Genomic DNA, 144,179 nt, shown 5'->3' with positions numbered 1-144,179 from the left:
TTATAATGAAGAATAGGTCCCATAAATGACTGAAATATAGTATGATTTTCCCACAAGATATGAATATACAGTATAAAAATTTATGGCCTTAACAGTAATAAATCTGTCTTCAATAATAAATGCCATGTAGGATACAAGATTAGAATTATATTTTCAGCAAGCAATTATGTCTGTATCATTTTATAACCAGGTCACATTTAAGTGAGGACTATTGGCCAAGTTCCATGTCTATTCCCCCCCCCCCCTCCCCTCTCCCCCTCTCTCTCTATTCACCACTTTTCCACCCTTCTGCACTTTTCCCTCCTTTTCTTTTCCTTCTTCCCTCTTCTCTCCCTCCTATTCCCCCTTCTTTGTTTCTCTCTCCCCTCTGATAATGCACAATACCAAACAAGGTGCACACATTTTGATCGCTAACTTTAATCATAGATGTAGTATGAGCCATGCCTTTTCATTAATGAACAACAGGGATGATGAAAACTACATGTACATAAGGAGTCTGAATATCCACAATGACACCAAAAGAAAACAAAAATCTTATGCCATATGGCCGAAATTCATAATCATATGATAAATTCAATACATATTATAAATAAAAATGTTGCACCAATTTGGCTGATTGCTAAAAATGAACATTTGGTCTTGGGCAGGATCTAATTATATACATTAACACTTTCAATTCGGGAAGTAATTTAATATTAATTCAATTCATACTTAGCCAAATTGATAGCAATTTCTCACATCCCTAACTGTATCCTGTTATGATGTAATAGTGAAAATGATGATAATGATGGTGATATGTTCTTTTTTTTCTTCCCTCTTTTGAAACCACACTGTATATTTTTCATCCAAATTAAAGTCGCAGTATTAACGAAACCAACTCCAATCTGATCAAGACTATTACATCAATGACATACCATGGTCTTTTGGAGATGATTATGTTGGTGTGATTGTAAGATATTATGACTCCAAGATTAGCATGACAATGCTGATCTACCGTATGTTCTATTTCTTCTTTTTCCCCCATCATTCTTTCTTCTCCAAACAGCATGACCAAAAAAAAAACCTTCATGTATTCACAGCACCCCAAAGTTCAAACGGTCAACTGGCTGGCTTTCACTTCAGACTGTAATAACTGTGTAGAATATTTCAAGTGATTTATGACAGTAACATTTCTATGCTCTTTAACCAACATGCATGCTCAGTGGATGATTGCAGCCATACCATGTAGGTCAGACCATGCATGGATGATAACATAATAATGATATACCATTTCAACAACATAAACTGTGAAGGCTATAGAGGGAAGACATTTGGGTTTGCTATCTGTAGTGTAAAGCCTGTTTCCATTAGGACAATGCAATACACATTTGCTTAAGCAGTTAATTAATAATGTGATGTGAATTTTGGTGTTCCACAAGGTTCGATTTTATCCCCTTTTAATAAAAAGTATTACATGAAGATATCAGAATTCTGTTAAATTTGCTGAATATGTAAAGAATTAAGTAATGAATGACAGATGGAAGGATCATTATCAGCAGTATTTCCACACCAAATTTCCTCACAAATTTATTTTTCTATCAAGAATAAATGGGAACATCTTGTGAATAGACTACATCCAGGTGAAGATGGGCATGCTACTTATCTTTTCTTTCAAGAGAAGATTGATTCAAATTATCTATGAGGGGGGAGAGACCCATTTCAACTAAAATATCACTAACTCACTATCTAAACAAAAACATCTGCCCTAGTATAGAATTTCGGGCAGAGGCGACTTCAGTTTTTTTGACAATATGAAGTGATATCTCATTCCGAGATTGCATGAGGAGCCACTGATTTCAATCTCAGAATGGGATTGGTCATTGCCCTCATCTTATCTATCTCCCAGTGGACTGGAATCGTCCAAAACTTATCAGAAGGACCGGTATGATTGATGAAGAACAGAACGCTACGAATAAATCAAAGTCTACAAGAGTCATTCCTTTCTCTTTAAAAACCTACTTGTTATTACAGCAATGCAAACTACATAATGGGCCTGCATTGTAACATATGTACATCAGGGGAAAATTTCATATCTTTTGTATGCAGGGGCTATTTAATCTGCGTCTGTTCATTCAAAATACACTTTGTATTCAGGGAAAGATACAGTTATATGATATACCTCTCATTCTGTGAGAAAAAAAATCTACTTCTGATGTTAATCTAATTTGATATAGAGGGGTGCATAATTGGAACCAATTATTGTCCCAATCCTATTTATTTTCAAGGTCCCTGGTATATAGGATTACATAAAATGAGAACATTAATGAGACTTTAGGTTATTGAAGAAAATAATGAAGTATTGGGGGTCTTATGTTCCCAGCCTGACTATTGACCCATGAAATAAGATATGGTCTGATGGTGATGGTGATGGATATCATGTGATAGGTATCTACAATGATATGAGCTTCACAAATGATAAGGCATTTTGAGCTTTCATTTAATAGAACCCCCCCCCTCCAAAAAAAATGGGAATACAGACAGCCCCCCCCCCCTAATGTATTTCTCAAGTTAGCTACATGCAAGTGGTTTTTTTTTAATCTATTTTGAAAATGATAACTGGTTGTAGAAATGAATGTTTCTTACAATTTTAGAGAATGAATGAGAACAGCTAGCAGCAAATTAACCCCCCCCCCCCTCCACACACATACACCCCAACCCCACCCCTCTCCCTTTCTCCTCCTTTTTTTATCCATCTATTCCCTTCTTCATAACAGGAAATAGGCCTAAAGCATTTATATACTGTTGGAATGAAGTGAAACAGTGACAAATACATGTAACCCCACCCCCCCCCCACCCCTACTCCTCTCTCAATCTTTTTCTATTTCTCTTTATCTCTCTATATATCTCTTTTCCTCTATTTTTATTTCTCCATAAAATGACTCACACCCTCTCCTAACACCAGCCACTCCTTGATCTCTCCATCTGAAATTGGCAGACTGTTTATGAACCACAGGCAAAGTGGGTCCTTAAGATGCATATCAATTAAAAAGACTGGAGGGCAAGCCTATGGGCAGATAAACATAACCAATCGCTTTTCGGTAATCACCTAGCGAGGTCAGGACGAGTCACCGTATCAAGACTTCCAGACAGAACTAATGTACTATTGAGCCCCAATGGATTTCAGATGCAACTGTCAAAAAGCAGCATGGAGACCATGTTAACAAATTTCATGGGAATTTCACAACCAATGATGCTAAAAGCAGAATGTTTATGTTTTTCAAAAATAGGTTTTTCTATTGTTGGCATATTTTCCACGTAAGAAAAAAATGCTGAGTCGATCAGCTTAACTGATATTTTGTAAATTCTCTTTAGAAAGTAATGCCCATATCAAATACCGGTCACAAGTAGTAATAAGCATCTATGGATGTCATAAAAGGTCAGCATTGTATATAGGAGTGACTGTTTGTGATGGCTCCATCATTTCTCAACATCTCAGTGGCAATGATCATCTGGTAAACATCCAAATCTTCAATACACGATGCCATTTGCAGCATAGGGACAGGTCTTTCTTTAAATGCGATAAAGTCCGACTAGAGTATACTGTATTTGATAAGCGACATGTACATGTGTCTGTATCAGAAATGAAATCATGTCCAAGCCATAGTGTTGTAGCTTCCATGATCAGTCACTGAATTAGCTTGAAAACCTGACTGTTAATACTGCTCTTAAATATTTCCTGTACAATAATGTATTTTTTTAATACTTTGATGTAATTCGGGACCGGCGACACTGATAGGCTTATTCTTTTATTACAAATTTTTCAAAAACAATGGGAAAATCACATTATTCTTGATGCAAGTACTAAGACGGCCACTGCAAGGAAACCTTTTAACCATAAATCTCAAATACTTACAAAGTGTGAAAGACTTCATATTCACAAAAGCCAAAACTTCTGTAGTAGATGTACGTGACGAGAGCTGTTATTATCATCTTTATCATCCCAAACTTATTTGTCCTTGTTTATAGACAGCGATAAGGTTCATGATCTAAGCCATGTTCAGAAATGTTTTGACACATTCCAGGTGTTATTTCTGGAGTCCATGGAGGACTTGAGGTTGATTTAAGGTGTAGCCTTTCCACCATCATCTCCAACGAGATCCTAGATCTCACCGATAGTGATACCCCTTTCATAAATTTGTGGATGCGGAATGGGTGCAGACTATTTCAATTCGAGAGACGTTGAGGACCAATCTAGTCTTGACTATTGAGTGCTGCGATTAGTCTTCTGACTAGTCCACACACATCTTGGAATTCATGAATGGGATTCTCAAATAGGCATGCAGACTCTGTGGTCAATTTCCCATGCACCGACTTCCAAGGCACTGCACTGTATGCAAAGTTTATTTCATCAAATATGAATTTTCACTCGCTATTATTACCATCAAAACGATACAGATTATTTCCTTGCTGCACTAGTAAAAAAAATAATGCAGAATTTTTTTTTTTCATTTAATAAATGCATTTTCTGTCTGATTGATTTCATGCTTAAAAACTAAATATTATTAGAGCTAGGATACAAATAAAGAGATTTACTTCAATTGAAATTTCAGTATTTTTACAATGTTTATAAATTTTCATCATTCTCCAGTGAAACGACGGATGCAATTCAGGCCACATTGGAACCTTGCACAAAACCACTCACATGAAAAAGCTCCAGAATTCACAGAGCTCTCCATTCCACCATACACCAACTCTTATTCTCTCCGCACAAACAATCATAATAGCATTATGATACGGTATGTGAAATCTGAGCAGGCTGTTGGGGATACATGTTCTGGGATTTATCAGCAATCTCAGCCAAGTTTACAGTTAGGGACATGACTGCCAACATGTAGGCAAATATGCCCCACTATCAATTCTGATCAAGTGCAAACAATTGCTGTCTGAACAATCTATATAAAGGTCATAATCGTCTAAAATCAAGTATCAAATAATACTTCATGCTATTTTTCACAATATTCAATCGTTCTTTGCATCAATTGGCTTTACATCATTTATTTTTATCAATTGTTCACAAAACCGCTAGTTTAATGGTGTAAATATTTGTTATTTTCATAAATAATGTATTGTCTTATTTACAATTTTAACCCTTTTATCTACCCTGGCTATTATACTCATTATACCCAAGAATAAGAGTACATGACATTGAATCTTTTATTTTCTATTCCTCCATAGAACATAATATATCCTGAATATATTATCAATAAAGAGGAGATTTATGAAAAAAGACTTGAATATTATGAATATATTATTAAGAATCCAAATCTTTATAACTTGAGTTATTAGCAACAAGTGTCTTTGAGAAACGTAGCATTTATAATGAATTCTTCAGAACACCTTCTTTGGGTTCCTACATGTACACCAAGTTCAATACGTGCTGACTGCAATTACCGTAACCCTGCACTATCCAAATTCAACCCAAATGTAACGGTAGAAGTCTCCATGGGCATCCACTGAAAGTGAAGGCCTAAACAAACAGAACAACATTCACAGCAATGAACTTCAACTGCGCCTGTAATGCAGGGGGATTGACCTCCAGATTAACCTATTCCAACATTTCAAATGCTGGGCGTCGCTGCCACAAATTTGGCGAATCTTTCAACGGCTTTATAAAGTTTCATAACTGGTTGACAGAAACAAGGAGTATGGAGCTCTCCGTGCATGATTCCCTCTGAAGGCTTTAAGTCAGGTACACGTATAAAAGCCGGGATAAAAAACAGTGCCATGTTCTTTGGGTATGGGCAAGGTCTCTGACTTTCCCAAATGGGGCTTCAGTCATTTTCAATCTCTCTAAAGATATTTCTGACTTTTTGGGGAGAAGCACATAATTTTATCTAAAGCAGCTGCCAATATGTCTTGACGCTCAAGGAATTTTCTTCTTCATAAATGTTTACACCAAATATGACCTATATCATGAAACTTGATAAGATATTCAAGCTCGAAAGGTCAGAGGTTAACAAAGACTTTATGATAAGAAGTGCTAGTCTATCATCCAGACATTCCCCAAACTGCATTACCCACAGGTACTTACCCTGCATTGATAGAGGCCTTCTCTCTGTAAGATGATGGCCTGATAAGGCCTTCGAAGGCCTCACCACTGGGCCTCTGTGGACTGTTCACTAGCGATGTATTCAAGTTCTCAATGCTTCCAGAGTAGTTGGATCCAGAGCTGTAGCCAGGGTTCCCGTTCTGTCCGGGTGTCCTGTAGTTCCCTGGTGAAGGTCTCCTTGTGGGAGTTGTAGGTCCGATACCGTCCATGCTTCCTATTGATGCTGCCTCATTGCTGTTGCTGGATGCCATTGAATCACGGTCCCCGCGTTCTTTCTTCTTACGCGTCCCGGCAGATTTCCCATTTTGCTTGGAACTCTTCTTCGGTTTGCGCAGAAATGACAGTTCTTCAGAATGATTGATACCTGCGGCAATTAATGTAATATTTAAGTGGTTAATTGTACAAGGTCAAAACTTAAAGGAAAACGAGGTCAACTTTCAGAACTACTTCAAGAAAAAAGAAAACACTTCATTAACGGAACTTAAATCAATCTAAGGCCATCAAAGGCCACGGCCATGGATGCCATGGTGACTGGCCTTTAAGCCCCTGTCACTGACCTTCAATATTTGTTGCACCCTATAGGAATGTGGCCTAAAATATCAAACTACAAGGCCTCCATTAATGTCCTTCACAATTTTCTCCATATTAGCAACTTAAAAAGAAATATATTTTAAAAATCAAATAGCAACTTCTAAAAAATTCTAAAAAGTCAATCAAAATCTACTATTCCTCACCTAATTCTATGCAGACTTCTTTGACAGCATAGACAACATTTTTGGAGAAGTTGACGCTACGGTCAATGAGTTGCATATCAGGGAGCTGTAGCCTCAGAGTCTTGTGGCAAGGGGTGAAGTGTAGTCTGGTCCCAGCCTGGACACCATAGTTGTTGAGGGTCAATCTGGTCTTCTGCAGCCACATCTTCTTATCCTCCCACCAGACCATGTGGTCTGACCAGTCAATTTGTACACCTGTAGAGCAAGAATGATGATGATAATAATATAATAATGATAATACTAATATTAATAATAACAATAATAACAATAATAATAATGATAATAATATTAATATCAAAAGTAACAATAATAACAATAATAATAAAAATGATAATAATAATAACAATAATAATATGATATTCCACTTTCATAAAAGTCTGAATGTCTCTCTAGAGCGCTTTAAAGATACATCATTCTTTAGAATATAAATAGTGGATGTAACTGATGAACGTCATCAGACTGGCATTGGTTTGTAATATATAAATGTAATTCTTTAATTCAAGATATTACAGAAGAAGTCTATTGTTATCTGCAAATTTATACAATGACTTGAAGGAGATAGAGTAGTCCTTCACTTTACTGTGGTTCAAGTATACTCCTGAAAATGAATTAAGAATCTGTAACATGAATAAATCGCCAAATTTCATTATTGTTCAAAAGTGCTATTTCCACATAATTTCAACATCCTCTATTTGAAAGTAAATATTATACAGGATTCTGACTACAAATCAATTGGATTCCCTCATTTTTCTCATTAAATTGTGAGCATTTATTCAACAGTAGCTCAGCAAATCACACTTACAATGTATATGTGAACAATAGCTAGATGTGTCATATGGAGGCCTATACGTCTTTTAAGAATGTACAGTGTAGTGCACAAAAATAGGTGTACACTGCAAGTGTTCCCTTTTAGAGTGCATTCAGTGCAATGATGCAATCCATGTGATTATCATTAAAATTCATATCCTTTTTTTCAAGCACTTATGTAGTGAAAACATAAAATCCTACTAAATTCAATCCAAAATAAATATAAACAAAGAAATAGCACTAAAAACTGCAAAAAATGACAGTGCAGAATTACAGTCCATTCATTTTCTCTCATTTCTGAGACATGAAGTGTCATGAAAGTAATATTGAAAGTTACATATTATGGACCCCTATGAAAAACAGCATTTGCTGATAGGGTGTTCCATCCCATGAGTGGTAAACAAAATAATAATAATAACATGTGAAAACTTAAAAGCTTTATGCACATGTACACATCAATCACTAGTTTCATTCTTGAAGTAGTACTGTAAAAAAAAATCTTTTTAAAATTGTCTAAATGAAAATATATACAATTCACATTACTACCATGGTATACAGATGGCCACATAGAAAAATTATATATTTGTAAAAAAAAAAATGTCTTCAAATTTACCTGCAAAATAAACATGTAATTGTGTACTTCATGAAGTTCACGTTTGTGTACTACATGTATGTACAGTAAAATATCTTGTAAGCCTAGACCTGTAGTCTAGTTGGGGAATATACAAGTACACATTAATTCACTGTTGCTGATTGTGTATTTCCAAAGCCCTTAATAACTTCCCCTTTCGGAGATCTGTCATAGGGATTAACCTTTACTGAAAGGCAAATAGAAATCAGAGTTTACTCATTGCAGTAATCACTAACACGTAAAGAGGGGAGCTCAGATCGGAGAGATGATTAATTGCACAGAGAAATTGGCAAATATTCAATAGAATGCTTTCACAGTGAATTTTAATAGCATCCATATCTGCAATGTGAATGTCTAGCTGTGCAGTTTCTAACATGCAAGTTTCTAGATTATGCCATTTTTTCCAAAATAAATAATGAAAATAAAAGTTGAAGTTCCTGGGATGAAATAAAGCAAACATCTGAATTTTCATCGGATAACCTACACACTTCTGATTATTTAGGCCTAAACATACATGTACAGCCTACATTTGTACACTATGGCCTGTATTCTGAAGTCAGGTTTAACTTAAACTCAGGTTTAAAGTTGTGGTTTAAGTATGGATAGCCAATTGTTACATAAATCACTAACAGTAGAAATATCATATTTCAGTTGATTTGGCTCTCAAATCATTCATAATTGTCTCGGAACTATAAATAGATGATTGTCTTCACCATCGATGAATCAGGAAGGAGCACAGGAAATATAAGAAACATACAATTTAATGAAAATTTTGACACTTTTGGCTTCCCATAATTTTAGCACAGAGTTAGTCCATGGTCTAAGTTAAACCTGACTTCAGAATATGGGTCTATAGGTCTATACATTGTACATGTAGTCAATGAAATTGTGTAATAACCAATTATTGGAGAAGACACCTGATTTTAGGGATTCTGATATCTATGTTCACAAACAAGAAGGCTTCTATAGAATACACACTTTACAGTACACGAGTAATCACTGTGCATTTTTAGTTTCACAGATTTTTCCTAAAGGAACTCTAAAAGGATGATACAATTGAGCTTTCTGCAAACCTGCAATTTAACCTCATAATCAATATCCAATATCCAGAGCAATATTAGCTCAGACACTGCACTACAAACAGATCACATGCAGTTTTAGGTTTAATGAACATACTACAAGTTACAGATCCGTCTTCATATTTATAGTATACACACATATCAAATGCTCTAGCAATCACAAGGTACAGAATATAGGAAGTTACCAAGCAAAATTCTTGTAATGTGAGCATATTTTCATATTTTCCTCTTCAGGAATGACAATATGATCCAACTCTATAGCATTACTGTAATATTCACGTCTCATGACAGACATGTGACCCAATCATTTGAATATCAACGTGATTTTAAAAAAGGAAGAAACACCTGCAATTTCTCATGTGAAAATTGCATATTGCAAGATAAGGGAAGTCCTATGAGATACCTATAGTCTCAACAACCATATTTTCAGAATTAAACTGGTTGAATAATTTTTGTAACTTTGATGGGATTTATATCGTATCCCTACCACCCCCCCCAAAAAAAAAAAAATCCTTCCATTCCACAAGAAAGATATCCTTCTATTGTACAATATAAGCCTAAGGAAAGCCATATTTTGGTGTAAATTTTTTTTTCTTTTATTAGGCAGCAGAAAAATATAAATGAATCCAGACCAAAGTTCAGCTAAATATTTTTGTTTTCATTTTATCTAGGCTTATATTACAATAAAATTGGGGGCTCATATACAGGTAAAGCATTTCATCATCATGTACTACACACATTTCGAATATTTTTTTTTGTATTTTTATATTTTATTGGGTCAACCCAGACCAAGTATAAACAAAAATAACAAATTAAACATAATTAAACTATTTACAAGTAATCACAACATCATAAGAAATTTTTTTTTTAATATTATTGTCTACACCTGTATGTACATCACATGCATGATGTACAGTATACACAATATACGTTCAGATTACTTTATAGTTTATAACATATCATCAAAGAGTTGCGAACAGTAGTTTGACCCCTTTAAACCAGCAGGAATGACCTGAAGAAACCCCCTCCCTGCTGAGAGTCAGCCAAGCTATGTATGGTCATCAGGGTCCTCAGGGGGCGAATGGAGCGATGGTATGCACTGATGGTGTGTGTGTGTGTGCTGCGCGACTAGGACAAACATCTCGGTCAAGGCTCTGCACAGTCAGTCTGCTGTAGAAATGCTGCCTGTGGGCAGTGTGAGGACCATGGCAGCGACAGTTGCAGTCAAGTTATGTTCAAACTAAACACAAGATGGATTACATGATTCACTTTTTTTTTTTTTGCACGCTAGAAAATGAAGAACAGGGGGGGGGGAGGGGGGTGTTCCACAAAGATTTAAGTATGACTTAGTCGCGCTTAAATGCATAGTTGCGCGCATTATAAAAGGCATAACCGCATTGGTCAGATCATGCAAAGAGGACGCACACTACTGCGTATTGATCAATAAGATTGCGCGTTGTATTTCAGATACGCGTCTGCATTTAAGTACGATTTAAGTCATACTTAAATCTTGTGAAACATCCCTTGGTACAGCCTTTTTATTTTTAACACATATACACTTTTTTAATACAAATCATCAAGTGTGCTGCATCCGATTTGACCAATTTGGGGGGGGGGGCTGAGGGTAGCACTAGCAGGAAAGATATTCAGCAAAAATATAACCTCCAAAATAAACCTTCAAAATATCAACTAATTTTAATGGACACATTCTGGAAAGATGGCAAAATTAATGTCTTTTCCACATGTTCAATTAAGTAGGTCTGTCATTTCCCTGACATTCAAATCTGACATGTTCTATGATGTATGCGTGCATTTATTACTAGATTCAATTCATCTCAAGTGCAGAATGATTACAGAAAACGATTGCATTTTATAAGGACACATGTACATATCTTCAGATGTGAACAGGAAACCTTGTGGAGCACATGCCAGACATCTGCAGAAGAGATTTGAGCAACGAAATTCATATCCCTTCATTTATTGAAAAGGCATATCATTGTCAGGCCAGTCGATGCGGATGAAGAAGATTTGTTGGGGAATGGAACGGTAGATTGGCTTGGAATGGTAAGAGGCGTATTTCAATCTCTACTGCGGGAGGATTGATGAATGGGAATGGGGTAGCAATTTTAGCATATGATAAAGCTTTGATAAAAAACGAAGGCCTATTGTCTATTGAAAAGTGGTTAAAATTTCAGGTTTTTATTTTGTATATTTGAAGGGTCAGTAGGCCCTATTGTCAGTCAGTCAATCCAAATTTTAAATCAGGTTTGTCTGGATTCGTCTCCCACTCGCAGCAAAATTCATATCCCCACATTTCAACCTGGTACATGAATGGTTGTAAACATGAAATAGAACTTTCATGAACTCCCCCACAATTAAAAAAAAAATCTGAGTCATTTTCAGGGGCCTACATGAAATAGAGGCCAATATAGGTCCATGTAGTAATCAGGTTCATGATCAATTCAAAGTATATAGGCCTAAAAGAATTCCAACAGGCCTTTGTTTACGATACACTGTGTCAGAAGTCAGCCTGAACGGTGGGAGTCCCAGGGGCTTCATCAACAATCCAACAAACAACTGTCAAATCCCAATATTAGATTAAATAATACACTGCAACTTCAGCAGCCATCCTTTCAATAAGATGGCATCAACATTACACCTGTGATACCCTGAATGAGCACTGTCATTTAATAAGAGTCACCATTTATTCTAGTCCATGTTTGCTCGCAAAAGAAAATAGGGCCTACACTGTACATATGTAGGGGAAGGCGGGGTAAGTTGAGCATAGGGGCAAGTTGAGCCACCGCCCCCAGGCCAATTATGAATTAGTTAGACATTATGGTGATGTCATGTATTGATGACCCATTACATAACCCTGAACCCCACCACATTGTTTTCAACTTTGAAACAAAAAGTACTTTTTTAGAGGGAAAAATACAAATTTCAGCCAAAAAAGTAAAAAAAGGGTGTGAAATAGATAAGTGTTTTTTACACACACACACTTCTTTACATATAATAAAGCATATGAACAACATTGTCAGTCCAGGTATGGATCTTCATTCTTGTCACAGTTTTTTACATGATGGATACATAAGAAATATGTGGATGCGAAATTATCGCATTAAGTTCGGACTGGGGTAAGTTGAGCCAGCAAACATGGGGCAAGTTGAGCCATGGTAATTCTTATGGTAATGTAAATGAAAACACAATCAAACCTTAAAAAGCCATCGATATGCAGGCAGAAAAGAGCAAATTCACATGACAGTTCTTTTACTTTTAGAGAATGTTAGTATTTTTAGAGAATTAGCAAGTGAAAAGACTTTAAATAAAAAAATGACATGCTGGTTCTTCCCGCATACATTTTGTACATAGTTTTTGTGGCTCAACTTACCCTCGAAGGTGGCACAACTTACCCCACAGATGGGGCAAGTTGTGCCACTTGACATCGTTTTTTTCAAAGGTCACAACGACTTTCAGTGTGGGGGTAGAAAGTTGAATATAGGTGAAAAAGATTTCCCAATAATCATATTTAAAGGCAGGGTACTTATTTCTACAATATTATTAGTCATATCAATTCTATCATGCAAAATGCAAAAAGTGTCACAACTTACCCCGCCTTCCCCTATAGATCTACTACATGTAGATGTACATGTACATGTAGGCCCATATGAAATGGAGGCCTGCGGTGTAAAAAGTAAACCCTTCTCATTTCTATACAGTCCTGTGGAGAAAATATCCACTTTTAATACTTTTTTTCTTTTCAGAAAGTACACCAAATAATTCAACAACACCTAAGGAACAGTAATGCTCAAGTTGAGGAAATAGTAGGCATAATAATAGGCTCAAGGCCTATTGAGCGCTGGTACATGTATGGGGGTCTGCTTTCAGTTTTTCTTTCTCCAAATGAAACTAAAATGTCATGGTAAAATTTGTGGAAAAAATGATAAAACTCGTAATACTAAATTCAAATTATTCCTAAATAACAACAAGGAAATTGCACTTTTTATGGAGGGCTACCTGAACGTCATCTTTTTTCAAATTTATTTGCAATGATAATGATTTTGAAACTAAAAGTAAGTTTTGAACAAAATCTGTAATTCCATGACTTTCCCTTTTTTGGCAATTTGCTAAATAAGGATATCTGTAAACCACAATTTGATGATTATGATCGTGAACTTTGATTTACATTTCCTGATAAATGAAAACCAGAATGACTGGATTCCATATCTATTTTCCTGAGGTAGTACAGTAGTTCAACTTTCTTCCACTATTGCTCATACCATGTACTTTCTGAACACAAGATGAGGACCTTTTCCAATAGGAAAAATCTCCAATATCAATTGATTTCTACTATCACAAGAACACTGAGGTCTGATATATAAGTCTATCTTACATGCCATACCTGCTATCATCATTATTTAGGTGTAAGTTAGCTACATGTACATGTACCCTGTTCTGGCCTATTATTTTCGTCTCTATCAGAGCAGATATAGCCCTTGACCTTTCCTGCTATTAAAGCCAATGACCAGGACAGTCATTATCTGGACCTAGTGTAGAGTTTAATAAATCACCCATTGGCCCTCCCACCCCATGACAGAACATCATAATTCTATATTAGAGATTTTGTTTTCCTTCTAAAAACATTCGGCAAGTTACACCTTTATATTTTATATAAATTCAAAATACATAATAGGTAAGCATTTATGTAGACGAGTATAATATTTACAATGGCATAACAAAAATGTATTTTTTATTTACTTTCCTGAATCCTGACACACATAAGCCAAAATACACGTACATGTAGGCTCTACATCAAAATCCAATTTCATTCAAATTGTGTGTCAATAGATTGAGAATAACAATACATTGTAGTCAAACGAAATGTACACAAATGAAATTCATAAACAACTTTCCGCCTTTGTCTCCCAAAATTCTAGCAAATATTTTCAATCCAGCCAAAGGTATGTACCTTATTGGTGATGGCCATGGAGGGCAAACACTGCCGTGCACTCTCCATATTCAACCTCCCATTTCAAGTAAATTGTTTGCCTCATTACCCACACCCTCTCACACTTTGATAGAGCGCCATATTGACGGATTTGGAGCTCTGCGAGTCAAGGCCAATCCGTGTTTATAAGCTTCCCTTTCCAAATTTGTGATTGATGATTGCGTTTTACCAAGGTGCTCGTATTTCTGCCCTCCCAGGTACATCCAAGAATGGGACTAGCTTGAACCGCTATGATTGACAACACTTCACCTGAAAGTTTATTGCTGCCGCTTCCACACAATTTCCCAATCTTCAAATCAATTTTGAAATACAACAGCTGCCTTTGCTTTAGAAATATTTCTGAAAATGCATAGGCCTTTCAACTGGGTACATGCAGTGTATTGACTGGAATCGTTGCATATCATACAGTATTTGCATCTTAGTCATTAATTCAATTCAAAACAAAATTAATCAGTAAAAATACCAGCAAGCAGGCAGTTACTATGTATCATATCATGAGATACATTACATGAGCATAAAGTGTAAACATAGGCCTGGCCCTGTAAACATGTACACCTGTAAACCTAATTGCATGCCTTCTACATGTACATTATCAAAAAAAGATTTGATTTTGATTTTCCCTCTGTTCTTTTTTCCTTTAAAATTGAATATTTAAAGTCTTTTAATACAAACATCTGACTAAGCTGTAAACAAAATAAAAGCTATATTTACAAAGAACTGATACAGTACATGTACCCCGGTATGTAGGCCTCTAGTGAAAGGATGTGTAGTGTAGGCCAATAATTTGACCAAATAACAAAAAAGTGTACACACACTTGAGGTACATGAACAGTGTATTCTGATCTGTTATGTTTAAATTTATAAAGTAAAATACATGTAAAATAAAGCACAGAGTTATCCATTTGGTTTGAGCCTATTATTAGCCAACAAACATAGAAAACGGACATTTCAAATAAATCCATTTCATAAAAATTTCAATCTCTGCATGAATGTCACTGTTGAATAGACGTTAATACAAGAATTTATTCACCTATCTCTGCATTTTCTTTCGATTCACTGAACTTTCCTCAGACATGCGTCAAATCAATTCTTTGTCCTTTTATAATTACAAAACACTAATCAATAACAATGCTCTATTTCCAACAATGACCATTTGGTTTAAGCCTATTATTAGCGTACAAACATAGAAAACAGACATTTCAAATAAATCCATTTCATAAAAATTTCACTCTCTGCATGAATGTCACTGTCGAATAGACGTTAATACAGAAAGTTGTCCATGTCTATTCACCTATCTCTGCATTTTCTTAATAATTCATTGAACTTTCCTCAGACATGCTTCAAATCAATGCTTTGTCCTTTAAACACTAATCAATAACAATGCACTATTTCCAACAAAGGAAAGTTTGTTGACCTCTCTTTCCAGCTGACTGACGCTTTGACTAATCTGCATACATGTACGTGTACATGTACATGTAGATCTACAACACTACATGTACACATGATCCTGCGATACAGAGTTTAATTTGATTTGTTTATTTATTATGATCAATGCAAAAATACATATTTTCTGGGGGTCTTCTCGAGAAATAGCAGTACATGTAAAGAGCGAATTGTCATTAAAGATACATGTATGAAATATGCAGTAAGCCAGCTTACATACACTACATGCATGTACACGTACAAAAGAGTACCAGTACATGAAAAATGTGTAATTTGGCAAACATTCTTTATAGTCACAGTTGATATTTCAAAAGAAAATGTCAAACATGCCCCTAAAAAGTGCTGACTATTTGTTGGATATTAATGATCCTTCATGTATTCTGAGTGAGAATCCAGCAAGGGAACTTCATGAATCTTGATAATGTTACTGTGTAATCAACTGGGCTAGCCAAATGTTAAAGGTGCTGGTATAATCATGGAGCTATTACACATTGGTATAATCCTAATATTCTGACATTCTGATTATGGCCTTACTATTGAACAATTAAGCCATAATAAATTACCATCTCAAGGCCTAGATATCTGTAGTGCATTAACTGTGACTAAACCCCCCTTTGAGAGTATAGATTAAGCTTTTTATACCACAGACCTCTGAATATTTAAAATATATGTAGAATTTGCTCACACACTGAAATATTACATGTGTCAATCCTCAACAAGGAAGCATTTTTCAATAGAAAAGATTGACTTTATGCATGTACAATGTACATGTAGGCCCTACATGTATTGTATGTACAACTTGGCCTACATCATATGCCTGGGCAGATACTGTACATACACTGTATGGGTATCTGTCTGATATCAATATCAAGTGTATGTGTCAAATAACCACAGGTTTCGCACCAAATACTCAAACGTGTTAAACTACATTGTATTCACAAAAAAGACACAAGCCATGTCTTTGAACCAGGACAGCCGAATGCTCCAAGCAAGGAGATATCACTCTAGAGTGATATCTCCTTGGTCCAAGTAACAACTACAATAGATATAATCTACAAGTGGCAACCCCAGGAAACAGAGGCTTTGGAGAGTAGAGAAATTGGATAAAAGGGGGTTTTCTGTTGTGCTCTCGCTCGCTCACTAACATTCACACAGTGATTTGAAAAGTGAGGCAATTTTTCTGCAAGGCATTCTGTGAGGCCCCCTTTCAAGAATAGAAAATCCAAGGAGGTGAGTCATGCAAGAATGCAAAGCTGTGTATTGTCAATACATGTACAGTGTAGCAATACTCTGAGCTCCATGAAGAATTTCTTGCAAGTACATACAATGTACAGTATGAATGAGGAACTCATTTTCTTCAATATTTATTTTTAACTGCACATTTCCAAAGTTGTATCTGGATGAATGGATATTTTTTATGTACAAACTATACACCATATACACATGCACAGTATAAAGTACAAAACAACACAGTAGGCTACTGAATGAACAGCGATATCTACTGATAATGTAAAATTTAATACCTTAACATCATTTCATATTTTTTAACTACAAAATGCTGCCAATCTCATGTCATATCATCGTCGGTAGATCAGGGCAAAGCAGGCACTACCCCCTACCCTCCCCCAACACACAACCATAAAAAACAAAAGATCTTTTTCAATAATTTATTTTATGCTTGTCATTTCTCTTCAAAGGCAAACATGATGCCCCTGCCTTGTAGGTCCCACATATATATCAACCACGATCTAGGCCTACATGTACATGTATACTACTGTCAAACTTAAAGTGTATGGACTCTGTACTTGAACAAATAATAAAAAAAGCAGTGTTGAGTCAAGATAAAGACTGACCACAGGGCATTATAGTCCGGTCTGTTAGCGTCAAAAACACCCTACTTGTGGACACAGTGGACAAAAGCATGATTTTTTCTCCAGACCTTTGTTTATGTATAAGAATTAAAAATGGGGTATGCTCCAAAAAATCTGGCTGCAGGAACAGTGAAAAAATGGGTGAAAATGTCAGAATTTATGAGTTTTGGTTGGTCTGATATATAGACTAGCGCTAGTGCAAAACTCAATAGCAGTGCATTATTTTGCATTGGTTTAGTTCTTGAATTCAGACCCTTTTTGAACAGATATTCTGTTTGTCCTCACATCTCAATGCACTAAATATCTGAATGCAGATGCTAAACAAGCCGAAGGGTGGTGATGGAGGGGGTTGAATGTTGGTGTGTATGTACATATTTTGGTCTTGGGGTAAAGATGTGCAAGACACATTTTTTTGCATGTGTTGGAAATTGTGTTGCCATGGTAACAGTGTATTATGGCAAAAATAAGGTACAAATCTTGCAGTTAGAACTACTTCCTCTGTTGTCACCCGATTCTCATGAAATTTGGCACACACATTGGTCTTGAGGTGAAGATGTCTAAGACACATTTTGTGTGTCTTTCGGAAATTTTGTTGCCATGGTAACAACATAACATTTGGTGAAAATTGGGGAAAAAACCTTACAATTCAAACTGCTTCATCAGTTTTAAATCAATTCTCATGAAATTTGGCACACACATTGGTATTAAAGTAAAGATGTACAAGGCACTTTTTGTGATTGTTTCAGAAATTGTGTTGCCATGGTAACAACATATTATATGGCAAAATTTAGGTAAAAACCTTGCAATTTGAACTACTTCATCAGTTTCAAACCAATTCTCATGCATGATATGGCTCACACATTGGCCTTGAGATAAAGATGTGCAAGAACCTTTTTTTTTTCATTTGTCAGAGAGTGCATTGCCTTGATAACCACATATAGCCAGAAATGCAGGGAAAACTCATCAATTGTGGATCAATCTACTTCTCAGTTTTCAGCCTGTGCTCAGAAAAGTTTACACAAATATTCATTTTGGGTAAAGATTCACATTCAGTGTTAAAGGGGAATCCAGCCTTGGTCATAAAATGTTGTGTGGAAAAGGAGAAAAATAAGAATGGTGAAAGTTTGAAAGCAATCGGACAAGCAAAATAAAGTTATGGCTGCTTTAAAATTAAGATCCCTAAGGCTACTAGTATGTAGATTTCAAATTGATAATGGGTAAGTAAATTATGACAAGGGGTGAGGCCGCAAGGACAACTTTCCCATTGGCCTTGTACTTTGATTTTTGGTTTTCTCCTAAATTTCATTGGGGCCGTAATATAAACCTGTTAGTATAATGCTTTATGTCCTCATGAAAGAAAGATACAATTTGAAGTAAAACTTTTGAAAAAGACATTTTAGTCAATTAATTATTTCTGTACATGGAAGAGTGGTCCTTCCCTTACATCATTATGACATCACATGTGCGGCCAATTTGAAGTCTTCATGGGTATATAGTGATTACCAATGTTTACAACTTTTATATATTCACAACTTTCTTATGGTTTGTCCGATATTGTTCAAACTTTGACCTATTGTCTGATTTTTTCTTTTCCTCATAAAAACAAGTGTTTATTTGGTTTGGATTCCCCTTTAACATCATAAAATAGCGCAGGGTATTCATGGTATTAATCACCTTCAATAATATTTATAGGTTCTTTTTTTTGGGGGGGGGGGCGGAGGAGGTCCTTAAAAACTGACAACATAAAAATATAGAAGGTTAAAGGACATGGCCATTAGGAACTTAAACACTCTTATAGAAAGCACCCCTTCCATTTTTTTTTTTTTTTTTTTTTTTTTTTTTTTTTTGGGGGGGGCCTTTAGAAAATTGCCACATAAAGAGTAAAAGGAAATAATTACAACTAGGAACTGACCCCCCCCCCCCCCCCAAAAAAAAAAAAAAAAAAAAAAAGGGGGGAAGAAAAATCCTTTACACTTCAGCGTATTAATTTAAAACCTAAAACATTCTGGTTTGATAAAAGATCATTTCCGGTGCCCAATTAATCAACGTTTTATTTATCTCCTTCTACTCAGTCTTTGTTCATTTCAGTGTTTACTCTGACTTTCTTACATCACTTTTTGCACTTTTTGCACTTTAGAGCTTTACCATACCTTCGTGTTTTGTTTCCTCCCCCCCCCCCCCTCTTTTTCTCCCTCTCTAAGTACATTTTTTTTTGCTATTTTAATTCATTATTATCTAGCAACAATTATTCCATTTTGAATGCTAACACCTACACTGAAATATAATACCATGACATTTATTATTTTCTTCATAATCTTCTAAACTCTATTTTGGCTACACTCTGTCCTAAATAATACTATTAGCTATATTTAATGTCTAGTTTAAAGAATTGAAGAAATGGCTGTCATGATATTATATTTCGGTAAAGGTGCATCAAATTCATAGTTGCAGCATTCAGAATGGAATAACTGTTGCTTGAAAAAAAATGGATTTAGTTGTTTTCCGAAAATCCTCTGTGAAAATTTTAGTTATATCACTGAGTTTTCCCATTCCTGCAGTTACCACCATCTGAAAGGGATATGACTAGAATATATGTAGAGAAATAAAAGTCATCATTTGCTCAATGAACAGTGAATACGTTCGTCCTTACTCCAATGCAAAATTATTTGCATTTTTTGTGACAGTCAGATCTTGCATTCAACAATTTTGCTACTGAAACATAATATTCATTTTTTGACAATTATACTGAAAAAATTAAATGAAATAAAATTGAAGGCAAAAAATTATTGTGCACATATGCATATTTTTGATATGGTATGCTATTGAGTCATGGATTTGCAAGTGAATTTCTAAAACAAGTGCAGAGATTTTTGTATATATATATATTTCTATAATTAGTTGCATGATTAAAGGTTCACTTTATAATATGTCAGAAAAAATATACTTGGAGAGAAGAGAGGGTAAAAAAGGGAGAGAGGAAACATAAGATGGTATGGTGAAGCTCAAAATCAAGAGTGATGTGATATAGTTAAAAAGAAAGAGTAGGAATGGAATATGAATAAAAGACTGAGTATGAGAATATAAATAAACAATGATTAATTGGCTACTGTAAACAATTTTTTACCAAAGCAGAATGCATTAAACATCAAATGAATGGTCTGAACTCTGAAGTGCAAATGAATCTTCTTACCTTTTAATGGGGGAGGGGGCATTTTTCTGCTCAAAAAATATATCAGCCCCATTTGTTTGCGGGGGGGGGGGGTTAAGTTCTTAGTCATAATCCTTTAACTTTTACTTTTATGAGGTCATTTTCTAAAGACCCCCCCCCCCCAAAAAAAAAAGGAGTAATGTCTCGCTTTAAAATACAAAGACCCCTGGGGTGCAAAGGCGTAGACTGGTGGTTGAGCATAGGGAGATAGAAGTGGTATGGGGAGGGGTGCACATCTTGGGAATGTGGAACTAAGCTTTGGAAAATCAGCCGTTGAAAGTATAAGGGGTACACATTTTGTTTTGCTTGCCAGTGTTGGAACTCCTTTGCCAGAGCGGAAGGTTTCACATTCACCCAGTGTACCCCCAGCCTATGCCCTTGAGGGGATGCTTATTTCAAGAGTGTTAATGGACACCGCCTTTAACCTTTATTTTGAGGTCAGATTTTAAGGACCAATCCCGCTCCTCCCCCAAAACCTAGAAATATTACTGAAGGTGATTAATACCCCCACACTCATATATTTTAATGCAGTTTAGAATTTAATATGAATCTTTACCCAAAGATGAATATTTCTTCCAACTTTTATGAGCACTGACTAAAAAAAGGGGAAGTTGTTTGATCCACAATGAGTTTTCCTGCATTTCTGGCTATCATATGTGGTTACCATGGCAATATACTCTGACAAATGCGCACATAAAATGGTTCTTGCACATCTTTACCTCAAAGCAAATGTATGAGCCAAATTTCATGAGAAATTGTTCAAAACTGATGAAGTTGTTCAAATTGCAAGGTTTTTACCTAAATTTTGCCATATAATATGTTGTTACCATGGCAACACAATTTATGAAACACATACAAAAAGTGCCTTGTACATCTTTACTCTAATACCAATGTGTGTGTCAAATTTCATGAGAATTGATTTAAAACTGATGAAGCAGTTTGAATTGTAATTTTTTCCCCAATTTTCACCAAATAATATGTTGTTACCATGGTAACAAGATTTTTGAAAGACACACAAAATGCGTCTTAGACATCTTCACCTCAAGACCAATGTGTGTGCCAAATTTCATGAGAATCGGGTGACAACAGAGGAAGTAGTTCTAACTGCAAGATTTGTACCTTATTTTTGCCATAATACACTGTTACCATGGCAACACAATTTCCAACACATGCAAAAAAATGTGTCTTGCACATCTTTACCCCAAGACCAAAATATGTACATACACACCAACATTCAACCCCCTCCATCACCACCCTTCGGCTTGTTTAGCATCTGCATTCAGATATTTAGTGCATTGAGATGTGAGGACAAACAGAATATCTGTTCAAAAAGGGTCTGAATTCAAGAACTAAACCAATGCAAAATAATGCACTGCTATTGAGTTTTGCACTAGCGCTAGTCTATATATCAGACCAATCTAAACTCATAAATTCTGACATTTTCACCCATTTTTTCACTGTTCCTGCGGCCAGATTTTTTGGAGCATACCCCATTTTTAATTCTCATACATAAACAAAGGTCTGGAGAAAAAATCATGCTTTTGTCCACCGTGTCCACATAATTCCGCTAACAGACCAGACTATTAGGCCTATACTGCGATGAGTAATGTATCTAATGGCAGGGGAAACTGCTAGGATACACTCTTTATTAGGAAAATGCACTATTTATTAGACATGTGTGTAATATGCATGCAAAGGGTAACTACGAGTTGATTATAATATCCATTTGTGATGACCCAATAATAAAGCTATCGGCGCTTTCATCCAATTATTCATTTCATTGAGCAATTCCAAGATATCAATCTACATTAAATCTCATAATTCAAATTTGATTTCCTCTCAATGGTTTTTGTTCTCCTTTTGCAGTCATGAATTTCATCAAAATAAAGCTTCCGGGGGAGTGTTTCATGAAGCACCTTGCCAGTGATTTTCACTGACAAATTTGCTCTGAGCCAATCAGATGCAAGGATTTCAGTAACTTATAACAGATTGCAGTGTAAATCATTGAGTATATGAATTCATGAAACGTTCCCCTGGTTTGATTTGGTCGATGAGTCACGGGCTTATGCGTGTTAATAATGCAAATTTTCCCTGTATGCATGAGAAGAACATGTCTTGTTTCGACACCCTACAAGCCGATGAGGGGGATCTCCCTGCGTGCAATCTGATTCCCCTAGCTGTGTGCCTTCACTGCCTTGAGGCTAGTAGTAGGCATTCATAAGAATCACCAAAGATAATTAACCGGATGAGCATGAAGATAATAGTAGAAAAAAAAAGAAAGTATACTGTGTGTCACTTCCTAAAAATAATGTACAGTGTAGACGACTGCGTTCTCTATACATGTACACCCATAGAGTGTATCCTGGAGAGTCAAAGTGCTCCAACCCTTACACTGAAAAATCCCACTTTCAGTTTCGAACCTAGTGTCAAGTGTCAATCCTTTATATCATTATAAAGCAAAGAAATGGATTAAGACATGTTTTTTCTGATAAACATATTCATAGGGACAGTCCCGATTTCGAACCTCCAACAGTGTGTTAAGTCTCAACCCTGTGTATGAGAAATAGACCAAGACATTTTTTTTAGATTTATGGCTTGGGACATTCCCCAATTTCAATCCCCTACATGTAGTGTCATGTCAAGGGTCAACCCCATATGACGATGAAGCAGAGAAATAGACCAAGACATTTTTGTTTTCTGATAAAAATATCAATAGGGACATTCCCTTATTTTCTTTTGAGCAAAATTTACAAAAACAAACTACTAAAGGGAGATAAAGGGGGATAAACCACTCTTTATTAATTTCTGTGAAATAAAGACTGTCCAGGAAAAATGGCCATTTGAAAAAGGTTGGTTTGGAACTTTGGGTGGATCCATGGGGTTCTCACCAAACTTTTCATCCTCTGCATAGAGTTTATATCATTCTTTGGATGTTGTTTTTCATTTATTGATATTTTAGCAATAATAAAGATACACCCAAAGACCTACATATCCCCTGTACAGAAAATCTAATACAAAATTTACCTCTGACCACAACAAGCACAATGGTGCATACAACACACATCAATCTGTTCAATTGATGAATGTATTCCTTGCAGGTAAAATGCCAGAACAATAATTCACAGAAAAAGCATACAAGCTAGACTTGATTGAGTTTTTTCCAAAAAAAAAGAAAACTACTCGAGCTTGCACAATAGAAAGTGATTAAAACAGTCCTTACAGCCTTACAGGCAAATGCACTTTTTAAATGTGTCAAGATTTTATTTGATGAAAACAAAATATTTTCAAATTGGAACAAACGGTCACTCCACTTTGAACAGAAAAAAAATTGAAAACGGCATATTTTGAGCTGATGAATAATAGAAACACCCCAAAGTTTCCCCTTGTCACTTGTTCTTTCGTCAACACTTCATCAAATTCCTGAGAAGGAATGGCCAAGATTGTATGAAGAAAAAATCCAAAATAGATTTCAATTCATATCATAATGGATTTTGATCCGTCTTGAACTGGTGGTGGTGATATGAGAGGAAAAATGTAGAATTCGGCCTGGCTGGAGAGAATTATACTGCCGGGTAATATTTGGTTTCATATACAATTTATATTCATATTTGGACCTGTTAAATATTAGTCTGCAAATACACACAGCATTCTGTTATGACGTGACATTTTCACTGGTCAATATTCAAATATTCATTACCCTAAACATGTAGGTCTATAAATATTAGCAAAGGATAAACTGGCTTGTATTTACACATACATGTATATTTGAGGTGCTTATTAGCAATAAATGATGGCAATTATCATAGATTATAAGAACACAATTGGTGCTTTCATACATGTACATGACCAATCTACCAATCTTAAGAATACCTGGCATTTTTTATCATGAATTCTGTACATGTACATATCAGAAAATACCAGCTAGGAGTTTCATAAAGTTGTTTGTAAAAGTTACGACTGAACTATCTCTACAGAACCACTGCCCCATAAAAAGAAAAAGACCAAGACTAGCAAAGAATTTGTACCTGCGGCTCTTCTTTTACATGACCTCACTACAGTGTAGGTTAGGTCAAAACTTGGCAGGACATCACCTTCCAAAATCTTCCTGAACCAATTCAATCTTAACAGAGATTTTTATACCTGTACTCAACTACTACAAAGTCTACTGCAGGCCACACATGTATTAAATTAGATATGCTTTACAAAAAAACTAAATCAAACCAAAAATGTAGGATCTCCAATCCCTTGATTCAGTAGTATGTGCCTACATACATGTACATGTACATGAAGCTGTGTAAAAAAACCCTGTAAAACAGTGTTTTGACTCGCAGAATTAGGAGAACTGTAAAGGTTTACGTCCATGATGTAGGAAAGTAGTGAAGGAGAAAAGCTCAGACTGGGAGTGTTCATGAAGGTTTATTTCCAATTGGTCTGATGCCAATTCGTCCAACTACCAACTCGTATACTATCATTTGGTCTACCATCAGTTCGTCCACTATCCACATGGTCTAATTGCCAATTCGTCCATTCACCATTTCGTCTAATAACCAGTTGGTCCAATAGCCACTTAGTCCATATAACATTCGGTCTACTTAGACTAAGTATAATTGTGCAAAATGAATGAAAATTAAATGAATATTAGACCAACTGGTTATGAGATGAAATGGTCATAGACTAAATGATTATAAAAGTGATGAATGGACCAAATGGTTACTGGACCGAATGGTTGTTAGACGAAATGTTGGACGGAATGGCATTAGACTACATGAAAGTAGACCATGTGGTGAGTGGACTAGTTGGCAGTAGACGAATTGGCAATTTACCTTCACGAAGGAGTTTGTCAGTAAACCTCATTAACAAATTAATTCTAAGCCAATCAGATGCAAGGATTTCTGTAGCTTATAACAAAAAGTCAGTGAAAATCACAGATTACTTGCTTCATGAGTAGTGGATTCATGATGAAACACAATAATCTGTGCAGCCATGCTTTAAAGTCTCTCACTACAGCATGCAGAGAAACCACAAGATTATATTCTTCACTACAGCTTCAGGAAATGCACTAATCTGATCAAGGAGTTACAAGCACTGGTAACTCTTTGATCTGATCTTGACATGATACATGGATGTACAGAGATGGTGTCCTATGTCTTAGTCCTTCATGTACATGTATATTCTCTCTCCTCAAGCCTCTCTGATACCACCATCCAAGACACAGAGGGAACAGACAGGAAATCCACCAACAGTGTGTCATCAACTTTCATCACACAATACTTGATAATGAAACTCCCCAGGATTTGTGATACCCTAGAGGTTGTTGTGGGTGTTTTTTAATTATCATTTGACACTTTGAAACTTCAAACAGTGTCTTGAACATGAAGAACCTAATAAAGGAAACCAAAACCCAAAGAGAAAATTTATTGGAAGGAGTCAAATGAGAAGACTTAGAAGAGTACGGTAATTTACAATTACATGTACATGTACATTCTACTTTTAAACTCCACAGTTCTTATAGGAATCATCTTTCAAAAAACACATTCTTCAGCGTTTCATGTTTTTGTTTCGAAAGATAATTTTTACAACCAATAAGAAAAATCAATCGCACAAATTATGGCTTGAAATAAATATGATTGAAAACTACGTTTCTAGGGTTGAAAAAAAATATATACAGCCCAACATGAATCAATGTAAATTGAAGATTTTGTACTGACTGCGCAGTGCATGGACATATATTGCAGGAGTGCTGTCAAGAAAGTGATGTCTCCATCATTTCCTTGAATAGGAGAAGAAGTCAAGGACTATTGTCAACAGTCAACACGCAGATTGCTCTTAATGAATTCTTGTATTTAATTAGGCCTATATTATTAATATTAATAAGAAAGTCAAAATTATATTTTCAAACAAGCAATTCACAATAAACAGTCCATACATGTATTCAGTTGTACACAATACAGGAATAGGCCTTCGTGTACATGTTATATCACATACACAAATGACTATTCAATCTTGTGCATTGTTTATGCTATGACTAAATTCAACTGTGCTCTCTCTATAGCTACTCTACCTTGTGACTACTTCATATGTAATGTGATACTTTGATGCTGGTGCTACGATGTATATATCAACGAAATATAAACAATATATGGAAAATTATAAACAACTTTATATCATATAACAGACTACACCATGTTGTCAACGCATGGAGGTCAAAGCCTTTTTGTAAAACTCATAAAATTCCTATATAAAATAAAATGAAAAAAGGTAATTTCTTTCCTTTTTTTCAACGAATCTGTCAAATAATAGGAAATCATAATAAAGGGATGTTGCTGAAACTACATTTTTTTAAATGGCCAGGCCATGCTCTTAGTCTATCAGTGCACTTTAAAACGTTTGTTTGTTTCTTTGCAAATTTTCTTGGTGTACTAAAATCATAATTGTATTGAACTTAAAGGGAGAAAAAATTTAATGTGCCATATTTTTGAAAAATTGTCAAAACATACCAGAGGATATATCAGATTCATAGGGTTCCTGTGTCTGCAAGAAGGCATCTACTTACCAAGCAAAGACACACATGAATAGTTATCAATAATAGCAATGATTTATCTTCAAAATATAATAATTATAATAATAATAATAGCTGGATTTATCATGAAGACATGTCTAGAACTGTTTCACCAGAATAATGCAAATTTTTAAAATTCAATAACTTCATTATTTGCTATCCGATTTGATCAAATTTTCAGCATTTTGCTCTGTGAATTTTACTCTATTTATTAGATACAAATATCTTCAGCCCGGAGCAACCCTTTAAAGCTCTTTTTGCCTGAGGATACAAAGCGCTGCTATTATTACCCCGGCTATAGCCTTGCTGCCTACAGGCGCTCTGGCATTCAAGGAATTTCTTCCTGCCGGGTACCCATTCACCTCACCTGGGTTGAGTGCAGCACAATGTGGGTAAAAAATTCTTGCTGAAGGAAAACATGCCATGGCTGGGAATCGAACCCACATCCCTCAGATTGAAAGACGAGAGTCATAACCACTAGACCACGACTCCCTCACACATAATAAATCATTCTTCTGACTGATAATAAATTCTAACTTTATTTCTTCATCATCCACTAGATAGGCGGGTGATCAATACCTTAATAATTAACTGCTAATTGATGTATGTAATAGCTAGTATGTAATTATAATTAACAAACAATACATTATTCTTTGAAAACTGTTTCTGAGATTCTGACTTCATTGTAGCTTTGCTAATGTCAGTTTAGAAATGGTCATGATATTCATGTCAAAACTCAAAACTAAAATCCACTTAAGTTCAGTATCTATCAGATTCTCAATAAACAATTGAAATGTACTAGACTTAATAACATAAACTTCCTAAATTACATTGTAGTTGTTTTATCACAGTATCACACTCTAATTAATATCAAATTTTGTTTGATAACAAAAAGGGTACTACAATACAGATTATTCTAAACTCACATATTCTTTCAATGAGAACTGAAATAAAACTTTGTTTTTCCCCTGTAGAACTGAAAATGGCATTCAGCATTATTTGTACAATTGAAATGAATTAGGGTATTCTTAAATTTGGCATCGTCTACTCACCTGCGGCTTGAACAGTCCTGAGCATTAAATCTCCAATTGATAAGTTTCCTTCGATACCAGAAATGGTGACCGTGGTATCGAGATTGGTAATGTAGATGACAAGATCCCAAGTTCCATCTGCATACCTCCCATCGGGGAGGGTAAACTTGTACCCTTCCGGGTTCGTCATCATTTGAAAATCTGCAGAATTGAGGAAAAAAATGAAGAGAGTTAAATGCAGACGTCAACATGAATGATCACCAAATACTTGGTGTATCATGTCTTCAAGAATGATCATCTGTGATCTATTAAACTTCTGAAAGGACAGAGGAATATTTGTCTTTTTTTACTTAATACTTTAATATGCACAGGACAAACATTTTTTTACTCTCCTCATCATAGGAACACTCGACAAAAGGAACGCCTTTTACAACATACTGTATTCTAATATCAAGAAGAAAAAAAGGTCAAATTATTTCCAATGAACACTTTCATATTAATAACCTGTGTATCACAACCATGTCCTATTAATTCATGTACTTCCATATTATTTGCAAACAATCTCTGTTGTGAATCTGTCACAATTATTAACTAAAAATATCATGATACATGTAAATGCTAATTAATTTCTTACCCATAACTGCCTAACGTAGCCTACAACAGTACTTTCTCCACACGAAAACTGAAAGCAAATGATCATACGCAACTAGACGACAAGCCTTATATCCTGTACTAATAATCTGTACTCTCTGCAGTTTGCACTGCTAATACTGACTTCAATATGTCCGACAGCAATACCACACACGCCAGTGCGGAAGTGGACGTGTTTCGATCTACATGTATAAGTACAAGTATGGATGTACTCTTATCCTATCATTGCACTTCCTGCAAAACAACCACATTTTTTTCACCCAAAGCAGATACTCATATGTCAAAGTAGTGCTGTGCCGACTTCCTGGGCGAACCCTGGATAAAAGGTAAAACAGTAGTGTCTGCTGTCGCATAAAGTTCTAGGGTGGTTCATGGGAGATATCACTTTGCTACTGATAACAGAATTTAATTCAAGAAAGACAATATAGAACCAATAAATTTTACAGAAATCTCATTCCACCAGAAGTTGGTAACCCTACCAGTATCACGAGGCGGTTTCAAACCGCCTCGATCACAAGAATCCCCGTTAAATAACGAGAACATTTTTAGGCTAAAAAATACCCATTAATTATTCCTGCATTCACACCGCCCCGAAACATACCCTTCAGGATAAATTCCTGAAGTTAGGAGCATGCGCAGTATGGTCTAATAAGCAGGCAAGGCGCGAGATTCAAAACCACTAGCCCAGCAGCCACCCACGGCGCCCGCGCCCAACAACAATCTGGGCTAAAAGTTCCCGTAAATTGCTTTCACATTGCCAAAATACCTGCGACCTTGGAAAAATCCCCGCGAAAGTTCTCGTAATTTCGCCAAGTACCTACTATTTAGCGGGTATTTTCTTTCGGGGAAATTACGCGTAGTTTGCTTTCACATTACCAAAATACCTGGTATTTTCTGATCGGGGTAAATTTCCCGATCAGAGAATACCTGGAACTTACGAACTTCGAGGCAGGCTGAAACCACCTATTGCTCGGTACCTATACTTGGAAACTATTGATCAATGAACAATTTCTTCCTACAGGTAATTGCAGTAATCCTTTAATCCATCCCTACATGTACATGTATCTGGGTGCTCTCGGATGTATGGTTACAGTGCCAATTCCTAAAAGACACTTTTTATAAAGGAAAGTGAAGGTAGTGCTCATTTTGAAGATAGGGGTATCCAAGGTCATTAAAAAATTTCAATGGGACACAAGCACTGTATTATTGCGCAGTATTATTGCAGGGCACCAATGCCACAGGCAAAATGGGCATGCTATTTTTACCTTAAGTCTACAAACACTTGAAAGGGCAACAAAGCCATTTCTGAGGTCATTAGAAACCATGGCCTTGGGTGGCCTTGGACTAATTCCAGCCATGTAGTTAGCCTAAATTCTCTGTCACCCTTTACTTTGATGACTTCCATTTTGTCTAAGAAGTTCAGGTATTTTTAATTACGTAATAGGAATGAAAAACAGTACATGTAGGTCTATACATCTAATTTTATCAAATTCAATTTTTCTACTTCCAAAAAATGTTAATCCCTTTAATATTTTTGTTAACTCTCTAGGAATCTCTCTAGTGCAGATCTATTACTAAAAGGACTCATCACTCATCCGACTCATTTTGGATAAGACACTTTTTTGTCCCATTTTGATGAAATAGCCTCACTGGTGCTTGGTCCCAAAAGAAACATACAGGCCTAAAGTAACATTTTTTTAAAGAAATAAGGATATCTAACCACTCAAGGGCAATCCCTAAAATGAATTAAAAATTTCCTGTGCATACAATGTGTTGTATGTTGACTATAATACAAGGGAGAATCATCAGAAATTCCACCAGGTTCACCACAAGGCAAGGATTTTTCAGGATTCATTCATAGTCAGCACCATAAAAGACTGAAAATAACCTCCATTCTTGAACTGTTAATAACCCTTCCCTGGAAACATTCAAATCCAAACTAAAACAATAGTCATTTCACATGCAGCTGTGTGTTTCTAAACACTGACAAGTCAACGATTTCATAAGAAATCAATAAATTTTTCTCAAATTTGAATATTTTTGGCACACATACGATATATCGGTACCCAGTTGTTGTGTGTCTGTACGATCAATTTTAGAAAGTCATTTGGAAAAATTTGCAACGAAGTTTCATCAATTTTTTGTACAAAATGTTAGGAAATATTATAGAGAACAAAATAGAAGATGATTATAACTATTGAATTCATATTTTTAGTGTAATCCGAAGACAAAAAAAAAGGCTTCAAAAATATAAAGTGTCCGGACACCCGACCCCCATCCTACAGTACAAATGTATCTTAGAAGTTAGAATAATTGTATTCTTCTTCTTCATTTTCTGCAAGTTTGATCTGCCTTCTTCAAGATTCTTGCAGAGTATTCTAACTCTTGAGAATACAAGATCTAATGTTAAGAAAAGAAAAATATTAACTCAAACTTGATCTAGATCTAGGCCTAACTTTTTTAGAAGATCTATCTAACGTTAGATCTATTCTAAATTATATATTTTGAAATAAATTAATCTTAATTTCAGGTGCGCAGACGACATGCGGCTTCCTTCATAAACACAAACTAAGTAAGCAAAATGGACGTTTGTCTCATAAACAATTCTACAATTAGACCACTCAAATAGATCACTTAATGACTTATTTCTACAAATCTTGGCAGAGCGGTGGCATGCCTGATCTGGGAACAATCTTGAAATATGAATATGAAAATAAAAGTGAAACTTGATTGACATGACACCAATTCAATTGACAGACAGCATCAACTGTGCGAGTGTGACACGATTAAAAATCTAAGAACATAAGAGAAATGTGTGAACAAATGGAACTACTGATTAATACAATTTACTGAATCAACTGCAATAAATTAAGCAGAAACGGACAACACAGACGATAGATTGGTCAGAGCAGAGGTGACTGGATTGCAGGAATTCCACCCGCAGCCATACACTCCCACATTTACCATCACCATTTATGGCAATAGACTCTATTTTACAACAGTGTGTGATCGGCGTGTGAACAAAAGCGGGGACATTCGTGAAGCGTCAGATAACTCAAAATCAAGCTGACATTTACTTACTTAAAGTACGACGCGTGAGAGATTTCCGTAGTTTACTGAAGTAGCTGTGCTTTGTATGTCACCAACAGGAAAATAATCCAGATTTACTTCAATGATATCCTCTCCCGGATTCAAGAAATTCGAAGAAGAAATGATGGGTGTCAGAGAAATCCAGCGGCTACGCGATCGCAAGCTTAAACTGTCTTGTACATATCTAAAGATGGCGCTATATCACTTTATTTGAAGGCCGCAGAGAGCTCCAAAATCACCGACTTGTCAAAGTATGACAATTTCGTCATTTCGAAAATACTTCACATGCATCTTTTCAATAAACATAATTTTTCGGGTGCATACAAAAAGCGATTCCCTGGAAAACAAAACATAAACTAAATGTAAATAACAAATGGGAGACTTTCATCATTCAATCTCTTGAAATTTAGATATATGTGATATTTTCCCCTCCCCACTCACTAATCCATTACTTGTCATGTTTTTATTAAATTAGGGCAATTTTTCATACAAAACTTTAACATACTATTGACACAATACCTAAAAAGGGAGGAATAAACTTATCAAAAATATTGTTGTAAATTGAGTTCAAACATAGAACACAATAATAATGATGCAAAACAGAGGGATTTTGATAACGTGTTCTTCTTTATCAAATGAAAATATTATATCTCTACATAAAAATGTATAACATTTATAAAGCCAGACAATTTAGGATGATAAAGAAACACCTGCGCCTCTCTCTCTCTCTCTCTCTTAGCTGATCCCTCCACTTCTTTTGAGATTCCTGGAGTCTAGGGGCCTTTTCACACGTGAATCTTGAATCATCATTGTAATATGATGATTGCTATTGTTATTTTTCACTGGAATCACCATTCAAATTACGATTTTTTTTTTACCGTGTGAAAGGGCGGCGAATTCAATATACATATGTATTGTATGTAATCACAAGAGACATAGAGCGGGATCGACCGAGGTATGAATTTTGTGAATAAAAAAAAGAGGGATAGCATCAAGAGGAGGCTCTTTTGAACTTCAGATGACAAGCAAGGATGGTGGGATAATAAAGTGGCCCTGTAAAGGTGGCACAAGGAAATTGGTAGGGGTCACCACTACTTGTGGTCTACTGGGCACCCGGCTGGGCACTCCTTATTAGCTTTGTAGACAAAATAGTTGAGATTGGGACAAGGCTCCACCTTTATCACATTCATGGCGGAACACAGATATTTTTCTTGATCAGTCAACCTTATATGCATGGTGCAGCTAGATTTGCATTTTCTTAAGTGAAATTGAAGGATCTTGTGCACAATGGTGAATTTTGTCGACTGAATTTTCAGTAAAAATGAGTTCTCAAAATTTTTGGGGGCAGCTGCCCCACCCCGGGGGGGACACTTCCATTCACGAGTGGATACCATGCGCGACCATGGGGTCTCGAAAAGCACCCTAAACACGTATTTTCCATATACTGAAAATGCACCCCTGAACCAGTATTGGCGTGTAAAACCCTACCCTTAACAAGTATTGGAAACAAATACTATTGGCAAGAATTCCCAGAATTGAGCCCCTAAACAAGTGTGTACAGCGATATTTCAATTGTTATGTCACAGCCCCCGGGGGGGGGGCTACTTACATTGACGAGTGGATAACATGCGCGACCAAAAAAAAAACGTAAAAAGGATGTCTTTTTCAAGATAGGGCACGTTACGTACGTAACGTAATATGGGTGTCAAAAACACTAAAATAATTTTTAAAAGGGTATCTATTTCGCTAGGAAAGCTACGTGTTTAGGGTCAAATTTGCGAGGGTATAAAAAATCAAGACTAAAATGTTTTATAAAGGATGTACTTTTTGCCCCAGGAGTCAACACTATAACGTGTTTAGAGTACGAGTTGGGCTGTACTAAACCCAATGATGTAGGTAAAGGTAAAACCGACGTCTGTCGTGACATAACATTGAAATATCGCTGTACTTGTTTAGGGGTTCAATTCAGGGAATACTTGCCAATAGTATCGTTTTGTTTCCAATACTTGTTAAGGGTATAGGGTTTCACACGCCAATACTTGTTAAGGGGTGCATTTTCAGAATATGGAAAATTCGTGTTTAGGGTGCTTTTTGAGATCTCATGGTCGCGCATGGTATCCACTCGTGAATGGAAGTGCCCCCCCCCCCCCCAGGTTGTCACAGACGTCGGTCGTCGGTTTTACCTTTACCTATTGGCCCGTATTCTGAAGTCAGGTTTAACTTAAACTCAGGTTTAAAGTTGTTTATAAGTATGGAGAGCAAATTGTTACATAATTAGATCACTAACAGTAGAGATATCATACATTTGGCTCTCAAATCATTCATAATTGTCGAAGAAGTATAAATATAATATTGTCTTCACCATCGATGAATCAGGAAAGAGCATAGTAAAACATAGGAAACATACAACTTGATCATAATTTTTTTTATACTTTTGGCTTCCCATACTTAAACTACAACTTTAAACCTGAGTTTAAGTTAAACCCGACTTCAGAATACGGGCCACTGGGTTTAGTACAGCCCCACCCCCACACCTCGCGCAAATCGTATCTTAACACGTAGTGTTGACTCTTCGGGCAAAAAGTACATCCTTTATAAAACATTTTAGTCTTAATTTTGTATACCCTCGCAAATTTGACCCTAAACACGTAGCTTTTCTAGCGAAAATAAATACCCTTTTTCATTATTTTAGTGTTTTTGACACCCTTATTACGATACGTACGTAACGTGCCCTGTCTTGAAAAAGACATCCTTTTTACGTGGTCTTTTTTTTTTTTGGGGGGGGGGGGTCGCGCATGGTATCCTCTCGTCAATGTAAGTGGCGTGCCCCACCTCCCTGAATACAACCATGATCACATCTATCTGTTTGGAGCTACTATTGTGTTCACTTTACGGTTTTTTTAATATACTACTTGGCCCGTATTCTCAAGTCGGGTTAACTTAAACTCAGGTTTAAAGTTGTGGTTTAAGTATGGACAGCCAATTGTTACATAATCACTAACCGTAGAGATATCATACGTCAGCTCATTTGGATCTCAAATCATTCATAATTGTGTAGGAAGTATAAATAGATGATTGTCTTCACCATCGATGAATCAAGAAAGAGCACAGTAAACATAAGAAACATACAACTTAATAACATTTTTGATACTTTTGACTTCCCATACTTAAACCACAACTTTAAACCAGAGTTTAAGTTAAACCCGACTTCAGAATACGGGCCCTTGTATTCTTCTTTTGGGCTGGAGGATGAGTGGGACGTATATTGACTGATAAAAACAACTTCTACTTTTTTGGAATTAAGTATCTTTGGGAAAAATTAATGTCAATGTTTGTCCGTAATCTGTACACCCCATTTTAGAAAGTAGAATTTAATTTGATTTATTTTTCCATTCCCTAACTATACTAATGATGGTTACAGACTCGTATCTTTTTCCAAAATTTTATTATAAATTGATCATAAAATAAATACATGAATCATTACATTTTAGCAGGCTCTTTGGTTTAGAAATGAATATAGATCCTAAGATATTTTGTAAAATGATGTTGAACAAGTACACAAATAGATTAGATTTAATATGTTCTTCGTTCCACAAATGAAAACGAGGTCCCTGCATGTATACCCCCAGACTATTTGCCAAGGGAAGGGGGTGCTGCCAATACAAAGTGGACATTATAATGGTTGTCCACAAAAGTATGCAAAAAAAAGTTGATTTGTATTATGGGCTATTATTATGTACAGTGAAAAGGTTATGAACAAAAATCAGGAAAAATTATATAATATGTTTTTACAGCTTTGTGTGAATACTGAGCGATGGAAAGCTAAAAATTTCACATAGGACCTATACCTCTCTATCATGGAAACATAATATTTTAGACATTATTTGGGTTGGGGGAAACATGACAACATAGGCTTACTTGTAAGGGATACTCTCGGGATCTGAGCTCGATGCATGATTACTGAATGTTGAGGCTAATTTTTGAAAATCCATGGTATCACCTTATGACAATATCCCTCGACCACTGGACTATTTGCCCGGGGGGACACTCACATAATTGGTGGTACGGGGACCGACGGACGTGCCGCTTTGATGACCCCCTTTACAGACCTAATTTTCAGTGATCTCTAGTCAGTGGCGTAACTACGGGGGGCATTGGGGGCAAGTGCCCCCCTCCCCCCCCCCCCCAATCGACTGCCCTCCCCCCCCCCAAAAAAAAAAAAAAAAAAAAAAACGGGGAAAAGGAGAAAAAGAGGGAGAAATGGAGAGAAACGTAGTGGGAAAGAAGAAATTAACATTATAATTATGTTATGTTATATTACATTAAAAAAAACATAACTTTATGAAACATAATTTGCTCATGCAGGGCCTATATATTATGTCTTCATTGTTCCTGGTGCTCGCATTATCTCTTTAACGAGATATATATGTTGTACTAAAACCTCCAGTTTTCAGGTCAATATACACCAAATAACGAGTCGCACTTCAAATTCTTATTGTTTTATGTAGTGACATATGCTTCTTTTTCATGACTATAAAGTTAGTGATTGCCCCATTTTAAGGTCTTAATATAAAACATTTCCTGTCCGTGCTTACGTTCACATAAGTGGATTGGTGAGATATGTCTGCTCTTCATAGATTTATAAAATCAGTCCTTAAAATGTCCCTTTTTCTGATCTGAATATAAAAAATTTTCAGCTTGCGCTTCGCGCTCGCATCATTTGGTTAGTGAGTGAAATATGCATGCCTTAAAATCCCCTTCTTCGCAATATTTGATTAGTGAGATGATAATCATGATTACTATGACTACAAAAAGTGCTTCATGTGTTTAGATGTAATTGTAACAAAATCAGCAAGCGCTTGGCACTTGCATTAGATGACTATTGAGAGATATGTATATTATTAATTTATTCATAAAATATAGTCCTTAAAAAATCCATATTTGGGGTCAATATATATACAAAAATTCCAGCTCGCGCTCGCATTATGTGATCAGTGAAATACATATCTGTTTAATGACACTGTCCTTAAAATGTCAGTATACCTGGTAACTGAGCGCACGAACTAAGTAACTCAATTTTTTTGCTGGTGCCCCCCCCCCCCCCCCCCCGTGCCGTGACCCACGGTACGCCACGTTTTGTAGATACTCCGAATGACAAAAGTTTTTTCACACAGCAGTAGACCCCTATTTCAGGGTTTCGTGATCGAGGCACACCCCCATAAAATAGAAAGAAAGAAAGAAAGAAGGAAGGAAGGAAGGAGAAAGAAAGCCAAAGAAAGAAAGGAAAAAGGTAAAAGAAAGAAAGGAAAAAAGTAAAAGAAAGAAAGAAAGAAAGAAGGAAGGATCGAAGGAAGGAAGGAAGGAAGAAAGAAAGAAAGAAAGAACAACAGAAAGAAGCCAGGGATCTATTTGTTTTCTTGTTCAATGATTCTCTAATAATATGATCTTTGATCTTCTTCTCTGTCCCTCTCGTTACCACCCCCCCCTCTCTCTCTCTCTCTCCCTCCCTCTCACCGTCATAGTCTTTCTGATCATTCCCTTTTAAAAAAATCCATGTCTTAATTATGTTTCTCTTTTTAACAATTGATTAACTAATTTTCTTCTCTGTACGTGATTATATATGTTCCTCTTAGGCCTATTCCTGTTTTTTCGGGGGGGGGGGCTATTTCCTTCTTTGGTCTTTCTTACCTCTCTTTCCTTGTTCGCTCGTAATTATTTAGAAATCCCCTGTACCCCCCCCCCCCCCCGTATATTTTGCCCCTTTAGATCAGTGGTACGGTACACGATACGCACCTTCACATGTTATGCCACGTACGTTTAGGTCGTGGTTTAGGTAGACAAAGTCGCCCTGAGCAAATTCGCTTCTTTGAGTGTCGATCTATCTGTAGAGGCGGCAAGGCGCTAGTCTGCAGGCACATACCCTGATTGAACTTTGATAAACAAGTGTGTCCTTACACAAAGACTAGCTCATACAAAACTTGCGACAGCGCCTTCAGTACACAAGGCATGAGTAGGATGCATATTTAGACCCTTAATTCGAGTGAAGAGTTTGCACAGCAGACTAGCGAGGTGCGGCGGCGCGCGGTGTCGATTCTGCCGATGCATGTTATAGACTATTTCTTTTAGAAAGTCAAAAAGGGGCCTAAGCTTTCGATCCTAGCAGAATCTTCGTCGGAGGCAAAATGACAAACATATAAAGTGGAACAACCATAATATAGACCACAATCAAGCTACAGCAACACTAGAAACAAGGAGACAAAAGGGGCATTAGTGAGTAGAGAAGACCAATCAGGTTAGTGAAGGGGATGAAAGAAAAGGAGTAGGCAGACACAAAGGGAAGTTAGTGTAAGTAAGGCCAGTAAAAGACCTCAAGCCAAGAGGGATTAAAATAATGAGGCAGGCAACATCAAACAGGATCTGGAACAAAACAGTGATAATGGGATGAAAAACAAGAGAATTAGTGAGAGGTGGGTCAAACAGGTTACAAAGAAAGGCTTAATAAACTGGTGCAAAAGAGTGGGGGGAAAAAAAAAAAAAAACTGATAATGTGCAAAAGACATATAAGTATATATGATAAAGCATTAAACAAACTAAGAGAAGAAGGTAAGTGTAAATATGTATCTATAAGTGATATGTATATAAATATATCAAAAAAAGAAATGTATATGAAAAAATATATAAATACACATATGGTGTAACTGATATTGTAATCCGCTAGGTGTGACGGGAAAAAAACATAAGGCTATATAGTAGGAAAAAAAAAAAAAAAAAAACCTGTATATGTGAAAAAGAGGAAGCAAATTGCCTAAAAAGGTAAAAGCAAATATAGAAGAGAGGGCCGGGTGTATTATGAAGAAACCATAGTATACATGTAAATAAGCAAATGTGGTAAATCTAAAAGAGGTGAGTGGAGAAAAAACAAATATATATATATATATAATTATTATATCGCCTGAATAAGGAGGGAAAAATTGGAGCTGAGCTTGTATGAGATATGGGAGGAAAGTAGAGTAAGAAACTATAATGTAACTATTCAAAAGAGCTGAGGGGGAAAATTATATGTATATATAAATTGAAAGTGGATAGGAAAGAAAAATCAGTCGTTCCCCTCTTGGATGTTCAGGCCATGAGGTTGGGTGGTGCGAAGTCGTCTCATCCAGAGCTTCTCCCTGCTAGTACGGACTGAGTCAGGACGGGTACCTAAAGATTCGATGCCCTGTAGCATCATGTCAGTGATGGAGTGGTTGGGGAGGTTAAAATGGCGGCCAACTGGAGTGTCCAGCTTTGCTGTGTTGACGGTGGATCTGTGCCCGTAGAATCGTTTCTTGAGTGTGGTCTTGGTTTCCCCTATGTATTGTACCCTACAAACTCTGCAAGTGATGAGATATACAACATTAGTGGTAGTGCATGTGATGTTGCCCTTGATTTGGTGAGACAGGCTGGTAGAGTTGCTGGTGAAAGTATCGCCCTCGTGAAGGTGTATTTCACATATGATGCACCTGTTGCTGGTGCATTTGAAGGTGCCATGCTGTATGGGAGAAGAATGGTTAGTGAGGGAGGGCACTTCAGCACGAACAATGAGGTCCCTGAGATTCGGTGGGCGTCGGTATGCTAGAAGGAGAGTATCGGAAACGGCCTGTTGGAGACGATCAGAAGTGTGTAAAATGTGGTGGTTATCAAACAGGATTTTGCGGAGAGGGGGTGGATTGGGATGGAAGGTGGTCACAAGCGGTATTCTGTCGGTGGTCTCCTTGTCACTTTTTGGTTTGAGAACTTCAGATCTGGGGAGAGAACGAACTTTGTTAATTGCCAGTTGGACTGCCCTGGCCCCGTGGCCCCTGGCACAGAGATGTTTCTGCAAATTCCTGGCATGGAAGGAAAAATCAGGGTCCTCGGAGCAGATACGGCGAAGTCTGAGGGCTTGACTGTAAGCGATGCCGGTTTTGCAGTGACGGGGGTGGCAGCTGGATGAGTGGAGGTACTGGTGGGTATCTGTGGGTTTAGAGTATAGGGTAGTGGTGATACCATTAGACTTTTTCTGGACTGTAACATCAAGGAAGTGGGTTTCCTGTTGGGAGAAATCAGAAGTGAATTTGATGGTCCTGTGGAAGAAATTGATGTGGTCAATGAATGTATATGGAGGCTGTCTTCATCCCTAGTCCAGATGAAGAAAATGTCGTCTATGTAACGCCACCAAATCCATGGGCGACAGGGGGCTGAATCTAACATCTGCTGTTCCAGCTTCGTCATGAAGAGACAGGCGAATGAAGGAGCCATCCGGGTGCCCATTGCTGTACCGAATATCTGTAGGTAGTGCTTGCCCATTGAATGTGAAGTTGTTTTTTGTTAGTACATGAGACATCAGAGATTTGATATCGGATATGGGGGGACTGGAATGGCCACTGGCGGCCAAGGCTTCACATGATGCTTGGATACCTTCGTCGTGGGGAATGCTGGTGTACAGTGAAGAAACATCGAAAGTGCCGATGATCGCAGTCTCGGGTATCTGGTCCTTGATGTCATTTAGTTTCCTGAGAAAGTCTGGAGTGTCGTGGATGTAAGAGGGTGCACGTGAGACAAGGGGCTTAATGTGGTAATCAACAAAAAGGGAGATGTTCTCTGTTGAGGAACCATTTCCTGAGAGGATGGGTCGACCGGGGTTGCCAGGTTTGTGGACCTTCGGGAGGACTGAGATAGAAGCGGGCAGGTTTAGCATTAGTAGGGGAGAGAAATGTGTGGGCCTTCTCAGAGAGATGCTCGTGTTCTTTTTTGTCATTCAGTGTCGATTGGATCTGTAGGGAGAAATTACAAGTAGGGTCAGAATCGAGGAGTGCATAGTGAGATCGATTATTGAGATGTTTCATGGCTTCATCGATGTACTGCTGGCGGTCCATAACAACGACGGCTGATCCTTTGTCTGCAGGCTTGATGATGATGTCGGACCTGTTTTTGAGTGATGAGAGAGCCTGGCGTTCTTCTCGAGGAAGGTTGTCATGTGCTCTGGTGTCGAGGGTATCTGTGGAGCGAACTTGGGATGAGACAGCTTGGATGTAAGTTTCAAGGGAAGGAACTCTATTCTTCGGTGGAATCCATGTGCTTTTCTTGTAGAAGGGCTCGGGATCAGAAGGGGGTGCATCTAAAAAGAACTCTTTGAGACGTATCCTGCGATAGAATGTAGAGAGGTCTTGGCTGAGAGCTATCTGTTCAACTTCTGGTGGCGTGGGGCAAAACTTGAGACCTTTAGAGAGAAGAGAGGTTTCTGCTTGGGAGAGAGGGGAGGATGAGAGATTAACAACCAAATAGGGGGGATACATCATTGTTGTTGGTATGTCGTCTAAATCTGTTTGACCGTTGTCGCTTCTTTGTGAGGTTGCCTATTTTCTTGTTCCTGCGTTCAGTGAGGAGAGACCTGTGTTTAGAGAGATCAGATTCAATTTCATCATTATACTGAAGCCATTGGGTTTGGGTACAGCAAGAACGTAGTTCGTCTTCCAGGCTACTGATGTCAGCTGAAAAAGAATCAAGAGAAGCAATACACTGTTCAAAGAGGATGTTAATTAATCGAAGTGAAGCTCCATGTAAGGTCTGGTTCCATCGTTTGCGAAGTTCAGGTGTGAGTGTACCGAGACCAGGAGTGCAATGAAGTTGGAGGCCTGTGGGTATAATGCGATTGAGGGAATAAAATCTGTAATTGTCCTGGTGAAAAGAGATCTTGAGGGCCTTCAGCTTGATCTTCCTGAGCTGGTGAAATAAAGATAGATGGTTAGTCATGATAGAAAAGAGACCTAGAATAAAAAAAGTGTAAAACAAAGAAAATGGATATTCATAACAAATCAAAATATAAAGAAGGAGAAAAGTCGAGTAGATTTGAACTGGACCTAAAACAGAATGATAATAAGAATACACAAAGTTAATTAAATCAAGCTGAATGAGACCTAAAATAAAAAAAATAAAAAAGGTGTAAAACAAAGAAAATGGAAATTCAAAACAAATCAAATATAAAGAATGAAAAAAGTCGAGTAGATTTGAACTGGACCTAAAACAGAATGATGATAAGAATACACAAAGTTAATTAAATCAAGTTGAAAAGTAAAATCGACCAGACAAAGATACCAGAAAAAAACAAAAAACAAAGTTATGCAAGTTTAACTATAGAAGGAAAGTAAACAAGAAAACACCAAAATACAAATACAGAAAATCGAACATATATGGATAAAACAAGACGAATTAGATAAGGAGGATCACATGGGAGTGATACAACAGCAGAATAGGAGATCAATGGCAAAAAGAAGCTGCTGAAAACTGCTTATCTAATAAAAGAGAGCCAATGGAGTAAATTAGAAAGTTGGGGGGCACTTGGCGTAACAATTCCGCTTAAAAAAAATAGGCGCAATTAGACAGTAGAGAACAATAAAAAATCTTGAAAAACTGTGAGGAGCAGACGAACAAAAATCTTGACCTTTTTTATACAACAAATCTAATTTTGTGGTAGATCTTTGACATCATACTATTTTCACCCCCTTTTCATTTCCTTTCAATTTGTTTTTCCTTCTTCTTTCTTGGTCGTGAAACTTTTTGGTGGGATCCGTGGTCCCTAAGCCCCCACATTGTGTACATCAGCAGGCAAGGGTTTGTAAGCCTAGATCAATAATGCGAGCGCGAAGCGCGAGCTGAAATTTTTGAAAAATTTAACTGCATGAAAAAGGGGCAAGACTCTTTTCGGTTTTTTAGGCAATGCATCATGGTTATATCCCTATACGCTTGAAAATGTTGCTGGGAGGGGTTGTCATGGATAAAAACGTAAACATGAACTTGTTATTCTATTTCATCCTGATTTTTTTCCTTTTCCCTTCCATCTATTTCTAATATATAGAATCAAATCAAACAAATAAACAAATCTCTATCTTCAACCCCGCCATACTAATTAATTCGATGAAAAATATAAGGGCACACAAAAAACAACAACAAAAATCCGAGCCGCATAATGTAGCATCAAGCGTATATTCACGTCATAGCCTATATATACCATCATCAGTAATATGGTCATCTGATACTCCATCCTAATTATCATACTTGTCATAATCATGATAATCGATTCATCATACATGTAATTTCTATGATGTTCGACCGTCATTCGGGGATGATAACTCGTGCAAGCGGCCATCCCCCACCTAAAATATTGGGGGACTCTATGCCCAGGATCGACACCCGGGCCCCAAACTTCAAGGCAATGACGCAATTATGGTATAGGCCTACTTCTTCATAAACAGAGGTATATACTGTAAGACTAAGTGTAGTATCCGGGTCTATAGTATGACCAATTAGATTTCCAGAAGTTGCCTCCACCTTTTGCTTAATTTGTTAATACCATGTGATCTAAGACTATAACAAAAATACTATGTTTGTTGTGTCGATCATTTGTTTTAAATCGCTTAATTTGCTTTCTTTTCGCTCTTATTTTAAAAATAGGCTAAGTTGGTCAGTAAGCCTATTAGGGACTTCAGTAGGCCTATTGTGTAGGCCATAGAGATATATACTAATATCTCTATGCCTACATTCAAACATCTAATTTCCTGAATTTCCTTTATGTTTTCTCATGTAGGTACCTCAGACATTTAAAATAAATCCAGGCGTACTATAAGCCTATATAAGGATAGGGACCCGATCGAATTATTAAGTTTTAATCCCTTAATATCATTTTTTCAAGCTCAAAGGATTTTTAAATTCAGATTTTATACCGGAAGATTAAAAGGTTAACAATCGGGGAATTTTGCATAACTTTAAATCCCAGGTGGCATGTGTTCACCTTTCTGGAACTTTTATTTTGAAAAAAAATAGGGTCGACTTTTTTCTAGTGGAATTTTTAACGGACGATCTGCGCGATACTCTGTTCTCACATAAAACCGAAGCCAAGTCTCAAGATGAAGCTCAATTATATTCCTTTCTTGCCTGTAATCCTAAGCCTTTTGGCTATACAAGCTCACGCAATTTCTTTTATGCTAGCTGCTAATGTAAGAAGATGTCTCAAAGATGAAATACATAAAGATGTTCTTGTAACAGGGGATTTTAAACTGTCAGATGCACCGGGACACAAGACAACATTGCAGGCAAGTATCATTAGCGGTACCGTAATCAGTCTACCGGGGCACTCACGGGGCGGGTACAGTTGAGACCTCCGCGCGCAGCTCAGCTGCTGTCTTGGCGGCGTAGCCGAGCGAGGTGAGCTTAAGATAAGGAAAAACGGGTTCAAATTTTCAGTTTAATATTGAAAACAAAATTATAGTCTTTGCCATGTTTGCCTCTTTTTCCATAAAAAAAGCAGGAATAGAGAATGGAACAATAACAAGTCGGACAAACATATTTAGACAGCTGGCAGCCGTCTGTTTCGAGGAGTTTTTTTTAAACAATAACATTTAAATTTAACAATGCAAAATCCCCAAACGGGGCTCATCGATTTTTGTCTTTATTTCATTAAAATATATTATAAGAACTTGACCAGAATAAAGATTATTTTAACTGTTTTTAGCCTGAAATGCACCAAAACAGGGAAAAATAAAATTAAATAAAAGGACAAAAACAGTGATTTACTTCGGCTGTCGCACAACTCCCACTTCCTTGGTTTGTCCGAACTTAATACATTAATGAGTCCCTGTACAGATCGAGTAAGAACTTCGGTCTCTGTATTTGGTGAGTGGAGCCAACGGAGTTCAGCGGAACAACCAATTTAACAGAGACCGAAGCTTTTGGTCTAGGACAAACATAGACCAAAAGCTTCGGTCTCTGTTATGTTGGTTGTTCAGCTGAACTCCGTTGGCTTCACTCACCAAATACAGAGACCGAAGTTCTAGCGCGATCTGTACAAGGGACTCAATGGCCATATGTTTATGTACTTAAGATCGGATAAAACGGGGAAGTGAATTTGCGCGACAGCCGAGGTAAGTCACTGTTTTTGTTCCTTTTAACTTGATTTTTCTCCGTTTTTTGGCAATTAATGCCAAGAGGGAATATTAATTTGCATTTTGGTCGCGTTAATTTTCAAAATTTTTATTTATTAAAGACAAAAATTGAAGAGCCCTGACGGGGGGGTTTTGCATTGCAAGTCCCCTAATGGTGGCTGCACGCTAGCGAGCCGTCTGTGTACGAGGAGAAAAAAAAAAAAAAATGTTTAAAAACTCCTCGAAACAGACGGCTGCCAGCTGTCTAGGACAAACATAGCCTTGACTTAGCCTGGCTTGAGGACTCCGTGATGATATTTTGAAATATTTTTCCATATACTTTTACATCACGGAGCCTTGAAATGGCCCCCATGCATGCTTGAGCGAGACTTGTAAACACGGATGGATTTCTGTAGGAAATCCATATTTAGAGGGTGAAGTCACTCCTAGTACCAATGAGGTCCAACATTACATGTATGGACCTCATAGGCGACATCAGTAGTATTTTTGGTTAGAAATCTCTGAGAACAGGATATTTATACATTATATCACAAGTACAAGCTATATTCCTTTCTCTTATTTAAATTATAATTTTATAGTGTAAATGCATCGTTAGCAACAACAAAAAATGAAAGAAATGAAGGGGAACTTACATTTTCACGGCTTTTTCCTGATTTTCTGGGCAGCTGCTCTTCTCTTCTGACTCGCGATCGAAAGCTGATATGAAGATCACGTGATTCGCGTTCTCGTCAGCTGATAGGTTGGTTATTCTTTTCGTCAGACGTTAATAATATATATTTTATAATGCTAGCATTCATCGCTAATTTAGGTGAAAGAGATTGAAGTTAAACAGCGCCAGGTCGGAATCATAATTATTTTGGAAGAGTGTATTTATACACTCGATCTCATACCTGACGTAGACGGCGCTATTCAACAAATGCACAATCTTCAATATAAAAAATAAAACAGAAAGAACGCCTTGAACACAGGCCAAAATGCCTAACGATTTCTCCGCGGCATTAACAACTATCGTAAAGGGTGCTCCATTTATCAATAAAGATGGATGCTAAGCTGTCTATGGCGACAAAATTTGCCGCAAATATTTACGAAGAATTGTGAGAAATGGTGTGAAAATGCAACAAAAGAACCGGTGAGTACAGATTAAACATTATTAAAGTTGTAAATAGATTATACATACCTTGTAGATTTAGTTTTTAAGGTGATATTAGTGCTTAGTTCTAAGCTAGGGAGGCCCAAACGCGCGTGAGTGGAGTCCCAGTTTATTAGCACGGGTAAGTATTGGGGTGTCGCCTAGAGTGGGTGAAGTCTGCTTCTCTTGATTTTATTTATATATAGGTTGAAACCTTCACACGCCTAATGCGTATGAAGGGGTAAAAAATGTGTTAGTATAAATATGGAAAATGAGAGGTTTGTTACCAGAATGATGTCGTGTAGATCCCTCAATCCATTCGTAAATACCACAAATACAATAGGCTTGACCCTTGAACCGCTTCGATATGACGTAGCTTCAATGAGCTTTGTTACGAAGTGCCGTTTTGAAGAACAATTCGTAGATCAAAATTATTTATTTAATAATAAAATTTGAATATTGATTTAAATAGTTATTATACAAATAATAATTATTTACAATCAATATTCAGAAGTTACACTGGCCATTTATACCTGCATGACATATCAGGGTCATATGAAATGTTGGGAGTTGCATTTGACTTTTTTTTTCTAGATTGACAGCAGCTGTGATTGTTGAAATTCTGTTTTAACTTAGACAACACGCTTTTGATTCCATCAACCACTTTTTTTTTATTCAATGTAATATTCTTGTTGGAAATCTTTTTTTTTCTTCAGATTTCAGTACTTTAAAAATGATTATGAAAAGTATTAATCAAGCAACAATAAGAAAAGTATTAGACAGTTTCCAATCACCAAAATGTTTGAAAAATTCTCCTCCATTCTTTACTCTAGATGAGGAATATATTTGATGTTTGAATAAATTCTTATTGATCATGTGTTAACCACACTTTCCTTGCTTATTAACAGGTGACAGACTCTAAGGGTCATACATTGTACACAAGAGAAGAAGCAACAGAAGGAAAATTTGCATTCACTACAGATGATTATGACACTTATGAAATTTGTTTCATTACAAAAGTACCTGCAGGTAAGCTTAAACTACATGGCGGTATTCTGAACTCAGGTTTGAATTAAACCCTGGTTTAAAGTTGTGGTTTAAGCATGGATAGCCAATTGTTACATAAACCACTAATGGTAGAGATATCATATTTCAGCTCATTTGGCTCTCATATCATTCATAATTGTCTAGGAAGTATAAATAGATGATTGTCTTCACAATCGATGAATCAGGAAAGAGCACAGTAAACATAAGAAACATACAACTTCTTAAGAATTTTGATACTTTTGGCTTCCCATACTTAAACCACAAGTGACAAGTTTAAGTTAAACCTCACTTCAGAATACGGGCCATGTGTATACCAAGAGTGAAGGAGCAAGTTTTGTAACAGCAAAAAAAATTGTTGTAGCAGTAGTAATTTTAATAGAAAAGAAATAAGAAAAGGAGTAGAAGCAGTAGTAAAAATAGTAGAACTAGTTAAAGAAGTAGAAGTAGCAACAGTAGTAATAGTATAGGCACTACTTCTACTACAACTACTACTACTACTACTAGTAGTAGTAGTTGTTGTAGTAGTAGTAGTAGGGTGCCTATTACTCTAGTAGCCGATGTAATGCTGGAAGTGGTAGTAAATGAATAAATGATAAAATCTAAAAAAATAGATGAATGTAAAAGAAAGATGAAATATGATTTCCTTTAAAGAAGAGCTGACAAAAGTAATTGTTTGACAAATGCATTTTTTATATCTACTCTATGCTGCTGCCGTCTGGTGGTCTTTTAAAGATATCATGTTCTATGTGATTTTTTTCTCACAGGTATGCGTGCGGGAGAGAGGGAAGTCACTATCATAGTCAAGCATGGTGTGGAAGCCAAGAGCTATGAAGATGTAAGTGTCAAAAATTTATTTTATCAAAATAAAAATTCACTAAAGGGGCGATTCCATACGTGTCGTACGGGACATTTTGACAACAATTTCTAGTTTCCTAGCAGAATACTTGAGCAATAAAATATTCTATTTTTTCAATGATAAAGCTATAGTGAGTAGTCATGTGAAAAACTAATAACCAACACAAAAAAATTGATTGTGGGTAAATTATAGGTGAAAATATTGTGTGTCGTACGGGACGCAGATATGTCCTGTACGATACGCAACATTTTAAGCTCTAATTCACCTATGGACAACTTATTTTTATTGCATGTCTTCCCAGTAGTACTTTTACCACAAAGCAAATTGAAGTTCTTCGTTTGTTTGGACAGGAGGCTGGAAAATGTGAAAATGGCTGATTTTTCTAGCATGGAATCACCCAAAGGGATTGATAACATTGATTCAACTTTAAAAAAAAAACAGAACTGTCTGGTCCTGATTGTATCTGTGATACATTGTTAAACCCTTTTTTGAAAATTGCATCGTCAAATCGTTATTTAGTCCTTCAAAAATGGGCAAATATTCATATGACTGGAAAAACCATCCCATTCATTAATCCATTCACCAGTGCTAGGGGAATTTACCAAATCAATTTTATGTTGGGCAATTTATTGCAAATTTGCAATTGGTCGTGGTCTTGTATCAACAAGCATGAATTGATTTGCTGAAGTTGAACTTGATCTACCACTTGTAAACTTACTACTGAAATTTGCAATGGAATGCAAATATTTTCTTGCAACACCCCCTAAGATAGTATACATATAGTTAGTAATTGAAAAAAAAATCAAATATGATTGTACATGCTGGTAGTAATCATAGTGATAATAATTCATGATACAGAGTTTACAGACAACTTTATTCAGATATGAATCCTATGATTTTCCGGGGCCATTCTGTATATATCATGTCAATTTCATTCATTCCATTTGTTTCCATATTCAAGGAAATCAGTATCAAAATTTTCCAATATTGAATTAGGCAGTGCCATTTGTGTAACTATATAACTATATTTTCTCTATATTATAACCATGTTACAGCTAGCCAAGTCTGAGAAGCTAAAACCAATGGAGATTGAACTACGGAGGCTGGAAGATCTGTCAGAAGCTATCGTCAATGACTTTGGATACATGAAGAAGAGAGAGGAAGAGATGAGAGACACAAATGGTAAGTGCTTGGTATGAGGCAATCTGGGGAACATTTCATGGAACAAACACTCAGTGATTTTCATTGACTAATCTGTTCTGAGCCAATCAGATACAAGGATTTCATGAGATGATAAACAGTTGTCAGAGAAATCATTGATTATTTGTTTTTTGAAATGCTCATCAGAATTGTTATCACACATACCTGTCAGCTATATATATGATTTAAAGTGCTACAAACCCTTTCAATTTTATTATAAAAAAATACTTTCATTGATCAAATGATAAAGAAAACAAGTTTCATTCATTTACTGAACTCTTTATCATTTAGGAAATTGCTTCATATGATTTTTTTGCTATGGCATTTACCAATGCACGTTGATGCCTGTTGGTTTGAGCTGCTACAAACCCTTTCAATTTTATTATAAAACATACTTTCATTGATCAAATGATGAAGAAAACAAGTTTCTTTCATTTACTAAACTCTTTATCATTTAGGAATTGCTTCACATGTCATTCTTGCTATGGCATTTACCAATGCACGTTGATGCCTGTTGGTTTGAGCTGCTACAAACCCTTTCAATTTTATTATAAAACATACTTTCATTGATCAAATGATGAAGAAAACAAGTTTCTTTCATTTACTAAACTCTTTATCATTTAGGAATTGCTTCACATGTCATTCTTGCTATGGCATTTACCAATGCACGTTGATGCCTGTTGGTTTGAGCTGCTACAAACCCTTTCAATTTTATTATAAAACATACTTTCATTGATCAAATGATGAAGAAAACAAGTTTCTTTCATTTACTAAACTCTTTATCATTTAGGAATTGCTTCACATGTCATTCTTGCTATGGCATTTACCAATGCACGTTGATGCCTGTTGGTTTGAGCTGCTACAAACCCTTTCAATTTTATTATAAAACATACTTTCATTGATCAAATGATGAAGAAAACAAGTTTCTTTCATTTACTAAACTCTTTATCATTTAGGAATTGCTTCACATGTCATTCTTGCTATGGCATTTACCAATGCACGTTGATGCCTGTTGGTTTGAGCTGCTACAAACCCTTTCAATTTTATTATAAAACATACTTTCATTGATCAAATGATGAAGAAAACAAGTTTCTTTCATTTACTAAACTCTTTATCATTTAGGAATTGCTTCACATGTCATTCTTGCTATGGCATTTACCAATGCACGTTGATGCCTGTTGGTTTGAGCTGCTACAAACCCTTTCAATTTTATTATAAAACATACTTTCATTGATCAAATGATGAAGAAAACAAGTTTCTTTCATTTACTAAACTCTATCATTTAGGAATTGCTTCACATGTCATTCTTGCTATGGCATTTACCAATTTCAATCATGAAGGGAAGGGGAAGAAGAGATAATGATGTATAGCTTTACAAGAGGTGATTACCCATTTTTGATGGAACGTCAAGTATGCTGACAGTACATCAATCTGTCTGGCAATAGATCACCCCCCCTTCCCTTTCAATTAATAAGTTTGCTGCTCTAATGTGTTATGTGATGCTGTAAAACAGTAATCATGAGTGTTATTACTTCTTTGGAATATTTTAGTTACATTTTATTTATTAAAGCACAAGTCCACCCCAACACAAAAGTTTATTTGAATAAAAAGGGAAAAATCCCACGAGCATAACACTGAAAATTTAATCAAAATCGGTTGTAAAATAAGAAAGTTATGACATTTCTAAGTTTCGCTTAATTTCACAAAATAGTTATATGCACATCCAGGTCGGTATGCAAATGAAGGAACTGATGACATCACTCACTATTTCTTTTGTATTTTATTATATGAAATATCCTAATTTTCTCTTCATTGTCCTGTGAAACAAAGTTGTATTTCTCCATGAACATGTGGAATTACCATTGTTTAACATTTTATGGTTCAATCAAGTTTGTCCTTAACGTCAAATCTGTAAAAATTGAAATATTGTACAATTCAAACAAAAAACAAAAGAAATAGTGAGTGAGGGACATCATCGATTCGCTCTTTTGCATGTGACTAAATTTTGCATATAACTATTTTGTGAAAAATAAGCTAGACTTTAAAATGTCATAACTTTCTTATTTTACATCCAATTTTGACGAAATTTTCAGTACTATGCTTGTCTGATTTTTCTCTATTGATTTAAATCAACATTTTCTGAGGTAGACTTGTCCTTTAATGTATGAAATATATTATTTGATATTTGTTTGTATTTCAGAATCCACAACCTCCCCCCCCCCCCGAACAATATGTTTGCTGCTCTAATCTATGCCAGTGGTGCTTTCTATTGTAAACAGTTATCAATTTTATATACTAGTAGTGTTGCCGCGTTTAAATATTTCAGTCATCATTATGTATTAGTGTGAATAATGTATTCTTTATTACTTTATTTTTGTATCACAGAATCTACAAATTCCAGAGTATTGTACTTCAGTATTTTCTCGATGGTTTGTCTGATGAGTTTAGCAACATGGCAAGTCTTTTATCTCAGGCGCTACTTCAAATCTAAGAAGCTGATTGAATAGTTTTCTTCATCTATAGTGCCTTCTTTATTCTAATTTCTTGAAGTTGGGTATGGGTTTAGCCAAAATTACCAAATAATGGTCATTTCTGATTAAAAATAATAATTTTGTGATTCATGTAATCTTATTTGATAAGATTATTTAATAATGAAATTTAATACTTTTAATGGCCATATGTTATTGAGTAAAATTTGAATTAAACATCGCCATTTAACAATGGCAGAGCTGCCAACTAATTTTTAAAAAAAGTATTTGTTATGAATATGTGACTTAAATACAAGAGGTCATCTAAAAAGTATGAATTCAGGGCTGAAAAGAAAAGAAATGAAGGACAAAAGAGAAACTTCTTAGGATAACATGTAACATTGCTGTATGTAAACATTTACGCAAGCACTGAAATCTGCGCTCACATGTGCTTTAAAGTGATTGAGTTTGAGATGGAGTTCTGTATATTCATGTATATGTGCTAAGGCAGAAGTTCGTAAGTAACTTCCCAGTGAGTTTTGGCAGAGGATGACAATAGAGTGACTGTTAGAGAATAATAGGGTTCATTGAGAAAATAACAATTTTGGAGATATAGATACGGATTTGCTCTTCCTAATTCCAAAGGTTGGCAGCTCTGGTTATGGAGTAAATGGTGTCCTCACACAAAATCATTCAGACTCAATTATTATGTAAAGATCACAGTATTTTAAAAGTATAATTTGTGCAATGTGCAATGCATCATGGTTCACATTTTTTTTTTTTTTTTTAGAAAATGGGGCAAATTTTATTTCTGCTGTTGTAGTTAGAAAACTTCTCCGTCACAAAAGAACATGCTGTTGTTTCAAAGATTAATTAGTTCTATGTTTTGATGTGCTAAGAACTCATGGTTTGCTTGAACCCCCCCCCTCTTTTTTTTTCTTTATCACAATTTGTTTACATTCCTTTATTCTCTTATTTACAGCTGTGTTGTATTTCTGTGAAATTTATCAAGTTCAAGGAACTTTCTTGTGTAAGGTTTCTTCTATAAACCTTAGTTATTTATGAAGAATTAGAGACCTGCTTTATTGTATGTAGTCTTTCTTTTATGACACAGTTACACCAACGAAACTGATTCCAGGATCCCGTAACACAAAGGTTAGCGATTAATCATACGCTTGATTTTCATTGTAGCCAATGCAATCAACCAAAGTTATTACATTATTTCCAATGACATAACATTGGTCAGTTTGGAGTCAGTTTAATTGGTGTAACTGTAGCATTAGGATAGATGTCAAGGCAATTATCTTTGTATATATCAACTGGTGCATATAGATTTACATACTGTATTTCAATCTCTATCTCTAACTGAGGCCACAATGCTTAATTATTTTTGTGTAGTGGTAGTAGTAGTATCGTTTCCTTTCCCCTCTAGAATTAGATTATACAAACAATGTTTTTCTCACAATTTATATCTTCTATGAGAAGATGGATGCATGGTTGTAGTTACAGATGAGAGAGAAAACTGAGATGCTCTTCATATTTTCTCATGTTCAAGTTTATATATGTCTACTATAGTTTTTTTTTTCATGGATGTATGGAATTCTAAAGTTTGTTGACTGCATGAAGAATTTGGAAGACTTTTTGTGTCGGTTGAATGCTACCCCCTCTCCATAAGAAAGGAATAAGCGATAATAATTCAACAACGAACGAAGAAAGGGGTTACTTTGTGTTATTAAAAGTATCCTTGTAGTACTTACTTACATGTATTTTTGTGTACATGATCATGAAATTATGGAGTAACATTATGGCACACAATCAGTGTGATTATATTGAGCAAATTAAAATAACTTTTACATTGAATCAAAGAAGGAAGAAAAAAAAGACATTGATTGTAATCTGTAAGCTAGTAACTATTCAGAACTTGAGTTGACCGAAACCTTATTCTGGGCTCAAATTTTGAAAAGCCAGTAATGCAAAATGTTTGCTTACATTGTATTTTTTTCAATGCTATCATGATGAATGCATGCCATTCTCAAGACAGTTTTCAATTGTTTCAGTGTCAATTATGATGCCTATTTAAATGACAGATTCATATCATTTCAAGGCAAGTCAAAGTTCAGAATATGGGCATGAATATGTAAAGTGTGTTATTACACAACAAATTAGTTTATTATTAATAATTTGAAAGAACAGATGGCGTCAACATGGACTTGAGAAGTGATGGTCTGCAATATTTTTGTGAAATCTAATTTATTTTGATTAACGTGTTAGTAGAATGGGATATTCTTGCAGTAAATCTCCTCTGTTTACTCTTGGGTTATGATACACAGTTGGTAAGAAATCAGGAGAAGAGAGAGAGAGAAAAAAAAAAACCTGAGAGTTTATCTCTCTTATGATCTGACCTGCATTGGTTTTGTTTACCATTGACTCGAATATCTTTTTTTCCTTTAAATTAATAGTTGATTTAGATCTGGGTGGTGTTTCAAAAAGATATAAGTGCTACTAAATGCTTATGTTCCTCATCAATAAAATTATGTAACATGTGTTTGCTTGTAAGCATGCCTTTAAATTACACTTAACTCTTTCTGAAACACCTGGTTCAGTATTGTCTTATTCAAAGTTTGTTTGTTAGATCTATAATCCTCTACTGTTCATACATTTTCAAAAAACTTTCTCTTTTCATCGAAATATGAATAAATTCAAAATTAAAAAAAGACGTTTTCTTGTCAGTTTATTTAGATTTTGTGATGTCAACTGTTGTTTGTTTGTTGTATTCCTTGGGAGGGCTATATTTTGGAAGGAAGGCAAATAATATTAATATTGTATACTTTTGTTTACAAGTAATTCATAGAATATAGGAGACATGTGAAGGATAAATTTGCCAATTGGCAAACCAGTTGGTCTACTCACCATTTGGTCTAACTGGCATTTAGCTCCTTTACCACTCTTTCCAACTCCCAGTTGGGCTCATTCTATTCAGTCCAATCTCCCCTTCGTCTAACATCACTTAGTCCATTTGGTAAGATGAACTGTTATGAACAAAATTGTATTTTACTACGCATACAATGATAAGTAGATTAGATTAAGTGGAAATTAGATTAACTGAGCATTAGACTAATTGAGAAGTGGGTGTTAGAACAAGTGTAATGTAGACCAGATGGTTATTAGACCAAATTGACAGTAGACCAAATGGGTATAGCCCTTGTGGTGTTTGTCTATTTGAGACATTGACTTTGTATATAGACCAATTGAATATAAACCGATAGGAGTGTTGATGACAAGCTTTTGAGACAAATAGATAAGTCTAAAGTAAAGTTCATGAAATGGATTTAACTTGTAACATTCAAACTGAAGAAGTTTTCTATTAAAAGAACTGAAAACGTTCACAATGTAATAGAATGATATTCCAGAGATTACACCATGTTTTGGCGAATGTTAAAAATTTATAAGAACTTCCTTTGATCCAGGAGATCAAAGAACTTTTCAATCATGTAAGACTTACAATATTTACAAGCAAGATATTGGCAATCATTAATAAATAATTGGTAGTAAATGGGCAAAGATATAACCCAACAAAATACATATAATAATGGTACAAAATAACAAAGTTGCAGAAAGGAATCGAGGAGAGCATTTTAGGAAACGAATGGTAGATTTCACTAACAACTGTTCTAAATTACTGAAACCCATGCATCTGATTGGCTCAGAACATATTAGTTGAAAATCACAGACTCTTTGCATGATGGAACACTCTCCTGATGTTTAGACATTGGCGACGGAAGCCACAAAATTTAGGGGGGTCCACCTGAAATTTTGGGATGGACACAGGTAAAAAAATTAAGCAAAAAAGAAAAAAAAAAAAAAGGTTATCAACAAAAAATTTAGGGGGGCCGCCCCCCACCTCAAATTTAGGGGGACAGGACCCCCCCTCCCCTGCTTCCGCCGCCTATGGGTTTAGATATTTGAAAAAGATTTTGTTTTAAAGACAATTATCTCATTAATAGAGAAACTTAATTAAGGAGGCGCGATCGCTCAGTACGATGTGAGGTACAACTCTGGCACCATAATGTCTCTTAATAGCCCCCCCCCCCCCCGTGTAAAAAAAAAGAAGAGATTTTCTCTATATCATCCAATATTATATACTCCTAATTTAGTCTTGGGAATGAATGACGTACAACCCCTATTCTGAGGGCATTGTCCTGCTCCATCCATTCTAATCTGTGCCTCTTATAAACATTTGGATAGATCAATACTCAAAAGAAAAGACAGATTCCCCTTCAATTCTTGGCCGCCCCATGAGTAATACGCCTTCCATGTATTGGCCCAAAGATTTAGTATGGACCATATCTTTTGTGGCTGTTCTCTCGGCCATTCAGCAATATCCGCCAGACCTTTGTACTCTCCGTTAGGGTTTTATGTCAATAGCTTAGCAACGATGACAACGTTGCAAGACTTCAATAATAGTCCCAGTATATCTGTTGAAGCTAAAATACTTGACTGCATACATATACCTCCGTCTGTTATGCAAACATTTTGATCATTATGATTGCTTTTGATTTTGACTCATGTGGATATATCAAACAATATTTCACAACCCCGGATTATTGAGTTTTACGTCGTGGTGTGAGATTCTTCTGCCAATGGGATGTTGCCTATTAAGTTGGAGTATTGATTGGAGCACTGTGACGATAATGTGATTCACTGCACATTGATTATCAATTTTAGAAAAGAAGATCAACATTATCATACCACTTGTTAACATCGGGGGATCCAAGTCACATCCTTAACCGTCCATAGTTGGGCCTATTTGCGATTTGTTGTCTAATTCCTACCTTTTGAAGATACTTATATATTTGGATCAAGATCGAGGGATCGAAAGGCATAATAAATTCGTTTCAGAAGACTATTAAAACAAAATGGGCGACGAAGCGGAGAATGTGCCCGCCGAAGGTGCCGAGGTTGATCCTCAAGCAGAAATGAAATCGAACAACAAGGAATTCATGCATCTCCTGAAGGAGAAGAAACAAGCAGAAGATGCTCTTGCCGAGAAAGTCAAGGAATTGCATCGAGTCGGAGGGAGAAATTATGAACTCATGCAACAAGTTGAACAACTAGAGAAAGAGGTAAATATCTCGAAATATACACGTATTTCATATATAAGTTCATAAATGTTCTATCCATTGGTCCCTTTCACATTTAGTGTCCAAGAGAAACAATAAAAGATTACGATATGTATAGTGAGGATCAAGAATATATACTCCAAAGAGGAATTAATTTTTTTATACTCTAAAGTCCATTAGGAGTGGTCGAGGGCAGGATCCACTATGATTTATAAATAGTATGATCAAGAGATTATTATGAAGAACTACTGGGGAAAAATGAAAGAGAAAAGGGGTGACAGAGGAAGAAAAATGAACAAAGAAAGAACAGCATCAAAAAATGATTTCTGGGTTTAAAATGACGCCACGTATATCAAAATTCACTGGCGCCGCCCCTATAAAGTGCATTATCCTTATTTTTTTCTTGATTATTTCAGCTCGCTGCAGCGAAGGATCAGAATAAAGCACTGGAGAAGAAACACAAGGACGAAATGCTGAAGGCCGTCGAGAATATACCAAGTGAGATGGGCAGTACAGCTAATATTTCCAAGGTAAGATTTCCAACAACAAAAAAAGAGAACAACACGTATAAGAAAGAAAGGAAGAAAGAAGAATGTTACGGATAGATCGCATATTACTTTGGTCACATTTTAGATCTTCAGTCTGACGCTCTCCCAACTGAGCTATTTCGGCTTCTCTTTTATTGCATTATGAATATTGATTGACACTTAAATAGAGGAGTAAAATACTACCCTACTTTTCATTCTTCTGGTATATCATCAGGGGTTGAGGATTGGGATGGGGCGGTGCCCCCTCACACGTCAGCAATATTTCCTGTGGGCCTATTGGTTAGATGACTAACAGCTATTCCACGGGACAGTACCAACATGACTGCGGTAGCCTCCCATTTTCCCCCAAGTACTGAAGGGTGCATGAGGGGGGGGGGGGAACAATGGAAGGAAGGAGTACAAAAATGAGAGATATGGGCCTCGTAACATCTTCGATAAAAAAAATATGACGTCAGCTTTACGGGCTATTTTTCTCGCTTATCAAAATATCCCGACGCCGCCCCTATTATTTTGAAATATTCGAATCATCTGTTTCCTATCTAATTCACACCCTTTTCTTTTAAAATTTTGACAAATTTTAGCTTAAGAAGATGAGACCAAAGACTGGTGTTAAACACGCCAATGCTCGACTGAAACCAAGAAAGAAAGCAGCGGCAGCATCCAACAAAAACCTGAAGAAAGAAGCCGAGGCTGAGGCACAAAAAGCAGCTAACGAAAAGGATACATACAAATATTACGAGGTTAGTAGAGTATTATAATCTGGGGTAGCGTTTCATGAACTGTTTAGTCATTGATTTCCACTGACGGATGTTATTAGCTACTGCAAATCCTTGCTCCTGATTGGTTGAAAGTAAAATAGTTGGTGAAAATCACTTGCAAAACTTTTCGTGAAACGCTCCACGTGTATCATAAGCACAGTTGACCTAGATAACCTTAATTTTCTCATTGTTTAAGAATATCCTCCAAAGGAAAAATATATGAATATTAAATTCTGATGAATATATATCAATTAGATAAGTAAACAAAAATCAAATGTATAAATAAAAAATATGAAATTGATGGATGAATAAATAGAGGGATGAATGTATGAACTAATGAATAAATCAATGAATGAATAAATGAATAAATTATTGATAAGTAAATTGATAAATATTAAATAGAATAAATAAATCGAAAAAAAAAATAAATAAAAATGTATAGATGAATGAAGGGAATTAACTTACACAAGGAGAAGAATTGAAAAGTAAAGAAAGGAATGAGCCATCAGTAAAAACGATCACTGAACTCAATACCCGATATAGGAATGATATACAACAAAACAATTGTTTTATTCGTTTGTTATATACCATTAGTATGACGATTAAATTTTATCTTATTTTGTTTCCATAAAGTTTGACCTTCCAAAACCATTTGGTGTCAGCGTATATAAAACATTAATGCTCACCTACTTTTCTTTTAAACATTTAGGAAATCGCCGAGAAATTCCCCAACTTAAGACTCTCTGTGTTGATGGTAGCAGAAAAGAAATTCATCGATGCCGATATAAACGGAGACGGAGTAAGTAAATTGTTAATTTTGTCTTCACATCACTCTAAAAATGAAAGGATGGAAAGGAATAAACCATCCCTTTAAGAAGCGAAGTAGTGACAAGCTATCAATTAAAGTGGAAAACGCTGTCACTCCCGATGGAGACTATTCCACCCATTCCGCACCTTAGTGTGTACATGACATACTAACTAAACGAGAAAGACAGTTTGTCTTGATTGCTTGCAAGTTTTTTTACGAGTATATGATGAGCTTTCTTTACAATTGTAACATGTGTTTTCTTCACTTTGTTTTGGATATTTATGTTAGCAACTAACAGGAGAAGGATTCGTTTCAATCTAGCTATGTATCCGTTCATCCGTTGACACCCTAATTTTGGAATACGAGTAACAACATCTTCTTAAAAAATTAACAAACCTTAGATATTCATTTATTCAGTTATTTATAAAAGAACTAAGTGATTGAAACCAAAAATCTCTGTAGCAGAATAAATATTTGCCGAACGAAAAAACATCGTGACTGGGATTCGAACCCAAAACTCACACTGAAAGACGAGAGTCCACAAAATCATACAAAACGCATTTTCGAAGACAAAAATAAGGATAAGAACATAACATTTATAAACGGAACATAATTCAAGATTACGGTATTCAAACCTCATTATCACCCTGAAAATTATAAACAGAGTCGTTCGTATTATATATATATATATATATATATATATATATATATAATATATATATATATATTTATACGAACGACCCTGTTTATAATTTTCATATAATATATATATATATATATATACATATATACAACCCCCCTCGCGATATATGATTATTGATAATCAATCTTCATAATTCCATAAAGTCTGGTGGAAATTCAGAGTGATATATTCATATTTCTATTCTTTTAAAAGCAAATCGAAGAATGATAACAAAAGATACGATATAGCGCAAACGATCTTAATGTCTTTATTTTCTGCAGACGATCGATGGCCATGAATTGGAGAAAATTCTGGAGAGCGGGAATATGCTATTCACAAAACAACAAGTAATGGATATTGTCAAGGAGATTGATAAAGATGGATCAAATGATTTAGATTTCATGGAATGCCTTGTGGTAAGCAAAAATTGATAATGAATTAATTTTTTTATTTCCTTAACATTTATATGAATCAAAATTTGTAGAAATAAATTTTGTAATGCAAAAAGTATATATTTCATTAATATATTGAAAAGTAATTTTAAAAATGCTCCCAAGAAGGTATAATCAAATTAACTTATGGAGGATTGAATGATTTGATTTTTTATGAAGGGAAAAGTAGAATAATTACAACAAAGGCATATTTATTAGTTTATACCATTTTGCGGTAATGATAAGGTTAAAAATCAGCGTGGTACTGTATCAATAAAATAAAGTGTATCCCTTCTCAACATCTGAAACTTCACACCCTTATTGTTTTCAAAGTTTTCTAGAAATGACATTGGAAAAAGCAACATCAGTGTTCATGAATTATCATTTTTTAAATCTGAAACTTCAAATTACAACATTTTATTTTCAAAATATTTCCTCAAACAATTTAGACAAGACTTTTGGCTTTACATGGAATTCTTCTTTTATTTTATTTATTTTTTATTTTTAACTTTGCTAATTAATAATTTATGATATCTTTTATAATGTACCTTTTAAGAATAGAAAGTGAAATTAATAAAATTGAATTGAATTTAATTACAGGTATTTGAAAAAATAACGTGATTACCTTTTTAAACATAATTTTCAACCCTTTTTTTTTCGAATTTTATACAGGGCCAAGAGAGTTATCTCCTCCAAATCAACTTAACACATTTTAAGAATAAAAAATATGTAAAACTAGAACTATCCACTATTTCATTTTGTTTCAAAAGTGTTTGTAGCACCATTGTTTAAATAAAATGCCATGGTTACATTTGAATCCACTTTTAATTTATATTCTTTCTAACTTCTTTTTTATAGGTCATTGACCGGTTACACCAGAACAAGAAGACCGCGTTACCTACCACACTGGAACAAAATAAAAGCTCTGTTTGTGCGATACAGTAATTAAGGATAAAGACATTTTCTATCGAGTATTAACAAGATTTGGTAAAATAGAAACTCAAACATGCATTCGATTTGAACGCGGTGCTAACAAAACATAATTGGATGCAGCATTTAGGATTGTTATAATCTGTATACCTCAGCATTAATTGTGCCTCAGTTACACTTTGACGAAACCAACTTATGGCTGACCAATGATATGCCATGGTCTGTCTCATTTGGAGTCGGTTTTAACTCACTAGGACTTATAGTTGAAAGGATGTACCTTTTCGAGAAAAAAAAGTTAAAATATCAAACTACTACATGTAGAAGGTGGTCACACATCACTGGTTGAGATGGCGGTTCATGGCGGTTTGCCCTAGTTTGGTGCAATCTGAGATGTTCATCGAATTTGGCCACTTCGCCTTAAGTGGGTTATAATGTTTCTTTCAGTTGTGCTTGCCCAACAAAGCAATACGCGCCTTTTTGCAACCCATTGACAACAAATTAGCCAAACTCTTCTGATTGCACACAACTTCGGAGGCAAACTGCCATGAACCGCCATCCAAACCTGCGATGTGTGATTAACCTACCACGTTGGTTAAAACAAAGTTGTTTGTAGAACAATGAGAATGGTTTATACATTTAACATAAGAGCATTATTATCTCAGTGAAAGGTGAATGAATTAGATGAAAGAATGTTTAAAGAATCGATCAACTCACATGTATGGTAAGCATTTCGAAGCTGGGAGTACACAGATGAATATCCGACTGCAGAGAACTGCAACTTATGGCGGCCATAACTAAGGGGCTTCCAAAGAAGAATAAAAACACTTTAAATGGATTATGAAATGAGACAGGTGCGTTGCTATGGCCGTGAATGAATAAGCTTTATATCAGAGCCCCTGATTAGATCATTGTTGAAGCGCCGGCCAGTGCAAATCTCAAAAAAAAAAAAAAAAAGCAAGCCTAAGTGGTTTATGGTCGTTGATGGATTTTTTTTAATGAGAAATGTAAAAGTGAATAGGTGTCTTTGTCTTACAGAATGTGAATGTTCAAAGCTAATCTCACCACATACCACCAGACCATCAACAATGTTTCTTTTGATATAACAATGCTAGTTTTTGTTGTGTCAAGCCTATATGTATTTTCATGGAATTTCTTCCTTTCCCTAAGTGGCGCTAGACTCTATTGTGAAGAAATACCATTGTACTTTGGGTTCTTAATGACTGTGCTAATGTGCTATGTAAATTACATGAACAAGTTTCCGAGTGCTAATGACCTCATTGCAAGGCTAGCTCTTTGTGAGTAATATGTGCAAAATTCAATATTTTCCAGAAAATTATTGAATATCTGTATCAATTACTGTTCTCTTTAAAAGTTTAATAATATATGAATTAAGAAACTGGCTATTCTGCTTATTTACCATCTAAGATGATAATTCCAAGTAAGAAAGTTGCAATGACCTAACCAGTGTTTTATTTTTTCAGAAGTAAATTTGTGATTTTGCCTCCTCAGAAATAACACATTGAGAGTTCATATTTTCATTAAAAAAACCCAGATGTGCAACACAGTGTTGTTTTCCATATCATTTGGAAATGTATATTTAGTAAAAAGCAAGAAAAGTACAGATATAGAGTAGTGGACTGTTTGATCACATTCCACAAAATTGGTTGAAGATGTGCTTTGTGTTTATTCATTTTTTTTAATATGATGGTGCCATCTTTTATATATAAGGATTATGATAATCTGTAATATTATTACTTGTTAAGTTCAGAAATGCTTATTGATTTTTTGTCTATATATTATGCCATTGAGTATATGTCAAGTGCTTTTTGTCATTATTTATTATATGTTCATAATCATTGTCAATTATGTTTATCATTGTATAACATGTTCTTCAAATATACTTTCTATATTAAATGTACTTTTATCATCATACATTTGATAACTTCTATGTCTTTTCAGACAACCGTGTCCCTCTATATGGAATTGGAAATAGCCGGTTTTTTTTTTATATAATGAAGTTGATAAATTTATAAACACAATGGAAGGTGAAATAACTGGCTCAAGGTCTTCATTCAAACTTGGGAACATAAAACAAATCAAAGTAATTCCACACACTCATTTTAAAGAATTTAAATGTGGAACTATGAATGTGGAATTAAGGGTTGATCAAATCAATGTTTCATTTATTACAATTTTTGTTAGATTTTGGACCGTTTAATAAGGGCTGCTGAGCTGTTACCATGGTAGTTGCCATAATAATATTTACCATAGACGTAACTGGGCCCTAGGCTTGCCTGTCATGGCAACAACCTTTGAAGGAAAGATTCTTTGAAGTGACAAGCCACTGAAAACCAGAAGTGAATGATACATGTTAGTCAAGACATTAGTTGTCGAGAGAACATTTCATGAAGCCATTTGTATTAGTATGACTTTCATAAACAATTACATGTGAACAGAAAGCCGAGTTGGATTTACTGACCTTTTTGGCAATACCTATTAATATTCAGTGGAAAATCAAAATTGAAATTAATGACACATATATTGGTCCATGAAATGAAAATAGAATTTTTTTAATTGTTGGGGGGGAAAAGCTTTCCATAATCAAGTTGTATGTAAAGTGATGTCTTACTTTAATAGCTTTATGAAATACCTATGTCTTAGTAATAATATTAGGCATTTATATAGTGCCATCTATCTAGAAATATTCTATTCCGAGGCGCATTGTATATTATTATTACCCCAGCTTTAGCTCGAGCTGCCTTTCAGCGTTCAGTGCATTCAAGGAATTAATCCTGCCGGGTACCCATTCACCTCACCTGGGTTGAGTGCAGCACAATGTGGATAAATTTCTTTCTGAAGGAAATTACGCCATGGCTGGGATTCGAACCCACGACCCTCTGTTTCAAAGTCAGAAGACTAATCCACTGGGCCACAACGCTCCACCTGTCTTACAAAGAGATGCAATAGATCCAACTCAAACTCAGATTGTGATTGATCTTAAATTCCTATCATTTAACTACACTTATTGAGATCAATCCCATTATGAGTTTGATTTTTTAATCTATTACAACTCTTTGTCAAACGGGGGCCTTGGTATTCTGAAGATATAATAAGAACAAATCAACTAAACAAAAATAGAAAATAAAGTCAAAGTATTGTTTCAATTTGTTTCTTTATAAAACAAAAAATAATTGACGACTTGTCAATGTCATGTTATTTACAACATAACCAGAGTTTGAATGAAAATATGGATGATATAAAGGAAAGTAATGCGGCACCAAGTCAGTACTTCCTTAACAATAATAATAATAGGAGGATACCATACCTCATTTTGTTGGATACAACCAATAACATATGACGTATAAAATGAAATATATATATGTACATGTTTAAAGCTAAATGTTGAAATAAAAAAAGAGAACACCTATATAGGGCATATCACCTTTGAATGTTTCCTTACTCTTCAGCAGTATGGGATGGAAATGTGTTTCAAGCTGTGAGAAAGAGTAAGTGTGAAGGAAAGAAATGCATAGACCAGAACTAAAACCCACCATATATCAACCACTGTCCTATTTTTTTTTGGAGGAACAATAGCATTAGAAACCAACTCTCAAACATGACTTAAGATCTGTGTAATTTATGATTATATTTGATAAGATTTGATGGTTGTTACATCAAAGCTTTAAATCAGATAGAACACCTGCAGTTAGGACTGTCTACAATTTGAAAACAATCGGCTTTGACCATGTCACCATGTTCTTCATTCAATATATTGCTATCTCTTTAAAAATTGGATCATAAAAAGATAATACGTGTGCACCATTTCCCCCCCATTTTTTTATTCTAAGTAACATAATTTCTGCAAAAATGACATTGATATCAACTTTGCACACCAAAAAAATAAAAATTTTCCTTCAAACACAATCACATCAATTTCCATTGATTTCAACATTGATTGCCTGAAATATACTGTGTCCAATCAAAACACTCACTGATATAGGGACCACAGACAAGGATGCACTTCCATGATTTCGTCGCTTTTGCTTTATAAAAAAAAAATACTCCATTGCAAGTGTCTTTAATCAAAATTCTTCAACTCCAAAGAACACTGGAATAAAAATATACTTTTCACTCCCTAAATATCTGGATCTTTATATCTTCACCAGATATCAGCCTCGATGAAGTTTAAAAACTCATCCCTTGAAAATTAAGAAAGCGTCGTTATAAGTCCTTTTATTGGTACTTTGTAGGAATCAAGGTTCAAAAATTAACAAAGCATCTTTAAAAGTCCTTTTAGTGGTACTTTGTAGGGATCAAGGTTCAAACTAGTGTTCATAAAATGTCACATGATTTCAAAGTAATTGTGAAATCTATGATAAACAAGTAACTTATTGCGAAAACAACAAAATTATAGTCATATTCTTTTGACATTGTGGGCCTGTTTCATAAAGACTTGAGTTTGACATTATGGTAACTACTATAGAAACCTTGATTATGATTGGCTGCTGAACACTGTTACCATGGTAATTGCCATAATGGAAAAGTTACCATCTTTGTAAATCTTTATGAAACAGACCCCTGATCGATATGAAACAATGCAGAACTGTCAATGCTGGTGAAATAATTTTAAATCTAAGGAGTTTCAATTACAGACAACAAAAAAAGGAGACACTCAAATGCCTCATTACGTTAACACCTCCTGGCTACATCAATATTTTTTTCATGTGATGTTACACATGTAAAAAAGATTGTGAATGGTACAATATTTATGTTTAGAAGACCCCAACTGAACCAAGATAATATTGACAATGCTTTATCACATTAGAAGAGAGACACAACTGATGGTACGTCACTTATGCCAGTTCATGCATTTCAAAATCAATATCATATGACTATAAATATGGTTATCCTATAAAAGATGTCATCCCCTTGTACAAAGACACAATATAATCATGTATCCTGCATCAGATAATGCGTATTTGGCATCTAATAACCTCAAATTTCAATGTACATAATTTGTATTCTAACATTTATCTGCCAAAAAAAATCCTACCAGTAAAAGGAAATAAAGGTATTGAAACAACAGTGGAATATTCTCAACAAATGAAAAGAAATGGTTTCTTTCAATATTTAAAGAATACCCATTTGATTCAATTACACAACCTCAGGTATTGTATATTATTGTGAATATCAAACTGAAATAAAAATGATGATTTTTATTTCTATTTCAAGGGGCTGCTACATGCACACATTTCAGCTAATGTACTTGATCTCTAATCTGTTTCAAAGTGGAGAGTGATCTAAGACTTGTTCTCCAGGAAAAAAAATTATACAGAGATATGAAAATGTAAGTGGGTAGTATTCCGAGGTCGATGTATTGGACTCTAAATGATTACCAGACTTGAGAGGACTTTGAGGCCTATTCTCATTCTATGTGAGATCCAGGTCAGATGATGGTAAAGAGTTTGAGGACATTATCAGTCTTCGGGGTGGGAATGGGGGAGGGGGGTTCTCAGGGGGGGGGGGGTCTCTCTCTCTCCTAGAAGGCAGTATTTTGAGGCTCATACTAGAGAAAGGTCCAATCATACAAGGGGAGGTGGCTTCAAACCTTGTTATTGCTTTAAGTCAGCATTACTCTCAGTTTGATATAAATAACTCTAGGTCATTACATCATCATCGCATATCATTCCACACAAGCAGTGTTTTGGAGATGACAGTACAGACCTCTAGGTAAACATCATACTAAATAAGGTGGCTCCAAATCTTGTTCTTGTTCCGCATAGTCAGTATTCTGAAGTCGACAGTAAATATCTTGAGTTCATTACCAGATTAGAGAGAGAGATCCAAAGTTTTTACATGAGTAGTGTTCTTGAAACAGTAGTATAGATCTCTATGTAATCATCATACACGAGGAGGTGGTTCCAAAGCTTGTTCTTGTTTTAAATGAGCAGTGTTCTGAAGTTGATAGAAGAGATCTTCAGGTCATTGTCAGACTTGAAAGAGATCCAACACTTTTTTGTTCTTGAGATAACAGTGTAGATCTTTAAGTAATTATCAGATTAATGGAGGTGGTTCCAAGGCTTGTTCTTGCTCTAAGTGAGCGGAATTTGTAACGTGGAGTATAGAACTCTGGGTCACTACCAGACTAGAGAGAGAAAGATCCAAAGCTTTTGACATGAGCAGTGTTCTTGGGATATTAGTCAAGATCTTTGGTTACTCCTGAGGTAATCATCATACTAGAGGAGGCGGTTCCAGGGCTTGTTCTTGTTCTAAGTGAGCAGTATTCTGGAGGTGATAGTAGAGATCTCTAGGTGAGTAGCATTGCACGTCACACAGGATACACGTGATTGGCTTCACAAAGTGAACGGTCGATCTGTGAGAAGAGAGATGAAATGGATTATGAGTCTACTGAAGAAACATGGGAACAATTATCAAGACTGAATGATTAAAGTTGAACATTCTATATAGTGTTCAGTTAGTCTTTCCTACAGTATATCATGTGGTGATGATGATGATGGTGGTGTCGGTAGCAGTGATGGTGTTGGTGGTGATTATGATGATGACGATGGTGACAATGGTGATGATGATGATGATTGTGGTTGGAAGTAGTGGCAGCAGCAATGATGGTGTTGGCGTTGGTGGTGATTATGATAATGATGATGATGATGATGATGGTGATGATGAAGATGATGATGATAATGATAAATGATGATGGTTGAAAGTAGTGGCAGCGGCAATGGTGACGGTGATAATGATGGTGATGATGATGGTGATGGCAATGATGATGATGATGATAGTGGTGATGATGATGATGGCGATGATGATGATAATGTTGATGATAATGTTGATGATGATGGTGATGATGATAGTGGTGATGATGATAGTGATGATGATAATGTTGATGATGATGGTGATGATGATAGTGGTTGGTGATAGTGATAATGATGATGATGGCGATGATGATGATGGTGATGATGATAATGTTGATGATGACTGTGACGATGATGATGATGGTAATGATGATGGCGATGATGATGGTGGTGATGATGGTGGTGATGGCGATGATGATGGTGATTATGGTGATGATGATGATGGTAGTACATGTTAGTAATGGTAATGATAATGATAAGGGTTATTATATCTTGAACAGGGAATTTCAATAGGGGAATTTCACAGGCAGCACAGCAGGTGATGTGGCCTTGGACTAACACAAGCCCTAGGCCCATGCCTCTCTCCCGTGTATGGAAAAACAAATGTAAATGAATGCAGTGAGCCTGTCTTACCTGCTTGCTCTCTCATGGAGATCCTCTAGATGTTCTTTCAGCCTGGCTATCTCTTCATCTTCCTCAGGATCTTCAGGACTCTCTAGGTACACACCATTGTGAAACTGGTAGAGCATTGGGAAATTATCCTCGGTGAAGTCTTCCTTCATGATAGGCATGATGGATGCCTCATCAAGCTGAGATTAAACAAAAACAAAAACATAAAACAACTCAAATAACAAGTGGAACAGCTCTGGCCGTCTTGCCTCCTGAATGACAGAATTCAATACAGCAGGAATGTTGACGATGTCATATTGAAATATCAAACACTTTTCATTATCATTAATCCTTTGAACGCTGAAAATTTCATCCAAATCGGATCTAAAATAAGAAAGTTTTGACGTTTTAAAGTTTCGCTTATTTTTCACAAATCAGTGACATGCAAATGAGAGAGTCGATGATGTCCCTCACTCACTATTTCCTTTGTCTTTTTATTTTTTGAATGATACAATTTTTCAATTTTTACAGATTTGACAATAAGGACCAACTGGACTGAATCATAAATTGTTATAATATTGGCAATTCCACATGTTCAAGGAGGAAAAAACTTAGTTTCACATGAAAATAAGGAGAAAATTAGAATATTTCACATTTTATAAAATAAAATACAAAAGAAATAGGGAGTGGATGATGTCATCAGTCCCCTAATCTGCATACCGACCAGGGTGTGCATACATGTATAACTGTTTTGTGAAATTAAGCAAAATTTTTAAATGTCATAACTTTAATATTTTACATCCGATTTTGACGAAATTGTCAGTGCTATATATGCTGGTTGAATTTTTCTCTTCTTATTCAAATCAAATTTTTGTTGGGGTGGACTTGTCCTTTAAGATTTGATGTTGATGAAGTCACCACCATTAGAAAAGTGGCATAGATCTACGTTTCACTTCTGAATTGCAGGCATGAAAAAAATAGCTGAGCAAGGGGGCTAGATATGAAACAATGGCAGTTTTGATAGTAAACAGTTGGAAAAAAAAACACTGGACTCTACACTTATGTATGAATGGAATATTAAATGATACAAATGCTACTCTTCCTTGAATCATGCACTTCACATTTTACCACGATCTCTTTAAAACCTAAAGATCATGCCATGCCCCAAATTAACCATATTAAAAAGGTGAAAGCACCCCATCTTATACTGTAAATACCTGTTTATAAAGAATTACACTAATCGGTGTTGTGGAATGACTACCGGCCTATGTCACATGAAAAGTATGAATACCATGTTGGAGCAAAAGGGATGTATGTAGGATTTAACAAAAAATAGATGACATGAACCACCATTTATAACCTAATAGATTCAGTTTACAACAAAATCAAGAAACATACAATGGTATACAAATAACGAATGTTTATGAGTGCAATGGACAGAATATTTCATGAGGTGAAAGTTGATGATCTATTCAATGAGGCGTAGCTGGGTTGAACCTTTTCATCTCTCACTGAATAAAACATTCTGTCCATTGCGCGATTGACAAAACATTCATTATTTTGTTTTATATGACATCTGAATATGGATCCTTGTCATTTGACATTTAAGAATTTAGAAGTCAAAGTTCATACAGTTTAAGCAGCTGGGCGGGCGCAGTCTGCAGATTGCCACATAAATACACAGTAATACACATTGCAAGTGCGAATGAATTCACGTGTAATGCCGGTGGTCTTAGCACGCGTGCAATTGACAAAATCGTATGGATCCAAAATTGCACAATGAATGGAGCCAAATTGTATGTTTGATGATGTCATTGTAAAATGGGTCGAATGATCAATATCAAACAACCAATCAAATGGCAAGGATCTATCTAGGTGTCATAAAAAATAAAATGACAAATCCCACCTGTGCCTGCAAAGAACATAACAGTAAAAAGGTCTTAACTCAATCAGTGATTTTGAGAACAGTGATATCAAGTCATTTTCTTAATGCTGTATATATTCGCTTACAGCAAGAAGGTAAACCATGCCTGCTTATAATATCATACGTAATCTAAATGAGAAACTTTACACTCAAGTCCTGGATAGATGTGATTGAAAAAAATCCTTAAACATCATTGTTCTCAAATTCAAATTTTTAAGCCAAGGCTTTCTGCCTGTCAACTCTTAGAATACCAATGTTGATTCATTTACAAATTTAGTATTACATAGCGGCCAATCTTTCAAATAAACTGGGATCTCGAGACAAATTGAAGTGAATTTCAATACAGTTGTTTTTCTTTAAATTACATGTACCAGGGAGAAAGTGATGAATTAATATTTACTGTATATAGGAAACATTTCTGAAGCAAGGAATAACCTGGGGGTGTTTCACAAACAATGAAGTGTGACTTAGAGTCGTGCTTAAATGCCAGCGTTCACATGTTATTTTAATAATACATTATCTGATTGATAGACACACAGCAATGCGTGTCCAGTACGCATGATCTGAACAATGCAAAGATGGGTTTTATAACGCACCCAACTGAGTACGACTCTTAAGTCACACTTCATTCTATGTGAAACACACCCATGGTAGTAGATAATTTGTGCAACCCACAATACTGCCAGCAGGCCATATTACCCAGCACACATCACAAATACTAGACAATGCCTTTTCCAATTAGGGTTTCATGCCAGTGTGTTGGCTCAGTTGGTAGTGTGTGCGTCTCACAACCGGAAGGTCAGAAGTTCAAACCCGGCCGCATCAAACCAAAAGAAATTAAAAGATGGGAGTAGCTGCTACCCTGTTTGGCGTTCAACGATTAAAGGGATACAGCCTCATTGATCTGGGGCTGCACAGTGGCTGCCGGGCCCACGATCAATTGGGCAAAGCAAATTTTGGGGGTATTTAATTACATGTCTATTTTGAAAATTAACATATGGATTTCATTTCATTTTCATTTCATCACCTCCTTCACAATGAAAACGGAGCCTTAATAATCCGAAATCACTTAGCCTATAGTTGTGAATTGTAGCTTTTTAATTTCTTTCTTGGAGAGGGGTAAATATCAGACAATAAATCATCAAACAAGGCTCCATCTAAAAAAAAACGGGAGGACGCCGTGCACTTGAGTGTGGTCTAAGCTAGCCAGTTTGAGCTCATGTTCTCTGCCAGAGCTCTGGGTGAGAATTCTATCAGTAATGGCCTAAGTGATGGTGATTTTCCGTTTCAGATAGAGTTTAGATTTCATGTTAATTTTTGAAAAATGTCAAAAAACTTTATGATTTCTTCATTGTGATGAATATTTAAGTTATTAATGAATACATTTTCACCAAATTTAGACTCTCCCAGAATGAAAGGCATTTTCTGTGGGGTCTGCGTTTTCAAATAACTTGTGAAAAACTTAAGGTACATGAACCTACAATACACTACATAGCCTGTGGCTATGTGCTGGAATTTGAATAGACTGAGTTAGATATTGATTTCATTTCTTCATTTCTTTAACATAATTTATATGCAATCCAAGTGCACCTCACAGTCACAATCACACACAAACACTCACCCACACCCGTGATTCTAACTATGAAAAAAAACCTTAAAAATTATTTATTTTTTTCTAAATTTATTATTATTTGATCTGAATTCTTTCTTTCTTCATCTCTCTCTTTTTTATATTTTTATTTTATTCATTTATTTTTATCATTATTTTTTTTTTTTTGGGGGGGGGTTCATTGTTCGTGGTTCATTAAAGATGAAAAATAAATAAGCCCATGTACCGTAAGGGTACTAGTATTCAACCCGTTTGGAGAGTTTCTTCAAATATACAGAAATATAGAATTTACCTGAATTTTAGACCTGTCTTATTTCCAAGAGCAAATGCTGGTTATTCTTTTCCGTTATTTTTTTCTTCAACCAGTTTACTGTGTGCGCGGGCGATCGAATTATACGACGACGGTTTTTGGCACTAGTATTCAATCCGTCGGCACTAGTATTCAACCTAGTGATGAAACTTTGGCCCTGTCTCTCAATCTGACCTTGTCCCAACCGACTATGGACTAGACCATTTGAGATGAAACCAAACAGGGAATTAATCAAAGCAAGAGACTTACATAGATCTAGATCTAATTTAGCAATCCAAACCCTTTTAAGATTTGCTATCAATCCTCACTAGGTTGAATACTAGTACCATTCAGTGCAAAAGGCCATCGCCGCATAATTCAATCCTCTGCACATACAGTCGACAGATTGATAAAGAAAATACTGACAACAGATTACCCTGGAAATAACAAAGGTATGAAATTAAGATAAATTCCCTATTTCTAAATATTTTGGGGAATATGTCAAAATCTTTGAACTATGCCGGGTTGAATACTAGTACCCATACGGTATGTGTGGTTGTAAAAGGGATGTGGAGTGAGGGTGTCAAAACACACTTAAACATTTAAATCTGATTTCTTAAATGTTTGAATAAGCCTAATACTTAGCATGCTATTCATGTACTAATTAAAAAATTGCAGGAGCTGCGCTTACTATAAAAAAATTTGCGGTCTGGTTCACCGTTATATATATTATTTTTAATCGCCCCCGGTTCCTGTAAAAAGCCCGTGAGCCGGGGGAAATTTTTTTGAAAAATTGCCCCCGGTCTGCAGCTGCTTATTTCAAGGCTTGGTACGAGGATGCACAGTAATCATGTTAATTCATTGTCGTCATTCAGGAATTAATGCAGATAATTGAACCTACTGGTCCAAAAAACCAAAAATGCAACATGAAAACCAACTCTGTTTCATCTTTTGTGAAAAATAATTACAAGTGAGTCAGCGAGAACCAGCTAGATGAAGCACTGGATCATCACAGACGATCCAATTACAGTGTAAAATGCACGATGATGTGCTGTCTTCACTAAAACATTTGATGCCTATAATTTGGCGATAATATCAATAGTCTTGAATATTGATCAATTTTGATCATATTTATCTAGCAGATCGCCAATAATATAACTACATTACTTGGGTTCCTGTTTGCAAACATCACTGGCTGTCTGTCAAGCCTGCAATTTTCTAAAGAAAGCATCTGGGCCCCATCTCACAAAGAGTTACGATTGATCCAATCAATATCAACTATAAAGAAATCCATCCATACCATAATTTTTTTTCTACAGGAAATTTGCCCAATCTCCTTTGAAAGAGAATCACGCTGAATCTTCAAAAGAACAATGATTGTACGAATATGCATCATATCTAGAAAATATCTTGAACAAACTTGATTTAAGATGTTGACATTGCTGGCCATCCGTAGTTGAGGTTGATCAGATCAATCGCAACTCTTTGTAAGACAGGGCCCTGTTCTTAAACCATGAATGCCCATTGACAACAATAGTGCAATATCTTTTTCTCTTTTTTTGGCAGATGGTAATATTACCAACTACTAATAATAGTTATCAAAATAAGGCCTCTGTCTAGGAATAATCTATTCCAAGGTGTATTACCATTAACGGCTTCAGATTAAGCTGCCATTTACAGCATTGGGCATTCAAGGGTCTTACAAAGAGTTGTGATTGATCCAATCAGTCACAACTGTGGATGGCCAGCAACGTCAATATCTATTATGAATGTTCGTTCAAATTATTTTCCAACTATGATGTATATTCTTGCATTCCTTGTTTTCTTGAAAATTCACTATGCTTCTCATTGTTTACAAAGGACATTGTGCAAATTTTCTGTAGAAAAAATTACGACACTGATGGATTTCCTTAGAGTTACAATGATTGGATCAATCGTAACACTTTGTAAGACGGGGCCAAGGAATCAATCCTAGTGAGTACCCATTTACCTCACTTGAGTTGAGTGCAGCACAATATGGATCAACTTCTGTAGGAAATTATGCCATGGCTGGGATTTGAACCAAAGACCCTCTGTTTCAAAGTTGGAGACTAATCCACTGGGCCAAAATGCTCAACAGGGTAGGTCAAATAAATCATTTATGTATGCCCTGAGTAAGACACTGATAGTCACCACTTGTTCTAGACCACTTTCAAATCCTTATTGTTTCTAGAAGTTGAAATTATGGTCTCTACCTTCAGATGAACCAAAAGTGGTCAGGAATTTAATACACCAGGGGCCCGTCTTACAAAGAGATGCAATTGATCCGATCAATCGCAACTATGTTAAGCCATCAACATCTAAAATATATGTTTGTTCAAAATATTTTCCAGATATGACGTATATTCATACATTCAGTTTTCTTCAAAATTCAGTTTGCTTCTCTTTGTTTTCAAAGGACATTGTGCAAATTTCCTAGAGAAAAAATTATGACGTTGATTGATTTCCATACACTTGAGATTGATCGAATCAATCGTAACTCTTTGTAAGACGGAGCCCAGGGCCCCCCGTCTTACAAAGGGCTACGATGATACAATGGAAATGGTATATGGAAATCCATCAATGTCATAACTTTTTTCGCAGGATATTGGCACAATGTCTTCTGTATGTTCAAGAAAAAGTTGAATGTATAAATATGCATCATATCTCGAAAATTTTTGGACCAAACAGACAATTTAGAAGTTGACGTAGCTGGATTTCCATAGTTGCAATTGATCGGATCAATCATAACTCTTTGTAAGACAGGCCCCAGGACTGACCACGGAAAGGAACAATCGAAATTTACTTCCCTACCCCAGGTACATGTGTAGGCCTCAGTCGGACCTCAGCCAAGCAATTTTCTAGATGTAACAGGTGGGTGGTGACCTAAAACTTCAGCGTGGGTGGTCAGACATCCCTTGTCAAACAGGTTCGAGTCCTACCTCCGGTAGGCAAAAACAGGGCTCTATGTCACAACAAGTGGAATGCCCCTGGAAGTCTCGCCTGCATTGTGTACTTCAACAACTCATGATAGGGCTTACAGGAAATGTGGGTTAACTGGAATTACATCTTGTCCAACAGATTAATAGCAATGCCACACACTAATACTTACATGTACAGTATGTTATTGAAGAAGTTTAACTATAAAAAGGTAATATGGGTACATTTCAATCAAGAATGTAACAAACTGAATGAAAATTACAGACAGTGGCGGATCCAGGTGGGGGGGGGGGCACATCCTATATTTTTTGGGGAATAATTTTTCCTGTACAAAATGCTCCCCCCCCCCCATTTGGAAAATCCTGGTTCCCCCTTGACTGCAGAAATGATGTTGGTTAACTTATCACAGGCATTGAGACAACGATATCCAATACCTGTAAAATAACCTTTTTTCTGACTGAAGATATATCATCAACTTTAAAGAATTGATGGATGTCAGGGCCCCGTCTTACAAAGAGTTACGATTGATCCAATCAATCCCAAGTATATGGAAATCCATCAATGTTATAATTTTTCCTTCAGGAAATTTGCTCAATGTCCTATGAAAACAAAGAGAATCATACTGAATTGTCAAGAAAAAACAGTGAATGTATGAATATACCTCAATTCTAGAAAATATATTGAACAAACTTGTATTTTAGATGTTGATGTTGCTGGCTTTCCATAGTTGTGATTGATCGGATCAATTGCAACTCTTTGTAAGATGGACCCCAGTGTTATATTTACCTGGTCCCATGCATAGGAATGTCGGTAGTTTACTGGGTTGTCAACACGTGTGCGTTTGGCTGTGAACAATCTAAAATGAATGATAAAAAGGATCGATTGAGAGTTTATTAAACAGAATAAAAGCATGCCAAAAGAAAGAACTAATTAGTTAGCTGCTGGCATATTGACCTGAATTATATAGATGTAAAATATGTGATCTGCCACTCGAAAACCAACAAGAAGTCAACCATAATGAATTTTACAAATTTTTATGGAGCTAGAAAAGTACCTTATACTATGCGAATCAATATAGCAGCATTGCTGAGTTTGAAGGCAACTAAGATTTTAAAAATCATTTAAAAAAAAACATTCGCTTAATTATAAAATACCCTTTGACCTTGGTCACATGACCTGAAAAGCAAGCAAGATGGTCAGAAATACTTGATTACCCTTATGCACAAGTCCTAAGAAATAGATCCATTTACTTTCAAATTTAACCTTGGTTAAGATCCCAATATTGGCGATGCTGACATGGCTGTTGGAAAAGTGGTGCCCATGTCTCGCTTCTGCTATTCAGGCGAGACAAAAATGATATATGACTTGTCAAAATTGATAAACAAGAACCAACACAAGTACTTGATTGATTACAGAAGACGTTTAGTAAGAGTTTCAAATTTTCCATGTAAACTTTACATTTGTGAGAGACGAAGCACGAAGGATGGATGGACGTTTGCCATTAGGATTCTTTCAGTTCTGGTGCGAGAAATAAAATTCTGTAAATTCTTGAAAAAAAGTTTTCAGCGTAGAATCTTACCCAATGAGAGCATCCCTGGCCTGGCATTGAATCTGATGTGTAGCATTGGCTCCCCACTGAGCTATGTAATCTTTGGAGGCAAGAGCTAGGTTGATAGCAAATCTCAGTCCATTCATCTAATACACAAACACACAGGAACAGAAGAGGTACACAGCTTTCATACAGATCACCATTACTCTACTTTTCCTCCTCAAGTTTCATGAGAATTAGTTAAAAAGTAGTTCGAAGTAGTTCGAAACGCAAGATTTTTGCCTAATTTTTGCTTCAATATACCGTTACCATGGCAAGACTTTGTCCAACACATGCGAAAAAAGTGCATATTGCATATCTTTTTGCAAAAGAGCAGCGGGTGTTCAAAATCTCATGAGAATTGGTTAAAAATTGAGGAAGTAGTTCGAAGCGCAAGATTTGCAACGAACGGAGGGACCAACCAACCGTACACTGATTTCTATGTACCCCCTTCAAACATTGCTTGGCTGGGGTATAATAAAGTGTGAACATTACTTGAGTGAAAATGAATAATAAAAGCACAATTTTAAGCGAAACACACAATAGTAAAAGAGATAGCAGTGATCTCATGAAGTCAAAGTTATTCTGCCTTTTCTCTTCAAATTGGCAACCATTGCTGATTCCAATATTCATTCTCATACTTTGAAAAAATAATATGTGGACATAGCATTAGTCAAAACAAATGATAAAAGCACAATCAAATTTTTAATGAAACACACATAATCAAACAGAGATAGTATAGATTTTGTAAGGTCAAAGTTATTCTGCATTTGCTTCTCAAATGGCCACAATAGTTAATTTTCTTTTTAATTTCATCCTTTAACAAAAATAAAATGTGAACAATACATAAGCCAAAATTTTAAATGAAACACACACATAGGATGGAAAGACATATACAACATTCATTAGGTCCCTAAAATTAGCAATCATAAACTTAGACATATCATAAGTCAAAATGAATGATACCAAAATATTGAAAAAAAAAGTTGCCAATTTGAAGTTAACAGTGATTCCTTTGTTTCTGTTGTGTTTCCATTTGAGAGCATGTAATGATTAGCTTAAGTAAAAAAAAAAAACCAGCATCAAATACTGTCCTGACATTAGTGTCAAAATTGTGGGTACATTTTTTTCTCTTTCTGATCAATTCTAATTACTTAAGATGTTTCTGTATCATCATTTGTACAAATTTCATAATACAAGGATGTAAAATGTAAATGAGACTATCAGGTCAGTTGGATGTTTCATAAAGCTGTTCGCAAATTACGAGAAACTTTCACAAATCACTGGGGATCCTTTTTGGTGGTAAATGATGTTCACCAAATTTTCATTGATGTTGATTCAGCACTTTGATTCAGTTGTTTGTAAAGTCGCTTGTAACTTCCAAACAATCTCTACGAGACAACCACCAGGACTGCTGGCGTGGGTTTGAAATACATGACCCTCTGCTTAAAAAGTGAGGCTCGGGACCACACCACATTGGAGGCTTATACAGTGCATCCCAGAAAAAGGAAACCGGGATTCCCACAACTTTTTTTCTTCAGAATCAAACTAATTACGATATTTCATTTACATCATCATACAATTCAATTATTCCTCTACATTTTGATACCCAATATGTGACAAACACTTCACGCATTAATGAGCAAGAGGAGTTTGAAATTTCAATGTCAAAATCAGGTTGCGCAAAAAAATTGGACAAGATTTGTTTGTGATACGACAACTGCGCTTATTGGACGACTGACTCATCATCATTTTTTTGTATTCTGTTAAGTTTCTCTCTCTGATCCCTGAAATGAGAGTCGCTTCAGATTCTTACATGAGTTTCTGCGCAATTTGTTATTGATAGGCCTCAACATCTATTATTTGTAACCTGCCATGTGTGAATGATTTGCTAAGCTGTTGGTCTCAAATTAAAGATGAGATTCCACTCTTACCATAAGTTTCAAATTCATAGTAAAAACATGTTTAATAATTGTGTAATTCATCTCTGAAAACTGGTTTCCTTTTTTGTGGGACGCACTGTATACTGTGAAATGCTCAAATTATTTAGAAGATATGGAAAAGATAGGTACCTTGGATACATCTTCTTTCTTGATCTTTGTATCAAAGGCAAGCTCTATATCATGATCAGGCAGCATGGGCGATTGAGCAACGGGGTCCCATCCGAGTCCGCACAGTAGACCAGTCAACCGGGTCATCTTGCTATTCGTTCTGTTCAAATGCAAACCATGATCCAAATACTGTTAAGAATTGGGGATTTCATTAACGGTCTTGGAGTCTGAAGCTGAAAATTAAGCCTGGTGGAGCATTTCATGAAATGACTTGTCAGATGTTTTATCCATCAAAAGTTTGTTTATCTGACACAACATGTAATAACAGTCTACATTGCATTTTTGCATTAAAAGGATAAATCCATAAGATCATGTGGTATTCCAAGCATACTTTTATTCAGATATCAAAATACATGTAAGAGCAATATGCTAGATACCCTCCATTGTATGGTACTTAATTTAAGCAATTATTTAATCATTGTAATTTTTGCCTTCACACTTTTCATATTTGATCTCCATGTACCAAATAACATCATGAAAGTCCCCCCTGGGCCTCCAAAGCCTGAAACTTAGTGATTGATTTGGGGGTGAGTTCTATGATTCATACACAATAATCAATGAAATCAAGTTCAAGTTCAAGTTTTATTTAAACCATCAAACAAGAGACATATTACACAGATTAACAAAAAATAAGAAGACATGATAGGTTTGGTAACCCATAGATGCAGAGCTTGTGAGAGGGACCCCTTTTATAGAACATTACAACAAGAATGTGATGAAAAATGTATACAATGATAATCTAGAGAGTAAATAAATAATACATACAAAAATCCACACACACATACACACACAAACACATGGTTTATCAAGATTCAATTTAAGATATTTTGTAATCTTGCAAATAAATATTTTCGACATGAATTTTTAAATATGGGCAGTGTTGGACTGGATCTAATGCTTTGTGGGAACTTATTCCATTCTTTGATACAAACTATCACAAAAGAATTCAAAGCATTATTTGTTCTTGCAAGTGGTTGGAGGATATCAATCTTAGATATCAGCCCCGCAATCAATCAATAAGATTTATGTTACAGGACCTTGGTCAACATACCTGAGCTCAATCGTTGGAGCGAAGAGCATACAGATTAGAGCAGGTAGATCAGGTATGTTTGGCATCAAGGTCGTATTCCTGGCTTGGAGGACGGTAGCTGTTGGATTCAGACCTACATGAGATGATACCATCATTTTCTCGTGTTTGTCTTCTGGTTCTGTGCTGAGAGCTACAGAGTTCACGCTGTTGCGGTCAACTCGGCATGTCCTAGTAGTAGTAATAGTCAATGTACATATTGTTATGACGTAACAATGTAAATGGGTGAAATGGCTGAAATATCACGGCAAAAGAGGAAAGGAAATATAATACAATAAATGTAGGCTTTGCAGAACAAAATATCTGTAAATACACAAAATTTATTTGATGATTCATTTATGTCTGCAATTAAATTCAAAATGGTATTTAAAGGTCTTATACTTTATAAAGTATTTATTACTTTTCTTCAATCAAAATGATACTCTATCACAAGGAGCATAAGATTTGATAAAATTAATAGAACTTACTTGAGTCTACCCACTCTTGTCATGCTGGCAAAATTGATCTCATATGGGCTGTGTGGACCATGAAGATATACCTTGGAAGAAAAAGTAAACTTAATTAACATCAGAATTTTTTTTCTTCACCATAACAGCATGCGGAAAGTGTGCAGTAAAGAAAATAAAATCAAACATTGTTATTTCATAATATATTTCAATGATTAGAGCAGAGTTGGAATATGCCATAGTTAAACTGGACGTCAGAATATGGGCCATTGTCTACTTTACTTCTTTTTTTTGGGTGAAAACATTTAATACCCACATAAACAAAAGGTAATAACAAAGAGGGACTATACGCAGTAAAAAAACCCACCACCACCATAACAAAAAATAGGTTATTTATATAGCGCACATATCCACTTTGTCAGCTGTTCAAGGCGCTCCTACGTTACCCCTGCTAAGCTTAGTCTACCGATTCTGGTGCTGACAGCTTTGTGAGGAATTAATTCCTGCTGGTACCCATGAACCTTGCTTGGTGCAGTTCATGGATTAATTTCTTGTGGAGGGAAATTATGCTGGGGCTGGGATTAGAACCCATGATTCTCTTGCTTCAAAGTCGGTATACTAATCAACAAGGCCCCAACGCTCCACAAAAGGTAGTAAGACTAGTAGCAAGTCCAAACTTTTAATTTTCTTATCCAAATCAACAAAGGTGGCTCATCCGACCTAACACTTCTTCCACCGTCCACCTTCTATGTTAAACAGAAGATTTAAAAAATCAAAGGTTTTGATTTGGATACCACCTCACCTTGCCTCTCCTCTTGTGCCTCCCCTGATCACCCTGTCCAACGTTCATCTGTCTCCAAGAGTCTTCCTCGAACGACCGTGGTACTTGATCGGGATGTACGATGTGCTGTCTTCGCGTCTCTTCCCGTGCCATCTCTCTCTGTAAGCGATTCACCTTAGAGAGATGAGGCTCCTCCGCTTGCTCAGCAATCTCCATCTGGATCAGGAGCTCCTGGATGTGGAGCTCGGGCTCCACGTGGGTGTTGTACAGGTCGAGTCTCACTACCCCATCAACAACCGAGAAGATCTGTAGAAATGCAATGGAATTGGAAGGCTTTGATTTATATATGTATTAGGTTCCATCATTATTAATCAATCATCATCATCATCATCATCATCTTCATCATCATCAACATGACCATCATCATCCTCATCATCATCACCATCATCATCATCATCATCATCATCAATATCATCTATTAAAATCAGCATTTTCCCTTTTACAAAGCTTTACACTGACATTGCGCCATGAAGACACTCCCACCTTTTTTTCCATCTTAAGCCCAGTGCACACTATGCGATACGATGCGACGCAATTTTTCGATAAATCGCATTTTGCTTTGTGGCAGGCCTCGTGGTCTGAGTAAAGTCCAAATCGGCTTGAAGTCAAAGCCGATGATGACGTCATTATGATTTGGATTTGAATTTGCTTTTATTCCTACAGGGAAGCTCGAACTAGCCTGAATTTTTATTTCAGTAGTCCTTCCACTATCTGAACCCTGATCGCTAAGATTTAATTGGTAGGAATGTTCAAATCAAATGTTATTACAAACTTCTTTGAAATTGGGATCGCAATGAATCGCATAGTCTGCGCCGGGCTTTACGATATATGTTACTCCCCTCTCATCATATCCTTGGGAGTGTTTCATCAACATTTTCATCCGACAAGTTGTCAGATCTGACAACTTTCCTTGATTTTGATTGGCTGAGAGGCATTGTTAATATGGAAACTTTTGGATAAAACGTCTGACAAGTCCCTTCATGAAACGCTCCCCTGGTTCGCCCACACACAATGCATACCCTTTCTCCACTCCCAGGGGAGCATTGCAACAAGACAAACTCAAATCTCACCTTGGCTTGGAAAGATATGTTCTGGATGATGTTCTCTTCGAGGACTGTTCTGGCCTTCGGAAGCCACTGGTTATGAGGCAGCTTGTAGAGAGGCTTGATGCCGGCTAGAACACACTCAAAGGCCTACGTAGAATAGCACAAAAGATTGATTGACTGATATTTTATTTCCAATGAAAAATCACAAGCAACACAAAATAAATACATTCAAACTATATACTTAAAACCAATTGAAAAAAAAGCATAACACATTGTTACATAGTGACAAGACACTTGCTCCTGCAACATTTGTTCCGGTCTTAAAATCTCACAGGGCGTAGCCAGGGTTTGAGCTAGGACTGTATGAGAGTTTTTGTTTCAGAAAAATGTAAAGATAAGGATTAGGCTTTATTTAGTTTTGGAGGTTAAGTTTCATGCTTGGCTTAACATGCAGATTTTCCATCAGGGCAATTGTCGCCAGAGCAAATGTCATTGAACCTCTTAACATGGGTATATGAATGTAAAATTTATTTAGCGAAATACAATAAAAACAGAAAGCTACAGAGAGCTTGATTGGGGGTTATCCAAGTACATTGTGATGATAAAAGAAAAAATAGTTCACAAGTTGTATACATGTAGCTCATGTCAGCTAGTAATGGTCAAGTACATAAACAGAAAATATGAGGCAAAGGCAAAGAATCCATTTAATCAACGCATACTTCATGGTCTATATCCACTTGGTCTATTACTGATTTGGTCTAAACATTGATTGGTCTAACACACTAACCGTCACTTGGTCTATTATCAATTTGGACTAAACATTGATTGGTCTAACACACTAACCGTCACTTGGTCTATTATCAATTTGGACTAAACATGTATTGGTCTAACACACTAACCATCACTTGGTCTATTATCAATTTGGTCCAAACACTGATTGGTCTAACACACTAACCGTCACTTGGTCTATTATCAATTTGGTCTAAACATTGATTGGTCTAACACACTAACCATCACTTGGTCTATTATCAATTTGGTCTAACACACTAACCGTCACTTGGTCTATTATCAATTTGGTCTAAACATTAATTGGTCTGACACACTAACCGTCACTTGGTCTATTATCAATTTGGTCTAAACATTATTTGGTCTAACAACGTCACTTGGTCTATTACTCACTTTGTCTGACTGTCATTTAGTCTATCAGCAAGATGGTCTAATTTCCGCTTTATTTACTTATTATTTTGCACTTTGTCAAATGAAAATTTGATTCATAAACACAGGGGCCACGGAACGGTTTTCAAAGGGGGGGGGGGGCTGACCATGCAAAAAATTGTATGGTAATTTTTACATTTTTGTACAGCCCCCCACGGGCCCTGAAACAGGCATCTAATCATATAGACTAAGGGGGTGTTGCAAGAAAATATTTGCAATCAATCACAAATATTCTGTTGCAATTTTACAATTGATTGATCACTTTCAACTACAGCAAATAATATTACACTCCTTGTTTCATGGAGCAGATTAGCAATCAATCGCAAAATTTACAATTAATTACACGGCATATGCTTGATTTCGTGAACGAAAATTGACTTGCAATTGATCGCAAGTTTCTTGCAACGCCCCATAACTGGTGTTATACCAAGTGATAACCTCACTACAAATCAGACAAAATAGTAAATGGGCTGAATGACGATTAGACCAAGAAAGGCATTTTGAAGTTGGATCTGAAGAGGGTTTTTCACCTGGAATGGAATGTTCAGCAGTGACTTGGGTAAGTAGCGCAGGTACTTCTCAGGAATCACTTCCCTGTTGCCGTAGTCTACAAAGAACACCTCCACTTGGTTTCCCTGGAAACAAAACAATCATATTTGAGCATTAATCGCCGAGGGCTGTGGTTGGAAGCCATCTCCTAAATGTTTTGCAAAATACACACAAAGATGGTAGTGCAACACTGCATGCCTTTTTATTGTAGAAATTTTCACATCTTTGCACACCAAATGTGTGATGAACGAGTATGCCATTCTCAAATTATGCAATTTTTTTGTAATTGCACATGGGATTTGAAAATTGCCCAAAAAAATTGAGTTCATGTACAAATACAATACATACTGTGTTTTAAGAATATACTCATAAATGTATGATCACCTAACGATTAATGATTAAAGTCAATTAGTTTTAGTCTGATACTGGTAATGATCCAAATAGTGTCGCCAATTAATTTAATTTTTGCAAAACCCCAAAACAAAAGGATACAAACAACAAAGGAATACATAAGATATACAGTATTAAAAAAATATCAAATTAAAGAAATGAAGCAATTAAATTTGATTCCAATCTTTGTTCAGGTATACTTGATAACACAAGAAAGAGCATCTACATCTACCTTCAATACATGCTCTATAGTAAAAGGTCTGATTTACGCATAAATTAGCATAATTTTCTGAGCTGTATCACCACCCATCCCTTTCTCCTTTATAAATCATTTGCTATTTCAAATCAGGATTTCATAATACTTGCATCGCCAATGTTCACGAGAGGCTTGCTGGTTGACCACATACAAGATAACACAAATCTCGAGTGAGAATTGAAAAAGTAAAGAAATATTTGTATAAACAAAGATTTAAAATAGAAGGGACCAACAGGATTAATCAGTACAACTAAAAGTGAGATAACAGGTAAACTGTAGTGTTTTTTAATACTTTAAAGATAAATACCAGTTTTGGTAACGAGCTCAAAATGAGTTCGAACAGAATCCAATAAAATTACCACTAAAGTGTTTGTATGTATGAATAAAAAATATGTGCCAAGTGACTCTAAAAGAAAATGCCTAATTGCTGAGAAATGAGCAAAATAGGCACGGAGTTCCATCAAACGTCGGGTATTTTTCCGAGCAATATCAATACACTGTCCCACATATGCTTTCCTGTGTTAGTGATCATCAGAATTATCGGTTTTCAGCTAAAATATCAAGAATTCACAAACATAAGTTTATTTCAATGTACCAGATCTCGATCTGTGATAATATTGTGGCCATTAACCTTGATTTTAAAGACTTTCTCATGAAATAATTGTTTGCTGCAACTTCTGTCTTTTAACTTTAAAAGAGAAACATTGTCATTAAAGCATGCTGTTGAGTACATTACGGTCGAACAATACCTCAAGAGTGACGACACAGTGAGGGTGCACTTCACATGCATGTATTATGAAACACACAAATTGAGAGACTAACCTGCATGCTGTCCCTTGAAGGACGTCTGATGTGTAGGATCTTAGCCCTGAAGTATCTGGTTTGGTTATCATCAGTGTACGGGGCAAGCACCAAATCTCCTTCTCTTATCTCATTCATATCTAAAGCCTTGACATTATAATCAAAATTGGTATACATATAATGATAATAATAATAATAATAATAAACACAGCATTTATTATGCGCCATCTATCTAGAGGGATGGAGGAATTATGGGGGAAAAAATAAGTAAAAAAAAAATATATAAAAATCATAATCCACAGGAAAGGGGTAAAATACCAACTTGTAACATTTACAATTTAAAATTTTGGTGAAACATGGTCCCAGAAATCTGCTTTTGTTTGCAATGCAAATATCGCTTGAAGAAATTCAAAGAATTTTCTACCACATTTGTGTTAAAGTTCAGCTCATAAAGCTTTTCAAAATAGCTCAGTAACATTTTCTATTTTCAGAAAAATCACTTGATGAGTACAAACTTTTAATGTCATTGAAAAAAATCCTCTTCAAGATTATGAATGTATTCATATATCTAACCAAGAGGGAGCTTTCGCTCCACGACCCATGACGGATTCAAGAACATAGAAAATATATTTTCAAATGCCCTCCATGAAAATGAACAACCAAGAAGTCTGTCGAAATTTGGTGAATCAAAACTTTAGTTTCGTTGCAATTTTTCGTCAGCTCCAAAACTTGGGACTAAACTGCTGTTCCCGTTCACCAATTTTCTACAAAGACCTCCCAGCTGTTCATTGTAATTTGACTGGCATTATCAATACATTTTACTGTGTTCTCGAATCTGTCGTACATTGAAGAGAAAAAAAATCCCTTATAACAGATTAGATGATGCATTTCTTAACTCATAACCTGCCACGGCCTTGCATGCACGCCGACCCTTCACTGCTTCATACATGCAAGCGCACTATCGATCGACTGCTTTGTACATGACTGATCGCACTTCCTTCCCCTGCTTCGTGCATGACTGCGCACATACGGCATAATGCTAATTGTTTACGCCGATTGCATTGAATTGTGTACGCCGATTGCATTGAATTGTGTATCGCACCCACGCTGAAATAGTTTTTATTGTACGGTGTACGAATCGAGCTATCAGAATACTGCTCTAATAACTACGACTTACATTTGACTTTTTCAAGTTTTTTGCGGGATTTTATGAGCATTATGGCTCAATGGAGGAAGGGGCAGAGACTTTATGACCCAGATGAAGTCAGACAGAGCGATGGTACTGAGGGATGCACAGCCCCGGGCAGATTCGGACTCCGAGGAATCTCTGGCGGAGAGCGAGTCCAAGAGCTCAGACGATGACTACGGTCCCACGCATAGAGATTCGTGTCAAGAAGAAGACGGAACTGATAACTATCAAAACGACTCTGAAAGTTAAACTCCCTCTGCCAGATTATACAGTGCAATAAATTTTGGACATGAAAAAGAATCCCATATGAAAAGCTATAAGACCTAGTAAAATTTTGTACTATCTTATCTGATGCCAGCGCCAAGGTTTTACATTACAATACGCATTACGTTATGATGTGACTTTATTGCAATATAGAGATTTCAGAGTACTATCTACCTAACATTATGCTATATCTTTATTTTCTTGATCGTGCGATTTCATTGCAATCTTACTGTGTCATGTTACCCATCTTATTTTTTAATGCCATAACTTGCAAATTTGTATTGACTAATGCAAATACCGTGTAAAAAAAACAAGTGGAATGCCTCTGGCCGTCTCACCTGCATCACGCGATTCAATATAGCAGCAGTGCTGATTTTGAAAACTACTATAACTCGCACAAGATGTTCAGTGATACTTGGTTACTCTTATTTCCACGTTTTATGAACTAGACCAATACACTTATAGAGATATGATGGCAATTCAACAAATACCCCCAACGTGGCCAAAGTTCTTTGACCTTACATGACCTTTGACCTTGATCATGTGACCTGAAACTCGCACAGGATGTTCAGTGATACTTGATTACTATTATGTCCAAGTTTTATGTACTAGACCAACACACTTTCAAATTTATGGCTGTAATTCAACAAATACCCCAATTTGGCCAAAGTTCATTGACCCTAAATGACCTTTGACCTTGATCATGTGACCTGAAACTTGCACAGGATGTTCAGTAATACTTGATTACTATTATGTCCAAGTTTCATGAATCAGATCCATAAACTTTCAAAGTTATGATGGTAATTCAACAGATACCCCCAATTCGGCCAAAGTTCATTGACCCTAAATGACCTTTGACCTTGGTCATGTGATGTGAAACTCAAGCAGGATGTTCACTAATACTTGATTAACCTTATGCCCAAGTTTCATGAACTAGGTCCATATACTTTCTAAGTTATGATGTCATTTCAAAAACTTAACCTTCGGTTAAGATTTTGAAAATAATTCTCCCAACATGGTCAAAAATCATTGACCCTAAATGACCTTTGACCTTGGTCATGTGACCTAAAACTCAGGCAGGATGTTCAGTGATACTTGATTAACCTTATGTATAAGTTTCATGAACTAGGTCCATATATTTTCTAAGTTATGATGACATTTCAAAAACTTAACCTTAGGTTAAGATTTTGATGTTGATTCCCCCAACATGGTCTAAGTTCATTGACCCTAAATGACCTTTGACCTTGGTCATGTGACATGAAACTCAGACAGGATGTTTAGTAATACTTGATTAACCTTATGGCCAAGTTTCATGAACTAGGTCCATATACTTTCTAAGTTATGCTGTCATTTCAAAAACTTAACCTCAGGTTAAGATTTGGTGTTGACGCCGCCGCCGCCGTCGGAAAAGCGGCGCCTATAGTCTCACTCTGCTATGCAGGTGAGACAAAAATCAGATGTCAGCATGTTACCAGGGTTGTTCTGATTGTACTATCATATTTATATCCTTGATTATTTCATATCATTGCACTGCATAGAGCCCTTTCACTATTTGTTTCTTCATTTTCATTTCATTGTGGTACATACAACATTGTCAGGTCAATATGTAAATTTTAATATTGCAATATTTACTAAAATTCTTGTTTGCATTTTGAATTCTTTCAATAAATAGCTGTAAACCAAATAGATATACAGAACATGTTTATGCAGTTAGGTTCGCATGTTAAGAGTATGCTGTGCCATATGAAAAAAGTGATATTGGAAAGGAGTCATAGCTAAACCAGTGAATGGGAGATTTCAGGATACAAATGAAAGAGAGATGAAGGGGGATGTAAAATGAGCAAGCGAGATGAAAGTGTAAGTGTAAGGGCAAAATTATGACTGCACTTGATTGAAAGAGAGAGTGAGAGTTTATAAACAATTTGGAGATATTCATTCTTACTTCTATACTCATACTTCAAAGTGATATAAATGAAATAGAGACAAACTGATTTCATCCAAAAGAAAAAATAGATTCACTCAAATTCAGCAAAAAAAAAACATTTATCAATATGAATTGGATATAAGACTAGATTAAAAAAAACTATAGCAAAAGAGTGCATGTGATGGATGAGGGGGTAGGAAGGAGAGAGGGAGAGTGAGAAAGAGAGAAAAAAAATACCATAACCACGTATTGAGTTTAATACTATACACGCTTGGAGAAGAGGGGGGGGGGGGAAGAGCTGGTTATGCATTACATCCTTGACTGAAACTATGAATCGTATACCTATCATAATTATATGTACACATCAAATACTAATGTATTTAGGAAGGAATCATATAAAACACTAAAAGAAACTAAAACAATAAGTATTATTAGGCTGCATGGTTACATAAATAAGATGGGATGATTTTTTTTTCATAGATATAAAACGTATTTCAAAAGTGTCTACAAGTCTACTTTCGAATTCTTTCCCTTCTAAACAATCAAGTAAAGCATGTAGTATACAGATGTGATAATTGTTATACAGGTATTGTAAATAGGTAATGCAGGAATTACAAAGAACGAGAGCTACTTGTGAACGTACAAGAGTAATTAGGCTCTACATATAACACAGAAAAATCGATACTTTGTTGTGAGTGGAATTAGGACATAATCCACTCATTTTTTTTGGGGGGGGGGGGGTCAATGGAACAAAACCAAGGAAGTGATAGAAGAGTCAGGGGATTAGAGGAGATTACTTTCTTTCCTATCAAACATTTATGGTCAGGTATAAAAAAAAAATTTAAAAAAAGCTGAGAAAAAATCAACAAGTGGAATGCCTCTGGCCGTCTCACCTGCATCACGCGATTCAATATAGCAGCAGTGCCGATTTTGAAAACTACTATAACTCGCACAAGATGTTCAGTGATACTTGGTTACTTCCACGTTTCCACGTTTTATGAACTAGACCAATACACTTATAGAGATATGATGGCAATTCAACAAATACCCCCAACGTGGCCAAAGTTCTTTGACCTTACATGACCTTTGACCTTGATCATGTGACCTGAAACTCGCACAGGATGTTCAGTGATACTTGATTACTATTATGTCCAAGTTTTATGAACTAGACCAACACACTTTCAAATTTATGGCTGTAATTCAACAAATACCCCAATTTGGCCAAAGTTCATTGACCCTAAATGACCTTTGACCTTGATCATGTGACCTGAAACTTGCACAGGATGTTCAGTAATACTTGATTACTATTATGTCCAAGTTTCATGAATCAGATCCATAAACTTTCAAAGTTATGATGGTAATTCAACAGATACCCCCAATTCGGCCAAAGTTCATTGACCCTAAATGACCTTTGACCTTGGTCATGAGACGTGAAACTCATGCAGAATGTTCAGTGATACTTGATTAACCTTATGTATAAGTTTCATGAACTAGGTCCATATATTTTCTAAGTTATGATGACATTTCAAAAACTTAACCTTAGGTTAAGATTTTGATGTTGATTCCCCCAACATGGTCTAAGTTCATTGACCCTAAATGACCTTTGACCTTGGTCATGTGACATGAAACTCAGGCAGGATGTTCAGTAATACTTGATTAACCTTATGTATAAGTTTCATGAACTAGGTCCATATACTTTCTAAGTTATGCTGTCATTTCAAAAACTTAACCTCAGGTTAAGATTTGGTGTTGACGCCGCCGCCGTCGGAAAAGCGGCGCCTATAGTCTCACTCTGCTATGCAGGTGAGACAATAAAACCACTATTTCATTACTACATGCATGTAGTGTACAGTACAGGAATGTATATGCTAGGATTGCACATAGACACAACACACTAAAACGGTGCACGCAAACAAGTGAGGGACTATACATGAATATTGCTAATTTACAGAAATAAAGCTAGAAAATCATCAGAAAATATGGGCATCAATGGAGAGATTATGAAATTCCCCACAACTTTTATGTACAACTTTTTTTCATATAACCTACGAATGAAAAGTTATAGTGTCTCAAATATGATCAATATTAGAAAATCACTCTCTTGAGCATTACCCAAAATAAACTTGGCAAAGGGGGGATTAGTTGCTGGCACTTAAGGGTTGAGTGCACTGGCAGTAGGTGTGTTGCGTGGGGAGCAGGTATAGAGTTAATAACATAAAAATAGATGTTTTCTTACCTCTAACTCTCTATATCCAGCATCATTAGCTTTCTCAAGGAGAGTCAACATGATCTGTAGGGTTTCTTCATTCATGTAATGAGCCCAGAATCTATTCCCATCTACAACCTGCAATGATGAAATGAAAGGCTTCTTTACTGCTTCTACTCAATTCAATTCATTTATTTCATAATACCATCAAAATGTTTAAAAAAAACATGTACAAAGCATATGATACATCAATTGTAAATAGTGAAAATCTAAGTAAAATCATTATTTTCCACCCAGATAAATCTGAACAAACGCATGCTAAACTCTGTGAAAAGATCTTATGGGCCAATCTTTTCAATTCTACGCAATTTTGTTTAATCAAATTTTGCTTTGATATTTTCTTGATTTCTTCACTTCATTTTTCATAAATTCAAATTTCAAATTTTTGGGGGTGAAAAATTCTGTTTTCCTTAAAATTCTGTGAATTCTTTGTTTTTCCTGAATTTTCATTTCCTTTTTAAGGAAAACTGGGAGAGGTTAAGAAGTATAGATGACTTACAGCAGTAGGCATGATAAGACACCAATCAGTAGAAGCATCTGGGAGGGGTACTTGCTGCGGGCCCCCAGAAGACATGCTGACAGCCGTCCTATATGAGAGACAAGAGGTATCAATCGTACACACACTGAACTAACCTGTCACATATAACTACGACAGAACTGCCAACTTTAATATTCACCTTTAAGGGAGAGTTTAGTGAGGAAGGGAAAGGTCTTTGTTGATTACACTAAATCCAATGAAAGAAATCAATGAATGAATCAGGGAGATGTTGAAAATCTGCAGCTCTTCACACAAATTTTTTTTTGTCATTTTCAGCTAGTAAAATCATTCAATTTAAAGGAAGTCTTTCTGTCAATCAGGAAGACTTGGTATCTGTCAACCAGGAAACCAAACAAATCGGACCAAAACAATTAAATACTTTCATATATCACAAAGTGTTTGTTATGAGTAAACAAAACAAAATATACACAAAGATTCAGGTGGAAATGCATGACATTCAAGCCAGTTGCAGGGTCTATTTCCAAACATGTGCTCATCTATTTCTATGATCTTTAATGTGATCATTTGTAATACAGCTCCGTTTTCATGATTTTAAAGAGTTGGGTTTATTCAAATGGACCAGGAGAGCATTTCATGAAAGGACTTGTTTGGCGAATTATCCGACTAAGTGTGTTTTATATAACAGCTACCATAGCATAAGTGCTTCTCAGCCAATTAGAATAAAGCACATTGTCAGATCTGACATCTAATCGGACAATTTGCTGATGAAATGCTCTCCAGAACTAGATCTATGATGATATGGGGTGATTTCTACTCCAGTGTTGGTGTTGAAATTTGGATTGCTTCCCCTAGCTCCAAAACTTATTCATAGTTTGTAAAACTGATCCAAATCACATTACTGACATCTCAACAACTAGTGAGTGACTTTTCGGGACCATCTTCATTTTATGTTTGGCATTATAATCGTGTAAAATTGACCTAACACCAACACCCAAAGGTCAACACTGAACTTGAAATCACCCATTGTGACAATTAACCTTAATTTCATATACACCTTTGTGAAATCATTCTTTGCCACAACTACAATCATTTAGCTCTAAACCATCCTGTGGTAAAGTATTACCTGTGTGATTTGAAGTGTCCCCTTCCAACGTTTGATTCCACTTTGGTCTCCTGATCTATCTCAAAGACACCCAACTCCAATGGCATCTTCAGATGTCTGCAAGAAAACACAGAATTCAAATTTGATAGGTCAGTAAAACATTGAAATAATCTTGTCCAAGTCATGTTTTTTCTTCATAGAAATATGAACTATTGTTATTAGAATGTCATATATAGCAAAGAGAATATACATGATAATAAAGAACTATGAATAAATATGAATACCATATATATATACCTCATTTTGACAGCATGGTAGACAGCTGGTAGGATGGCACTGTAATCACTCTGTCTTTCAAACTGGACAAACAACCTGAAGATAATGAACAATTGATTTATTAAAACAATAAAATCCAACAGACAAGTTTCAAATACATGTATATGAAGTTTTTATTTCTCATACTAAGCACTCAAACAATTTCAAAATTTATCAAATATGGACTGGGAATGAATTTCATTATACAAATTATATTAAACTATTCTTTTTCTTCCCTTCCATTTTTTAACTTTTAAAATTTGCAGAGAATAGTGGTAATATATACGGACAAGTTACATGTAAAAGAGTACAGTGAGTGATTGTTAAGTAGAATTAATTTATGTACAAATATTGTGATTTAATCTAAATCATTGTTTAATATATGGTAAAGTCATAATTCATTAGGGGCTAACTTCGATTGGCATTCTACTATGTTTAGTTCCAATTACCCTATGCTTTTCATATGTGATGTACTTTTTCACAGTGTATTTGACAGTGTGATTTGGTGAAAAAATAAGTTCACTTACTTGGTGTCTTCAAAGAATAGTTTCTTTCCCTTGCCGCAGCACTGGAAGAGTTTACCAATGGACGATGCATACAGTTCACCGTGAGGAGGTACGTTCTTCACCTAATCAGCATGAATAAATAAAAAGACTGCAGTGTTAAATGCCTGGGTTTTCAATAGGGGCCCAATTAAGAAGCAAATGGTAATGTTGTTGGCTTAGTTATAAGAGCGTCTTGACTGTGGACATGCTGAAACAGCTTTTCGTATGTAGCTGACAGCCTGTTTTTTATTGCTGTATTAGAATAAATACAACAATAAAATAATATACAGTTAATGAAATAAAAAGAACAACTGCTCATAACAGGAATACTCCTCATGGAGTGGAGATTGTGCATACGTCATATGCAGAAATGCCAGATTCCAATGACTAGGATAATAATACATCTGCTAAGTGCTTGGAAACACCATAAGCGGGATATCATCATAGCCTCTACATAATAACAATTTCAATGAGTTGCGTCGTGGCAAGAACGTCTGCAATACAAATAGGAAATGTAATCTTGTTCATGATACTCGGTCCTCAAAAAGGGAAATTCTTGGCACTTTTTTGTAATCATAAACATAATAATATGAACAAGTATATCCTACTCACCATGACCGTAGTGCATGGATCTTTGCCCGACAGTATCTTCAAGGACTCTGCTTCATCAGACGGAACCCAGGTGAAGAAGTTGGGATAGAATGCCCCAGCTAGCACAACCTGTCATTCAAAGAAAACCAAAGCAGCAATCAATATATAACTATCATATAAGGGGTGTATCAATCAGGGAAGTCGTCGAGGCAGGTACTTCCAAGTCTTGGGGCCACTGGAGAAAACCTTCTCCCATACACGTTGTACACATGATATAGCCCAAGGTCAGTGCCTAAGGCTGGCAAAATGTGACCTTGAGGCTGACCTTGAAAGGGAAATCAAAATTTCGTGATCATTTGTGAGAAAATTAATTATCAATTAATTATTAGGAAACATATACAGTGGTCCTCAAAAGTTAGTGAACCCCACTAGAAAATGAACGTATTCAAAGTGTTCTGCCATGTTTTAGATATTCAATTGTGAGGTTGGGTGACAAAATATTACATACAATTTAGTTTGTCTCTCTGGGCTCGTCAAACATTGTAGTGTTGTTTTCTACATTCAACACTCAGCATGGCAAAGTGCATTTTGTGGTGGGGTTCATTAACTTTTGAGCACAACTGTATCATTTGAAAGTATGACTCATTAGTATTTCATGAAACACAGTGGGAGTTTCATAAAGCCGTTCGTAAGTCACAATGAGTTTACGAACAACTGGTGACCTGTTTAAGCTAAATGTTATATCACAAAGTACACAGATGCCTGTTTGACTTGGGAGATATCTGACTGAAGTACATGACAAATGTTTTGAATAATCAGGGGAGCGTTTCATCAACATTTTTCTTCTTTCCTTGATTTTGATTGGCTGAGAAGCACAGTTACCATGGTAACTGTCAGATAAAATGGGACATGTCGGGTAAAGTCTTTTCATGAAACGCTACCCTGGTCTAAAAAAATTGCTTCCACTTGGGTTCATGTTATACTTATGGCAGGTCAACTTTTGCAAGTCTACCTCCATCTCTCCATGTTATACCCCAAGAGATGTCAAAGGTCATTAGAGATATCAAGTGTCAAGAAATGTCAAAGGTCATTAGAGATATCAAAAGTCAAGAAATATCAAAGGTCATTAGAGATATCAAATGTTAAGAGATGTCAAAGGTCAAGAAATGTCAAAGGTCATTAGAGATATCAAATGTCAAGAGATGTCAAAGGTCATTAGAGATATCAAAAGTCAAGAAATGTCAAAGGTCATTAGAGATATCAAATGTCAAGAGATGTCAAAGGTCATTTAGAGATATCAAATGTCAAGAAATGTCAAAGGTCATTAGAGATATCAAATGTCAAGAGATGTCAAAGGTCATTAGAGATATCAAATGTCAAAGGTCATTAGAGATATCAAATGTCAAGAAATGTCAAAGGTCATTAGAGATATCAAATGTCAAGAGATGTCAAAGGTCATTAGAGATATCAAATGTCAAAGGTCATTAGAGATATCAAATGTCAAGAAATGTCCAAGGTCATTAGAGATATCAAATGTCAAGAGATGTCAAAGGTCATTAGAGATATCAAATGTCAAGAAATGTCAAAGGTCATGAAAGACACTGACCTTGAGGATGAGTAGATTATGTGTGGGATCTTGTCTCTGTTGATTGCGTGGGTTACCCTTCGGGAGACGGATGTTGGCATTGGACAACCGATCTTCAAGCTCAGCTACAAGCTTGGCCACCTGATAAATCAAATGATGTGTTACATCAATTATAAAATCACAATACCAGAGTAGGAAAGATACCAACAAATGTTCAAATTATATAAATAAATAATTTGTAACGTAAGACAAATACAACGGTCTCAATATGTGTTCAAGTAGTCAAGTGCCAAAATCCCCGCTTATTTCTCAGCAATTACACAATTTCTTCCAGAATCCTTTGGCACATATTTTTTATTCATACAAACAGGCACTTGGGTGGTCATTATATTGGATTCTGTAAAAAGTAATTTTGAGATTGTTACCACAACTGGCATTTATCTTTAAGCTTTGCTTCACACAACAAGTCCCTGGGTTTTTTATCCAGTCAACTGGTAAGAAATGGTTCCTTTCCTTACCTCTCTCAATGGGTTGAGTTGTATCATTCTTTCATCTGCCCATTCTCTTTCAGCCTAAAACAAAAAACATAAAATACAGATATAATAGCATCAAAGACAACATAACCACTCTGTGTCCGAAAGCAGTTATATCTGTAGTAATAATAATTTTATATATACATCATAGGGGCCCCGTCTCACAAAGAGTTGCGATTAATCTGATCAATCGCAACAATGGAGAGCCAGCAACGTCAACATCTAAAATGCATGTTTGTTCAAAATATTTTCTAGATGTGACGTATAATCATACATTCATTGTTTTCTTGAACATTCAGTGTGATGCTCTCTGTTTACAAAGGACATCATGCATATTTTTTGTAAAAATAATTATGGTATGTATGGATTTCCATATACTTGAGATTGATCAGATCGATCGCAACTCTTTGTAAGATGGGGCCCAGAACTTCAGTATTCATATAATGGCTGTTGTTTTTGGCGACCAAATATAAGTTCATATTTCACTCTCTGGGAGTTCTCAAGAATATGGAAGATCAGTACATTTATATGGAGGATTCAAAAGATCTGATTAACATTCAACTGCTCAAGACATGAATACTTATGTTATATTGGATGGCTGCGATTTGTGGAATATTGGCTTTAACGAGTGGAATATTTCTGGTATTCCATTAAATAAAGCCATCCAATATCATGATTACCATCTACCCCACCCCTACCAATTAATGGAGGAAGAAATTTGACTGAAGTCATTTCACTTATCACATAATGGCATCATCACTTCATAAGGTCAAATTTGGTCGTTGATATGCGACTTGCATGTAGTCCATTATGACGTCATTGAGCGTCGTTGTACTATTGCTACGTATCGCATTGCTTTCATCGTTGTACGCATTGTATATTTCACACATTCACACTATAAGCCTACTGCTGAATATGCTCTCATATTCAATAGCAAATTTAGTACAGGAGCCTATGGGATATTCTTCGGATTTCGGTCCTTTTTAGGGATACGCTCTGATACTGCACAGGCAATTAATGCAGACCAAAACATGCATTTTTAATGCATTGCTAAAACACTCTATATAGATGATAATATGAAATCCTGATGAATAGGTTTGTCAGGAAAGAAATTTAATTATAGAGTATTTCAGTTGAGTTCAGACATGTGTTTAAAATATTTACTTGGTCCAGCTTATGGTAGGCCTATAGACAATTGTATATGTACATATGTTCTGAATGTTTCAAAAGCAAGCGTTGGAAACGTTTGATACCCCCCCCCCCCCTAGAGTACAAGATCAGGTGGATGCCATATTTTTGTTCAAAGTGTTAGAAATAGTTCGTACTAGCTAAGCATCTTCATACATGTGTCATAAATAGTTAATACTGTGCTTTAGCATTGAAGAATTTAGATGTATAGATGCACAGGAAGTCTTTTGTTATTAAGAATGTGTTTTATGCACTCATCTGCTATTGAAATTCTTTGAATTACGTTATAGAAGTTTTACAGTTAGTCCTAGTAACGGTAGGGTATATTAGGAGGTTAATTTAAGTAATTCAGGGAGAACCACCTAAGCTAGAATAGACTACAGACGTTCGTATAGGCAGTCTAAGTTATAACTGAAGGGACTACGTCGGTGACGAGATAACGACCCCAGCTGCCACCGGTTCTCCACCGACATGTTTCGTCAAAACTCATGTCATCATTGGGGGCTCGATCTCGTCCACTAATTCGTTGAAGCCACATCTTTGATCTGAGGGCTACTCATCGAGGGGCAACAGTCTGCGGAGGCCGAGGCCGAGTGGAAGAGACATCGCTAGCTGCGGAGGCCAGGAACTGGACCGACCACCAGGGCCGAGTGGGGCATGTCAGGCCAGATGAGATGATAGGGGCTAGAGTCAACGATTACCGTTAAGTTAAGTTGTATTTTGTTATATCTGTGTATATTTTCATGTACAAATTATTGTAAAACCATCAAAAGAGAACATCAGAAAGATTGAAGAGATATGATTAAATCTTTTTAATAACTGTATTCATCAGTTCTACGTATTCTTTATTTGGTGTCAAGCAGCAGTAAGTAAATAATTAAAAAAAAGTCACTTCCCACGTGACAATTTGGAGGTCCCACCGAGACCACTGCTGCTTGAAATAATTCAAAATTATTTAGGAAAGAAATTAATCTGTAGTCATCTTTCCAAATGGATACTTTATTGATGGTCTATTGGTAATAGCTCTTAAAATATTTCTCCCCAAGGTGTGCATTGAAGCCTTGGTACTAATCATACTTGCTATGCTTGAATTTACATTTTGATAGTACGGTGAATTATTGTGGGAAATTTTCTGTAGGAAAATATACTTCATACCTTTTTTCGGCCGGGTAAACAGCATTTAGGGAAGGCAGACCCTGTTTTAATGCTATGGTATATAGTGGGCTGTTGGTCGTTAGGATAAAGGATATGTCGGGAAGAACTGTTTGTTCTTAATTCACATAATTACTGTCTATTCTTACGGGTAACTCGTTGGCATGGTAGCAAGTATTGAATGTTACAGACTGTGAATTTGTATGTGTGAAGTGGGCTTTGTTGTTCGCATGGTTGAATAATTGTATGCTCGTGGAGATACGATTTCTAGTGCGGTGCTTGTACTAGGGTTTGGCATTTGGTTGCCAGGTTAAAGCTATTGTTGCTTTGTTTTTGCGGACGCCTTTCACAATTCAAGTCTGGTTAGGTTTTGGAATTTAGTCAATATGGCTAGTAGTATAGAGAAAATGAAGGAGTTTTCTACTCTAGGTAGAGAGATAGGACTTAGTGGTGGCGAATTAAGTAGTTTTGTCACAGAGTCTATGGAACGTGAAAAAGAAGCTTACGAACGTGAGCGAGAACGAGAAAAGGAAGCTCACGAACGTGAGCGAGAACGAGAAAAGGAAGCTCACGAATTGCGCTTGGCCCAAATTAAAATTGAACAGGCAAAATTAGAGGAACGCCCTCTTGAGTTCAGTGGGATTAAGTTGAAGGTAGGAAAGTTTGATGAATCAACTGACAGTTTTGATTCTTACATAACAAAGTTTGAACTGTTAATGGATAGTCAGAACATACCAAAACAAGTTAGATGCTTGCATTTAATTTCGAATCTGACTGGAAAATCACTGGATGTAGTGAATAGAATGAATAGCACTGATCGCACCGATTATGATAGGGTAAAGCGTGAGCTAATGGAATACTTCCATCTTACTGATGATGGTTATAGGAAGAAATTCAGGTCAGTAAGACCAAATAGGGAAGAGCGCCCAAAACAGTTTGCTGTTAGGATGAAAGGGTACTTTGATAAGTGGTTGGATTTGTCTGGTGTTAGTGATTACGATTCCCTGGTCGATTTGGTTGTTAGGGAGCAATTTTTGGATTGTTGTCCCAGAGAGGTAGTTGGATTCTTGAAGGAGAGGAATTGTGGGAAGTTGCATGAGATGGTTGAATGTGCTGAGATATATGTGCATGCGCATGGATTGCATACTTTCATTGGTCATAGGAATGATAAATTTAATCCTAAGAATCAAAACCAAAGACAGAATCAAAATCAGAAACAGAGATTAAGTCAAATCCAAAACCCTAAATCAGTATTAGGTCCACAGGCAGATAGGAAACCTAAGTATGCTAATTCAACGGAATATAACACAAAACCTAATTATGATAGTGGCGGTACGATGTATGGGTGTTACATGTGTGGTAGTCCGAATCATTTGAAACGGAATTGTCCAATGAAGCCCATAGTTCATTCAGCTCAGGCTATGAGTGTGGAGGACACTCCGATTAATAGCGTTAGGTCAAACAAGTCAAGTTTACATTCGAATGAAAATTTTATACCGATAGGAACTTTGCGTTCAGACGATGTGGCAAGTAGTCAGTTGAAATCCACTAGATTCGTAGAAAGTTTAGCCGGTTGTATACTCATAGGTGAAGTTCCATCAGAGAGTGATGCAAGTGTTGAAACGCTTGGTATGGCGTATGAAAAAGTTGGTGCGATGACTGATATGCCGGTTGTTTCGGGTAGGTTGTTACCCATGAACAAGCCCGTTTCCGTGCTGAAGGATTCTGGGAGTAGCACGAGTATAGTGAGAACGAGTTTAGTATTAGACAATCAGTTCACGGGAGTGATTCAGTTGGTTAAGCTGATAGATGGCACTCTTAGGCGTTTTCCTAGGGCAAAGGTCATGCTTGATAGTCCCTATTTCATTGGAGAGGTCAATGCATTGTGTGTGCCTAATTGTTTGTGTGACGTCATTATTGGTAATGATGTGAAGGGGGCACGTGAGCCCAAGGATCCTGACTTGCAATGGGTGCCTAGTATAGATCGTAAAGAGAATATACATGATCGCATGTCCAAAGTTGATGTTGATAGTTCGGAAGATATTCGAGTTTCCGAAGTTGTTCATGTGCAAAGTTCGGAAGTTGTGTCTGGATCGAACGATGATCGGGTATCCGAATCTGATGTGCAAAGTTCGGAAGTTGTGTCTAGTTCGGAAGATAATGTTCGGGTTTCCGAAGTGAGTGAGTTGATTCCGAAAGTTGAGATTTTGGATGATGTATCTTCATGCGTGGATGAGGCTATGGCTGTTGAATCTAGGGCACAACAGGAAAATAAATATAAACCTAAACAGGATTCGAGAGTGAAAGGCTCGGGAGTGAAAGTTAAATCGGAAGACTTTTTGCGAAAGCAAAAGGACGATTTGTCACTTCAGGCTTTGTGGAGTAAGATGAGTCATTGTCAAGAAAGGGATGAGAGAAATCCAAGTGTTGATGCTGATACTTGCAATGAGGTTGGAGATGAGAAAGATATGACGGATGAGTGTATCAAAGATACTCATGATATGCCAGGCTCATTTCAGAGGGGCTTTGTGAATCATGTTCATGATTCTAAGGATGAGGTTCGAGAATTGTCATGCGAATACCAGGATGTATTCACGATCGTTCCTAAGCGAACTTCAGTGGCTAAGTGTAAAATTAATTTGACAAGTGATGGACCTGTTCGTTCTCCCCCTTTCACTAGAGTACCCCAAGTTGTCGAGGTTGAGTCAATGCTGAAGTCAAGGGTTGTCGAGCCTTCGGATCCGTCTTATGCGCATCCGATTGTATTGGTTAGGAAACCGGATAGTTCAGACTGGTTTTGGATAGATGTCCGGCACCTTAACAAGATAACCGTGTTTGATCCCGGGTCTATATCAAATGAGCTGGTGTGAGAGAGCTTTAGTTCACTAGGATGTTGAATATTGCTAAATGGTTCAGAATATATATATTTAAACATTTTACACTCATACACAATATTATACACTACACGCTTTCATAAAATAAACGTTTTATGAAATATCTGTGCGCTCATTAATCATAATATTTTCTATATTCATGTCATATAAAAAAAAAAGAAGCCATAGGGCCATTTTTTTCGCAATTCTATGTTTTATGCATATGTATTTCGCAGATTATTCATGATCTTTTTTCATTTATTCCAGATATCCTTGGATCTTCGAAGCCAATCATGATCGCAAGTCTTACAATTCGCGATTAGAAATTAGAATAGGGATTTAAGTTAGTAGGGCTTACCTGTAAATTTAGTTAGAATAGGGAAAAGTTATAGGTCCTTTAGTTTAGGAAATAAGATTGTAAAACATTTCTTTTCTCTTTATATGAAATTTGTATGCAATGACATTAAAAAAAAACACACAGAATTATCTTGTTCGTAAGAAGTTTTTGAAAAAAAAATGGTCTTAGACTTATAGTAGTTTATAACATGCACTTTCATTATACAAAATACATATTTATGTGTTAGAATATGCTGTATTCGTGCAAGTGCTATTCAAATTCGTTTAATGAAAATATTGCAAATCAGTAACTGTGTTTGAAATATAAAATTTGTTTCTTTAATCGATTATTAAAAAAAAAAAAAATCAAGCAAGAACATAACATTGAATTTAAATATGTTAAACATGAAACGGTTGAAACTTTGTAACCATTTTTGAAGCAATTTATGTACACAAAAATATGAATTTTTGAAAATTGAATGGCATTGCAATAATTTTAATTTACTTAATTGTTTAAAAAAAAACATGCTGATTTTGAGAAGAATACTGATTTTACATACATAAAGCAATGTTTTAAGGATTATGAAGTACTTTCATTTATTGAAATATACAATGCTATGAAAGTGGTAACAAACACTGCACTTTGTTTTAAAAGAAGTTGTGTTCGGAAAGATTACTGAATTTAAACAGTTATTTGACAAAGCAAAGTAAGAAAGGATTGTAAATTTTAATGCGCTTTGCAGAATTTAAATTGATATTTTAAACTGAAAAGTGAAGATCTTTTACAAAACTAAAAAGCTTTTAGTTTTGGCATATATGTTATGCTGGTATAGAAATCGATATTACTTGTGTTTTTGGAAATAGTGTTATGAAAGCTTAGTCAATGCTTTGAAAGTAAATTTCTTTAACGGATGTAATTCAGGTTCCCTTAATTTCATCTTAAGGTGGGGGATATTGTCAGGAAAGAAATTTAATTATAGAGTATTTCAGTTGAGTTCAGACATGTGTTTAAAATATTTACTTGGTCCAGCTTATGGTAGGCCTATAGACAATTGTATATGTACATATGTTCTGAATGTTTCAAAAGCAAGCGTTGGAAACGTTTGATACCCCCCCCCCCCCCTAGAGTACAAGATCAGGTGGATGCCATATTTTTGTTCAAAGTGTTAGAAATAGTTCGTACTAGCTAAGCATCTTCATACATGTGTCATAAATAGTTAATACTGTGCTTTAGCATTGAAGAATTTAGATGTATAGATGCACAGGAAGTCTTTTGTTATTAAGAATGTGTTTTATGCACTCATCTGCTATTGAAATTCTTTGAATTACGTTATAGAAGTTTTACAGTTAGTCCTAGTAACGGTAGGGTATATTAGGAGGTTAATTTAAGTAATTCAGGGAGAACCACCTAAGCTAGAATAGACTACAGACGTTCGTATAGGCAGTCTAAGTTATAACTGAAGGGACTACGTCGGTGACGAGATAACGACCCCAGCTGCCACCGGTTCTCCACCGACATGTTTCGTCAAAACTCATGTCATCATTGGGGGCTCGATCTCGTCCACTAATTCGTTGAAGCCACATCTTTGATCTGAGGGCTACTCATCGAGGGGCAACAGTCTGCGGAGGCCGAGGCCGAGTGGAAGAGACATCGCTAGCTGCGGAGGCCAGGAACTGGACCGACCACCAGGGCCGAGTGGGGCATGTCAGGCCAGATGAGATGATAGGGGCTAGAGTCAACGATTACCGTTAAGTTAAGTTGTATTTTGTTATATCTGTGTATATTTTCATGTACAAATTATTGTAAAACCATCAAAAGAGAACATCAGAAAGATTGAAGAGATATGATTAAATCTTTTTAATAACTGTATTCATCAGTTCTACGTATTCTTTATTTGGTGTCAAGCAGCAGTAAGTAAATAATTAAAAAAAAGTCACTTCCCACGTGACAAGGTTATCTAATAATGTATCAAGCGAAGACAAAGATAATAATTATTTATATATTAAACGATTCAATTCACAATATAAATAATATTCCTTACCCTTCTACTACGAGCAAAGAATCCATTGTCTTTACATCTTTCCCACTCTCTGTATGCATTTAGGATAGCAATGGGATCACTGAAACTTCCTGAATCCCACTTCAACTTGGACCTGAAACAGAGACAAGAAATGATATCCAGGGTCTGTCTTACAAAGAGTTGGGATTGATCAGATGAATCACAACTATGCATTATTTTCTAAAGAGACATAATGTTCATTTGCTATCTGATGAATTATGACATTGATGGGTTACCAAAGATGGGATGGAATCGATCAATAACAACTCTTTGTGAGAAGGGGCCCTGATCTAAGCTTGTCACATGCATTTAGTTAAAGCAATAAGTTGGAAAGCTAAGCAGGCAATACAGTGGTTAGATTAAACTTGTTTACAGGTTTTAATTAACAATAATAATAACAATAGGCAAGATTAATATAGCCCAAATACAACATTACCCAAGCTTAAGCATGGCAAGCTGGAGGCGCTCTAGCATTCTAGGAGTTCCTTCCTAAAGGGTACCCATTTACTATACCAGGGTGGACAGTGGCAAATATAGATTAACACCTTGCCTAAGTCTGGATATTTATTCACTGATCCATAAGATACATGTAAGATATGTGGTAGCATGACATAATGGTATTCATGAAAGCTTTCACATAATGTATGGTTAGAACTTTTTATTACATGACATTTATATTTGATTATAATTGTGTCTCCATGAGACGTTATTGTTAATATTATGTTGGTTAATTCGTGGAAATTTTTAATGCAACTCCAGACAAAAATCATTCCAAACGAAATCATTAATTCTTAATTGTCACTTTAAATCAGATAGAAGAGCTGCAACACTTATTTCTCTTTTTTTAATGAATGTAGAATTTTCTAAGAGCTAGTTCGTTGTTTAAAAAAAATGATATCAATAATAAATATTATATTTGCTCCTGACCAATTGGATTACAGGATTTTAGTAGCTCTTAACAGCAGACAGGAATTTGCCTTGCTTAAAAGCTCTATGAGGCATAAGGACCATTTCATAAACTATTGTAACTTTACCATCATAACACAGCTCAGCAGCCAATCACACTCAAGGTTTTGATGGTAAATACTATAACGGCAGAGTTATAATGAAACAGGCTCAAGACCCAGGTTTCACACATCTTTCATACTCACTTGTATGCTTCAAGAGCCCTCTTGTATGGCTGTGAGAAGAAGCTTTTAAGAGACAGACCAGCCCCTGTAAGGAATCAACAAATAACCACAAAAAATAAAAATGCAATCAAATTATATCTATTCTGTATTACGTTATATCGCTTACTGTAACCACGTTTGTTTCTCCCATTGGAAACCTAATTTTTCTCCAAGCTCTGCTTTAATTTTGGGTTCCACGCATTTACTACATACTGTACAGTACCTTAAGCCTTGACTCTACTTACCTATAACCAGACATTCTTTGAGACAACCAAAGACATGACCCAGAACCAGGAGTTTGCCAATGCGTATGTCTACAGGAAGGGATGCAAGGATGCTCCCCACAAATGTCAGATCACCATCATGAGGATTTGCAACATTGGACCGTACTGTGGTGAGACCTCCAACCTGTAAGTCACAGAGATAGAACAGTTACTGACAGCGAAGGGTAAGTGTACAATTCTTGATAGATTGCAACAATTCTTTTAGCTGGTGAGATTCTTGACTGCATGCAGTTGAAAATTCATGCCTCCGCCACTGCCAGACAAAGGACATTTACAACTTATACATGAGCCAAGTTTTAAGTTGATCCCTCAAACAGTATTATATCTATTACAAGACAGATATACCTTAAGGTTTAAAATGACCATTGTTACCTTGGATTTCTTTCTAAAAACACACAAAACAAAACACTGCTATTGCAGACTGTAGTAATATGATCTTACCTCTTTGAGGAGTAGAATAGTCTTCTCAATGTTGTCCAGGTTAGGTGGTTCCAAGGCCAAGGCCAGGATAGCCTTGGGTTCTCCAAGGTCCAAGACCTTCACCTGCAGAATCAGCTGCTCCAATGGACAACGCTGCAGAAAGAAGTTAACAGGATAAACTTATTCAAATTCATTTCATTCATCCAGTTGTGTTCAAAATGAAAACCTTTCAATTGAAAAACTGGGAATAACAACCCATTTTTGCAACGTTTGCCAATTATCGATCGGCTCCTTCAGGCAAATGACATCTAAAAATATAATCCATAAGGACCTTCCTTTCAAGGTTTTGTCATTTGCCAAAAGAAGCTAATTCATAATTAGCGATACATACACATTCAGAGCGTGGTCAGTGATTGATTAAAGGCCTGATTTTTGTGATTGATTGTAATGATTATTATATGCAATCAAGCACACAAACCAACTATACAATCATACACTTAGCTTTGTGTTACAGGTCCAGGGGCCCGTTGCAGAAAGAGTTGTGTTTAAACGCAAGTCAAAATATCAAGCGCAAGTCCCAAATGCGCGCTTTTGATTGGTTGAAAATCAAGTTGCGTACAATTTTTTTGAGTTGCGTTTGATTGCAGCTCTTTCTGCAACGAGACGCAGGTCAGCAACAAAAAATGAATGAATTTCTTAATTCCATTTGTGTTCCTTTTGACTTTATATCATATCTATCGGCAAATTTAAAGCAAATATTGCTCATTTCTTGAATTCTAATAAGATGATAGTAGGGTAAAATAAATCCATCTGTTTTGAGTTACGTTTGCACGTAGTAATTTGTAAAATGTCAATTGATTTTCAGATGTTAATCATATTTCAATGTAAAGAATGCATTATAGGTATTCAGCCAACTGTATTGTATTTCGTTTATATTCAATATTGGATTGAATTGTCAAATGATCACTTCTCACCAATATCTCCGGGATTGCGAACTCATCAATGTATTCTTCGTAGAAGGCCTTGTGTACCAGTCTATAGACTCGTCCTGAAGACACACGACCAGCACGACCTAAAATATAAAGGATCGTTTTCAGAAGGGATCTTAGAATTCACAGCAAAATTGGACAAAATTAAGAAAGTACCCTAATGGAGATGCTGAAAAGGCAGGTAGTGTTTTTTTTAAACTATTTACTGCATTTCACATCAGGATTAAATTCTAATATATTTTAGAGTAAAGTCTTGGTGTAGTGTTTATCATGGCAATTATATTCTCATGTTCTAAATAAGTTACGCCTTTTTTTTTTATCATAATACTTTTTTCTAAAGACATATTGTTTGCTGTTAAAGTAATTTGCCTGTTCACAAAATTACTGTTTGGATTATTATACCAAAATAAGTATCTAAACAAGAAATGGCGAAAGACGGGTGAAGAACCCTCAATTCTTTAAATCAAACCAAGAACTCATTTCATTCATTAAATAAATAAAACTTGGAGCTTGGCAATTACAAGCAGCATTTGCTTTTTAGTAGATCCCTCCAATTTCACAGATATTGATACTTTGCTCTTATATTGTGTTATGTGCACTCATGGAAAAAAATATTATGTCAATCTCAATTTACATTGTTTGTATGATTATAATATACCATATGCAAAGTCATTGCAATGCTTCCTTTTTGGATGTTAAATACAAGAAAAAAATGAAATTATTATGAAACAGGATTACCTTTCCTCTGTTGAGCGTTTGCCTTAGAAGCCCAGTTGAGTTGTAGACTCTGATAGTTTGTCTCTACATCACATACCAAACACTTCAGCAACATGAAATCAATCACTAGCATGAAAGGAAATATCAACAAAAAGTCAATAATTATTCTCCTTAAAAAGTACTTTGGAAGTGTCTAGAGATGTTACATGAAGTGACATGAACGACACAAGGGCAGAATATTTTTATCATTATCATCATCCCCTACTGACACGTGAGTATGCTTTTACAAACAAATGGATGTGCCACATGAGTTATATGAGTGTCTGTAATTCCAATTATGTCCATTAAATTTGGACCAAAAATATACTCTACATCCTGACTGTTTGTTAGTAATTTACATCATCAAAATAGATAATTTAGTATTTAGCTGATGTGGTCTACATAGTAAGAAAAATGATTGCCACATCCCTGTCATTTGAAAAGTAAACCGAAATTTTAATGAAAAACCACAAGGTGTCTATTAGGAAATAAAGAAATATGGAAATACAGAAATGTGGACATATGAAAATTAAATATTCATAAAAATTATCATATTACATTAAAAAAATTTGTTTGGGATAAATTGTTTTTTTCTTGTACACATACTTGATCATTACTTGCCTACATGAGCAATATAACTTTGTGAACCATTTTTATTTTTCTGCCATCGTCATCACAACGTACTGGGCTAACCTCTATTCAAGCTCACTGCAGCTTTTTGTTTCCCCATATTTCTCTTCCTATACTTTCCCATTTATAAACTCATGCTAACAAAATTACTGGGATGCTTTCAATTCTATTGTTTGAATTTCAGGTTTTTTGTATTATATTAGAAAAATTGAAATGATTAATAATCCATTCAGCCATGAAAGCAGAGTGCAACATACCATATTTGATATCAGGAACAGTTATAGAACTCTCTGCAATGTTTGTCGAGAGGATGACCTTACGAAATCCTTCCTCTGGCCTGATAAACGCCCTCGCTTGTTCTTGAGTTGTGATGGACGAATGCAGAGGAATGACGACAAGTCTGTAAGAAGGATTTAATCGGACAAATTAAAAAAGTTAACTACTATCAGGTTCTTATCATATTGGAAAAGTAGTATATTGATGTTTTTAATTAACAATTACTTAAATGATCCAATTACAATTTTATGAAAACCTTAATCAGCATATTAAAGATTTGCCCTTCAAAATACATAAATGTTATATGGTTATATTAAAAAACAAGACATGACTACCACATTACATATAAACTTCTCACCCCAAAAAAAAAGATGGAATATCATTATGTAGTGCTGTAGCCGAACCGCCGAACCGAACGGTAGTTCGCCGAACATGGCACTTCCGAACCGAACAGAACCGAACCGAACACTAAGACTTGGTTCGGAAGTTCGGCAAAAAAAAAAAAAAGGGCTTTCAGCTAATAAATTTATAAGTTTACACCCTTTCTAATCATAATATTTGCGCATTCTCTAATCTTCTTTGCAATTGTATGTTGGAAGTATGCGCTTATTTTGCGGTTACTAGATTTTGTTTTCATTTTCATGTTGACATTGTGGTTTTTACGGCCCTGATTAAGAAAGGAGATCCGATGAATGATGTTGCGCGAGCTTGCGCTATAATCATTTTACTGGCTTTCATCATCTCTCGCTCTGTGGCCGAATCGCCGAAGCATGGTAAAGAAAACCAAAACTGTATGAGTGTTCATTGGTTAAATCTAATTATTTAAATATTGTTGTTTTTTGGTGGCGAACAAGATTCTTGTTTGAAAATCTTCAAAGTATTTTGAATGAACGAGCTCAATAAACTGAAAGTGAAAGATGAAGTACCATTAATATTACGAATTACGATACGTGATTAAGATCATAACTCGTTTATTGTTGCGGCGAAGAATAAAGATCTGATTGAGGTGATTAACATTATTATTGAGGTGTCGGCTCGCTACTGTCTAGTTTTCATGATTTTAGAGAGAAGTAAAGAGTTTTGAAAACGAGAGATCCAGTGAAAGTGGGAAATAAAGTGAGTGACTGTTAGAGATGGAAAGGAGAGACGCAAAACAAATAATATAGAAATGAGATGAGGTGAAGTTATCTTTTTTATTATTAACAATCAGATGAAAATAAAAATCAAACACTCATGAATGATTACGGTATAGCATATAGCAAGATCCCCTTCCCCTCGTTGAAAAGTTGAATGAAGATAAAGCGGAAACAGTCATCTCTTGGGGGAAAATGACCCCCAATCTTTACTTTTTTCCCTTTCTTATCAACTTCTCAAATTAACCATAAACAATTCGATGATCACTCTACTCCCCCTGTCCCATTACAGTCGTAAAACTTTGCATCCCACTTGGTCTGTATGTTCATGGTCGAATGAAATCTGACCAATAAAATCATAGAAATCTCGGCAATTGCTCTTCAATCGGTGAGCTGAGTTTCGCGGGCAGACAAAGCACGTGGCTGTATGTACCAATGCGACAATCAGCGACATGCGATTGGTGGTTTAGTTCACCCATCGAGCCAATTAGCGAAAGGCGCATTACATAAGCACGCTTTCTTCGACACGCCCCTGGCCCTACTATGCCTGCAGTTCAGTGCACTGGCGCTGGCCGCCTCGTATGTGATTCAATGGCCAATCACGTTTGGCCGGACTGTAAATATAAATATTCATGAGCTCAGAGTCCCGCTACAAGGGGACTGCATGCGCTGGCCTAGCCGGTACTGGTACGAGTGCGAGCGTAGTTAATTTGGCAAGTATCCAAAGTGTGGTCCAGGTATGGACGACGAGGAAGAGTCGCCATTTTAGAACTGTGAGTTACCCAATAAATCTGTCATCAGATAATCAAATTCGAGATAACAGTTGATTCGTTGAGCGCTATAACTTTCATAGTTTCATGTCAACAAGATAGAGATAAAATGGTTTGATGTGACAGAGGACACGCGAGCACATGCAGTCAATCAAGTACAACTTGTCTACCGGTACGCTACGTATACCTGAATGAACTATAACTTTATCAGTCTATCATTACCGAACCCCGAACCGAACCAATGTTCGGCAATTTTCTGCCGAACCTTGCCGAACCGAACCGAACCCGAACATGGCGCCTGACTTGCAGCACTATCATTATGGTTTTCATTTACTCAGCATGCAGCACAAAATACCTCACTTTATATGTAGAATTAGGAAAATATCCTCGTCAATAATATGATACAATGTTTTCAGCTTTAATAGTAGAGTTAGGAATATAATAGCTGCACTATATAAAGTTGTGCTCATCCTTCATACACAGAGTGTTGAATATAGACAATACTACGATGTTCAGCAAGCCCAGAGAAACAAACTTTATTGAATGTAATATTTTACTACCTAATTTCACAATTAAATATCTAAAACATGACAAAACTTGAATACTTTAAATATATTCATTTTTTGGTGGGCTTCATTAACGTTTGAGCACCAACGTAAATGGACCTAACATTATCATTATCAATGATGGAAGATACCTGTATCACACTTTGATCTCTGAATAACAAGTAATATCTTGAAAAAAAAAGGATTGGTTTGACAATAGTTAGCTAATATCACTCCTCAAAATAATACAGATTTCAGAACTTATCTATCTGAACCAAATTCAAAATCTTTGTTTTTAAATCCGGTAAGCCAACGTGAAATATGTAACATTGTCATGCGTTTCGATAACAATAAAGCCCCGGGTCTTGATGAATGCTCACCTAAGATTGTTAAACTTGTAATCGAATTAATCAGCGAACCTTTATGTCATACATTCAATCTATCGTTAACCTCTGGGGCATTTCCTGATAAAATGAAAATTGCGCGAGTTTCTCCAATTTTTAAAACTGGTGACACAGAGCAGATCGGTAATTATAGACCCATATCAGTGCTTTCTATATTTTCTAAAATATTGGAAAAGATTATTTATAAAAGGGCCTATAATTTTCTTGAAAATAACAAGTGTCTTTTTGAATCTCAATACGGATTTCGTAGTGACCACTCAACAGAACTAGCTCTTTTAGAATCAACAAATACTATAATTGACTCCTTTGAGCACGACTCATTCGCAATAGGGATATTTATTGACTTGTCAAAGGCGTTTGACACAATTAATCATAATATACTTTTATCAAAACTAACTATGGTATTCGTGGAACTGCCCTCGACCTTTTTTCTAGTTACCTCTCAAATCGTAAACAATGCACCGTTTATAACTCCGTTCAGTCTGAATTTAGGACAATTGAATGTGGAGTACCACAAGGGTCATTACTTGGCCCACTTTTGTTTATTTTATTTATTAATGACATTTATCGTTCGTCAAATCTCCTTTCCTTTATCATGTACGCCGACGATACCAATATTGTTTATTCTGATAGAAATCTTTATCACTTGTGTGAAACTGTAAATACTGAAATAACAAATGTTTGTAAATGGTTTTGTGCAAACAAGCTTACCATTAACTATAAAAAATGCAATTACACTATATTCCGTAACTCCACAAGGCGTATTGATCTTAATCATGTAGTGGTAAAACTTAACAACCAAATTATTCCCGGAGTTGAAAATACTAGGTTTCTTGGCGTTATCATTGATAGTAATTTAACATGGATACATCACATGAATGAAATTGAGAACAAAGTTGCAAAAAATATCGGAATACATCGCCTAAGTTTTTACTTGTCTAAAACTGTATTGCGTACATTATATTGCTCTTTAATCTTGCCATATTTTTATTACTGTAATTTGGTCTGGGCGAACACATACCAAACCCATCTTAAGAAATTATGTTCCCTTCAAAATAAAATTGTGCATATTATTTCTCCAGACGACAATATACCACTAGCAAATACTAAAATTTGTTTCATTCCCTAACATTGTTGAAATTAGACGACATCAATAAACTTCAACAATGTCATTTTCTCTACAGGTGTTTCAATCATCAAATTCCCCATAAATTTTGTGATTTGTTTACGCATGTTTCCAACATACATTATTTTGATACCCGCTCAAATAATCAATTCATTCCCAAACATAAAAAAATAATCTTCCAACACAACATTTGTTATACTGGCCCCAAAATATGGAACGAAATTCCGGATTACATAAAACAATCTCTATCGTCAACTAGCTTTAAGTATAAAATGAAAAAACTGCTTCTGTCATTTTATATATGAATATTTTCCACCTTACATTTCCTTTTGACTTTAAGTTAACATGAACCATGGACAATTGTTGTTGCGACATTTATATTTTGCCCCCACTGATACATTTGTTGAGCATTCTATTTTATAAAGTAATTCATGTCCGCCTCCCCGCTCACGTCTCCCTCTCTCGTTCCCTTTCCTTCTCTTCTTTTCTCTGCCTTTCCTTTGTATTGTTTTTTGTATTGTATTTTTGTCTATAGGCGTATCCCGCCACAAGCCTCGGCTTTTAGGGTATACGCCTTCTTCTTTGAACCAAAGATGTACATATTTATATTCCTCATAACAATTTGATTTTTGTATGAATCAATGTTTATGAAAAATGGTTTGAAATGGAAGAAAATAAATGTTCATTTAAATTGAATTGAATACCAAAGTCCACAGTTAAATTAAATAATCTGGTCTACCATTTTATCTTTTGTATGTTTATACCTATTAAGATAGTCAACCTAAGCTAATGTCGCAAGTCTTCAACAACCAAATATTCATTTCAACATAACTGTCAGTATAAACTTTTTAACTGAACTTATTCCACAAATACAAACAGAAGTAAAGCAGACTAGTTAAGAAGAGAACAATAGTCTCTGTGTAATCAAAATAAAAGCTCCTTCAAGAATCATTACTAAATTGGTTCATTAAAAAACAGCTTTATATTCTTTTACTTACATGTAAGTTAATTTTCTAAGGCTTCTTCCACAATTAAAAATAATCCCATGTAAGAAGCTCCAATAATCTCATGAAATGAATGCACACAAAGTTAGGTCAATATTTTATGGATTCACATTCAAATATAACCAATCATTATCTAAGGAAGGTGTTTTCTTCAATCTGCGATTTTCTATATTTTGCAATCTCTGATTCCACAGTGAGCAATTATGATACCGTAATCTATCTCTTTTGAGATTTCCCGTTGACTCTGTGTGTAAATGCAGCAGTGGGCAACATTTATGTGAACCAGTTTGAACTGGTTTGAGAAGCAGCGCAGAACAATCTTATGCATGAATTGCATACCATGTCACAGTGCCCTGTGCCCACCTTGCATCGTGATGTAGCAGGTAAAAAAAAAATCATTTTTTATTTTCAGGGGCTACTTTTCATAACCTACTGCCTGAATCTGCTATATTGGATAAACTTTAACATGGTAATGAATGAAGATTTTCCGAGCTCTTTTTTTTTTTTTTTTCAAGGGCTCTTTGAAGCACTGAATGCTTGTGTATGTTTTTCCCCTGTGACGTAGTATAATACACATATTTGCACTAATTTTTTTTCTGAAACAAGTGGAACGCCTCTGGCTGTCTCGCCTGCATTACGTGATTCAATATAGCAGCAGTGCTGACTTTGAAAACAGCTATTGAATAATTATTTACAAAAGAAAACACTCATACAGGTGTATGATAATAAAATACTATGTCCATTGACCCAACATGAACTTTGACTATGATCATGTGACCTAAGACGTGTGCAAAACAATAATTTATACTTGATTACCCTTATATCTATGTTTCATGAACTACATGTGTAGATCCATAAACTTTCTAAGTTCTGATGCCAATTAAACAAATACCACCAACACAGCCAAAGTTCATTGACCTTAAATGACCTTTGATCTTGGTCACATGACCTGGAACACACACAGTATATTCTTATGTCCAAGTTTCATGAACTATGCTATAAACTTTTAAAGTTATGATGACAATTCCACAAATACCCCAACCACGGTCAAAGTTTGTTGACCTTTAGTGGCCTTTGACCTTGGTCATGTGACTTTAAACTCAGGCAGGATCTTCAGGGATACACAATCACCCTGATGTCCAAGTTTCACGAACTAAGTCCAAATACTTTTTAAGTTATGACGATGTTTCAAAAACTTAACCTTGGTTAAGATTTCAATATTGATTCCCCCAACATGGTCTAAGTTCAATGACCCTAAATGACCTTTGACCTTGGTAATGTGAACTGAAACTCAGCCAGGATGTTCAGTGATACTTCAGTGATACTTGATAACCCTTATGGCCAAGTTTCATGAACTAGGTCCATATAATTTCTAAGTTATGCTGTCATTTCAAAAACTTAACCTTTGGTTAAGATTTGATGTTGACGCCGCCGCCGGAAAAGCGTCGCCTATAGTCTCACTCTGCTATGCAGGTGAGACAAAAATGAACTTACACATAAATGCAAGTTGTGGTAACAACTTCAAAATTACTTTGTACAGAATCTAATAAAATGATCAATTAAGTATCTGTATGTATAAATATAAAATATGTGCCAAAGGAATCCGGAACTAAAGGAAGAAATTGTGTAATTACTGAGAAATTAGCAAATCAATCATGAAATCAAGCACAAAGTCAGGTCTTTTTTTAATGATAGAGTGACAGTTAACTTTAGTTTTAGAGACTTTCTCATGAAATCATTGTTAACTTTAATATTAAAAAAAAGAACGATAAAAAATAATTATGCAACAGCATTTTCATTCCCACCTCTCCTTAGATCCTTGTCCGGGGAGCAACTTCTCAAACTCTTGAATTTCTCTGATTCCTACATGGAAAAACAAAACAAAATATCAAAGAGATTGCAATAATGCTTGGATCCAACTTTCCTTCTTTTGATCAGGAACTGTATTTCCATTGCCTAGGTTACTTGTGCATTAGCTTTTTACATGTAATGTTTCTTCTTTTTCATGTTATGCATATCAACTTTTAAAGTGAATGTTCCAGCCTGTGGCCATTTCTTTTTTTCATGCAAAATACTGTATGAAGCAAATATTAACACCAATAATTACCATTGTTTAATCAAAAGTTGAATTCCAATTTCATTCATGTACAATAAAACCATTTGATTTACCCGATTTGTATTTTTTAAACAAGGGAAACATTAGAGATGGCATAATCTCATTAGAATCACAATTTCTCTTTTAAATCAATGCTTGTTTCCTAAAAATTAAAAACTTGTCTTACATTGTTTACAAGGACTGATACTGTAGATGTCATCCACTTAAGGATTCCAACCTAAAAAATTATATGACCATGTGACTATCTTCATTTTGAAATTAATGGCCCGAATTCACAAAGGTGGTTTTGAAAACCCACGGTTTAATCCATGGTTTAAACAGATTTCCTGTATAAATTACGCTTAATTTACCACGTATCGGGCGCGTGTATAAAAAATTCCAATGCTGATGCGCGCTTTTGTCACAGTGCACCAAATTGACACCTGTTAAAATAGTAAGATACACTTTTTTATTAAAAACAGTGGACTCATGAATAAAATAGCGTGGATAACCATGGCAACAGGCGTCAATTTGGCGCACTGTGACAAAAAAGCGCATGAGCATTGGACATTTTTAATATACGCGGTAAATTAAGCGTAATTTATACGGGAAATTTGCATAATCAATGGACCCAACCGTGGGTTTTCAAAACCACCTTTGTGAATTCGGGCCAATATGTTTGCCGTTGCCTGTCTGATACATATCAAACATTGAACCAATCCTTGAACAAAATGCATTACATCATACCTCAGGCATGGTGATAACGATAAAACAAGTTACACTCTTACTTAACTTGGAATGGGAGTATTTATATGAAAATAGGTGTTAATATAATGTTGTCTAGATCTTGATACCATCTGTTCCAAGGTGCACTATTATTATTACTATTCAAAAACTACCCTGGGTTTAGCTCGAGCTGCCTTCCAGTGCTCAGTGCATTCAAGAAATAAATCCTTCTGGGTACCCATTACACCATGGTTGGGTGCAGCACAATGTGGATAAATTTCTTGCTGAAGAAATACATGCCATGGTATATTGAACCCATGACCCTCTGACTGAAAAGTCAGAACCACTAGACAAAGTATGTTATATGATCTATACTCACCAGGAAGAAAAACCAGTACTGTGCCCCTGTTCTTAACCATATTGTTGGCTGGTATCCTAACAGATATTTAAAGAAAACAGGATTTTCCTCTTGTAAATGGAAAGCAAAGCTTGTCCATCGTTAATAGTGATGGACTATATCTATTTATCAAGAGTCTCCTTTCCAAGCTAAAAAATAATACATTTTGAAAATGAAATTAATCAGCTTTTATTGAAAATAAATAAAGGGAACAATCATGATAATAAGCCCAGGCTTGTTACAACCGATAATGTCGCACCAACGCATAATATCGCAGATTGCGACATTATGCCAAGAGCGTCCGACGCATAATGTCGCAGTCAACGCATAATGTCGTAGTTTTTCTAACGCATAATGTTGCAGATTGCGACATTATGCCAAGAGCGTCCAACGCATAATGTCGCAGTCAACGCATAATGTCGTAGTTTTTCTAACGCATAACGTCACATGTCGCAACGCATAATGTCGCAGCAAATTGTCAACGCATAATGTCACAGCGGTATTTTCTTCAGGACTCGAGCTACAGATAAGATATAAAATATGCTTTCACTAAGTATTTTGAGACACGAGAAAGAGAATTAAGTGATTTGGAAATCAGGATTACTCTTTGTATGGATATTTATCGGTTTATTGCCATTTCGTCTACTGCCTTTTTCCCCACTATCGCATGGTCTGATATCATTTCGTCTACCATTAGTTAGTCAACTATCAACATAATAACCATTTCGTCTAATTACCATCTCGTCTAATAGCCAGTTGGTCTAATAGCCGTTTTGTTTATTATCATTTAGTCTAATTGTATTTTTTCAATTGGTCCAATATCCACTTTGTCTGATATCATTACTTCTATTACCTTTTGGTCTAATAGCCAATTGGTCTAATAACCTTTTGGTCTACTCTCATTTCGTCCACGTTCCATTTGGTCTAACTTCAGTTGGTTCACTATCAATTTGTCTAAACCCTTTTCGGCTAACAATCATTTGGTAGATTTGCCATGGGTCCAATCACCAATAGGTCCAATCACCATCTCGTCTAATCATCATTTCGTCCAATAGGCATATTCATTTTATCTTATAACCATAATGGTCTACTGGCACTAGACCTCTACGGTGACTATATGTATCATTGCCGACTTGTTGCAGTACTACTCCTGCTTTGTGGTTCAGATCAGCTCGCGAGCGCAAAAAAACCCTTTACCATCCGCCGACAGGGCATAGGCAGGGAAAGGCCCGGTTCCCCCCCCCCCCCCCCCCCCCCCCGCATAAAAAAGGAAGGGGAACGAAGAAAAGGGAAAAGAAGGGGAAAGAGAGGAGGGAAAATGAGGAAAAATAAGAGGAGACAGAAGAGTGAATAAAATAGGGTGAGGTGAAAACTTTGAAAATTAAAAAAAAAATCTTTCATGTCTCAAAAGAGGCGCGATAGCTCAGTCGGTAAAGCGGGGGTTTCTGATTCCGATGACCCGGATTCGATTCCTAATTGGTGCGTTAGTGCCCCTTGGTAAGGCATAATAGTCATTATGCCTACCAGGTCCCTTGGAGAGGACCTTAAGCGGTCGGTCCTCTGGTTGCTTGCTTACAAGCATTCATGCTTTCTTAGCAACCAGGTAAAAAAAATTATCATGTACTATATAGGCTAAAATTTTGCGCTTCGCGTTCGCATCCACATCTACTTCAGAATTTTCATGCATAGTGCTTGAAAAAGTGCATAAATTTACCCCATTTTGGACTGGAATATGAAGTATTTTTAGCTCGCGCTTCGCTCTCGCTTTATATTTTTATGCTTTTTCAATTCTGATTTGCTTTGCAAAGTGTACATCGATAATTATTACTATTATTGTTTTAACTATTACGAAGTTATATTTATGCATGTGTGTAAAATTAGGTAATGAAACTAAGTTTTGGGGCTGGCCTCACATACAAGCATTGCTCATTTTCGGCAGCCCCTCCGTTTCACTCTAATATACAAAAAAAAAATCATTTAAGGCAGCTTAATGTCATTAATTGTGTTTATCAAATCTATAGGCGTTATTATGTTTTATAAGATGTTATGTTATGTTATACCGAGGTTCTACCTGACTGCTAAAAAAGCACAAATACCTGTGAGCAAGCAACCAGGGGACCAACGGCTTAAGGTCCTATCCGAGGGACCTGGTAATGAGGATAAATGCCTTAACAAAGGGCACTAGCGCACCATTTGGGAATCGAACCCGGGTCACCGGAATCCGAAACCCCCGCTCTAGCGACTGAGCTACCGCTATGTTTTGTTATATTCTTTATTTTTATGATATGTTTATTGTATACAACATTGGGAAACGAAAACAGTAAATAAAATGAAATGATTAAAACATGTATTCAAAATGCCTAAATTCTAGATCTAAAAAAAAACGCGCACTCAAGTTTATTGAGATACGCAGCTTGTTCTATATATTTATAGCGTGCTTGAATTATCCAGTTTCAGATCAGAATTAAAAAAAACTTCTGCTCGCATTATAAACATTCATGTAGGAAGACACCTAGTTACCCATCCATTTTACAATTTACAAAACATTAAAAGAGTGTCCTGTTCTTAGATCCAAAATCTATTTTTCGGCTCGTGCTGCCGTCAATTGTTTAGTTTTGTAACTCGAGTCCTGAAGAAAATACCGGTGATTGGACCTATTGGTGATTGGACCCATGGCAACGATACCAAATGATTGTTAGCCAAAATGGGTTTAGACAAAGTGATAGCGAACTAACTGAAGTTAGACCAAATGGAACATGGACGAAATGCGAGTAGTCCAAGTGGTTATCAGACCAATTGGCTATTAGGCCAAAAGGTAATAGACGTAATGATATTGGACAAAGTGGATATTGGACCAATTGAAAATGAGATCAACTGGCTATTAGACAAGATGGTAATTAGACGAAATGGTTATTGGACTATGTTGATAGTTGACTAACTAATGGTAGACGAAATGGTATCAGACCATGCGATAGTGGGGAAAAAGGCAGTAGACAAAATGGCAACAAACCGATAAATATCCATACAAAGAGTAATACTGATTTCCAAATCACTTAATTCTCTTTCTCGTGTCTCAAAATACTTAGTGAAAGCATATTTTATATCTTATCTGTAGCTCGAGTCCTGAAGAAAATACCGCTGTGACATTATGCGTTGCGACATGTGACATTATGCGTTGACAATTTGCTGCGACATTATGCGTTGCGACATGTGACGTTATGCGTTAGAAAAACTACATTATGCGTTGACTGCGATATTATGCGTTGGACGCTCTTGGCATGTCGCAATCTGCGACATTATGCGTTGGTGCGAGATTATCAGTTGTAACAAGGCCCCACCTGCTCAAAACAAACATCATAACGGTCAAAATAAACTTGATGGCAGATGATATAGTGAAATTGCAATTACTGGTATCTCTACTCAATCTCAAAATGATTTCATTACCAAGATGATGCCATGTTGAATAAGTCTTTGAATCATTGCTGATGATAACATTCTGCTATAATTTAGTGTCTAATACATTGGAACGACATCTCTGAGCACTTAAAAGATATATCATCCCCCCCTCCCCCCGACTTGCTCGCACACAATGTAAGCCCAATCTCCACTCCTTAAGGATCATTCAACCAAGAGTACAACAGGACAAAAATGGGCTAACAAAACTAGGCCTCTTAACTTAGACCCAGTGGCCCGTATTCTGAAGTCAGGTTTAACTTGCGCTTAAGTTACTTACATGTATTCAGTTTTATTCAAAAGCACCAAACCGTAAGATAATAAGATATTTCTAGTTGTATTATTTCATGCTATATCATGCTAAATAATTCAAGTGTGTTTATATTGTAAATAGTCTAACAAAGGGTCTACATCTCACTAGCAGAACTTGCTATTTACGTAGATTCCTTTTACCAAACAAATGTTTAAAAAAAAATAAAAAAACTTAGACCATGGTCTAACTCTGTGCTATAATTATGGGAAGCCAAAAGTGTCAATTCTTTTCATTAATTCGCATGTTTCTTATGTTTACTGTGCTCTTTCCTGATTCATCGATGGTGAAGAAAATCATTTACTTATACTTCCTAGACAATTATGAACAATTTGGGTGTCATATGAGTTAAACAAGTGGAACGCCTCTGGCAGTCTCGCCTGCATTACGCAATTTAATATAGCAGCAGTGCTAACTTTGAAAACTACTATAAAATAATTATTCACAAAAACATAATTCATATAATGACATAATACCACGTTCATTGACCATAAATGACATTTGAACGGAGACTTAAGACTGTCAACTACACCCATGTCCACATTTCATTCACTCTATCTATAAACTTTCAAAGTTATGATGGCACTTCAACAATTACCCCAACATGGCCTAAGTTTATTGACCTTAACTGACCTTTGACTTGGTTTTGTGACCTGAAACTCACAGGGGATGTTCAGTGATGCTTGATTACTCTTATATCCGAAGTTTTATGAACTAGATCCATAAACTTTCAGAGTTAGGATGGTAATTCAACAAATACCCCCAACACGGCCAAAGTTCATTGACCTTAAATGACCATTGACCATGGTCATGTGACCAGAAACTCGCACAGGATATTCAGTGGTACTTGATTAACCTAATGTCCAAGTTTTATGAACTAAATCCATAAATTTTCAAAGTTATGATGGTAATTCAACAAATACCCCCAACTTGGCCAAAGTTCATTGACCCTAAATGACCTTTGACCTTGGTCATGTGACCTGAAACTCAGGCAGGATGTTCACTAATACTTGATTAACCTTATGTCCAAGTTTCATGGACTAGATCCATAAATATTCAAAGTTATGATAGTAATTCAACAAATACCCCCAACTTGACCAAAGTTCATTGACCCTAAATGACCTTTGACCTTGGTCACGTGACCTGAAATTCGAGCAGGATGTTCACTTATACTTGATTAACCTTATGCCTAAGTTTCATGAACTAGGTCCCCATATACTTTCTAAGTTATGATGTCATTTCAAAAACTTAACCTTCGGTTAAGATTTTGAAAATAATTTTCCCAACATGGTCTAAGTTCATTGACCCTAAATGACCTTTGACCTTGGTCATGTGACCTGAAACTCAGGCAGGATGTTCAGTAATACTTGATTAACCTTATGTCCAAGTTTCATGAACTAGGTCCATATACTTTCTAAGTTATGATGTCATTTCAAAAACTTAACCTTAGGTTAAGATTTGATGTTGACGCCGCTGCCGCCGCCGCTGCCGTCGGAAAAGCGGCGCCTATAGTCTCGCTCTGCTATGCAGGCGAGACAAAAACTGAATGTTTACTGTTAGGGATTTATGCTCCAATTGGCTCTCCATACTTAAACCACAACTTCAAACCTGGGTTTAAGTTAAACCCGACTTCAGAATACGGGCCAGTGGCATAAAGTTTAGTGAATGATCATGGGGGTTAACTTTATGATTGATCAAACACAATAAATCGATGTAATCAATTAAAGGGATCAGGCCTATGATCAATCACTCAACTTTGTGATATCAACCCTAGGGGTCCGTAACACAAAGCTTAGCAATGATCGTATCACATTTTTCTACAATTGATTCCATGGGCTACAATGTACAATCAATCATAGAAATCAAGCATACGATTAATCACTCAGATTTGTGATATCAGCCCCTGGTAAGAAATTCCTCACCCTTGTTCCTGTCTCTCCATGTTGTCAAAGTTACAGACCAAGTTCTTGGCTAAATCATAGGTCTCCTTGTAGATTGTTGGCATCATTTCAGGTCTATGACGTGGGACCTATACACAACAACAAAAATAATCATAAACTTCAATGGAATGGAATGGTATTTGTGATATAATAATTGGATTTATATAGCGCTTTTTCCAGAGGATACAAAGCACTATTGATTGCATAAGACAAGTTAAGGTTTATGGTTATATAAGTGTGTTTTGAGATGTTTTTTGAAGAGGTCAAGAGAGGTTTCGAAGAGATGGAGGGAGTTTGTTCCAAAGACGGGGGGCAAGAGATTGAAAGGAGTTGAAACCGGCCTGTTTTCTGGATTTTGGAATGACATAGGAAGGAGCAGCTGCAGAACGAAGAGAGTAGGTAGATCTTTGTTGCTGAAATAATGAAGAAATGTAAGAAGGTAGTGTGGTTGACAGAGATTTATAGGTTTGAACAAGTATTCGATAATGTATTCTATCAGAAACAGGTAGCCAATGTGGCAGTCTGTAGCTTACTGTGTACTTATTTCTTGAGAGGTAGGCTACCTAAATGAACAGTCGTAACATGTTCAGACAAGCTGAAGTGAAAAATGAATTAGATATTGATTTTGGTAGGATACTGTATTAGGATTTAAGATGAACTATTTACTTATTTTTGTTCTTGAGTAATCATGAAAACAAAAGCAAGACGGACGGATTGACTACCAGAAAACATAATACCTCCAGCACCACCTACGGAGGGCAGAGGCATAAGAATTCATCAAAGCTATAGACTGGCTTTAACGTGTTCTTACCAATCCAAACCTGGTGAGGTTATCAAGGTACGCTTCCTCTACGTCAAAGACCTTCCCTTCTACACTGACAACAGGAGGCATATCTAGTGATTATCTCACTGGGAGAGTTGCCAATTTGCAATTTAACACATTGATTTTTGTTGTTTTCATCACATTGCCAATTTAGAGTGGGTATAATGATTAGCGTAGATTTAAGAGGTTTTATCTAGGAATGGCACTTTATTCTGCACTGTAAATGGTATTTTCATCATTCTATTCCCTGGGTTCTTACCAGTCCAAAGCTGGTGAGGTTATCAAGGTACGCTTCCTCTATGTCAAAGACCTTCCCTTCTACACTGACAACAGGAGGCATATCTAGTGATTATCTCACTGGGAGAGTTGCCAATTTGCAATTTAAAACAGTGATTTTTGTTGTTTTCATCACATTGCCAATTTAGAGTGGGTATAATGATTAGCGTAGATTTAAGAGGTTTTATATAGGAATGGCACTTTATTCTGCACAGGAAATTGTATTTTTATCGTTCTATTCCCTGGGTTCTTACCAGTCCAAACCTGGTGAGGTTATCAAGGTACGCTTCCTCTACGTCAAAGACCTTCCCTTCTACACTGACAACAGGTGGCATCTCTAGTGATCCTCTCACTGGGAGGGCAAAGTATTCTCCAAACAGAGACACATCAATGGTAGCCGACATCAGAATCACCTGTCATAGCAATGATGGTAAAAGAATCAGAACAGAAAATAAAAACCAGCGTAGAAAATACAGGGGGGGGTGGCAATGTCACTCTCACATCACAGCCCCAATCGCCTGTAAATTTCCCAAATGGAATGCATATCTTTTATTGAATCATCCTAAAATCTGCTACAAACAATTTAAGAATATTAAGAAAAACAGAACAAAACAAAAACAGGAGGGATGACTGCAAAACAAAATGTTTGTAACATTTTTTTTTATTTCATTATCATTTTGTATGTATGTTTGTACATAATAGTGATTTTTTTTTAATGATTTTTATTCGTATATGGTGTAATTCTCATAATGAAAAAATGCAATAATTCAAAAAATATATTTTTTTAAATAATGTTTCCTGTGGAAAGAGGCATAAAACAATACAATACTGATACTCAATTGACCACTTACACTGTACTAACCTTAACATGCCTGGAGCAAGTACGCTGTAGTTTCCTTACAACCAGCATAGCAAAGTCTGTATCTAGATCTCTTTCATGAACCTGGTAAGCACAAGGGAGGCATTTCATGAAACAAATAATCAATGATTTTTCTCAGACAACTATCAAAAGCTACTGAAATCCTTGCATTAGATTGACTACGACCGCATTTTTCACTGCAATCGTTGTCAAAACGAGTAAAATCTACTGGGTCCTTTTTCACAAAGACTTGTTATAATAACGAATGCACAATTTCTATAACAAATTTAGTATATAAGCCAATCAGATTGAACGATTTCAGTAGCTTATAACTGTTATTGTAAAGTTGTTATTATTTATATTTTTTATGAAATGGACCTATGGTCAGATTCTTCTTTATCTACTACACAAAAGAGATATTGTCTATCACAAAAAAATTACCTCAAACAGAGTGGAAAGTAGACCATCTGGTTGTAGAACAAGTGGATACAAGCCCACCCATACACCTTAAAAAAGATAATATAACTTTCGATAACTATTTAAGGTATAGCAAAGGGGTTATATATACCTCATCTAAAATGATATGACTGTACTCATTCATATTCTTTGTGTTGATGAGTTTCTGAAGGAGAACGCCTGTAGTCACGTAAGTCAACCTAGTGTCTGGAGACGTTGTTCGGTCCATACCAACCTATACAAAAAATATCATGAGAAAGAGAAATCAAATGATCACAGAAGTCAACATCAGGGGAGGGTTTCACGAAAGGACTTGTTTAGTGCGACAAGGGGGGTGTTTCACAAAGATTTAAGCATGACTTAAAGTCGCACTTAAATACCGAGTTGCGTATGGTATGAAAGGCTTGACCGCATTGGTCAGATCGTGTCATGAGGACGCACACTACTGCTTATCTATCGATTAGATCGAGCTTTGTATATCATGTACGCGTCGGCATTTAAGTGCGACTTCAGTCATACTTTAATCTTTGTGAAACACCCCCCAAGTCTTTTTTATTTGACAGTTTAATACCATGGTTTAAAATCAGACCCAACCATTAGAATCTAGGAAGGATGTTGGATCAGATAACTTTTCGGACTACACGCCTTCCATGGCCCATCGCATTAATGGGGCGTTGCAAGAAACTTGCAATCAATTGCAAGTCTATTTTCATTCCCGAAATCAAGCATATGCTGGGCAATTAATTGCAAATTTGTGATTGATTGCTAATCTGCTCCATGAAACAAGGAATGTAATCTGATTTGCTATAGTTAAAAGTGATCTATCAATTGTAAAATTGCAACAGAATATTTGCGATTAATTGCAAATATTTTCTTGCAACACCCCCAAGACTTATAATTAAAATAAACTTTATCATTATTGTAAGTACCAGTTGCCATTTTAATGACCATATGGTCTTTATGAATAGGATAAATGTAATACAAGTTTCAAGGGAGAATATTACCACAAACTTCTTTATAAACACGTGGTGCTAAAGCAGGTTTGACTATACTGGGTGGTATTCTGATAGCCACACTTCAGTTAAACCTGGGCCCCCGTCTTACAAAGAGTTACATTTGATCCAATCAACCACAACTATGGAAAGCCATCAATGTCAACATCTATGATGGACGTTTTTTTTAAATATTTTCTAGCTATGATATATTTCAAATGACATTCATTGTTTTCTTGACAATTCAGTGTGTTTCTCTATGTTCACAAAGCATATTGTGCAAATTTCCTGTAGAAAAAAATTATGACACTGATGGATTTCCATTGATTCAATCAATCGTAACTCTTTGTAAGATGGGGCCCTGGTTTAACTTAGACCACACCTTTATGGAATGCCAGTTGTCAACTCATTCACCAATTAATAATTATTCTTATCCTGAGACAAAAAGTAGTAAAAAATTAATTGAGTTGTGAAATGGGAAGAATAGGAACATACAAAAATATGCAATGAATTAATTGATACATTATAAAAGTCATCAATATTGAAGAAATATTATGAAGCCCAGCATTACATAGAAGTGTGGTTTAAAATTCTAGTTTAGACTAGGGATAAACCTAGGTTTAATTATTAGAATACTATCCACTGTTTTTTTTCTTCACATTTCATAGGGTGTACTCAAGGTTCCGTATAAAGACTGTATAACAAAATACTTTGGTTGTTCTACGATAAATACAATCAAATCCTGGAAAAGATCTCCATTACCTTGTATCCAACAAGACTACCAAGTTGCCATCTTCTTTCCTCACACACTCGGCGAGCAATACTAATAGCTGCAATCTTTCTTGGCTGTGTCACCACAATGTTACAGTTTTTCCTCTTACACACGTAATCATCAAGAATATACTGCGGTACTTGGGTTGTCTTGCCACAGCCAGTAGAACCCTGGATTATGGTCACCTGGTTGCTTTCTATGGTGTTCAGAACCTGCAAGGTAAAAAGGAAAATATAGTACAAGTTTGATCGGAAAAGAGAGCCCATAAATGAGGTTGGCAACCGTTTTTTAAAGTGATATCGGTTGATTTCATGGTGTTTAGAACCTGCATAAGAGAGGGGATTAAATGAGGTTGGTGACAATCTTTTAAAGTTTTAATAGTTGCTTTCATAGTGTTTTGGCCCTGCAAATCAAAGATCAAAGGGGGGGGGGAATATCATAAGTTGGATTGAATATGAGGGTAATACTAGGAGAGCAAATAATGTGTAATACAGTTAGAGTTAAAATTAAAAAGTGAAACTCATCAGAAATTATAAGTAGAATACCAGATGAGCTCTCACATAGATTTGTCTTTAAATAGATATTTGGCATTTATGAGGCGTCGATTAATCTAGTTTCCTATTCAATGGCGCACTATATATTACCAGAGATGCCAACTTTTGAAAATCAGAATTAGGGAGGATTTGCAACTGACACTAAATTATGTGCGCGTAGCGCACACCTCGAGCGCGGAGCGCTCGACCCTTGCGGCCGGGGTCCAGCTCTGGGTTTCTAGATGCTCTCTGGTGCAATCTGACCCTTATTTTGGAGCATTTCACATGTTTTTAAAAAATCATTGTTCCCACTTTTTTAACATACAAATTTAAAAAATATAAAATAGGGCCTATGCATTTTTACATGTAAAAAAAAATTAGGGGACAATAAAAGAAAATTACCTGTTCAAAGATAATAATAAGGAGGAATTATCCTCTTTATTAAGTCAACAGGGTACTAGTGAGTAGTGGAGCTCGAAGATCTCGTCTTCGCAATGTCCGTATGCCGTTTGCTCCCTACGTGCTTCCGAATATCATCACGACCTCCGTGCTCAACTGAAATATCCACGCTGCAAATTGTGCAAAATGCATGGTAAATTCCTCTTTTCGAATACACGGGTACTGGAGACTGTATTCAGTCTTATACTTCTGAGACCATTTCTTGGTCTTCTTTTGTTGATTTTCCGCCCTTTCGTGTCAATATCAACCCATCAATACACCGAAATCACACACCGATATTCCACTGCACGACTCAACAAATCCAGCTGCCGCGAGCGGCCGAGCGCACACGCCTCGCGAAGCTAGCCAGGCCTACCGGCCTGGTGCACAGTGGATTCCCGTTGGGCATATCACATGCACCAGCTTTTCGCTGCTCCTTATTTGTCTGCCTTTCACACAGAATTTAGTAGCAGTGAACGTAATGGAGTTACTACATGCTAAAGTTAGCAGACGATACATATGTACTTCCAATCCAATTTGATCAATGCAAAAAAATTGTAATTTCGGGAGGATAAGGATGGCAATCGTAAGGGCGGGAGTTGGGATAAATTTTCGGGAGCCTCCCGATGAAATCGGGAGGGTTGGCATCTCTGTATTACCCCTGCTGCAGCTCCAGCTGCTAAAGGTGCTTGGTGCATTCAAGGAATTAATCCTGCCGGGTACCCATTCACCTCACCTGGGTTGAGTGCAGCACAATGTGGATACATTTCTTGCTGAAGGAAAACATGCCGCGGCTGAGATTCGAACCCACGTCCCTCTCATTGAAAGACGAGATTCGTAACCACTAGACCATGACGCCCCCGGTGATATGAGGCTTATTTTGATCAGATAAATGCCATTTATTTCTTTAGTTCCATGAATCACTATAGTATCTTTAAGATGATTGGCCATGCATAACATGACATTTGAATGTCACAAATTGAATTAAGACAAACAATACACGGACAAAAAAATTGAACTTATATTGTAATATTCTAATTTACCTGATCTTTGTGTTTGGTAATGGGCAGTTCTTCGTTGTAGGTATGATCAAAGTTGTAATTGTCATATGCCTTGACCATTTCCTCAGCAGATTTCTCATCAGGCAAGACTGGTCTCGCTCCTGACATAACACTCATACTCTCCAAATCTGTGATGTTATTGTACATCAAAATATATGACATTAACATACATCAAAATATTTGATGTTAACATGCTTCAAAATATGTTAGATTAATGTATATCAAAGTATGAGACATTGACATTCATCAAAATATGTTTGAAATAGGTGCATTCTCATTAGTGCTGTTGTCGATAGGCCTCATATCGACATTGATGTCGACATACAAAGGATTTTCAATGTTTCCAACATGTCGACATGCACGCACCCACATCGACATGTAAACATAAAATAAAAAAGGGTCTAGCCTAAAGTCACGAGTGTAAAGCTTAGCTGAAAAGTTGGAAGCATTTATCCACAGTAATTGGCGCGATTATAAGGTTTATTCAGCTTAGCAGCGCATTAAATGAAAAAAGAATACCTGCGAGTTGCGCGGCAGCAGAAATAAGTCAGCTCAGTGCGGGGCCGGCCTGCCCGATCGAGCCACCCTCGATCCCGACGATCTCTCTAGATCTATATCTAGCGCTATAGCGAGCGTAGCGTAGTAGCATTCACCGTACCCATCCACGGAAATATGTACCCATCGCTTGATAATACGTTGCTCCTCAATGCATTACTTTTCACATAAACGTGAGCCAGCAGCGAACATGTGTTTTGTCAAAGTTGTGACCGCGGCAATTGAGTGCTTACTTCATATCTCAAAGTCACAGAAAACTTCCCTTCCTTCGTTTGGAGATCGTTGCACGGATCGCCACGGAAGTGATACTGAAATTATCGGTCGATTTTCATTATTTTTTTTTGTCAATTTGAGGAGCTTGCGTTTGCAGCACATGTGTACCAGCGTATAATACGCAATGATCACTGTTGTAATTGGTGATTCTAAAATTGGCTCCGAGCGTTATTGCGCAATGCTTTCGAGACCGGATCGTGGTACAAAAACTTGATTCTCCAGAAAAAAATGTGGATTAATCAATGATTTTGGAAGTGAATTCGCTCTAGCTTAGTGAAAATGTTTCCCGAACTGAGCCTGTATTATATAGATCTAGTGTGGGGATATCACTCGTGTCAAGGTGAATACATTTGATTGAGAGTGTTATGTTTCACGATCGAATGATTTTTTTTGTTAGGGAGCCTAGGCTAAATTACGGTCCCTTTTTCATGTCGACATTGTCGATGTCGGGATTAATTTTTAAGCGACATGTCGACATGGATTTTTGTTCCCGACAACAGCACTAGTTCTCATATACATACATAACTGTCTATTGGTTTATATTTTCAAACACTTGATTCATAAGAAAATCCACAAACCTCATTATTCCAATGCAAGTATTATTTATTTACAGGAAAAAAAAACATTGAAATACAATTTTAAGATCAAAATCACAAATAAAAAAAATTCCTACAGTTATCACTCTATAATTTAAATATCTCAATATAGCAAATTAACCAAAATAGATTATCAAACCTTACCTGACATAGCACTGCTAGGGAGGGGCTTGTCCTCCTCAATGTGTAGGTTTGATACGTCATCTTCCAGCTGTTGCTCCTCCCATTCCTTCCGATATCTTTCTGCATAGGACTGAGAGCGGACTGGCTGAGGCTTTGGGCTTTTTAAAAAAACAAATACAAATGGTAAAAGTAATTAGCACTCCATACTTAAGAGGGAATTAGGTCTTGAAGGTGTACTAGGACACCGTTCTCATCCACTTTTTTTAACTGGTTTCCTGTAAACCGGTTTATTAGGAAACCGGTTCAGAAGATTGCTTTGCTAGGGCTCTCATCACTATCTCTTGGCCTTATTCCGTCAATTTTTTTAACAGAATCGAGTGTGAGTAATTGTCCATAGACATTGGTTTATTTAGTCAGTAAAGGGTCTGAAAGCCTAGATAAGTCGGGGTATCGGCTTATGATTGCTAGGGGGGGTACTCAAATTTTAACATACCTACGTGCCGCGCCAACTAGAAAACAGGGGGCTCTGGAACTAAATCTTGGTCTTAAAACGGGGTTCTCCGGAACGGCTCTTGGATCAATGATTGCTTAAAATGCAATGCTCTGGAAAGGACCACATAAAAAACGGGGGTCTCCAGAACTCATTAGGCTATGTAAGAAAATGCGCACGCGTCTTGCTAGATTCATATCGGGCCAGCGCAAGCTAGCTGCGGGCGCGGGGAGCTACGGTAGGCTGGCCTAAGTGCTCCGCGCCGATCGAGCTCGCCGCTCTGACTGGCCAGGTAGATCATGGGCGCTCTTTGGAGCGAGAAATCACAGATTTGAGGGTCTCCGGAACGGGATAAAAATGGGAATTTCTATGGCTTTCTGAATTGGTGATGCTCTAGAACGGAAATTTAGGCTGAAAATGGGGGTCTCAACCGTGGCACATCATATACATTTATACTGAGTAACCCCCCCCCCCCCCCGGGAAAACCCCTTCCGGTATCAGTGCTTCTCGCTAGCATAGTGGGAAGAATCTTGACTGCAATCACAATGACATGAGTTAGAGTCCCAGCTAAGATAAGAAACACCAAAAAAAACGATAGAGAAACAGGAAGTGAATGAACCAGAAGTCTCAACAATATTTTGTTATTTTGGGTGGCTGTCGCAAGAGGAACTCTTTCCGTTTTTTTTTATAGTGTTTCTTACCTTAGCTGGGACTCAAACTCACATTGTTGTAACTGCAGTCAAGATTCTTCTTGCTATGCTAGCGAGAAACGCTGATACTAAAAGGGGTTTTCTAGCGATTATAAGCCGATACTTCAACTAGTCTAGGCTTTCAGACCCTTTACTAGCACTAGATTTGTGCTGTAGACATGTGTCCAAAAAGTAGGTGAGTTCGCCTCAAATTTTCTTTCTATATTTTGAGTGAACAATGTACTTAAACTTAGCAACATCTTCACATTTTCTGGCAGCCAAGTTGATTATCTATTGATGTGACATGTTTCCATGACTCCTTTCAGAGGCTCACACAGTCCTAGGTCAGCATAAAGACTTTTAAATGCCTATTTTTAGCCACTAGCCCACACAGTATAGCATATAGGGATGGACCACTATGCATACATGATTTTATGGAGTATTTAAACCTCATTTTTCACTATTTAGGAAATTTTAAGGTTAGTTTTTAGCAATGTCTGTGATAATAATGCTATTAAACAAAGAATATATTAAGGCAATGCTTTTTAGTACAAATGCTGTTTTTGTTTTTTTGTCCTGCCTACCTTCACCGACTAAATAAACCGATGTCTATGGACAATTACACGCATTCGATCCTGCTAAAAAATTTGACGGGATAAAGCAACTCTCCCATCATATAAAGTTCTATATTAGGGCTAGGCCTAGATTTATTATTTTGAACCTTCTCCACATCTTTATTTTCAATTTTGGGTGGCTGTCGCAAACGAGTGGAACGCATCTGGCAGTCTCGCCTGCATTTCGCGATTCGATATAGCAGCAGTGCTGACTTTGAAAACAGCTACTGAATAATTATTCACAAAAGAAAACACTCAATAAAATACTATGTCCAATGACCCAATATGACTTTGACCATGATCATGTGACCTAAATTTGTGCAAAACATACTTGATTACCCTTATGTCTGTTTCATGAACTACGTGTGTAGATCCATAAACTTTTAAAGTTATGACAATTCCACAAATACTCCCAACATTATCAGTTTGTTGACCCTAAATGACCTTTGACCTTGATCATGTGACCTGAAACTTGCGCAGGATGTTCAGGGATACACTATTATCCTTATCTCCAAGTTTCATGAACTAGGTCCATATACTTTCCAAGTTATGACAACATTTCAAAAACTTAACCTTGGTTAAGATTTTAGATATTGTCTTTGATTCCCCAACATGGTCTACATGCAAGTTCATTGAACCTAAATGACCTTTGACCTTAGTCATGTGACCTGAACCTCAGCTCAGGCAGGATGTTCAGTAATACTCGATTACCCTTATGTCCAAGTTTCATGAACTAGGTCTATATACTTTCTAAGTTATGACATTTCAAAAACAAAAACCTTGTTCATTGAATGAGTGCCCTGTCCCTGGACCTGGTTAAGATTTAAATGTTGACGACACTGCCGTCGCCACCGCCGTCGGAAAAGCAGCGCAGGCTCGCTCTGCTATGCAGGCGAGACAAAATCTAGAGAAACAGGAATTGAATGAACCGGAAGTCAAGACAATATTTTGTTATTTTGGGTGGCTGTCGCAAGAGGAACTCTTTCCGCCCCCTCGCAGTAAGTCCTGGGGCCGATTGCCAAAAGGGTCTTTGCAAGGACCGTCTTTCGTGTCGCCCATTTTTTATGATGCGCCATGTGAAACGCATTTCAAATAAATTATCTGCAAACATATTTAATTCGTCCGTTAAAATAAACAAAATATTTGTTTATAAAATGATGTGATAACTGATAATGATATCTCACAAAATTGTATAAAATTTGATTTAAAAGCAAGCTTACGAATTGTATTTGTTTATCATAAATTTCAGAAACACCCCGCTTATAGCGCATCATAAAAGATGGGCGACACGAAAGACGGTCCTTGGAAAGACCCTTTGGTGCAATCGGCCCCTGCAGTCTGCACCATATGCAGCTGCAGAGCTGAGAACACGTTTTGTTTTTACCGGGATTGTAAGCCTTGCCTCGCCCGTGTCTTCCGCAGTGACTCCTCGTAGCGCTCCGTTCGCAACTTTCCAGATCCTCCCGTTGCACTGGCGGAAATTGCAGCTGGGAATGATGGCTTGGCCTTGCCAATCTTGAACCAGTCATCAATATCTTCAAATGATGCTTCTGCAGATAAAAATCTCGCCATATTAGAAGGAATAGCCAAACATTTCACTTTTTATCAACTTTTGCTAAATGCCCCAGTGCAGTGCATGCTCGCATCGACCATCTCTATTTTCATTTTAAGCTACGGTAGCTTTGATTACCGTACAAACAATGAAAAGAATAAATTACACCGGTACTTATGACAAAATTTACACGCTGTCCTTAAAGGAGAATGAAACTCTTGGAGCAAGTTAGCTTTTGTGAAAGCAGAAAAATCAAAGAATAAGATCAACAAAACTTTGAGTAAAATAGGACTAGCAATAAAAGAGTTATGAGCATTTGAATGTCGAGATCACTAATGCTATGGAGATCCTCCCATTGGCAATGCGACCAAGATCTGTGATGTCACACACGTACAACTCTCCCATTCGGACCCTGAAAATATACCCCAAAACATCTCTTTTTGCTCATTTTAATCATATGACAAACGATTCATCAATGATATAATGTTGTGAAACCTCTGTACTTGTCATCTCATGAAGAAAACACCTAACCTTGTGATAGACTCTATAAAAGTGAGAATATAAGTGAAATAAGTACTAAAGTAATGAGGGAGTTGTACGTGTGTGATATCACAGATCTTGGTCGCATTGCCGATAGGAGGATCTACATGGCACTAGTGATCTCAATATTCAAATGCTCATAACTTTCTTATTATTCATTCAATCTTCCTCAAACTTTCAACAATATGTTTCTTTGATTTTTCTCTTTGATATGGATTCAGCTAGTTTCAAGGGTTTCATTCTCCTTTAATATATAGTTCCATCTTCCAAATGACTAATCTATATCCTTTTAAGCTTTATTATTGTTGTAAAATCCTGGATAATTTACCTATTATTGTTCATCATTTTATTTTCTATGTTGAATTGTCTTTGGCTTTGAATTCGCTGAACCAATCAACACTGGTCCTGCCATGGCCCAGTGGCATACGCAGGGGGGGGGGTATTAAAACCCATTTTTACGCAGAGAGGTGGTCACAGGGGTTCAACCCCCCCCCCCCCCAATAAATCAATTGGTACCAAATGACCTCAAATTTTTGATGAAGACCTTTTTTTTCTTGTCAGCTATTGATTCAGCTTGAACCCCCTTTCAAAAATCATGCGTATACGCTACTGCTGCCATCCCTGTTTATCTCCCTCTCTCATTTATTTTGCTTGTATTTTTTTCGTAATTAAATTAACTTTAAAAATCAAGTCCTTCTTTGGATTGAATAGTTTTGGCCTTATTCTAGTTTGGGTTGTTTTCTACTAAAAAAAAAAGAAGATGATGATATTGTTCCCGATATTTGGAACAATCTTCCAGACAAAATTAAATCATGTTCAACAATTTACTCCTTGAAAGCTACTATTAAACGTAACATTATTACATCTTATGCAGCCCCCTCTTCAAGTTAATATCTCAACTGCTCTCTACCGCACCTGCACCTACACCTGCACCGCACCCACTTGATCAATGAAGAACTACATATGAACCTTTACGAGGCCTCCATCATCATCAAGCCTAATCGCTCACGGTGGCGGTCTCCTACATTCCTTTAGATAATCTTGTTTTGAAAAATGTATAATACATCTTGTTGATATTTATTTACACTATTTATACTATACGACTATTATTATTTTGTCATATATATTACCTTTGTATCAGTGGCGTACCTAGGATTTTCCACAGGGGGGGGGGGGGGGGCAAATTCGTCCGCCCAAAAATTTGACAAGCAAAAAAAAAAAAAAAGGTCTTCAACCACAAATAAGGATCTCGTCCGCCAAAATATTTGACACAAAAAAAAAAAGGTCTTCAACCACAAATAAAAGATTTCGTACCAGAAAAAAATTTGACAAGCAAAAAAAAAAAAGGGTCTTCAAGACTCGTCAGGGGGGCAGGGATATGTCTCTTGCATGGGTTGTGACTCGTCAGGGGAGGCAGTCTGCCCCCTCTGCCCCCCCCCCCGTAGGTACGCTGGTGCTTTGTATATATTGTATATATGTACATGTATTTTTGTAATTCTGATACTGATGTGAATGCAGAAATAAATAAATAAAATAAAATCAAGAAGGACAATATCAGGAATCGATCCATTTCTTCGTTACTGTATTTTGATCGGCCCCTGTATATACATGTAGGCTATGATTTCATTTGCTTCATCTTTTCTCTTTAAAGTCATGTCTCCATTGTCTCCCCCGTCCTCTCTTCCATTCATTGTCTTTAATTTTATTCTTCCTTGACCCGGCCTGAACGCGAAACCCCTCCCTCTCTATCTCTCTCTTTAATTCTCCCTCTCGTTGCCCTTTCTACTCCTAGTCCCTTTTCCTTTCATTCTTTTTCTCTACTATCTCTGTAATGATAATGAAAAGATTACCAATGACGACGACGATAATGATTGAAATACTGTGCTACGGATATTGTGATCAGTGGCGGACCGTGACCCAGAGGAGACAAAGCATTGGAGGGGCACAGCATTGTTCACAAAGAATACAGTGCCCCTCCAATGCTTTGTCTCCTCCGGGTCACGGTCCGCCACGGCTTATTATAATCACTCGGGTCGCGTTCGCGTTCGAAATCACTCGGGTCGCGTTCGTAATCACTCGGGTTTGGGATTTTTTTTATTTCGATGCGATTTGATGTCTTCAATGGGACAAACACGCTTGGAAAATGAAATGAAATTGAAATTCTAGTTTCGTGTTAAGCCGGCAAGTGCCTTGAATAAAATGCACTCGCCTACTGCTTAACATAACAAACAAGCAAATCAGCCATGTGGCTTAACTATCCTAGAATACATCCAGACTTCTACTGTTTTTATACGAGGACTCCGAGTCGGAACTTGCCATATCTGCCACATCGATATTACATCGTCATTCCCATGTGCGGACATGCATGCCTGCATGCAATGGCCCCAAGGCGGGACCCGGCCACGGTCGGACACGGCGTGCATCGGTAGCATGGAGCAAGGTAACGTGATCTACGCCGATATTTTATATCCGATTTTCCCTTCAAGGGGCATGATCGAAGATTGGCAGGTGATCGCCGATTGTGGTAAAATCGGGAGCCGATTTTAAAATCGGTTAATTAGAACAGGTACAATTACGATTTTAAAATTAATTTAAAATCGATTTCCAAAATCAATTTTAAGATCGATCTAAGATCAATTTTAGATCAGTTTTAGTATTAGTTTTTAAAAGCCCATTCACATTTTTACTGATGCTGACGAAAAGTTAGTTTGGTTGTCAGAGCATTATTTGGCCTGCGTCTGAATAACTATGTCCGATCGAGGGACCGTTTTAATTTCGGAAAGGTAGGAGAGACAGAGAGAGAGAAAGACTGATCCCCGTTCAGCTCAACGTATACGTTTGGCACGCGAGCACAAAGAAGATCAATTAAGCACATCACCTAATGCAATGTTTCGAGAATTTAGGTAGGGAAATTTTTAAGTCTCCAGTTACTTAAAACATGATATGGCCATTTAATCTATAAAATAAGACAAATTTTATGAGAAATGGACAGTGATTAAGAGCAGAATTTTAAAACGCCTATCGGAAAGATCGTCCTCAAAGCTCATTACGTATTAGACAGCTGGTAGCCGTCTGTTTCGAGTTTTTTAACATTTTTATTTCTCCTCGTACACAGACGGCTCGCTATGGTGCAACCATCATTACGGGGTTAACAATGCAAAATCCCCCAGACGGCGCTCATCGATTTTTGTCTTTATTTCATAAAAATATATGAAAAGAACTGTATCAAATAAAGATTATCATTCCGTTTTGTCCTAAAATGCACCAAAAAAGGGAAAATAAACTTAAAAGGGGAAACAACAGTAACTAATTGCTTCGGCTGTCGCGCAACTTCACTTCCCCGTTTTATTGGAACTTAATGCATAAACATATGGCCATTGAGTCCCTGTACAGATCGAGCTAGAACTTCCGTCTCTGTATTGGTGAGTGGAGCTATCGGAGTTCAGCGGAACAACGAACATTGCAGAGACCGAAGCTCTTGGTCTAATTACGTATATATGCATTAAACCACGGATGGCTGGCTATGCATACCGCTGAATTAAATACTTTTGGACGAGCTGCGGACTGACTGGCACTGTAACGTGGGATCTAACTCGGCTCGACTCACGTTACCTTGCTCCATGCTACCGATGCACGCCGTGTCCGACCGTGGCCGGGTTCCGCCTTGGGGCCATTGCATGCAGGCATGCATGTCCGCACATGGGAATGACGATGTCATATCGATGTGGCAGATATGGCAAGTTCCGACTCGGAGTCCTCGTATAAAAACAGTAGAAGTCTGGATGTATTCTAGGATAGTTGAGCCACATGTCTGATTTGCTTGTTTGTTATATTAAGCAGTAGGCGGGTGCATTTTATTTGAGGCACTTGTCAGCTTAACACGAAACTAGAATTTCAATTTCATTTCATTTTCCCAGCGTGTTTGTCCCATTGAAGACACCGTTATAAAAAAAATCGCATCGAAATAAAAAAAAATCGCCAAAAATCCCAAACCCGAGTGATTTCGAACGCGACCCGAGTGATTTCGAACGCGAACGCGACCCGAGTGATTATAATAAGCCTCCGCCACTGATGATGATGATGATGACGATGTTAATGATGATAACAAATATCATTAAAAAATAATCAAAATAATGATAACATCAATATGACAGCTAATTTTTATCTACGAAAAATAATTATTAATGGAACTTGGCACATTCTAAACCAATTCCGTTACTTTGCCCCCACCCCGTCTCTCTACATCATTCTTTGTTTCTCTTGTGCACCAATCCGTGCGATCTTTATCTTTGTTAATTATTTGCTACATCTGACTCTTTCTTTTAGTTTCGGATTTCCACTAACAGTCTGATATGTCAGTCCAAGCTCACCCAACTATGTCATTGCAGGTTCATGGTTCTTCCCTTTTCTATCTTTCTTTTTCTCTTTCGATTATTATTTTTTGTCTCTCCCACTCTCACTTTTCTTTTTAATTCTTGTATTTCTCTCTTTCTTTTTCTCGATTATCTTCTTTTTCTTGTTCTCCCATCTTCTCTAATTTGTCTTCACTCTCATTCCCCCTCTCTCCTCTATCTTCATGTATCTCTCTCTCTCTTTCTATTGTTTCTCCTTCTTCCATCTCTCACTCTCTTCAATCTTTTCAATTTTCCCTCACATTCCTTCTATTTGTTTCTCATTTTCTTATCTTTCCGGCCCCTTCTATCACCATCTGCTCTATTATTTTTTTTTTCTTGTTTTCGGCGCTCTTCTTTCTTTTTCTTCATTTTGGTATTTTTTTCGTCTCTTTTCCCCATTTTTTTTCCTCTCCAGTATCTTGCTTCTTTTAATTTTCTTTTCCCTCACTTTTCTCTCTTACTCTTTATTTGCTTATTTCCCTCTTATTCCAACATTTTCTTCTCCCTCCTGCTTCTTTCTCTTCTTTCCCTCTCTCTAGAATTCTACATACCTTAACTTTGTTTTCTTCATAATTTTTGTTTCCCATTCTCTTCCTTTCATTTGCTTCATTTGATCGTTTCTTTCTCCTTTTTTCCTCCCTTTCTGTCTTGATCCTCCCTCTCTCTCTTCACTCTCATTTATCTTTCCTCCTTTCTCTTCATTCTTTTCTTTCTCCGATTCTCTCTGTAATTCATTCACGTTACTTTCTACTTCTTCTCTCTCTCTTTCATTATCTCTCTATATTCTTGTTTCTCCCTCTTTTTGCTCCCTCTTTCTCTCTTGATCTCTTTCCTTTTCTGTTTCCTCTACCTCCTTCCTTCTCTCGATATCTTCACTCTTTCTTATCAACGTACATTTGAAAATGAATGAGTACCACAGAGTATAGCCTTCATTTCATACTCACATGTTTATTTCAACCATTTCATGTGCATGTATACAAACTCATTATTTACAAGGATATATACTTTAAGCAAGAACAAGAAGGATAGACGACAACAAAAATGAAAAGTAACAACACCTTTTTTTATCAATCATGCAACAGAAAAAAGCTGAAGTAAAAATACCTGAACTATAGAACCACTTCCAAGCACTGTACAATAATTACACATTATAAGGGAGGAGGGGAGAATATTCATGCAGCACGCTCTGTACATAATCAAAATATATTGAACAAAGAGATTATAGAATCTACAAGCATTTTGAATTTAAATGTATACAATGTAAAGCATCCAGAAATCTGCTTTCATTTTGCAATACATGAGGTGGGACTGCTCACATATTTAACCAATAATTATTAATATTCCTAGTATGTAATTTCTAAATCAGTACCTGTGTGGGATCCAAATGTAAAATCTATTCACATCTATCTCGGACTATACGAACAAGTTTATTCCTCAAGTTTTTATCATCAATGTATTTTATCACGCTCAATCGCGTTGGACAGGAATAGAATGAAAAATTGATAGCATTCTCTGAAATAATGGTACTTTTTACGTGGCTATGAATAAGTAATAATGACCATGATATAAATATTGTTTGAATTGACACAAATAGCTAGTCCATTCTGAAAGAATGAACTGACATTAGAACAAATGAAAATATAACATTCATACAAACAGCAATCAAATTCTGTTTTGTGCAATCCTTATTTTTTTTTTCATTTTCATTCTTATTCTAGTTAAAATTGAGGTAACATTCACTATACATTTTATTCTAAAGTTAAAAATGTAACATAAACATGAATTCTACAAAAGAAAAAATAGTACTTTTGCCCGCAAAGCACAGAGATAAAACAATGTCAATCTTATGAATTCACACGACATGACAGAAAGCAAGATAATTTACTTTAAAAATTCAACATTTTTTCATGTGATTTTTAAAAATATGTAATCCATATTTTTTCACATACACGTATATAGCATCACCTTTTGCCCTTGTTTACATGTATATTAACATATGGTATATGCTTTTATTTTACAAGTATGAACACAAATTTGACCACATTGAAATACAGAATAGTCCATCTTAAAATCCGAATTGAACACATCTACACTCGACAAAAGATTCAGTGAGATGGATCATGGCTTGAGAGTTCAACTTCACAAAATTGTACACAACAGTCGGAAGGTTGGTTCGTTTTCTTTCACAGTACAAAATGTAATACAAGTTGTGTACCATGATATTTTTTTCCGTCATTGAAAATTACTTGGTACACAATCATGTAATGTTTTAGAACTAGCAAATGGAATCACATATGAGGCAAAGAGAATTTAAAAAAATAATATATTAAAAGAGACAAAGAGTACATTTGGTACATCAATTGAAAGTTTGTAATCTACTACATCTTTCAGGGAAATGAAATATGGTATATATTCATGAAATCACACAAAATAATCTAGTACAAGTGAACTGGGAGGAGAAGACAACAAAAATATATCATTAAAAAAACATATGTGATCTTATATTCCTTCAAATACAAATAAGAAATAAAATGAAGATTAAAAGTGAAGGTAGAATTCAAAAGTCAAGACTCAACTTTAGATACTTAAACTTAAGTGTCTCAACATCGGTCAATTTTGAGTATTGAATAATATGGTAAGGAATTGTTAAAAAATGATGGTTCCCATTTAACTTAAAATTGTATATGCTGAATTTTGATCAATTTGAAAGATATTGTATGTTTAACCTATCATCATATTAGAAGGGTATTTCAACAAGATATTATTGTGAGCCCCATTTAAGATATATATTTTTTGTTGTCGTCAGGACATGGATATGTAATAGGAATTGACACAATTTACAAAATAAATTACAAAGAATGTTGTCTTTATTTTATGTAAACATTAAGTGATGACCAAATTATAGTTATCAATTTGTGATGCATCATTACCATTTGTTTTACTTTGCATTACTCTTTTGACACGAAATTGAGAAGTGATTTTTATATATTGTATAATGTTGATCGATTATTGGTGTTCAATCTTAGAATAACCTCAGATATTTTAGTGGTCAAGTGTGTCTAAATATATATGTTTATTAAAAATAACCACATTGACAGAAAAACACAATTAAAGGACAATGATTGAATTCATTAATACCAAATACCTATTTCAGTTAAAATCTTTAGCAAACAAGAACAAAAAATATGTTCATTTCATGTGAATGAACAAATATTGGTTAAGATACAGTCAAAATATTTTACTGTACTTCATGATCCATTATCAAAATATAAACTATATATTTTTTTCACATTTTATCTGACGAGTTTCCATAGAAACACTGAATACAATCATTAACAGTACATATATAACAATATGACGTTCACTCATTATTCTACAGTTGCTAACAGTGAATGTTCTTAATGTCCTCCCTTAGTTACTTTGTTACTGAATATATTATTCTAGCTACATTCATGATTTGTGAAACTGGACCAGGTAACACAAATATTAGCAACTGATTATACAGGTGATTTGTACATGTATGTTCGATTTCAATGTGATAGATTGGCACTACAATCAATGACTCAGATTTGTGAAACAGGGCCTTTTCTATTAATACATCATGTTGAGAACTTGAGATGGTATCTAATCTCTGCACAAGATTAGAAAAGCATAAAAATATGTGCACTATACTGTCTATAGTACAGAGTACTACAGACAATCTGTACAAACCATTCATATAACATTGTAATATGTACATGATTTTAGAACATTTTCATATTATTTCACATGATTTTCAAACAATACATGAAAGATATATATGTTGTACAGTAGAATTGTTTTGAGAGTGCAGTAAGATGGCCAAAAATATCTCAATATTATTTCTCATCGTCAATGAGAGTTCACACACCTTTATAAAAAGAAAAAAACAACAACAATGAAAACGGTTGATAGCAGATTTGTAAATAGATCACACAAATACATGATTCTAGAATTTACATAAAAATAGGGAACTACTAGTATTTTATACTACATTCAGCTGTACAGAAACAGTGAGAGAGAACGACTTGGTTCGCATCGTGTTTTGTAGCATGCATGAGCACACTACTTATATAAGTCTAATCCTATGTAAAGAAGACTATACTATATGATCCATAATTGTGCACGTTTCTATTTCACTACACAAAAATACATATACTTCCAGAAACCCAATCTACAAACATCAACTCACTTTCTATTGTGAAGTTGCAACAAACTTACACTCAATTCCAAATCAAGAGTAAGGCCAAAAGTCAAGCAGGTTTACTTTGAATAAAAGCAAATTTCTTGCAATGCCCAATTACGCTTAGTATTGGGACTTACCTTTTACTGAACGTATTTTTGTTGCACCTTATGACACATATATACTCTTTGTTCCATATGAATGTTGAATTCAATGGCTGAATTTATACAGAAATTTGTATTTTGTGGAATTTCACTCATTCCTGTTGTTCCCTCCACTGTATATCTAACCTGTCTAAGGGGGGTTGTTGCAAGAAAATATTTGCAATCGATTGCAAATTTCAGATGAAAATTTACAATTGATAGATCAACTTTGAATAAAGCAAATAAATTTATACTTGTTGATGCAAGAAGCAGATCAATCAGTTGTAATTTTGCAATTAAATGCATGATTTAAAACTGACTTTGCGACCTAAAATTGACTTGCGATCAATTGCTAGTTTCTTGCAACACTCCATAGGGTGTCAGGCACATACAAAACTGACTCTGACCTGACTAATGGCATGCCAATGGGAATAACGTAATAGCTTTGGTCAGTGTGGAGTCGCTTTCGCTGCAATTCCATAAAATATGTACGTCCGACCCCCCTATACGTGGGATCTTCACACAAAATTTTCTGTCTCTGATTTCTTTTGACAGTCTGTAATGTTCTCAAAGGACCATGACTGTCAGTTTAAAAAGTGAATTAAGACTTGAGAAAATTGGGGGTCGGACGTAAAGGTTGATAATTTTATGGAATTGCCCAGGTGTGAATGCAAAAAAATTGCTTTCACGATCTTCTGTACCATGTTTCACAAAGCAAGTTCTCCAGGTAGTTTACAAGCATCTGCCATGTAATAAGCTACTAAAATCCTGATACTTGATTGGCCAAGAGCATATTTATCACACATTACCTGGCATCTGTGATTGACAGAAAGTTTTGTGAAACAGGACTCCATGCCCCATTTTACAAACCTGTTATAAAATCAATAACAAATGTTAGGACTATATGAATTTTTTTTTATATCAACCAATCAAATTGCACCAATTTAAGTGGTTAATGATAGAAGCTCATAAACTAGCTGCCATTTATAACAAGTCTCGTAAAGCATGGTCCTGGTTTCACAGTAGACCAATGAAATCCTGAAATCAATACGGTTGTTGTGTTGCAATTGATGTTAAATGTTTATATGATTGGGATTTGAACATAAGTTTCTTGCAATAACCCCCAAGACCCAAAACTCAGCATGGCCTTCATTATACATACCACATAGACATTTCATAGCAACATACATAAAGCAAAAATAGAAGTTTGTTTTGTGTATAAGCTGCCTTACTGTCGCCTTCAAACGAAAACCTCACATCTTAACCCATCTCAGCTGCAAAATATGAAATTTGCATCTTTTCTTTCAAAAGAGATATCTTCCGATAGCTACAATATATTCTGAGTGCATATTTTGAAGAAAACATTAAAATAAACATGAAGTGGCGCTAATCATATTCAATGATTTTTT

At 36.1% G+C, this 144,179-nt stretch overlaps 4 protein-coding genes across 5 annotated transcripts; 2 read left to right on the top strand and 2 right to left on the bottom strand.

Annotated features, from left to right (window-relative positions):
- Positions 1-2,871: 2,871 nt before the first annotated feature.
- LOC129265766 (fermitin family homolog 1-like) lies at positions 2,872-7,053 on the bottom strand. Its single transcript, XM_054903709.2, has 2 exons — positions 6,823-7,053; positions 2,872-6,452 (listed from the first exon to the last, which is right to left on the bottom strand). The coding sequence occupies exons 1-2, from the start codon at positions 7,028-7,030 to the stop codon at positions 6,067-6,069; spliced, it is 594 nt and encodes a 197-aa protein (XP_054759684.1). The 5' UTR covers positions 7,031-7,053; the 3' UTR covers positions 2,872-6,066.
- Positions 7,054-44,049: 36,996 nt separating this feature from the next.
- Positions 44,050-53,752, top strand: LOC129265765 (transmembrane emp24 domain-containing protein 10-like). The gene is made up of 5 exons (XM_064102641.1): positions 44,050-44,346; positions 47,233-47,353; positions 48,136-48,206; positions 49,283-49,409; positions 51,813-53,752. The coding sequence occupies exons 1-5, from the start codon at positions 44,161-44,163 to the stop codon at positions 51,932-51,934; spliced, it is 627 nt and encodes a 208-aa protein (XP_063958711.1). The 5' UTR covers positions 44,050-44,160; the 3' UTR covers positions 51,935-53,752.
- A 2,476-nt stretch (positions 53,753-56,228) lies between these two features.
- On the top strand, positions 56,229-64,608 carry LOC129264465 (uncharacterized). Its single transcript, XM_054902346.2, has 6 exons — positions 56,229-57,018; positions 57,432-57,545; positions 58,145-58,303; positions 59,031-59,120; positions 60,093-60,227; positions 61,101-64,608. The coding sequence occupies exons 1-6, from the start codon at positions 56,812-56,814 to the stop codon at positions 61,185-61,187; spliced, it is 792 nt and encodes a 263-aa protein (XP_054758321.2). The 5' UTR covers positions 56,229-56,811; the 3' UTR covers positions 61,188-64,608.
- Positions 64,609-66,701: 2,093 nt separating this feature from the next.
- LOC129264464 (ATP-dependent RNA helicase TDRD9-like) lies at positions 66,702-137,503 on the bottom strand. Of its 2 annotated transcripts, XM_064102640.1 has the most exons (37): positions 137,347-137,503; positions 133,325-133,490; positions 130,169-130,305; positions 128,583-128,728; positions 126,559-126,780; positions 124,917-125,039; positions 124,352-124,432; positions 123,744-123,902; positions 122,373-122,479; positions 116,670-116,725; positions 115,275-115,332; positions 108,469-108,611; positions 107,564-107,668; positions 106,811-106,908; positions 105,858-105,989; positions 105,378-105,540; positions 105,115-105,178; positions 103,946-104,057; positions 96,340-96,393; positions 95,843-95,962; positions 94,258-94,365; positions 93,628-93,728; positions 93,083-93,157; positions 92,807-92,902; positions 91,684-91,771; positions 91,155-91,262; positions 85,563-85,688; positions 84,076-84,180; positions 82,355-82,477; positions 81,246-81,530; positions 80,465-80,535; positions 79,962-80,168; positions 78,872-79,010; positions 76,791-76,906; positions 75,998-76,067; positions 68,456-68,631; positions 66,702-67,545 (listed from the first exon to the last, which is right to left on the bottom strand). In XM_064102640.1, the coding sequence occupies exons 3-37, from the start codon at positions 130,173-130,175 to the stop codon at positions 67,404-67,406; spliced, it is 4,086 nt and encodes a 1,361-aa protein (XP_063958710.1). In that variant the 5' UTR covers positions 130,176-130,305; positions 133,325-133,490; positions 137,347-137,503; the 3' UTR covers positions 66,702-67,403. The 2 variants fall into 2 exon arrangements, with proteins under 2 accessions (XP_063958710.1, XP_054758320.2); XM_054902345.2 differs by lacking the exon at positions 137,347-137,503 and having other exon boundaries at positions 133,325-133,609.
- Between the last annotated feature and the right edge of the window lie 6,676 nt (positions 137,504-144,179).

The sequence above is a fragment of the Lytechinus pictus genome, chromosome 7, assembly GCF_037042905.1.
Source record: "Lytechinus pictus isolate F3 Inbred chromosome 7, Lp3.0, whole genome shotgun sequence".
Lineage (NCBI taxonomy): Eukaryota > Metazoa > Echinodermata > Echinoidea > Temnopleuroida > Toxopneustidae > Lytechinus > Lytechinus pictus.
Note: the sequence above shows the minus strand (reverse complement) of the source record. Positions and strands in the feature narration are given on the sequence as shown.

Coding starts and splice junctions, on each gene's coding strand:
- LOC129265766 (XM_054903709.2), bottom strand. CDS start 7,030: ATGGTCTGGTGGGAGGATAAGAAGATGTGGCTGCAGAAGACCAGATTG. Junction 6,453..6,822: donor AGAAGTCTGCATAGAATTAG/GTGAGGAATAGT, acceptor TAATTGCCGCAG/GTATCAATCATTCTGAAGAA.
- LOC129265765 (XM_064102641.1), top strand. CDS start 44,161: ATGAAGCTCAATTATATTCCTTTCTTGCCTGTAATCCTAAGCCTTTTG. Junction 44,347..47,232: donor GACACAAGACAACATTGCAG/GCAAGTATCATT, acceptor GCTTATTAACAG/GTGACAGACTCTAAGGGTCA. Junction 48,207..49,282: donor AAGCCAAGAGCTATGAAGAT/GTAAGTGTCAAA, acceptor ACCATGTTACAG/CTAGCCAAGTCTGAGAAGCT.
- LOC129264465 (XM_054902346.2), top strand. CDS start 56,812: ATGGGCGACGAAGCGGAGAATGTGCCCGCCGAAGGTGCCGAGGTTGAT. Junction 57,019..57,431: donor TTGAACAACTAGAGAAAGAG/GTAAATATCTCG, acceptor TGATTATTTCAG/CTCGCTGCAGCGAAGGATCA. Junction 60,228..61,100: donor ATTTCATGGAATGCCTTGTG/GTAAGCAAAAAT, acceptor TCTTTTTTATAG/GTCATTGACCGGTTACACCA.
- LOC129264464 (XM_054902345.2), bottom strand. CDS start 133,512: ATGGCGAGATTTTTATCTGCAGAAGCATCATTTGAAGATATTGATGAC. Junction 116,726..122,372: donor ATGGAGAGACAGGAACAAGG/GTGAGGAATTTC, acceptor AATATCTGTTAG/GATACCAGCCAACAATATGG. Junction 107,669..108,468: donor TGTTCCTGATATCAAATATG/GTATGTTGCACT, acceptor CTTTCATGCTAG/TGATTGATTTCATGTTGCTG.